At 54.5% G+C, this 139,128-nt stretch overlaps 4 protein-coding genes across 33 annotated transcripts in view; 1 reads left to right on the top strand and 3 right to left on the bottom strand.

Moving 5' to 3' along the window:
• The window catches only part of Ankrd40 (ankyrin repeat domain 40), a 14,687-nt gene extending 6,635 nt beyond the window's left edge, over window positions 1-8,052 (top strand). Inside the window, exons 2-5 of the mRNA XM_047543683.1 lie at window positions 842-990; window positions 1,959-2,444; window positions 4,840-5,021; window positions 5,645-8,052. Coding sequence (XP_047399639.1) covers window positions 842-990; window positions 1,959-2,444; window positions 4,840-5,021; window positions 5,645-5,791 — 964 coding nt within the window. The 3' untranslated portion in view covers window positions 5,792-8,052. The remainder of the gene's footprint in view (window positions 1-841; window positions 991-1,958; window positions 2,445-4,839; window positions 5,022-5,644) is intronic.
• Window positions 4,095-54,412, bottom strand: Abcc3 (ATP binding cassette subfamily C member 3). Its single transcript, XM_047543682.1, has 31 exons — window positions 54,286-54,412; window positions 39,766-39,942; window positions 39,301-39,426; window positions 38,960-39,097; window positions 37,790-37,915; window positions 37,504-37,565; window positions 36,632-36,763; window positions 35,347-35,538; window positions 32,138-32,315; window positions 31,885-32,046; window positions 31,289-31,381; window positions 29,667-29,870; window positions 29,400-29,546; window positions 28,932-29,019; window positions 28,585-28,651; window positions 28,245-28,371; window positions 27,987-28,163; window positions 25,898-26,065; window positions 25,445-25,634; window positions 24,437-24,548; window positions 24,184-24,322; window positions 23,874-24,081; window positions 23,377-23,687; window positions 22,695-22,894; window positions 22,452-22,578; window positions 21,027-21,128; window positions 17,651-17,797; window positions 17,328-17,486; window positions 16,615-16,781; window positions 12,693-12,887; window positions 4,095-10,196 (listed from the first exon to the last, which is right to left on the bottom strand). The coding sequence occupies exons 1-31, from the start codon at window positions 54,328-54,330 to the stop codon at window positions 10,088-10,090; spliced, it is 4,575 nt and encodes a 1,524-aa protein (XP_047399638.1). The 5' UTR covers window positions 54,331-54,412; the 3' UTR covers window positions 4,095-10,087.
• Window positions 54,413-61,336: 6,924 nt separating this feature from the next.
• On the bottom strand, window positions 61,337-125,181 carry Cacna1g (calcium voltage-gated channel subunit alpha1 G). 30 transcript variants are annotated; one of them, XM_047543685.1, is made up of 39 exons: window positions 124,200-125,181; window positions 117,021-117,132; window positions 116,716-116,849; window positions 116,223-116,320; window positions 114,063-114,222; window positions 113,251-113,551; window positions 112,992-113,084; window positions 109,945-110,728; window positions 108,240-108,616; window positions 95,784-95,935; window positions 94,825-95,010; window positions 94,617-94,731; window positions 94,378-94,533; window positions 91,466-91,534; window positions 89,926-90,010; window positions 89,649-89,842; window positions 87,306-87,737; window positions 86,349-86,449; window positions 86,041-86,164; window positions 84,232-84,300; window positions 83,892-84,076; window positions 82,445-82,571; window positions 80,726-80,851; window positions 79,831-79,920; window positions 78,900-79,113; window positions 76,794-76,847; window positions 75,655-75,747; window positions 71,946-72,097; window positions 71,016-71,125; window positions 70,173-70,330; window positions 69,852-69,922; window positions 69,642-69,720; window positions 69,434-69,555; window positions 68,713-69,066; window positions 67,855-67,998; window positions 66,029-66,163; window positions 64,444-64,621; window positions 63,961-64,130; window positions 61,337-62,723 (listed from the first exon to the last, which is right to left on the bottom strand). In XM_047543685.1, exons 1-39 carry the CDS (start codon window positions 124,439-124,441, stop codon window positions 61,992-61,994), a joined length of 7,278 nt encoding a protein of 2,425 aa, XP_047399641.1. In that variant the 5' UTR covers window positions 124,442-125,181; the 3' UTR covers window positions 61,337-61,991. The 30 variants fall into 30 exon arrangements, with proteins under 30 accessions (XP_047399641.1, XP_047399643.1, XP_047399642.1 ...); XM_047543687.1 differs by having other exon boundaries at window positions 70,173-70,306; XM_047543686.1 differs by having other exon boundaries at window positions 78,921-79,113.
• Window positions 125,182-129,597: 4,416 nt separating this feature from the next.
• Window positions 129,598-138,011, bottom strand: Spata20 (spermatogenesis associated 20). Its single transcript, XM_047545309.1, has 16 exons — window positions 137,902-138,011; window positions 136,765-136,944; window positions 136,601-136,665; window positions 136,274-136,428; window positions 136,049-136,192; window positions 135,756-135,957; window positions 135,230-135,360; window positions 135,039-135,143; window positions 134,526-134,600; window positions 134,221-134,430; window positions 133,943-134,135; window positions 133,475-133,643; window positions 133,001-133,212; window positions 131,157-131,356; window positions 130,235-130,315; window positions 129,598-130,060 (listed from the first exon to the last, which is right to left on the bottom strand). The coding sequence occupies exons 1-16, from the start codon at window positions 137,976-137,978 to the stop codon at window positions 129,890-129,892; spliced, it is 2,370 nt and encodes a 789-aa protein (XP_047401265.1). The 5' UTR covers window positions 137,979-138,011; the 3' UTR covers window positions 129,598-129,889.
• Window positions 138,012-139,128: the final 1,117 nt, after the last annotated feature.

Genomic DNA, 139,128 nt, shown 5'->3' with positions numbered 1-139,128 from the left:
GAGTTGGTTATGAGCCTAATAATATTTAACCTTCAGGTGACATTTGATGCATATGAAGTGAATTTCCAGAGTCCCTGAAAAGGAATGAGGCAATATAGAAAAACGTTTTAAAGACACTAAGAGGATCATATGATTATAACAATAATGATAGAGAATCACCCCGAAGTATCACTGGAATTAGCCAGCTGGCCAGTCAACCAGCCTGCCTTCTGGAAACCATTGAAATGAAAGCTCTATGATAAATTCATTTTTCCCAGGGGCCAGAAATGATTTTTTTTTCTTTTGAACACTGGGGATCAAACCCAGGGTTCCATAGATGCTAGGTAACCATTCTACCACCGAGCTCTACCCACAACCTCAACTTTATAATTTAAAAATACACTTTAGTATATTGGATATTTTGATCATCTACTTTCTGAAAGGAGAGTTGAGGTTATCAGCCTGATTTTTTTTTTTTTTTTCTGTGGTGCTGGGGATTGAACACAGGGTCGTGTGCATGCTAAGCAAGCACTCTCCTTTGGACTGCATCTCTAGCCCTCTTTTTTTTTCCTTCTGGTACTGGGGATTGAAGGCAGGGGTGCTCTACCTCTGAGTTATACCCCCAGCTGTCCCCCACCCCCCTTTTTTTTTTTTGAGACTGAGTCTTGCTCACTTTCCTGGGCTGGCCTTGAACTTGATCCTCCTGCCTCAGCTTTGCAAGTAGCAGCCTAGTATTTGGGCTCTAGCTGAACAGACTTATGCATATTATATTTATTTACTAATTGTTTGAAAAGTTGAAATACCAAATCATCTTTCCTCTTTTAAATGATTCTTTTTTGTTTCCTCCTTCCGTTTGGGACAGGACCTGTTTACACTGGGCATGTAAACGCAACCATGGTCAGGTGGTCTCCTACCTGTTACAGTCAGGTGCTGACAAAGAGATTCTTACCACAAAAGGGGAGATGCCGGTGCAATTAACCTCAAGGAGAGAAATCAGGAAGATCATGGGAGGTGAGTCTGTGTTTGGGGGAACATTTTGATTTTGTCCAACTAATTTAAGATTTGTGGTTATTATTTGTCACTTTTTTTTTTTTTTTGGTACTGGGGATTGAACCCAAGGGCAACTCAACCACTGAGCCACATCCCCGACCTTTTCTATATTTTATTTAGAGTCAGGATTTCGCTAAGTTGTTTAGGGCCTCACAAAGTTGCTGAGGCTGGCTTTGAACTCTCACGATCTTCCTGCCTTAGCCTCTGGAGCTACTGGGATTACAGGCATGTGCCACTGCGCCTAGCTATTTGTCACATCCTTTTTTTTTTAAATATTTTTTCTAGTTGTAGATGGACACAGTACCTTTATTTTGTTTATATTTGGTGCTGAGGATCAAACCCAGTGCCTCACATGTGCAAGGCAAGCGCTCTGCCATTAAGCCACAATGTTTGTCACATTCTTAATGCCAAATAACTGGCTTATGTCTCAAAGCTAATTACTGTGCCAAGATAGTAATTCTGTGTTTCTGGGGAGGTCAGCATTACAAGGTTTTTTTCTTTCTTTCTTTTTTTTGGTAAAATTTAAGTCATTGATAAAAATAGTAATCATAGGTAATCATAAACCTAATAGTCTTTTTCTGAGCTAAATAGGTAGTAATAATCACTGAACAAAATATTTGTCACATATTAGAGGATACTAATGCTTCTCAAAGACTTTTTTTTCTTAGATTTCTTTTTATTTTAAAATTTTTCGTAATACTAGGGATCACTGAATGCAGGACACTCTATCACTGAGCCACATCCCCAGTGCTTTTTAATTTTTATTTTGAGACAGAGTCTCACTAAGTTGTTGAGGCTGGCCTCAAACTTATTGATCCTTCTGCCTCAGCCTCCCTAGTTGCTGGGTTTTGAAGCGTGCACCACTGAACCTGGCTTCTTGATAATTTTTGAAGGACTGCATAAATGTTCTGTGTTTTCTTCTTTTTAAGTTGAAGAAGATGATAATGATGACGACAACCTCCCCCAGCTGAAGAAGGAGTCAGAACTGCCCTTTGTTCCCAACTATTTGGCCAACCCAGCCTTCCCTTTTATCTATACCCCCACAGCAGAGGATTCAGCCCCGCTGCAGAATGGGGGCTCCTCCACACCCCCAGCATCACCCCCTGCAGATGGCTCACCTCCATTGCTGCCCCCTGGGGAATCTACCCTGCTAGGGGCCTTTCCCCGAGACCACGCCTCTTTGGCACTGGTTCAGAACGGTGATGTGACTGCCCCCTCTGCCATACTCAGAACACCAGAAAGCACAAAACCAGGTCCTGTTCGTCAGCCGCCAGTGAGTCAGAGCCGCTCCCTTTTCTCTTCTGTCCCATCCAAGCCACCAGTGACCCTGGAGCCTCAAAATGGGACGTATACAGGACCGGCGCCAGCATTCCAGCCATTTTTTTTCACTGGAACATTTCCGTTTAATATGCAAGGTGAGCGCTTATCAACAAACAACCTCCAAAACAGGGGAGTTGGGGAGAAGGGAGATTTATTTGTTTATATATTTGGGATATAATTATAAACTTAGAGAATAGTTACAAGACCTACATGAGAAATTCGCTTTACTCAGACTCATAAATTATTTACCTTCTGCCCTTTTACCCTGAAATACTTAAGTATTGTTCTCATTGTACCTTTCCTAGGAACAAGGATATTCTTTTATATAACTTCAGTACAATTATCAAATTTGGGAAGTGTAACCTTGATATAACATTGTTCTGTAATTGGTAGTTCATATTTAAGTTTTGTCAGTTGTCTTAATAATGCCCTTTGTAGCTATCTTCTCTCCCCCATTCTTGCCCCCTCCCCCTGCCCAGGACCACATTTACATATAGTGCCCTTTTAGTCTTTTTGTTTGCTTATTTGTTTTCTTTTTGCTGTACTGTGGATGGAACCCAGTGGTGCACTGAACTACATCCTCAGCCCCTTTTATTTTGAGACATGGTTTCACCAAGCTGTCCAGGCTGGCCTTAAACCTGGGATCCTCCTGCCTCAGCCTGCTAAGTCGCTGGGATTTCAGGCATGTGCCACTGCACCTGGCTTTTGAAATTGATAACTTTGAAGGGTCCACGCCAATTATTTTATAGAATATGATTTTCTATCATTATTTGTTGGTATTCTATAAAGAAGGACTTTCTCTTCTCCCCCATTTTTATCAATATGGACTCATGGATTCTTATTATGTTCAATCAGTTATAATTTATTACTGTCATTATTTTGATATTCAAATTTTTCCTGATTTGACCAATGGGAGCCCCTTCGAGCTATTACTTATCATGCCCCTCAGATATGTCACCATCATTCTTGGAACACTTCCTTACTTTCTAGTATAGCAAGATGTTCCAGGCTTATAGTGTGACTTTCCCTGTCCTAACCCCGGAATCAGCCCTTTCTCCAAGGAAACCTGGTTCTTTTTGGTAGAGAATAGAATTTAGAAGCTAGGAAAGAAAGAAAAAAGCAAAGAAACACATGCATTTATATATGCATGTATATCTGTGTTTCTATATCTTTTTAAGAACATTAGAAACTCAAGTTCATCTTGAGAGCTCCAATCCTAGCTAAATACCGCAGGGCAGAAACTAATCTTACCTTTACTTTTCCCCTATAAGAAACTCTCCTACTTCCTAATTTTGAGGACCTGGTACAATAGGTGCTGATAACAGTTGCCCAGGGGTGCTGCCAGAGATCCATGTATAAGGAGCAAAGCAGAACTGCCAAATGTACATAAGTGCTTGGCCGGAGCCATTTTGGCAGCCAGGCTCAGAATACAGTCATACTGCTTTGATTGCTGACCCATGAATAACAGTATTTTCCCCTAAAGCCATGACCCCTCCCTTATTGAGGTGTACCATTTTTTAGTTAAATTCATTTAGTGACTATCTTTTTGCTTTCTGATTTTTATGCAGGGAGTTTCAGATTTCATGAATACCTTTAAATTCATAATTTTTAGGTTTATAAAAATTTTTTTTTTTTTTTTTTTTTTTTAATGATACTAGAGATTGAGCCCAGGGGCAGTCTTAACCCTGAGTCACATCCCCAACCCTTTTTAATTTTTTTTTTAATTGAGATAGGGTTTGGGTGGTTGTTATTTTTTGTTTTGTTTTTGGAACTGGGCATTGAGCCCAGGGGCACTCTTCCACTAAGCTTGTAAACCCCAACCTTTTTTACTTTATTTTGAGATAGGGTCTCACTAAGTTGCTGAGGCTGACTTTGAACTCATGATCCTCCTGCCTCAGCCTCCCTAGTCACTGGGATTACAGGCGTGCGCCACTGCACCTGGCCTTGTTAAATCTTTGAGAGTATCTCATGTATCATGTCTTGCCCTTGCCTTTTCTCTTCCCCTGCTCATGTGTATTTTTTAAAAAGTAGTTTTAGTTGTAGATGGACACAATACCTTTATTTATTTATTTTTATGTGGTGCTGAGGATCCAATCCAGTGCCTCACACATGTGAGGCAAGCGCTCCACCACTGAGCTACACCTCCAGCCCTCCTCATGTGTATTTTGGTACTCAAATCCATCTGAAGTCTTTACTTCTTTAGTTCCAATGGTGGAAGTAAATGATCCTTCTAACAGTTGGGTTGCTTGTTCCTGCCCCTTTTTATGTGGTGAAATACAATCCTAGAGATAGGGAATATCATGCAGGAAATTGTCCCAACCAGCCAGGATTAGGTCCGAGCAAAACCTGATGACTAGTTGTGATTTTCCCCTTGAGTAGCACAGACCTTTGATATAGGGCATGACAAAGCGTAACCATTTTGAAAAGATTTTAAGTTACTGATCTATGCCATGACAGCCTATTCATTACCATTTCCCCCTCTTTTTGTAGAGCTGGTTCTTAAGGTAAGGATTCAGAACCCATCTCTTAGAGAAAATGATTTCATTGAAATTGAACTGGACCGACAAGAGCTCACATACCAAGAGCTGCTCAGAGTGAGTTGCTGTGAGCTGGGTGTTAATCCGGATCAGGTGGAGAAGATCAGAAAGTTACCCAATACGCTGTTAAGAAAGGTAAGAAAAGTCTGCCAAGCACGAGTGGTTGCTTTTTGCATTTGGAAAGTACCCAACTTCCTTTTTGATTATGTGAGTCATAGTTAAAGAAATGAAAAGAGAATACAAAAGACGCAAAGACTAGTTTTATCAGTAGGCTTTCTTTCACTGTATCATATGTATAGAGACACTGGCATTTTCAAGTTTTAAGATACTAGAGAGAATGTTCGGAGTTGCCATTCACATATACCTATTTCCAGTTGTTTCTGTAGTGACCTGGAAGGATCACCTTAGGGCATCATTAGATGCGCTTTGTGTTTTACAAGATAAGACCCATGTTAAAGAGGGCAAACCCCCATGGATACATGTGTGGTCCTCCCACCAGGTCTGGGTTCTTGAGTTTTCTGGGCGCCTGAGGAAAACCGACCCATGCATTGCCTGGGTATGTACCCATCCTGTAGTAGTGGCTCTTGATGGCTTTCACCATTCCGATCCAACTTATGCTCTAGGGACTCAATAGCAGACTTATCTGCCATGGATTTTATTTTCCTTCCAGATTTTGAAGTGAACCAAGATGCTGGTATCAGTACAGCCCACCAGACATACAGTGGCTCCTCTTAATCTGTTAACCTGTTTTGTTTTAGGACAAAGATGTTGCTAGACTCCAAGATTTCCAGGAGCTGGAACTCGTTCTGATGATAAGTGAAAACAATTTTCTCTTCAGAAATGCTGCGTCCACACTGACTGAAAGGCCTTGCTACAACAGAAGAGCTTCAAAACTGACGTACTAATGCAGCAGGGACTTTTATTGCTGAGTATTGTGACAGTGTATGTCACCTCTGGGCCAAGGACAAGCCATTGATCCAAAAGCCTCGGATGCCCACGAGGGCCTCTGGTGCCACTGCGTAGTGTACACTAACATCGTTGTTCTGCCAAGGCAGGAAGCCCCTGTCCCCCAGCAGCGGTGCCACTCTTCCAAGCCTCTTGGTGCACAATAAACCTATTGCTTGAAGCTCTGAACAGTTGAGAAGTGGTCTGGAGAGGCAGAAGCCGGAGGTTCTATATCTAGTGTGTTTTATGTGCAGAATGTAAGAGAGTTGTCTAAGCAGAAGCTGAGAGAGCGCAGAACCTATTTCCGGCTACTCCTGTTGACAGTGCACCTGAAGGGCCGGGGCGCGCTTTTCTTGGTGTTGCATGCTCATGACTCTCCTGAAATTGTGAACTGACTAGAGAGGAAGATTGGGGAAAGCACAGGTACTGGACAAAGGGATTTTGGTGTGACTTGTGGCTGTGAGGTTTCATAGAACATATTTATAAATGTTACTCAGGTGAAAAGTATTTAAGTATACAGTTACCTAATTGTAAATAGGCTGTTAACCAAAAGAGCTTCCCCTCCCCCACTCTTCCTTTGCAAACACTCACAACTGCTTCTGTCTCCACTGACCCTCATCTCTGCATTACCTCCCCTTCACGGTCACTAGAGGGCTCTCTGATGCTTTCTAAAAGAGCCACTGCATTTGTACTCTGAGGCGATTCCTGTCATCACTGTATTAATTGCACTGTTTGAGAAGAGCACAAGCGTTGCCGGTCCATGTTCTACACTCTCATTTTCCACTAGAAATGAAAAGCAGTTTTTGAGCCTGAATCTGTTGCTATTTTACAGGTTATTGTGGGAAATTGAACTAAAGGAGTTAGCATCTTTATTTTTGTATCAAAGATAAAGGTTATTTTGAAATTATTAGAATTTTTACACAACTCTGAAATCTGTTGCTTTTTTAAACAAATTGTTTGATCTTAGGGATCCCCTTACTGCCACCACCAATCCACTCAACAAAATCAGTTGTGAGTCTACCAGACTTAAAATAAAAACAAAAACAAAACACCTGATTAAACTCTTGAGCATGGCATAAGAATTTTGTTCAAGAATGCATTCGAGGATTCTTTTCCTTTTCAGCATCATTAACGTGAAAAGAAAAGCTACTGTCTTGTTAAAACAAACAGCTTAGCTTTAGAAATCAGAGCTGCCCAGGTAGACAGACAGGAGAGCAGGGGTTGAAGCCAGCTGTCAGAGAGCATCCCCGCTGTCTTAAGAAGCTTTCTCCCCATAGTGCCTATAGTTTCCAAAGAAACTTAACTTCCTGACTGTGTTAACTTAATTTTATTAGAACACTACAATTGAGTAAGAAGATGCAGAAGATGTCAATGGAAGAGAATGTTGTGCTAAGATAATGGCCTCCTGCTGCTGCTTAAGTACTGAAATGAGGTTGAGATATTCTTCAAGGCCAACTCCATGAAGTCACTCTGTTTAGTGACTTACTCTCGCCTCCCCCAGTTGCTGCTGGTGACTTACCCTTGTGGAGTGTTTGCAGAACAGAGTGAAGGTTGCTTATTACCCCCTTTCTCAAGTGCTTTAAAGAAGAAATCGCCCTTGTGTTTCAAGCAATCAGAAACCACATTATCTAGATGTACTAACTTCTTCCTTTGCTTTGAAAAGTTAAAATTTACTGGGACAATTAACTATGGTTCTATCCTGCAAATAATGACTCAGTATTAATTCATGTCTAAATTACTAGGGTTAAAATTCTTTCAGCCACCTAGATTAATTAGAGATCCTCAGAAGCAGTGGAGGCCCTTGGCTAGGAGGTGGCCTACAGAGTTGTTCTCAAAGGCGTTTCCCAGGCTCGGAAGCCGAGGGAGCAAGTGTCTTGGTGTCCCAGGCAAAAGGTAGATCCGTGTGGTTCTGCCCTACCCTGATATCTCTCCATAGAATCCTCTGTGATCAGCGACTCTGGCAGTGGGATTAGACTGCACATTTGCTGATAGGTGAGTTTAAAGTCTTAATCTATGCATTCAGAGAAATATTTTTATATGCTTTGTGTAATTTATAACAAGGGTTTTTTTTTAGCTTTGTTAACTGTGAATTCTCTCCTCCCCCACTGCGTATTTAAAGCATGTGTTCACACTGTGTGTAAACATTCACAGAGGATTCTTTTCTTTGTGCATTGCTACTCTTCAAACATAACAGGTATTATTAAAATTAAAGATGAACTGACCAAGCCCATTTTCTTTCATTTCTGGCCTCCTAAACAGCACTATGCTTCTAATCACAGGAGTTCAGATTCTTGGACAGTCCCAGTGACCTGGCACTCTGGAGCAGAAATAGAAGGGCTCACTCCCCACCGAGGCTCCTCCCTCCTGTGGCTCTAGCGCTCATGCCATCAGTGGCACCTGCAGTCAGATATTTTGTGTGGCGTCTTTCCTCCCAGTTCACAGCAGCTGGCTTCATTTCCCTGGAGGAGCTGAGCCAGCTAGATAGAGGTCATCCTCTATTAACCACATTTTTTGATTATCCTATTTACTTGACATAACTGAGCCTCTCCTTTGGGCTGTCAACACCTGTCAGGGCCTCAATGAGCTCAGACGCAAACTCCCAAGACAGGAGAGGAAATAAAGCCTTACACCTTCAGATCTTTAGCTGAGAATGATGCTGAATGAATCTGTTTTTCTGTTGGTTTAGGCCAGCCAGTGCCTCACAGAGCAGACGTCATGCCAAATTGGCCTAATAAATCAGAGAGCATAGCAGAGACCTTTTCTTAGCATCAAGGAGAGGCAGAATAATTTGGGCATTTGTGCTTTCATACTTGCTTTATCACAAGGATGGAAGTTGCCTTCCATATACTCATAAACATCTTGGGCAGAAACGGCCTGCCAAAAAAAATGTGATTAACCTTTAACAAATGGTCCTGCAGCACAGGCCGACCCAGAGCACACAGAAAAACCAGATCAAAGGAGCCAATCTCCCTATCTACTGCAGCCATCTAGGCAGGGGAAAGAAAAACAACCGTCACCCATAGCCAGTCACATCATACGAAGAATGAAGGTATAGGAAATGAGAGGGGGACCAAGGGGAGCAGAAAGCTGAGGAAAACAGCTGAGCAGGTCCATCCCAAATATCCGTCCTGGTGGCAGGTGGGCTCCCTCCTGCAGAAAATGAACTCTGTTGGCTTGCTCAAAAAGTCCATTTTCTGGGAATGGTGGTGCACACCCGTAATCCCAACTACTCCACAGGCAGAGGCAGGAGGATGGAAGGTTTGAGGCCAGCTTGGGAAACCTAATGAGGTCTTGTCTCAAAATGAAAAACCAAAAGGGCCATAACGTAGCTCAGTGTTGGGCTAGTGTCTGGCACTTGCGTGTCCAGTGAGGTTCTGGGTTCAATCTCTGCTACTACCAAAAAAAAAAAAAAGGTGAATTTAATTCACCCCCAGTCATCTCTTTTGCCCGCCTAGGACCACGGGCAATCTGCTCAGAGGGCTGAGGGATGACATAAACATGGAGGTGTTCTCAGCAGCTCTCCCAAGAGGCCTCGGTCAGATTTCAGGGCCTTTATTTCTCACCTTTTCAGGGTGACTACTGTCAATTATCCAGTGCCCGTTGGCTGTGAAGACAGTATTACTAGCCAAAAGCTTTTGGGCCGGAGGTTTTCAGGTAACTGCAGCCACATGGCTGTGTATGAAGTCCTTGATGCCCCCATCCTGCTGGCCTCCTCCAAAGGCCCCAGCCCCCTAGCCTCGAGAACGGGCAGAAAGGTGGCACCAGGGTGTGCGTGCTGCTAGGTTCGTAGCTTTATTTCATCAGTACCCCATTGTCAACGGGTTCAGGTGGCACTGGAAGTACAGGACTCAGTTCCTAGGACAGCCTGACCTGGCAATCCTCTGTTCCAGGAGGAAAAGGCCTTACTGAAAAAATACTTGAGAAAATTTGAAAAATGAGAGGCAGGAGGGAGGCCATCCTAAGAAATGATTGTTTAAAAACAGTGCAGTGTGGAAATAATGCTAGATCAGAATTAGATGGGAATCAGGAGACCCAGGAGCTGGTCCCGGCTGTTTCACACTCCCTGTGACCTCGGGCCTGCCCTCTCCTCTGGGGCCTCACTTCCTTGCAGCCTTAAGCCTGGTTATTCTACAGGACACCTGACAGAGGCAGAGTCTCACACATGCCCCCACCGTTGGCTATCAGTCCACTCTGCAGACACATGGTGTGTCGTTTCCCTTCCAGAAAAGAGCAGGAGGGAATGCCAGGAATATATTTTAGGCAAGTCCTGCGTCTCTGGCCATCTCGTAGAAGATGCCCCTAGCTGCAATGAGGTTGGTTGGAGAATCAAATTCAGCTACTACCCCTTTGTCCAGGACCAGGACCCTAGTCAAAAGAGAAAAAGAAGCGGTCAGGTCATCAGCCTAGAGCTGACCGGGGCAGCCAACCCTGCCCTTCTGGGTACTACTCTGGGCCCGCAGTGACATGGCAGCCCACCCACTTCAGTCAACCCACCCAACGCAGCCACTCCGTCACGAGCACGCCGTCACTGCTGGGTATTTTAGCTCTCCTGGCAAATGAAGCAGCTTCTGGGATCAAACACGAGGTCCTATTCATCTCTGCCAGTCTGGGTTTTCAGAACCTTCCCTAACGAGCCCTTCCCCTCGTCAGGGTCACAGAACTTCAGCAGGCTGTGCTCGGAGCCGCGGGCCTGCGCGCTGGGCCCTGTGCGCCTCTCTCTGCTTTGTGCCAGTTCACAAAGGCACACGGCGGGAAACCTGCTGCAGTGAGGCCTGACACTGGAATCTGGGACTCGGGCTGCAAATCTGGCCACTGCTGCTGCTCCTGCTGTTGAGCGAATCCACCCCTCCCTCCACCCCCCTCCCCCACTGTCAGGCCCCAAACTGGGGTTAGAGTCTCCCACCAACCCCACTGGGCACACTGGGCGCAAGGGCAACAGACCGCGCCACCAGGGTGCAGTCGGAGGGGAAGGGCCCTCCCAAGCCTGGAGAGACGCTCCTCTGGGAGGGGGCTGGCTGGTCCTGCTGCCCACTGCTGGGCTCTGAGCTGTGTCCTGGGAAGGAGCGTTTCTCTGTACATCACTGGCTGGCCACTGCCCAAGTTGGAGATCAGGAGATCGCCCCACTCCAAAACTAGTCTTCAGTGGCTTCCCCAGGCTCTCAGAGCAAGGACGACAGGCATTCCTGTGGTCCTCAAGTGCAGCGCCTGGGGCCTGTCCCTCTCCCCCTCCTCAGCCTCGCATGCCTCCTGCTGTGTGTGTGTGGGTGTGTGTGTGTGGCGAGTGCTGCATCCTGTGACATTCTCAGCTCCCTCCCATCGTTTCCCAGCCTCGCCCCTTCCTCATCCACTGGGGTCTGGCTGGGGCTGCCTTTCCTTCGGAGAGAAAGTGCCTGGTCACCCCGAGTGGATAGGCTTCCTCTGGCCTACACACACCGACCCCTGGGCTCTAATTACAGCTTCCGTGTCAAGACTATTTGATTGATTTCTGTCCGCCCTGCTGGGATGAACGAACTGCCAACCCCGGAGGTAGGGCCAAGCCTGCCCGCTGGGGCTGCTGGGGAGTGCACCATTTTTGGTTAGGCCTGGCAACGGATCTCTCCACCAGCACCGCTGCCGGCTCCCCAGACCCTGGGCTCCATACTTCCTGCCCACCTTCCCTTCTCCCCCAGTGGGTGGGGACAGGCTGGGGTGGAACAGATGGAGGGTAGCATCAGGCATTCTCAGTTGGGCCGTGTGGGCTCCCAAGAGAAGGTCTGGGTCTGACCTGCCACCCTGATCCCTGGTGCCCTCCTCTTCTTCCCAGGCAGCCCTACAGGTGTGTCCCGAGTGACTGAGGCTGTGCATGTTGTCACCGCCCCCTCCCATACCATACTTGGTCCACATAGACGTCTTTGGCCTCCTGCCTCCTCTAGCGCCTCTTCCCCTCTCAGAGCTCCCAGCCTCCAGGCCAGCCCCAGCTCCAGTCCATGAGGCTTCTGAGTTAGCAGCCCCCTCCCCTTGTCCTGTCCCCTTGTCACCATACTGTGTCATCTGGCACAATGAGGAACAAGGTCACAATTTTTCCTTCTGCCGAGTGGCCTGCTTTCCCAAGGAAGCCAAAAAATTCTGAGGGCAATACCCTGTCCCTTTTCTGCTGAGGGACTAAAGCTAGGTGGAATTATAATAAGTGAACCTTAAGGGGCTCGGGAGCAAACTGACATTTCCCAGAGTTGTCTGCAGTCTAAACACGTTTCACTGACTCTGTACAAAAATCCCGAGAGACATTATCATTTCCATTTGAAAGAGGCTCAGAGAGGCTTTGTAAATTACTCAAGGTCACACAGCAGTCAGTAGCAATCCTGGGCCTGGAACTCAAACATGATGCTTTCCCCACAAGAAGGCATCCAGTCCTCTGGGAGCTGTCAGGGTCCAGTCATCAGGCAGGGACCCAGGCGTCACACGCCTCCTGAGCTACTTAGTCATCTACAGTCCAGTGCAATGGCCCCACTGTAAGCTGGTAATGAGGTGCCAGTGGAGTGATGGGCATGTAAGACCTCTGTCAAAGGGCTTGGAAGCCTGGCCCCTTACCTCAGCCCATTACCAGGCAGCAGGATAGAGGCGGCTTATGCACTGCACTATTTACAATGCCTGAGGAGCCCCAGCGTCCGCGTTCCCCACATGTTGGTAACTTCGAAGCTACTGTCTTAGAATACGTCATTGTGTCCCTGCCCCCTGGGGCCCAGATGACCCTACTCTGTTCTGCCCCTGATCCATATGTCGGACAGCCCTGCTCTGTCCCCCAATCCCAGGAGCTCTGCCAGGCCCAGATTCCCTAGCCTGCCCCTCCCCCAGCTCCCTGCTGCTTAGGTTTCCTTGCATCACCTGCTATAGTCCATGATCGTGTTGAGCCGATGTGCGATGGTCAGCACGGTGCACGTGTCAAACTGGGTGCGGATGGTGGCCTGGATAAGGTCATCGGTCTCCAGGTCAATGGCAGCCGTGGCCTCATCCAGCACCAGGATGCGGCTCTTGCGGAGTAGGGCTCGGGCCAGGCACACGAGCTGCCTCTGGCCAATGCTGGGGAGAGGGAAGGGGAGCATTTCCAGCTGGGTACCCGCAGCTGACCTGGGATCTTGCTCCCAGACCTGTTTCTGTCTCTGCTCCTTCTCAGCAGCGCAGGAAAGGCTTTCTATCTAATCTCTCCTATTTCCACCAGTCTAGCCCTCCCAGGGAATAGAATAGGAGGTCTGGACACCGCTGGGACAATGAGTGCCCTTGGGTATAGACAGAGCCAGCGCTAACATCACTGCAAGATCTCTAGTCCATTTTTGGTACTCTCAGTCCTCCTCTTTCCGTCTTTTCTACCCTATCCTCACTCCTCAATGAGGGCCACGATAATTCTCTGCTCTACTCTATCAACCATTTACACCTTAGTAAGAAGAACATGCTTGTTTTTTTCTTCCTGGATGTTTGCATATAAGTCACAATATGCATATTGTTGAGTTTACTAGTATACCATTCAAGTAATCATCTCCACTCCCATGGGGAATATAGACCAGGGCTCCATTTTGGAGACAGGCAAGGGGCAGGGCCTTTGGGGAAAGACCTGGAGACTCTCGGTGTTTGTTCGCTGGGGGCCAGGAGCAGCAGCCAATGCATACCTTCAACCTCCTGCCTTGGAAGCCAGGGCCAGTAGACAAAGCAAGGCTGTGTTCCCAACCACAGAGGCCACAGCACCCCCACACCCAAGGACAAATACCTCAGCCCTTCCCAGAGGGGTGAGTCACCACAGCCAGAGTGAAGGCCAGCCTCCCTCCCTGGCCCCGTCCCGCAACTAATGAAGGTTTTGGCAGCAAAACGAGCTGCCAGATAGGACTCCGGGCTGATTTATGGTGGGCTTGGCACAGGGTACAGGTTATACTTCAACTGTCCACAGCTCAGCGAGGGAGGAGGGGAACCGATTTCTGTTTCCCATCCTGGTGTGAGGAGGGTAGGGGGGGCTCAGGGCAGAACTGGGGGGGGAGGGGGTGTGAAGGGGGGCAGAGCTAGCAGCCAGCGGGGTAGGAAAACAGACCCAGGGACAGTGTGGGGTCAGGGCGCGGAGTGACCACGCTGCCAGCCACCCCACGGTGGGTTTTGTAAGTGAAATTCAGTGAAGGTGCACATTGGTGGTAAAGGGTCCCCGGGCGGGGGTGGTGGCTGTAATGCGGCAAGGAAGGACTTGGGACAAAAAGATAAAGAAAACCAGAACTGCACTTCCCCGAGTCCCTGCCTTGCCCCTGGCTAGCCAAGCAGCTTTGGGCAAATAATTTCATTCTGGGGAGCATATTTCCGGCCCATAGGACTGCAGGAAAGATTAAACAGGAGAGTGGAGGCCAAAGGACTTTGAACACTGTGAACGCTGAGCAAACGTGGATGTTTTCATTTCTGAGGTCTGCGGAGAGTATACGAGCTCAGACTGAAAATAAAAATGAAAATAAAGGGCCGGGGGCATAGTTCAGTGACAGAGGTGTGTCTAGCCTGTGCGAGGACCTGGGTTCCAGCCCCTCCAGCACCACACACACACACACACACACACACACACACACACAATAAAATTTTAAAAAATAAATAAAAGGAGGAGGGAGCGGGGACAGGAGCAGCAGGGAGAAGAACAGTGTGTGCCCCCAGCCAAGTGCTTTTCATTGCACCACAATGACCTGAGAGTGCTCTGCCCCGGGGCAGCCACTGTGTGGCTCCTGAGCACTTTAACAGTGGCTAGTGGAAATCCAGAGGTGCTATAAGGAAGAGTAAAATACAGGATTTCAAATTTGCATGGAAAAATGCAAAATATTGCCAGGCCACTGTGACGCATGCAATTCGGGAGGCTGAGGCAGGAGGAGCACAAGTTCAAGGCCAGCCTCAGCAATTTAGCCAGAACCTCAGTCAACTTGGTGAGATCCTGTCTCCAAAAAAAAAAAAAAAAAGGGGGGGGGTGGCTAGGTATGTAGCTCAGTGGTAGTGACTCTGGGTTTAAGCCTTAGTACTGCCAAAAAAAAAAAAAAAAAAAAGGAAAGAAAAAAGAAAAGATAAAGAATATCCCTTATAACTTTGATGTGTTGATGACAGGTTGAAATGATACTATTTTAGATACACTGGGCTAGTTAAAATATTAACACTTATTTCACTGGTTTATTTTCCCTGTTTTGGTTTTGTTGTTTATTTATTTCTTTAAGAGACAGGGTCTTGATATGTTACCCAGGCTGGTCTTCAACTCCTGGGCTCAAGTGATCCTCCTGCCTCAGTCTCCCAAGCACAGGGACTGACTACATGCCACCATGCCCAGCCCTTTTTTATTATTTTATTTTTATTTATTTTATTGGTACTGGGCATTGAACCGAGGGGTGCTTTATAACTGAGCTACATCGCCAGCTCTTTTTAAGTTTTTATTTTGAAACAAGGTCTCACTAAATTGCTGAGGCTGAACCGGGTGGTCCTCCTGCCTGTCCCGAATCATTGGGATTATAGGTGTATGTCACCGAGTCCAGCCCAGCCCTTTTTAAAAAAATACGACTACTAGAAAACACTTGTTTTCATGCGGGGGATTGAACACAGGGCCTCACACATGAAAGGCAGGGACTCTACCACTGAGCTATATGCTCAGCCCTTTTAATTTTTAAAGACAGGGTTATCACTAAATTGCCCAGGTTGGCTTTAAACTTTCAATCCTCCCATCTTAACTGGGATTACAGGCATGCACCAGCACACCCAGATAGACAAAAAATTTGTTACATATATTTGACTCACCTTGTACTTTTATTGGGTAGGACAGTGCTCAGAAGTATGAACTACTGTCTCCTGGGCATTTTTATTTTTTTTTTTATTTATTTTTATTTTTTTGGTTATTGGGGATGAACCCGGGGTACTCTACCACTAAGCTACATCCCCAACCCTTTTATTTTTTTGAGACAGGGTCTAAGTTACCCAGACTGGCCTTGAACTTGCAATCCTCCTGCCTCAGTCTCCTAAGCAGTGGGGATTATAGGCATGTGCCACCATGCCTGGCTATTATTCCTATTTTAGAGTGAAGGGAAAGAAGGCACAGAGAGGTTAAGAAACTTGACCAAAATGGCACAGCTGGGACTGGGGATGTTAACTTAGTGGTAGTGTTTGCTTGGCATGCTTAAGGCCCTGGGTTTCATCCCACAAAACAAACAAACAAATAAACAAACAAATCACACAAAAAGATACAAGTCTGGGTATCAAGTCTTTACACTTGGTAAGAAGTGATTTCTGGTCCTCCCTAATGCACAGACTGGTGGCTGGAGACATAAAACCAGGGGTTCTGGAGGGGGGAAATCAAGGGTCCAGGAGAGCTCATTTTATGTACTCCTGAACTGACCACATTCATTCTGCAAAATATCTACGACTTTCTTAAAGCATTGGAGGTTTCCTCTTACCTGCTCCACAGGGTCTGTTCTTTCCCAGCCCAAGCTTAGCATGACAACCTCTATGACATGATCCACGAGGGTTTTGGAATCTCCGAGAGCTGGTTCAAATGCCAAGCTTATCTTTTCCCAGCTGTGCAATTTTGGCCAAACCCCTTACCGTCTCTGAGCCTTTTCCTCCCCTGTAAAGTGGACCCAGGGACCACCTGTGGGGCTTGTATGAGGTAATATCCCGTGCCTGGTGCACAGAACATGCTCAGTACAAAATAATGTTCCTATGTGATCTTGATTGAGATTAGGAGCAGGGAGGGGACTTGCCTGATGGCAGACCTTCCAGCACCCACAGGGTTCCCCACCTGTCCATTCCCCACTCTTACCTGAGATTCTCCCCGCCCTCGGTGCACAGGAAGTCCAGGCCTGCCGGCTGAGCACTCACAAACTTATGCAAGTGGGCCAGCTCCAGGGCCTTCCAAATGTCCTCCTCTGAGTAACGACCGAAGGGGTCCAGGTTCATACGTAGGGTCCCCGAGAACAGAATGGGGTCCTGAGGATACAAGAAGGTCTTAGAGAGAAGCGGCTCAGGCCCCATGAAGAGCCCAGGGCCCCAGGTGCAGAGTAAAGGGAGGGAATTAGGTGGCGACGTTCCCATTCCCTCCCCAGCCCTCCAGGAGGGAGACAACCGCCAAGGAGATCAAAAATTGCCTGTAGGAGTGATAAAACCTCAGCTTTGCCACTCACTAAGTCCTCGGCTAAAGCAGGGACAGTCACTAATCCGACTGCAAAGTGTCCAGTTGGCAGAAAAAAATACCAGAGAAACCAGAAAAAGTGAAATGTCATTCCGAGCTGTGCAACCAGGACACCGGGATGGAACAGCTGAGGGATGGGGTGCTTGGGGGGCCCTGGGGTCCTTCTGGATTTGCTGACCCAGGAGGTCAAAGGCAAGGCTTGACTGGGTCAGGGGAGGCCTGACCCTTTCAGATCTGTGTCTGGGTGACTCCACGGTGACTCTGCTCCCTCTCTCCTACCAATCTCCATTCTGGGTCCTCAGGCTCCAGAACGGGGGTGTGGCCACCCCATGGCCAGCCCCTACCTGCGGGATGATGGTCAGCTGAGAACGCAGGTCATGGAGGCCGATGTTTGCCACGTTGAGGCCGTCGACGAGGATTTCGCCCTCTGCTGCCTCCACGATTCGGAACAGGGCGAGGGTCATGGACGACTTGCCAGCTCCAGTGCGGCCTACGATGCCCACCTGCAGGGGTGGGGATGCTAGAGGTCAGGGGGCATCTCCGGGTCTCCCCGGCCGCTGTGCAGATGTCTGACCAGAGCACCTGCCCGCTCAGGGACGGGTCCTCCCTCAAGGGCAGTAACGACCTCCCCAGGTACAAGCACCGCCCGGCCCACTGCGCCAAGTACCTTCTCGCCTCCGCGCACGCGCAGACTCAGGTTCTTCAGCACCAGCTCCAGGCCCGGGCGGTACCGCACAGAATAGTTCCGGAACTCCACCTCCCCATGCAGAGGCCAGCCTTCGGGAGGGCGGCTGCCCTCCACCACCCAGGGGGCCTGGCGGGACGGCATACGCGGTGTGGCACCTCTTCCCCACCACGCCCTCCCCACCAAGGCCCCTCGGCCCTTACCCACTGTGGTCTCTGGGGAGGGCCAGGGACTCCTTTATCCCGCTTTATTTTCTTTTTCTTTTTTGTGGCGCGGCAGATGGAACACTCATGCACACTAGGCCAGCGCTCTGCCATCCAGCCCCATCCGCATCCGGCCCTCCCTCTGACTTAACTCTCTGCAGAGCCACCTTGCGGTCCCATTAGCCTCAGGACTCACGTTCCTGAGGTGCCCTCCCTGCCTGCCCTACCTCTTCCCTTCCACACCTTTATCCATTCATTATTATTAAGTGGTGTCCTTGTGCCAGGCAGTAGGGACACATGGTGTCCCCAAGAAGACCAAGTCCTCGCCCCCAAGAGGCTTACATGCTAGGACCAGAGCCTACCAAGGATAAAAATGCCTGTTTTTATAATGCAAGGAGTGCTGCTCTGCTCAGGGTGGTCAAGGGGGCATCGTGGAGGAAGGGCAGTTAGTAAAGACCTGAAGGAGGTCAGGGAACACAAGTGGGTTGTGGGGCAGACAGAGGGAACAGCAAGTGCAGATGCCTCCTGGTGTGTTCTAGAACACACAGTCAAAGGTGAGAGCTTGCAGGCTGAGGCAGTGGGTGGCCCCATCAGTTAGGGCCTGGCAGGCTACTGTCAGGATGTAGTGCTTTTTAACCCTGAGTAAGATGCAAAGGTATTAGAGGGCTGTGCTCAGAGCGATAAAGGATCTCTCTGGCAGCTGGAAGGAGGATAGACTGACTCAGTATAAGATGGTGGTGGTTTTGAGACAGGACTGGATACATAGTTTGAGAGGCCCACTGTGAAATGAATGTAGGGCCTCTTATTTTTAAAAAATATTAAGAATGTCAAGCCAGGGACAGAGGTACATGCCTGTAATCCCAGTGACCCAGAAGGCTGAGGTAGGAGGATCACAAGTTGGAGGCCAGCCTCAGCAATTTAGCAAGATCCTGAAGCAACTTAGTGAGACCTTGTCTCAAAAAAAAAATAGGGCTGGGGATGTGCTCAGTGGTAAAGCATCCTTGGTTTCTATACAATAAAAGAATGTTGAGATAATGACAGCAGCATATTAAACCAAACTTAGTGCTTCTAAGCATGGGTCCTTCCAATAATGAGGACTTGATTGACAGCTCAGGCCACACACCCATGAAACTGGCCTTCTTTGGTGGCATGGAAGCTGGATGGTCAGAGGTCAAAAGGCAGAGGAGCAAGTTCAGAAGGCTGTTGTGGAGATGTCAAAGAAAAGACCAGGCAGCAATTAGTATACAGGGACAGATCATGTGTGTACACAGGGCAAGCTGGACTGCTGGATGTAAAGAGGGAAATGTGAAGATCCCACGGGGAGAGTAGGATCAACCCCTATGGAAGGCAGGGCTAGGTCAGAGACCAGGCTGGCAGGAATGGGTGGTGTGGGGTGGGACCTTGGGTCACACAACTCAGGGCCCAGGACCAAGAAGAAGGGCAGCTTGTTGCATCTGGATGTTGCTGAGATTGAATCAGATGAGAACAGAAAACTTGTCTCCTAGATAGGATGGAGGGAGGTCATGGGTGAGCCATTTTGACGGAGGGATAGGTCCAGAAAATAGACCACGGGAAGGTGAGTTCCACGGTAAATTTTTTTTTTTTTTTTTTTTTTTTTTTTTTTTTTTTTTTTTTTTTTTTTGCGCTGCTGGGGATTGAACCAGGGCCTTGTGCTTGTAAGGCAAGCACTCTATCAACTGAGCTATATCCCCAGCCCACAGACCACTTTTTAAAACAAGTTTCACAAGGACTGGGGATATAGCTTTGTGGTCAAGTGCTTGCCTAGCACGCATGAGGCCCTGGGTTCCATGTCCAGTATTTTGAGAAACAAAATAAAAATTGAGCTTCACCACAACAGAGAGCAGAGAACTGGTATAGCAGGATGCAGGGAAAGGGAGTGTGTATGTGTGTGTATGTGTGTGTATGTGTGTGTGTGTGTGTGTGTGTGTGTGTGTAATGAAGAGGGACAGGACGTTTTTGCACAGGAATGGGACTCTTCCAACAGAGGGAGCAAGACTGATGGATAAGAGACAGAGGTACAACTGAGGAAGTCCAGGCCTCCACCAGCCCTGGGAAGAAACAGAGGGGCTGGACTTTGAAACCGGAATGGGTAATGTCTGCTCAAAGAGAAAGTCAGAAGGTGGTGGAGGAAGCATGGTAGGTCTAAAGTCCTGGAGGCAGGAAGGCAGAGGGAATTCACTAACCTGTTTCTCACGGAAGTGTCAGGTGAGGTCGGCAGCTGAGCCCGGGGAGGAGAAGTGTTTTGAGGATAGATTGTCAGAAAGAGGTCTTTCTGCAAGTGGGAGTGTGTGCTTCTTGAGGAAGCAAAGCAGGCATATCCAGCAGAGGAGTGTGATTATATGAAGTACAAGCAGTGATTTTTCTCCAGCTGTGTTTCAGCTACTCAGTGCAGAAATGACAGGTGGGCTCAGCCGGGTGGAGGTTGTAGGTGAGCACAAAAGAGAGACAGAGAAGGGAGTTGAGAGCAGTGGTGTTGGTGAAGCGGAGACTCTGGGCTAGCCAGGGAGGGAGGAGACGCCGGAGGAGCTGATGGCCAGAGGGACAAATGTGGGTCATAGAATTGGGGTCCCAGTGCAGACATGCGGGGCTTGGAGCATATAAGCCAGGAGGGTGTCTAAAAGTGAAGTGCTTGACACCAAGAGCCAGAGATGGAACTGCTTCCAGGCAGAAGGAGGTCTGATGTGTGACCATGGCAGGGGACAGTGGAGAAAAGTCCAGATCCCCTCCCCCATGGTAGAGAACAACTCCTTTCCCCACCTCTGCTCCTTTGACCAGGCCAGTCTCTGGCCAGAATGGTCACCTTCCCTCTGTCCCGCTCTACCATCTTACCTGGTCTGTCAAAACCTTCTTGACTTTCAAATCTCAGTTCCCTCTCGGATCACCCTAGCTATAGGAGCTGCCCTGTCTGTCCTCTTGGGTGTCCCATCCGAGAGCTCTTGTTCACTAAAGAGCCCTGACACGTGTCCCACCCCTAGTGTGGGTTAGACTCTGCCTTGGTCCACTCTGAGCCCTCAAGCTCCTAACATAGCCCCGTGGCTGGTGACCTGTGAGGGTTGGATGGACGAATGAATGAATGAAGAGCCATCTAAATATCCGGCCTGGATGTTCAGGGATGATGGGTCACCAGCACTCACCTCCATCTCTGTCCTGGAGTACTCCATGACCCTCTCCACCGCCACAATATTAGACTCCAAATCTGACATCGCGCGGATCATCCAGTTCAGAACTGATGTCACCTGGCCAAAGGGACCGGGTTGGAGGAGGGCTCCCGTCCCACCCAGCAATGGCTCTGGGGAGAGTTCAGCCCTGGCTCATGCTCCTATCAATGGAATCCTGTCCTGTCTATGACCCAGCTGTGTCCACGGGGGCTCTTATCAGGACTGTGCCTCAGGCAGTGACAATGCAGATTTAGCCAAGGGTCACCTCAGTGTTACTTAAACTTTAATATGTATAACACTTCCCAGAGAATCTTGTTAAAATGCAGCTTCTGATCCACTAGGTCTAGGGTGGGACCTGAGTGTCCTCATTCCTGACAAGCTCCGGGAAGATGTGGATGCAGCCAGTCCAGAGACCACGTTTTGTGTACCAAGGAGTCCCTGCTAGAAATGCCAAATCCTGAGCTCCATCCCCGACCCAGTGAATCAGGATGTACATTTTAACAAGATCTCCAGATAATGCACACGCACATTAATGTTGGAGAAGATTACCCTGTCTCCTTTGCCTTTTGTTTACCAATGCATTCAGGATTGGAGCCACCTGAGGCATTAACCATGTGATCTGCTTTACAAAAATTCCACTTGCAGTTACATAACTCTGACCACACAGGCTGGTGTCAGGGCGACCTACTTGACCTCCAGCACAGGCTCCAGTCACCTGATCTGTCTGATCTGTGTATAGTCATCCCTCAGTATCACCAGAGAATTGGTTCCAGGATCTCCTAAAGATACCAAAATCCACGAATGTTCAAGTCCTTTATGTAAAATGATGTCATACTTGTATGCAACCTACTTACATCCTTCCTGTAAGCGTTAAGTCATCTCTAGATTATTTATAAAACCTAATAAAATGCCTGCCTATCACTTCATTCATACGGATTCAGCGGAGTATTTGGGACGAGGCAAATGCAAGCCTTGCTTTGGTTTTTCTTTTTCGTATTTTCCACCTGCACTGGGTTGAATCTCTGGATGCAGAGCCCTTGGATACCCGGGGCTGACTCTGCTTTCTCCGCAGGCACGGGAATGTGAGGTGTGGTGTGTCTACACTTCCCTGAGTTGGGGGCCAAGTTCCACGATCATTTCTCCAACACCCCAGGGCAGGCTGCTCCTCTGGGCTCCTCTGGGCCCCTGCGTTTTGTTTCTGCTTCCACAAAGGCCCACTCAGCCTGTGTTCCAGCGCCCTGCTGAGGGGAGTCTCTTTACACCTGTGAGCTCACAGGCCTTGAGGGCAGAACCTGCCACTGTCCCCTTATTGCGAAGAGAGGGCACTCTGGAGGCGCTTGTGACACTTGTATGGCCTTTGCCCAGTGGCGGTCCCGCCCCGGGGCCCTGGCCTTTCCATACCTGTAGGGCGTAGGACACAGAAAGGCCCACCAGCCCGGGGTTCAGGCTGCTTCTCCCAATCACCGCGAACAGCGCCGCAAAGAACACCACGCAGTTCCCCACGAACTCCACTCGGACGCTTAGCCACCTGTGAGGACCAGACAGGGAGGAAATGGGGACACGGTGCGGGAAAGGCTCAGGAGGCCGGGACAACAGGGCCTGTGGAGGTGCCCGGAGGAGGGGGCGGAAGAGGAGGCTTCTGACCGGTTGGAGACAATGAAGAGGTAGCTACTCTTCTGGTTGGTGTCCACCTTCATATTGCTGAGGACCTGGAAGTCGTGGCTGCGGTTGTAGGCCCGGATGACACTGGTGCCACTCACTGTCTCCGAAAAGTGGGAGTAGATGGGCGAGCGGTTGATGGATTCCAGCCGCCTCAGTTGCCGGGAGGTGGCCACATAGAAGCGCTGATGGGGAATGGGGGAAGAGCTTGGGGCCAGGGTGCGGAAGCCCCCCACTCAGTTCTGTTCATCCTCTGAACCCATCTGTGTTTTCTTGGACTGCTAGTCAACTAGCTGGCCCCCCTTTGCCCATGAGATCTTGCTGCCTTTTCCTGTCACCCCCGCTTGGAGATTTAGGGTCCTTCTTTCATTCTTTATCTTTTTGGCATTGGGGATTGAACCCGGAGGTACTTTGCCACTAAGCTACATCCCCAGATCTTTAAATTTTTAATTTTGAGACAGGGTCTCGCTAAGTTGCTTGGGGCATCGCTGAGTTGCTGAGGCTGGCCTCGAACTTGTGGATCCTCCTGCCTCAGCCTCCCCAGTGGCTGGGATTATAGTAGGTGTGCACCACCACTCCCAACCATAGTGTTTTGCCAAAATACAGCCAACAGCCTGACATGGTCCAGGTGCACACCCATACATGCGCCCCTCCCACCCTCTAGTACCTGCGTGAATATGTAGAGCACAGCCAGAGGAAGGATGACCACAAGGAAGAGCGGGGTGGTGACCGTGATGACTATGAGCGTGGACAGGGAGGAGCAGAAGGTTCTGAGCAACAGGAGGATGGAGGGGGCCAGAATCTCATCCATGACGTTGATGTCCTTGGAGAAGCGATTGAGGATACGGCCTGAGGGAGTGGTGTCAAAGAAGGCCTGGGGCGAGTGTATCTTGTTGTACAGCAGCGCCTTGTGCAGAAGGCTTGCAGCATGGACACCGCCCATGGCCATTGTGAAGGCTGACAGCATCACCAGGAGCCCTGTGGGGGGAGGCGAGGGCAGCTCGCTCACCTGGGAGGCCTGGTGGGCACGGAGGGGCCAATTCAGGGACAAGGACAGTTGGGTGGGTTAGGGGGGCTCTGAGGCAGGGGTATGGTTTGGGGAGCCTGAGCGCCATAGGAGAGGAAGGGATCCAGGAGCCCCTTCGGGCAGGTCCACAGGTTCACCTTGCAGAATTCCCAGGGTAGCATAGACGCCCAGCCGCAGGGAGGTGTTGTTCTGTCTGCCTTCTGCCATGGAGTCGCTGGTCCAGGCACTGAGCCACATGTCGGCCCCAATGGCAGCTGCACTTTGGCCCACATAGAGGACACAGATAACAAACGAGGTCCAGAGCCCCACGGCCTTGGCATAATCCAAGAACACTCTGAGCCTCACCTGCAGGGAGAGCCCACCACAGTTGGGGACAGGATCCCACGAACTCTGGGACTGCAGGCAGCCAGTTCATCCTCTCCAGTCCTTCTGGTCCACCCTACTCACTTTGCCAGTCTCCGCCTTCTCCTCCTGGATGAGCATCCCCGTCTTCTTTGCTTCTACGACTTTCTCTGATTGACTCAGGTGTCTCCAGGGCACCATGCGACTCTGACTCTCCCCTTCTGAAGACATCGTGCTCAGCTGTCTGTGGAGGCAGCTGGTCAGACCCGGCGAGGAGGTCTCGGACACCCCCAGGACAGAGGCCCAGAGTGCAAGGCGTGGGAGCCCAGCTGCAGCCTTCGGGGGGCTGGGAACTCACCTCACAAACTGCCTTTGGACCTCGTACGTGACCGGCTCACTCTCTGTCAGGCCTGTGTGGTTGCTGAGCGTGTCATCTATCAGAAGCTCCTCCTCGTCTGTTTGTTCCAAGACTGCAGAGGGTGGGAGGAAATCACAGAGGTTGGCTGCTCTTGCTGCAGTCCTTGTGTCCCCTAACCCCAGATGAACAAGCACAAGGAAGGCCAAGAGGGTTCAGAAGGACAACCAGAAAGACCTGGGTTAGCCAACAAGGAAAACTTCCCTCCAGAGACTATGGAGAAGGGGACTCAAATATAAGAGTAAGGAACTCGGGCTCTGGAGTCAGGCTGACTGAGCTTAAATTCCACTTCCTTGAAGCGAAACCTTAGGCAGGCATGGGAAAGGGATCATCATAGTGGTACTTGGCTCATGGTGTCACTGCGAGGGTTAAAGGAAAGAATGTGTGTCTAGGGATTAGCAAGGGACATAGCACTGGGTGAATGCTTTAGACAGGTTGGTTGTAGATATGGCAGTATGCAGGAAAGGGGCCTGTGAGCCAGCTGGGTGACAAGGTGGGGGGCGGGGCATGGTGCCAGCCCAAGGACTGTAGTAGGCGCTGTGAGGACAGGGATTTTTGCCCCTGCCATTGACTGCTATCTCTCAGTGCCTGGACACAGTTCAGTAACTCTTGAATGTCTACCAAGCACTTGCATATTTGCTAAACAACTTCTCCCAAAAACAGATTTGCCACATATTTAGGACCTGAGTCCACATGCCCTTATGACAGGTGGGACTACTGAGGCTCTGAGATCTGAGCTGCTGATCCAAGGTCCCATAGTTAGGGAGGAGGGCAGGCCGGACTTGGCTGCACCCCATTCACTTTCCCTCTGGAGATGCGCAACACAGGTGGCCCAGGTTTCCCAGAACCTTGATGGTCCGACAGTGGGCCAGTCCAGAGAGACTTGGAGACCCCAGACCAGGGAGATGCCAGGAGGGCGCAGGACTCAGGAGGGCCAGGAACGGCAGATACCAATCCTGCTGTCCTCCAGGTGCTCCTGAGGCTCATCCGGTGCATAGTTGTGGAGGAAGTTGGCAAAAGAGCCATCGTGTTGCAGGAGGGCTGAGTAGGGGCCCATCTCAGACACCTGCCCGTCAGCCAGGACGATGATGAAGTCCGTCTGGGGCAGGAAGCTGATGCCGTGTGTCACCAGCAAGCGAGTCTGCAGAGAAGGCAGCCGGCTTTCAGCCCCTCTGCCCGCGGCACGGTAACACGCATGGTGCCGGGACACCGGGGTGAGCTGTCCAGGGAGCATGGATGGGCACCTCCAGGACTCACCCCGTGTTTTCTTCAGCTTACTCAGTGCCATCCCCAGGGGTTTCCTCGGCTGCTCAACCCACACTCCTGCTTCTTGGGTTCCATACCTCCAGGTCTCACCCGTTGTCTCTTTGGCCCCTGATCTTACCTGAGCCCCCTTAGCCTCACCTTGCCTGCCAGCACACCTTCCGGCCCAATCACGTGGTCGAAGATATGTCTGGCCACGTGGGAGTCCACCGCTGACAATGGATCATCCAGCAGAAAAATATCAGCGTTGCTGTAAACAGCCCGGGCCAAACTGACTCGCTGCCGCTGACCCCCAGACAGGTTGATGCCCTGGAAGGAGGAGGTGTTGGGAGGCGGGTGCAGGATGGAAGGGGATCAGACAGGCCCAGGGGAACATTTCACACAGTTTCCGGCTGTCTTTGTGAAACTGTATAGCCACCGAAGAAGGGGTGGTGGTCTGAGTCCTCCTCTTTGCTTTACCAGCTTCTCTAGGTGACCCTGCCCAAACCAAGTGTCCTTCAGCAGATGAATGGAAACACACAAGGTCCATCCACACACCACACGATCATTCAGCCTCAAGAAGGAAGGAAACACTGACGTGCTACAGGAAGGATGGACCTGGAGGACCTGATGCTCCGTGAAGTGAGCCAGTCATGCAAAGATTCCGTGTGACTTCCTCATGTGACTTACCTAGAGTAGTCCAATTCCTAGCAATGGAAGAACGGTAGTTGCCAGGGGTTGGGGGAGAAGGGACGGGGGAGTTAGCAATCAAGGGGACAGATATCCAGTGGAGATGATTGCCTAACAATGAGAAAGCACTTGATGTGACTGAACTGCACCTTAGAAAACGTTACAGTGGCACATTTTATGTTAGGTGTCCTTGGCGACAATTAAAAACAAACAAAAGAAAACAGAAAAACAAAACTCAGGCCAATGTCCTTCGTTTTGTGGTACTGGGGATGGAACTCAAGGGCACTCTACCTCTGAGACACATCCCCAGCCCTTTTTATTTATATATTTATTTTGGTACTGGGGATTGAACTCAGGGTGTCAAAAGCCACATCTCCAGTTTTGTTTTTTTTTTTTTTTTCTTTTTTAATTTTGTGACAAGGTCTCACTAAGTTGCTTAGGGCCTCACGAAGTTGCTGAGGCTGGCCTCCAGCTTTTGATCCTCCTGCCTGAGCCTCCTGAGTTGCTGGGATTGCAGGTGTGCACCATGGCACCCAGCTTGCCCTTTTTATTTTTTATTTTGAGACAGGATCTCACCAAATTGCCCAGGCTGGCCTTGAACTTGTAATCTTCCTGCCTCAGCCTTCCCAGTTCCTGGAATTACAGGTGTGTGTACCTGACGGTCTCTTTTTTTTTTTTTTTTAATTTTTAAACATTTTTTCTGGGCTGGGGAGATAGCTGTTGGTAGAGTGCTTGCCTTGCAAGCACAAGGCCCTGGGTTCAATCCCCAGCACCGCAAAAAAAAAAAAAAAAAAAAAATTTTTTTTCTAATTCGTTACACATTGTCTCATGTTTTTTAAAGTCCAAAATCTTAACTACAGTCTTCCAGGTTCTGCCTTGCCCTATACCCAAGCTCTATTTTCTAACCTCAGTCAACAATTCAAACCTGTACATATTCTTACCTTGCTTTATTTGCTTCATTTTTTCCCTGTAGCATTATCTAATATCTTATACAGACTTATCTTGCTTATCGTCTCTTTCCCCACTAGAATGTAAAGTATATGAAGGTAAAGATTTTAGCCTGGTGCATCCACTACTGTATAATATTGTCTGACATATAATAGGTGCTTAATAAAAATCTGATGAATGAATGAAAAATGAACAAACAGATGAATGACAACCTCTTTCTCAGTTGCCAAGATTAAACTCAGAAGTGATGCTCTTTTTTTTTTTTTTTTGCAGTGCTGGGGATTGAACCCAGGGCCTCGGGCCTGCAAGGCAAGCACTCTACCAACTGAGCTACATCCCCAGCCCAGAGATGCTCTTCTTTATGCAGACTCTCCTTTAGTCTCCTTCCTGTACCCTGCACAGGACTTCAGCCTGGCCCCAGGGTGATCTGCCACCCCTACCTGCTCATGAGTTGGCTGCACCAGTAGGAGATGTGTTTCCCCAGGGCCTGGCACAGGGTTGGAGGTGATATTACAAAAATGTGTAAATGAAGGAATGAATACCTGGACCTGAGTTGGGCTGAGGAGGGCAGCTTTATGTGCTGGCTCCTCAGGGACAGGAGGGGAGCCTGTACCTTCTCTCCGATCTCTGTCTGGTCCCCACCAGGCAGGACCTCCAGGTCTGCTAGCAGAGCACAGGTCTCCAGAGCCTGTTGGTAGCGCTTAGGATCCATGGTCTGGCCAAACAGCACATTTTCCTGAAGCGTGCAGTTCTGGATCCATGCCTGCTGGGGCACATAGGCCACAGAGCCCTGGCCAGAGAAGTTTGCCTCAGGGTTTGCCCAAGGCCTGGTCGAGCCTCACGCCCTTCGAAGGAACCCCATCCCTCTCACCTTCACAGACACTTTGCCTTCCAGTTTCTCCATCTCGCCCAGCAGGGCAGACACCAGGGAGGACTTCCCACAGCCCACCGGCCCCACCACGGCCACTAGTGCCCCTTTCAGGATTTGGATGTTTAGGCTGGGAGGAAGAAGCCCCAGTCAGAGGTAGGGTTCAGGTTTGATTCCCAGCCTGCTGCCTGCAGACCCAAGCCCTCCTCCCTTCCAGATACCACCCTGGCAAGCAGGGGCTTTTTTCTGCATTCCCCATTAAAGAGAGGAAAGAGGGTGCTGCTATTGATCTAACCTTCCTCCCACTTAGGAAGGCTGAGAAGAGAGTGGGAGAAGCTGGTACCTGTGCAGGATAGGGGGCAGGTCCTGGGCCCAGGTGAAGGTGCCATTGTGTATGGTGATGGCATAGCCTGGGAGAACCAAGGTGTACAGGGTCAGGGAGCTCAGGGAACGAGGAAGAGGTAGGGAGGCCTGGGGGCAAGGACGGGGAGGAAGCCTGGAATCCCTGGAGGAAGGGCAGGAGGACTGGGGAGCCCTGTGGGGAAGAGGAGCAAAGGACCCAGAAGACGGAGGAGCGGGGCCGTAGAAAGCAGGTGTGCAAAGAGGAAGAAGAAAAGGAGGAAGATTAGAAAGCGTGGAACAAAGAACAGCGGCTGGTGCGAGGGCAGCCCTGGCAGGAGATGTCTGGACCTGGGGAGATGGTCTTTCTCTCCACACACTGGAAGTCAAGTTCATCTTGGTTCAGGAAATGCTGGATCCGTTTCAGAGACACATTGGCCTGCAGGAGGCTGAGTCAGCCCTAGAGGTTGCTTCTCCCACCTTCCACCCCTCCTACCCCGGCTCCGTCCCTCACTTCCTGAACTAGACCAGCCCCTCCCACAACCTAGTTCCATGGTTCCTACTGCCCAAAGGAAAGGCCCAGGTTGGCCAGAGGAGGCTGTCTCCAGAACTCAGGTTTCCAGAGATCGCACTCCATCTCCTGCGACTCCAAAGGACCTTACGAACCGCAGGCACCCTCGACAACTCTTAGTAAGGACAAACGGTCCTGCCCTGACTACAGGAACTTTCCTTGATTATTTCCTGACCCTAAGTGACTCTTCCCTGACCTCAACAACCTGTCCTGACCCCAGGGAAACCCCCAACCTTGCCAGGGGTTACCTGGATGAGGTTGCTGATTAAATTGGACAGCAAGCTGAGGGGCATCCTTAAGACATCGAACAAGGACACGGACACGAAGGCCTTCTCGGCGTCCAGCACATTGTTCTCGTCCACGCACACAAACACCCCGAGGGTGATCAGGGTCACCTGTGCAGAGCAGGAGCAAGTGTCAAAGTGGAGTCTGCTGGGTCCCAGTCACCAGGGACACCCTGAGACCCAGGCTGGCTAAGCGGGAGGCGGGAGCCCGGCCCCAGTGGGGATCCTCACCAGGAAGGGGGTGCAGACCCAGATGAAGTTGGATATGGCTTGGAGGTAGGTTCCCTTGCGTAGCAGCCGGAGCTCGCCCTGCCTGATGCCTTCCACCAGCCCCAGGAAGCTGGGCTCCCAGGCATACAGCTTCAGCACCTTGATGCCACCCAGGATCTCACTCATCAGCTTGATGCGCGAGTCCTTGAACTTCATTTGCTGCACCTGTGCAGAGGAGAGGAGGGCAGTGGTACGTTCCCTCCCCTTCCCACGCCTCCTTCCCGCGGGGCTCACGCCTTCCTGACATCCTCATCCAGCACAGCCGCCTTGCCTTCTCCTGCCCGGCCCTCCCCTCCTCCCAGCGCTACCCTCAGGCCGCCATCATGGGCTTCCCAGACCGCTCTACAACTTCCTGCCTTGCGACTCCAAAGGACCTTATGAACCGCAGGCACCCTTGACAACTCTTTCTAGAGGCTGCATTTTTCCTTTCTCCCCCATAACCATCCACACATTCACATGTGCCCCCAGTTAGGCCAGGAGCTTCCTAAGAACATGGATTGCTTATTTCTCTCTTTCAGACTAAGGGTCACCAAGTTGGGACACCAAATAAGTTTATCCATTCAGTCCCTGTTTATTGAGCACCTATTATATGCTAGATGGAGGATATCGTGATGAACAATTCAGACAAGGTGGGAGTCGGTGGGGGAGGCACATAGCAAGAATTACTGGAATAAATGCTCCATTATAAATCATCATGTGCCATCTGAAGGGAAATAAAGGGATGCTGTGAGTGCAGGGAGTGTGGCACATGCCTCTCATCCCAGCGGCTGGGGAAGCTGAGGCAGGAGGACTGCAAGTTCAAAGCCAGCCTCTGCAAAAGTGAGGCGCTAGGCAACTCAGTGAGATCCTGTCTCTAAATAAAATACAAAATAGGGCTGAGGATGTGGCTCAGTGGTCGAGTGCCCCTGAGTTCAATCCCGGGTACAAAAAAAAAAAAAAAAGTTGGGAGAGAGAATAACAGGGAGGGGGCAGGGAACTTAGGCAGTGATCAGGGTGGGCTTCTGGAGGAAGTGAGCTTTATGCTGAGAATTGAAGGGGAAGGAGGGAATTGAGAGGCGAGGAGGGGTGAAGAGTGTTCCAGGAAGAGGGAAGAGCGTGTGGTTGACCAGCGGCACACAGAGCTTGGTACTTTGGAGAAAAGATAGGCCCGCCGGGGTGAAACCTGGCCATACTACAGGGTTGAGGGCTTGCAAGGTAGGAGGGAGCATGCTGGCTGGTCTTGTCTTGTCATTTATTCTACGTGCAGTGGAAAGCTACCCAGGACATCAGTAAATGTTTACAAATGGATTAAATGGCCGTCTGTGCTTGGCACAACATCTTGGGCAAAGTTCTCATTAGAACAGAAGGCCCAGGTTCGAGTCCCAGCCCTGCCTCTCTCCAGCCTGCCCTTATCTCTTTAGGTGAAATAAGAATGTTCCCAACACCTTCTCAGGGCGGCACAGGTGGCAGGACCTAGGGCTTGTGCCGATGGCTTGTGAGTCATTGGTAACAGGGGAGCGAAGGAACCCAGGCTTGTGAACACCGTCCCCCGGTTCCTGGCCAGAGGCTCCAGGCAGGAGCAGCGCAAATTCAACAGCACCCACCTGGTAGGACCGCATCTTCATGGCTACCATCCCATTAATTGGAATCAGCAAGATCAGGAGAGCCACTCCAGCCAGGGAAGAGGGACCCAGCATCTGAGGAGGAACAGGTGGGTCGATGAGACCGACAGACAGAGAGCAAAAGTCTGCAGACAGAACCCAACAGACAGAAACCTCTGACCTGAAACACAATGGGCAGGAAGCAAGACTTGAGTCGGTCAGACAGACAGAAAGCCAGAACGAGCATGACATTGGCGGAAGCAGTCAGTCATCAGACAGTGACAACAGGTAGGCAAGAGCAGGCCTAGAACGCTGCCCATACACATGGGAAGGCTAGAACAGACAGACAGATAGACCATCGCTGCCAGAGCCACACCCACCCTGCCTCTGAGGCCCCCAGCCCTGGTTTCTGGGGGAAGGATCACAGCCCAGGCTGAAGAGGCATAGCTGCAGACACAAGCAGCCCCAAGGTCCCCCCGGTACTTAGGGAAGCTCTTATGTGCTTGACACAGCTGTGCCACCGGCCCAGACTGGGCCTCTCTTGTCCCTTCTGCAGCCAGGTCAGAGGAAGAGGGTAAAGGTCAAGGCTCAAGAATCACCTGCCAGAGGAAGTAGATGGTCAGGATGATCTGCAGCGGTGTTGACCAGATCATGTTGATGAAGGGGGCAACATCCATGAAGCGCTGGGCGTCCACTGACATCAGGTTGACCATTTCTCCCACAGTGGACTGATGTTTGACTGAATTGGTGATGACCAGCGCCTGCAGATGGACAGCACGGGATGGACTAGGCCTGTGAGCTTCTCCCAAGCTGTGCAGGCCTGGCCTCTCCCCGCACCCCAACCTGGCTCACCTTCCTGTAGATGAGACCCGTGATCGCTGTTCGGAACTGCAAGCCGTACACAAAGATGCCGTGGTGATACTGGTTTACGATCAGCGTCTGTATCATGGAGCTCGTGAACATCAGCCCAGCCAGCAGGAAGCCCCACCAGGCCGGGGCAGTGGGGTTTGAAATAAACTGAATCAGGATGCTGCCGGAGGAGGGGAGAGACATGAGGGAGGGTCTGCTCCCCGGTCACTGTCCTCTGCTTCCCCTGTGGCTCCTGCCTGTGAAACCTTGTGGGTGGGGGTTGCCAGCTCTGGACCAGGGTGTGGTCATCCCAGGAGTGTGAAGCCCATGACTGCCACCCTTGCTCCCTAAAGCCTTCATCTCCTTCCCTGTCCCAGATGGACCTGGTCAGGCAGCCCTTATGTCACACAAGGACACATAACCACTAAACCACTTCCCCACCCCTTTTAAAAATATATATTTTTTTGTAGTTGTAGATGGACAGCATGCTTTAATTTATTTTTTTGTGCTGCTGAGGATCCAACCCAGTGCCTCAAATGTGCTAGGTGAGCACTCTGCCACTGAGCTACAGCCCCAGCCCCCGCCCCTTTTTTCTATTTTATTTAGAGACAGGGTCTCACTGAGTTGTTTAGAGCCTCACTAAGTTGCTGAGGCTGACTTTGAACTTGCGATCCTCCTGTCTGAGCCTCCTGAGCCGCTGGGATTACAGGTGTGCTTCACGGTGCCCATTCCTGCCCCTCTTGTCTGTTCCCTGCCTTCCCATTTCAATCACCCACAGAGCTTCCTGTCGTCCACAAACTGCCCTCTGAACACCTGCACTCAGTCTTTGCTCCTGCCTCAGAAGAGGCAGCTCTCCAAGCCAGATCCTGCCTCCCTGAGCTTTGGAGCCCGCCCACCTCTGCAGGAACATGCCCACTGTCACAAGATCTTCAGTATCTTCACCTCCCTGTCAGTTCTGTGCCTTCACTCATTGACCTGACCACATCTCTTCTTGCCAGGACAAACCTCCCCTTGGCCCCACGGAGGCCTCCAGCCATCCTCAGAGCCAGATCTCCCCTTCTGTTGTGGGTAGAGCTGTGTCTATAAAAAGGTAAGTTCAGGTTCTGACCTCTGGTACCTACGAATGTGACCTCATTTGGACACGGGGTCTTAGCATTTGTCATCAAGTTAAGTTATGGTCAGATTTGGCAGATTCTCATTCAGAACCTCTGTGGGGAAAAACCCCAGCCCTGGTGACACTTTGATTTTGGACTTCTGGTCTCCAGAACTGAGGGAATGAATTTCCGTCGTTTCAAGCCTCTCGGTCTGTGGAAATATGTTAGGGCAGCAAACCACAGCTCTCTCTCTCTTGGGCAAGTTTCTGGAGTTTCACATCCCTGTTCCCATGGCAGGCAGTTCACAGTGCTCTCAGGCCCTTCCCCTCTGACCCAGCCTCTGCTCTTGTGAAGGTCACCAATCAATGCCATGTTGCCCTCTACGGGGTCAAGTCAACTTTGGGCACTGGAGGCTGCGCTTCCCCAGGGAGCCCTCTCTGTGTGTTCTCCTTGTTCCGGGTTCCAGCTCTGGCCCCTGGAATCCGTGCAGCACTCTCTGGACCTGCCAGGATTCCTAGGGTTCCGCTGGGGCCCGCTGGCCTCTCCCACTCATGGGCTCTCCAGGGGAGCTGAGCGCCCCATGTGGGAGCTTGGGCTCCCCTCCCACCATGGCTCTGCTGTTGTGATCTCCAGCCAGCTGGGAATGTCCCTTTGGAGGGCCCACCGGCAACGCTGGCCCAGCTTTGCCAGGGCCCAGTTCCCTCTCTTGCCTCCTTCCTGGCCTCCTCCTTCCTCTGAGCTCACCGTTCAGGGAAAGAGCCACCCCCCCTGGTACCTAGGCCGGAACCCAGGCTGCCCTCGACTCCGCCCCCTGGCACACACACCCATCTTCGGATTAGCTCCTGAATCCTGATCTCATGCCTGGCCTGGAATCCCAGGGCACCTGGTTGGTCCACTTCCACTTGGCCACCCTGCCCTACATCCCCCATGCTTTTGGCAGTGCCTCCCGAAGGCCCCTCCCTGGCTTCCTGGCTTTGGAGGCGAGCCTTAGCTCTCTTCCTGTTCCCTGCCACTCCCTCCCGTACCCTTTCCTCCAGGTCTAGAATTCCTGAGTCATGCCGGTTCAGCTCTTTGTGGCTTGGGCTTCTATTTCACCCACTCCTTCCTCTAAGTGTGATTAACCTTCTGAGCTGGCAAGTGTCCCCTGCCATCCCAGGCTGACCCCCTTGCCCTTCTCGGGGCTTTTCAGATTCCTGGTGCCCCTCTTCCTGCTGTATTCTTATTGAACCATGGTGGGCTCTCCCCTAAGATCTCAAGACCGTAACTTATTCTCTCTGCCTCCCTAGTGTCGGGCGCCATTCTGGAACCCTGGGGGCTCAAAATGTTTTTGTGGAATGAATAAGGCACACATGGAGGGGCAAAGGTGTGAGGAGGCTCGCCACCCGACCTGGCATTTGAGAGCACCTCCTAGTCCAAGCCTCATGTGACCAATGTGAGTAGCAGAAAGAGTATTTTAGCTGGATGGAATTCAGAGCCCTGAACCAAAGTCTGACTCTTTTTACCACCTGCTTGCCTTTGGCCAAGTCACTTCACCCCTCTGAGTGTCTTCTTTCTCATTTAAAAAAAGAAAACAGGAATACAGAGCAGGGGTGGTGGTGCGTACCTATAATCCCAGCAACTCGGGAGGGAGGCTGAGGCAGGAGGATTACAAGTTTGAGGCTGGCCTCAGCAACTTGGTGAGCCCTTGTCTCAAATTTTTAAAAAAATTCTTTTTAAGGGCTGGGGGTGTGGCTCTGTGATAGAGGACCTCTGGGTTCACTCTCTAGTACCAACAATAAAGAAATAAAGTAATACCAGCACCTCCCAACAGGAGAGGCTGGGAGGTGCTGGTATTACTTTATTTTGTTGGAGAGGCTTAAAGAGAGAGTCTATGAACGAATCCACCACAGTGCCTGGTCCACAGAATGTACCCAACAAATACAAGTGGAAGGAGGGTGGGAAATAGCTGTCAAGACAATGTCACTTGCCAAACTTCACACAGGAGATGCCAACTCCTCAGTTCCTGGCTGGAGGACTGAATTGCACTATATATTGTCCCCTCCCCTGGGTCAGCCCTTGGGGGCAGCCAGCAGCCCAGCCCTCCCCCCAAGGAAGGGCCACAGCAAGAGGGTGTGAGACCTGAGTAGCTGCGGGTTGACGAAGGACAGCAGGTCCAGGACCAACTTGTAGCAGGCGCTGATGAGGAGGCTGGACCTAAAGGTGGCCAGCAGGGCCCATAGGAAGGAGGCCTCTGGGGACCTAGGTCGGTGCCCCAGCAGCACCTGGTCCTCACCGGAGACTGTCTTCCCAAATGCCGCTGCAGCCTTGGGTCTGGTCGGGGGAGGAAGGAGCAGTGGGTAGGCATGGGCCCGTGGGCCTCATGGGAGTGAGGAGGGAGAGGGACAGACAGCAGGCGGATTCCCCAGGTGACTCTCCGCAGGTGCCAGGGGGTTTCTGCAGGGTGGCCAGACGGCTCCTTAAGGATCAGCCCAGCTCTTTCCAGTCTCTGGCCCTCTCCTTGCCTCCCCCAGGGGGGCTGCTGAGATGGAAGGGGAGAAACAGGCAGGATGGCTAGCGGTGCCGTCTCGGGTCGACTGAAAGGGAGGGTCCGAGGTGGCGTAGAGGAGCAGGGAGCGGTGCAGCAGGCGGACACGTGTGGGGCACGGGCCTCCTCACAGACTCCACACCCTCAGAGCCAAGGTACTGTGAACCCAGCCCAGGTCCCTAGTAAACGTCAGAGGTTCTGGGCTCAGTAAGCATTGAAGCCCCCAGGTTGTGGGTGAGAGGGAAGCGGGTTTAGAAGTGGGTGAGGAAGGAGGACCCTGAGCCCTAGCTCTTTTTGCAGGAAAGTTGGCCAGAGAAATGTCTGCGGGTCTTTGATGGAAGGTTATAAAGCCCCCTCAACTGGAGCTTCCTCCCTTCCAGGCCCTGCCTCCTTCCCCTTCTGAAGGAAGTCCCTGGAATCGCCTCTCGTCAGGCAGGGTAGAGCAGTGGTAAGAGCAGGACCTCTGGGCTGGACAGCTGGGTGGGGACCCCAGTTCTGCTACCATCTGCTGGTGGACCTTGGGCACCACAGTAAGTCTCTGTGCCTCAGTGTCCTCTTCTGTACCATAGGGGTGACAGACTCTACCTTGTAGGGCTTCGAGAGATTAAATGAGCTCATCTCCATGCTAAGGGCCCAGGGCAGAGTGTCACCAGAGTGTCAGCCTCTCTCTTGCCCTTGACAGAGTTGGGGAGAGCGCCCCCGCCAGCCTATGCATGTGCCTGAAACAACCTGAGGTTGCTGGGATGTCCCCTGGGCTGCTCTTCTCCCGGCCCAGTGTCTGATTGCTCCAGCTCTACCTGCGTCACTGCAGGGAGCCTGGGAGGAGGGTGGGGCACGGGAGTGAGGGAACACAGAGGGCACAGGGACAAGGGGCCTCACCCTGCTGCTTGCTTTTGCTGCCTCTTCCATTCCTTGAGCAGCCGCTGCACCACCATGTGGGAGCAGTCCTCCTTATTCAGGGACCAGAGGTCCTGATCCACCAGGGGACGCCGGTAGCCGAGGATGGCCATCCTGGGCAGGGAGGTGGGGGCACGTAGGCAGCCTCACACAGGGTTAGGATTTAGCTGCCTGGAGCTGGGGGCAATTGTCTCCAGGGCCCCAGGATCTCCAGAACAGGGGGCTTCCTCCAGTGCTTCCACCAGGGGAGACGTCTCTTCCATTCCCACAGCGAGGCTGCAGGTCGCTGCCGCCTCCCTCCCGAGTTCCCACTCTGTCCCGCTTCTCCTCCCCAGGTGGCCCATCTGCCCCCAGCCCTGGTGATGAAATCCACACGGGCTGCGGCTGGATGAGGACAAGGTGTGGGGTGGACTGAGTCCAGCCTCAGGTGCTTCCTCAGTGCCGCGTGGCTGATGAGTTGTCACCCAGGTCACAGACACAATTATCCGCTCAAGCCGCTCTGAGGGGCAGCCAAGGAGATGACGGGATGCAAGCTTATCCCAGATGGAACAGCTCAGAACTAATTACAATCTCCTTTCAGCCCCCTGGGCTCATCAGCCCTGCGGCCTGCCAGATGCAGGGCTGGCCGTTAGCCTGAGAGAGAAGCTGGGCCTGGACTGGCCTCCCCGCTCAGCACCCAGCCCAGAGGCCTCGCCTCAGCCTCATCTGCTCCATGCCCACGGGGTTCGAGTATGGGGAGGGGGCCGGCCGGCCCAACCGCTCAGGTCCTGGACTTCTGGCCTGCTTCCCCTCCTCGCTCTCACCTCCTCACCCTCCCCTCCCACTGGCCCAGGCTGGAGAAAGGACCAACTCACCCTGTGAACCACCCGAAAGACAGGCGGGAGAGGAAGCCAGCACTGGCCTCGGGGCTGGGGTTCTAGAAGGTGAGAGAATGGGACAGAGGGAGTCAGGAGTGCCCATCAGCCTTTAAACGCTCAGCTGAGGCAGGGATGGCCCTTGCACCCTCCCCGTCCCAGGCCCGGGTTATAGGTTGTGGAGATGATATATCCCCCTCTGAAGGGGTAGGAAGGGCGGGGAGCTGCTGGTCAGGGCAGGGCTGAGAACGCTGTGGGGCTCCCACCCTCTCCCTGGTCAACTCACAGGGTCGTCATTCTCTGGGGAGAAAAATGGCGGCTTCTCCCTGAAGCAGGACACGATGAGGGCGGAAAGCAGCAGAGCAAAGGAGATGTAGAAGGTGGTGAAGCGGAAAGGGTCTGAGATCTTGCCCTGGGTGCGGAGAGGGTGGGGGGTGTCAGAAGCCCCTGAGAGGTCCCCTGTCCTGGGGAGTCCCTTGGGGAATCAGGTTCCTCTGGGGTAGAAGGCAGAAGGTGGGGGGTGGTGAGGGGTGCTTGGGTCCCCACTCAGGATTCTGTGAGGTACGAAAGGATGACAGGGACTGTGGCCTGGTGAGGACCTGCCCTGTGCCAGACATCGTGCTTGCCTAACCAGGCCGACAACCCACACTCAGGAAAGCGTATGGCAGGGCTGGGGGTTGAGCCCGGGGGCGCTCTACCACTCAGCCACACCTCAGCCCTTTTGTTTTCTTTATTATTTTTTGAGAAAGGGTCTTGCTCAGTTGCTCAGGTTGGCCCCAACTTGTGAGTCCCTTCAGCCTCCCAGGTTGCTGGGATTACAGGTGTGCCACCATGCCCAGCTGAGGAACGTTTATGAGGCCCATTCTGCCATGAAGACAAGAGGCCGCAAACGGTTCAGCGACTTACCCACGATCACACTGGGGTGAGTGGGCTGTTCAGAGCCTGTGCTCCTAGCTACTCTACTTGTCTGCCTCCCTCGGAAAGGAGGAAATGGGGGGCACTCGACTGACCCCAATGTTCCATTCCCGCCTCCACCACCACAGATCAAGAGAGAGGCCAGGAATTGAATCAGGGGGCGGAAGGAGAGCAATGTAACATCTCTTATGTGGCATCTCCATACATGTGTTCATGACATGACCGACCCCCTCACTCAACATTGCACTTGGTGGTGGTGGCTGTGGCATGGTCCCCTGAGCTCCCAGGAGCATCCCACATTGGCTCATCTTTGACCCATTTCCCTGCGTTACACGGTCCTCCCGTCTCCTGCCTGCTTCCAGGCAGAGATGCAGCAAGCACGGAGCAACACGGAAAGCGTTGAACGGAGGGTTGTGGGAGAGAGGAGGGGTAGCAGGAAGGGGCCTGCAACTCAGCAATGACAGTGAACCCTGAGGTCACCCCCAGCCCTGGCCAGACAGGGCTAGACCAGGCAGGACCGCCCCCACTCCGCACCCCTTACCTCTGCTAGGACTGAAAGGATCTTGGAGCGGAAGGGAATGATGGCACAGACCACACACAGGAACCAGAAGATGATGAGGACCCCCGAGGACTGTACCCCTTGCAGCCGCTCGTACTGGATCAGCAGGGTGGCCAGCAACTGTGCAGGGAGGGTCGGGGCGGCTTGACCAGAGCACACACATCTGGCCCGGCCTCCGTTCCTCCCCAGCCCATGTGGCTGGATGTTTCTGGAGTCGCCCCTATGCTTTCCTGAGCCTTCTCCCCAGAGTCCACGGACCCCCCCATCACAATCCACAACCCACTGGAGACCTCCCCACCCCGCCTGCCGGGTCCCGCACTGACCATGGTGATCCCCACCACCAGGGGGCTAACGAAGAAGACAGGTGGAGGGGCCCAGCCCTGGACCAGGCCATGGAAGGAGTAGAAGAGGTCGGCCCAGGAGACGCACCACAGCAGGATGGCCAGGGCCTGTGAACAGGGCATGGCTTGAAGATTCCTTAGAGGCAGGGGCTGTCCCTGCTGGGAAGGGGTCTTTGTTTCTGAAGCCATTAGAAGCCACCAGACATGCCTGGGCCTGGCTCCAAGGGCTGGGAGGGACCCTGGCCAAAAGCTTCTTGGGGGTGGGGATGGGATGCTCTGTTGGTTGGTGAACTTGCTAGAACTTCCCCAAGCAGGGAATGTCCCAGTCGGCTGCAGGCCTCGCCCGCGGGCAGGCTGACAGGGCGGGGTGGGGAAGCGCAGGTGGGGCTTATTAGAAGCAGACTCCCCTCAGTCCCAGCCCCACCAGGAGAGCCCTGAGCCCCTGACCGTCTTGAGTCTGGACAGGTGTGAGAGGACGATGTAGCCACGTCGGTGGTGCTTCAGGTAGAGCAGGTAGCAGGGCAGAGCAGCCCACAGGTAGATGCAGGGCACCCAGACCAGCAGGGAGTTCTGGAAACAGGGTGTGAGGTCGGGGCTGTCCGTGTACACTGACAGGTTGGCGTCCTGGGGACAGAGAGAACAATTCAGGGCTGTGGCAGTCTCCTGAGGAACTGGGTTCTCCCTCAGGGAGGCGGCTGGACCAGGGAGACACCCCGTCCATCCAGGATGGGGGGTGGACCAGAGGACAGCCGAGGATGAGCGCCTGAGCACGCACCTGGGCAGGTGCTGCCCCAAAGGTGAACGCGCAGGGAGAAGGTGGCTGCCCTCATCTCCCTCGTGGATTAAGGCAAAATTGAAGTGCAGTAAACGGCACCCATTTAAAATGTACAATTTGGATAGGTGTGGTGGTGCGCACTTGTAACCGCAGTGAATTGGGAGGCTGAGGCAGGAGGAGCTCAAGTTTGAGGCCAGCCTCAGCGGCTTAGTGAGGCCCTGTCTCAAAAAATAAAAAAGGACTGGGGGTACAGCTCAGTGGAAGAGTGCCCCTGGGTTCCATCCCCGTATCAATCAATGAATGTACAATTCAATCAATTCGACAGCTGCATGTGCCTGCAAAACACTGACACAATGAAGATATAGAGAATATTTCCATCATCTGCAAATTCTCTTGGGCCCCTTTGCTGCTCATCCCTCCCTGGCTGATCTGCTTTCTGTCATTCTAGATCCCCCCTCATTTATTTATTTATTTTTCTGGCATGGTGCTGGGGACTGAGTACATGTTAGGCAAGCACTCTACTCCTGAGCCACATCCCAGTCCAATTTTTAATTTTATCAACCTAACATTTTCAAAGTTTCAGAGCCCCCTTTCTCTTCAGGTGTCCCCAGGTCAGGGCTTTTCTGAGCCTTAGTCGCCTTTGCCTTTACCAGGGGGATGCCTTGCTGTCCCCCAACTACATTGCTGGGTGGGCATGAGATTCATAGGAAGAAAGGGAGGTGGGGAGATCTTTGCAAATTACAAATCCAGGGTGAACAACTATCCCCGGCTGGGTTGCATGCTCCTGAATAGCCACATCCTGGGAAACTGCTCCTCTTGGACAAAGCTGTATGATAAGTCCCCTCCTGGTCACCCTCTTGTACATCTCTTGGATTATAACTCACCTAGACCCTCTCTCAAAATAAAAAATAAAAAGAACTGGGGATGTAGCTCAGTGCTAAGGTGCCCCTGGGTTCAACCCCCAGTATCAAAACCCAAACCCAAACAACACAAAATAACTACACCTAAGAATATTTTTGGGAAATGTCGGGGAAATAAATTCATTAATAGACACCTGCTTCATTGAGATTGTTTCTTCCAAGGCTGCTGATATACTAATCTTCCCACCTCCGCCTTCTTACAAAGCATTAGATGTTCTTTAGAGAAAACTCAGAAAATATAAACACCCACAGTCCCATCCACCTAGAGACAACCGTTGCCTGAGGATATAATCACCTATCTTCTATGCTGATTTAAATAACTATCATTTTAATTTTTACCCAAGTTCCACCTGCACATAAAGCTTTTTTTCTGTTTCTCTGATAATTTGGTTTCTGTCGTTCAAATTGGAGGTTCCCCAATTTGCAGAGGTTCTTCATGCTTGACGGTCTCAACACTTCTGAGTCACTAAAGAGCAGACGGCACCCCGTGAGCTGTGCAGGGTTTAGCTTGCATAGTGATCAAGAAGGAACCTGGGGGCTGGGGTTGTGGCTCAGTGGTAGAGCGCTTGCCTAGCATGTGTGAGGCACTGGGTTTGATCCTCAGCACCACATATAAATAAATGAATAAAATAAAGATCTATTGACATCTTAAAAAAAAAAAAAAAAAAAAGGAACCTGGTCATTTTGAGAAGAGCCCCTCCCCAACTGGCAGCATCTGAAGGTCTTTTCTCTGGGACCAATTTGGGTATGAGGCTGGGGGCTCCAACCTGCAGTATGTAGACCTGCACTGAACCGGAGGTGGCTGGGGCTGATCTGGCCTGGAGCGGGGGCAGGGTAGCAGCCTGGGTGTTCAGACCTGTCCTTACACATTCTCCTGCATTCCAGCCCCTGCTTTCTGCCCCGCACCCCGCTCCGCAGCCCCGTAAATCCTGAGCTTTTCCAGACCAGCATGGATATTGGTTCCCACTGTCTCCCTGTCCCAAAGCGTTGATGTCTTGTCTGCTGTTATGGCTTCTTGTCTTTGTCCTTATGAGATTGAATCTTTTATTGCTTACTCTCATTCAAGTGGAAAATCAGGAAGGCCTGGGGATAAAGTCCCATGTTCAATCCACCCTCTGGAACCAGAAGTCCCTTCAACACACTGCACATTAAATAGGCTCCCGCTGTCCTTCATGCAGGACCCACCCCACAACAGGGTGAGCTTTCCCCCACCCCTTGGAAGCTGCTCATTCCTGGCCTTCCTCCTTCCCAGGCAAGCTCTTCTTGCTCTGTCTCTTCTTCCTCCTAATGGGCCCTGTGCATTCCGGACCCCATCCCCAGTTCTTACCTCGCCCCAGCTTCATCACCACTCACAGATTGTACTAAGGAGCCCCAAATCCATAGCGACAGCCCTGATGCCCTCCTGAGTCTCGGCCCCCACTTCCTGCTGCCTCTCAGATGGCCTCCCATCTGTCCTCAGCCCCTCTCACTCCATGCTCATTCGCTCCCCGCCAGGACCAGCACCCCCCAGCCTTGCCTGTCTCTGCCAAGGGTGCCATCGTTCTCCCAGCCACCCAAACGCCCACGGAACACTAGGTCCTGTGAATTCTTGGTGAAAGAATAGCGGCTGGACAGGTCCTGGCTTCTCCCCCCGTCTTGTGAGAGGTATGACCTTGGGTGCCGTAGGGCACGCCTGTAATCCAGCATCACGGGAGGCTGAGGCAGGAGGATGTGGAGTTGGAGGCGCACCTGGGCAACTGAGCAAGACGCCCTGTCTCAAAATAAAAAACATCAAAAGGGCTGGGGTGTAGCTCAGTGGTATAGGACCCTTGGGATCAATCCCTGATAAAAAAAAAAAAAAAAAAAAAAAAAAAGTAAGACCGTGGGCAAACCTCCCCAAACCTCCCCTCTCTGGGTCTTGGCTTCTTTAAGATAACGCGGGGAAGATGACGTGTCCCGCCTGGCGCTCAGCATCCCACCAGCCCTGGTGCTCATCTCCGCATGAACGACAACTATGGGGTCTCTTCCCTTCCCGTGCCCTGAGGACCCAATCCTGGTCTTCTCGTTCATCCCTGGTCACTTGTCTCAGTCTCTTCACTGGCTCCCCTCTTGGTGTGAGTGTCCTGGGGTTTAGTCCTTTTCTCGTCTCCTCCTTCTCATCTGCACGTGCCCCCTTGGTGCTCCCTCCTATCTGTCCCCTCAAGTTCAGCACCTCTCATACCAAGCTCCTCCCAAATGACTGTACCATTGATAAGCCAATGACTTCCAGGTTTCTCTCCAGCCTACTGCTCCTCACATACAAAGGTCAACTGGACACCTCACTCAACGCACCCTGTGATAGCCTAGAAGGACCTGCACGGTGTCCTTACCCCGACCTGTGGCCTCTCTCACTGCCTCTGTGCTTCACTCTCGCCATCCACCTCGTCATTCCTGAGCACACACTAGGCAGATGCCTGCCTCAGGGCCTTTGCCCAGGAGGCTCTCTTCCTGGAACGCTCCTCCCACACATGCCTAATTCTTTCTTCTTTAACAAGCCCTCTCTGACCACTCTGTTGATTGCTGCCACTGGCCTCCCACCCTACTTTTCCCAACTCCTCACCTTCTCTGTTCTTTTTTTCTCTACAGCACCTACCACCTAACATGCTATGTAACTCACTCATTTACTATGTTTTCTTTCATCTTCTCCTGCTACCTGTAATACCCTCGAAGGAAAGAACCCTTATTTCATTTATTGATGTATCCTAATTACCTAGAAGGGTATCCTCATTGCCTAGCACATAGTAGGTGCTCAGAAAAAGTTGCTTAAATAACTCAAATTAAATATTTATTGAAGAAATGAATGGACTAACAAAAGGATAACACTGTACCCTTCCTCCAAACCTTCCATGGCTTCCTACTGTCTAGAAGACCAAGTCCACACATCTTATTACAGTGTTGACAGCCTGAAATGGTCTATGGGGGCTTTTTCCCCCTCCTTGTAGTACTGGGGATTGAACCCAGGGGCACTTTACCAAGGAGCTCTTTTTATTTTGAGACAGTGTCTTGCCAAGTGGCCTGGACTGGCCAGGAGCTTGTAGTCCTCGTGCTTCAACCTCACAACTCAGTAAGGTGACAGGCCTGGGCCACTGTGCCCGGCCAACCCCACCCTCTTGTATTTTTCAATTTCAAGATAGGAAAGTTGTCGAGGACGGTCTCAATCCTCAACCTGCCCCAGCCTGCCGGATAGCTGGACTGCGCCAGGCCGTGAGCTATTGAATTCTGTGGGCCTGAGCTCTCAATCTTCAGAAAATATCTCGGGGAAGGGAACTGGCCTGCATGCTGCCTCCCTTTCTGCAGACTGCCTGCCTTCCTTAATCCCAGCTGGCCCCCCAATGCCCCGGCCACTGCTGCAGAATGAAGCAAACCTGCAGCGGCTCAGGCTGCACCTGGAGCCAAGTCCCAGTTCCCACCCAGGAGGCCCCTTAGGCTTCTCCTCCCTCCTTCCTTCCCACTAACCCTTTCCCTACAGCCAATGCCCTTTAACTCAGGGAGGAAGTATGGGCCCGCTCAGCCCCTGCCTCCTGCATCCTGAACACCCTTTATTCTCCAGCACCTCCAGTAGAGCCAACAGCTACGGAGAGAGCTATTCCCTGGAGAGGCATTCTTCCCAAGGACGATGCTTTGGGAGGGGCTGCTTTGACTCAGGCAGTGGGCTGGGTGCTGTGAACTTAGTAGCCCATGGAAAGCCCCGTATGTACGTAACCAGGAGCACGCTGCCATGGGGCATTCCATTCAAGTCAGAGCCGGGAAGCCAAGATTGTACCATGTGCATCTTATATTCCAGAGGCCTATTAAATGTTCAGTATTTACTCAAACTCTGAGAACCAAGCACACACACACTCTTGCTGAGCCTTCAAGACATTGGTCAGAGAGCTGGGTCCACCACTAGACCTAGTTAAGAACTCTGGGAGGGAAAGGAAGCAGACAGAGCTAATCTGGCCCCAGCCAATTTTTCTGCCCCCCATTTTAAGAACATTCCCCCCCACCCTTGGTACCAGGGATTGAACCCAGAGGTGCTTAACCACTGAGCCACATCCCTAGCCCTTTTTATTTTTTATTTTGAGACAAAGTCTTCCTAGTTGCTTAGAGCTTCACTAAGTTGCTAAGGCTGGCTTTGAACTTGTGATCCTCTAGCCTCTGCCTCCCAAGCCACTGGGATGACAGGCATGCACCACTGTGCCCGACTCTAAACATTTAAACTCTAAACATTTCTAAAATTCATGTATAATATATTTACAGAAAAGTTCACACATCTGAAGTGTACATGTCCATCTATTTTTCCACCCCCCGGGGTTTTGACTGTGTAACCAGCATCCCCAGCAAGAGACAGGACACTGCTGGCAGAAGCAACTCTTGTCCCTCTCTAGTCCCTGCCTACCCCAGTGGGAACCCCCGTCCTGACCTGGATCAGTGTTGCCCAGTTTGGACATGGTACTTGTCTATCCTGTCTGGCTTTCCTTCCCTGACATTGTGGGGATCATTCCGGAGGGTGCGGTGAGGGCAGAGCATCCATCTTTGTTCCTGTTCGGGCTCCACTGTGTGCACAGCCTGGCTGCTGGATCCATTCCGTCATTGGGGGGTGGCCCCACCCAGACAGACTGGGCCTCAGCTCCCACAGGTAGCCTCTCTGGGGCACCCCAGCTTTGACTTTTCCTTGCTGTGTCCTAGGTGGCCTTTACGACCACACTGACATGAGCGTCATCCGGTTGCTGCCTGAGAACAATTTCCAGAGGTGTTTGACAGAGGGATCTTGTTTATGAGAGAGAAGGTGGCAGCAGGTTCAAGGACACCTGACAGCATGGGGCTGGGACAGGAACCTGGCTCTGTGATGCAAGGTCACTGGGACCCGTGTCTGTGAACACATGCTCTCTTCCACAGCAGGGAGTGTCCTCGCCTGCTCTGCGCCTGTGCTGCCCCGCACCCTCCAACTCCCAGCACAGGGCTCCATAGGCTGGAGCAGCCCAGGAACTGCAATGACTGGCAGGGAGGGTGTGTGCAGGGGCTGGAGTCCAAGTGTGAGGGCAGGACGGGGATTGCTTCCCGGCCAGGCAGGTGGGACTTTTTAAGGCTGGTGGGACATGGCCACAAGAGAGCCCCGTGCTGATGTGGAGGACCCAGTGTGGCTCTGCTCCACCGCTCCAGTCACGTAACTGGGATCAGCTCCTTCCACCTGTGTCCCCATGCGCGTGATGGGAGCACGGACAGCCCCCCGGCCACCTCCCCACAGGGCAGAGGATGAACTGCCCGGCACCTGGATCTCATGAGGCAACACCTGGGGAGCCTGTGGTGAACCTCAAGCTGTTGGATCTTGCTTCATTTCACTGAGGATGACATTGTGGCCACAACCAAGTGACTTTGGGAAGTGTGAGGACAGGATATTCTCTTTGACCTCTGGCGATCAGCCTGCTCTCCTTTATTTATTTATTTGGCACCAGGGCTCGAAGCCAGGGGCACTTTACTCCTGAGTCACAGCTGCAGCCCTATTCTGTATTTTATTTAGAGACAGGGTCTCACTGAGTTGCTTAGCGCCTCACTGTTGCTGAGGCTGCCTTTGAACTCGCGAGCTTCCTGCCTCAGCCTCTTGAGCCCCTGGGATTACAAGCATGTGCCACCATGCCCAGTCATTCCCAGTTCTTTTTATTTTTAATTTTGAGACAGGATCTCACTAAGTTGCTTAGGGCCTCGCTAACTTGCAATCCTCCTGCTTCAGCCTCCTGAGTCACTAGAATTACAGGCATGTGCCACCGTGCCTGGCTCACTCCTTTCCTTTAGATAAGTATGACCCAACCGGGCGGGGGAGGGCATCCCTAGGATGCAGCAGGTACTTGCCCACGCCTGTGTCTCTCCATTGTCCCCTCCAGAGCCCTTGTTAGGACATGTATGGGACATGTCATACACGACAGGTCCAGAATTGCACCAGCCCCTCCTCTGCAGCCCGCCCAGTTCTGTGAATGGCAACTTTCCCTCCTTTCTTCTCTCACCCAGGCCAGACTCTGGATCACCCCTGTTGTCTCTTTCCCTCATACCCCACATCCAGTCCCTCAGCAATCCTGTCCACTCTACCGTCAGGTTATCTGGTTGAAATCCACCACAGTGCTATAGTCCACTGTCTTATCTATACAAGGCCTTACCCGGTTCGCCCTGGTTCCGCCTGATGCTCCCCGCCTCCACTCTCGCTCTGGGATTATCTCCACAGTCCTGTCCCCGTTCTTCCTGCTTCTGCCCTGCCACTTGCCCTTCAGTCTTTTGTAGCACAACAGCTAAAGAAGCCTGGACAGGCCTGAGACAGGCCACACAACTGTCATTCTTTGGGTTCAAACCCACCAAGGGCTCTCCACCCCTCAGAGTAAAAACTGAGGTGAAGGCCTGGTATGGACCCAGAGAGCCTGCTATTAGCACCCCGCCTGTCTGACCTCATCCCCTCACGCCCCTCTCTCGGTCCCTCCCGTGCCCTGGCCTCTGTGCTCATCTTCAGACACGGCATGCCTGCTTCCTCCTCAGATGGAGCCTTTTCGTGGAGTTCAGCCTGCCTGTTCCTAATGTCAACTGTAACTCAGTCCCCACCCGACTCCTCTCTGCACCGCCTCCCTCTTAACCCATTCTATTTCCCTCACAGCTCTTACACCTTCTCTCATGGGATAGAATCGAGTTATTTAGTTCATGTATTGTTTTTCTCCTCCCACTAGAATATGCATTCTCTTCTTAGAAGACAGTTGTTTTTATTTTATTTTTTTGGCACTGAGGATTGAACTCAGGGATGCTCAACCACTGAGCCACATCCCCAGCCCCCTGTTTTGTATTTCACTTAGAGACAGGGTCTCACTGAGTTGCTTAGTGCCTTGCTTTTGCTGAGGCGAGTTTTGAACTCGCCAGCCTCTTGCCTCCATCTCCCGAGCTGCTGGGAGGACAGTTTTATAAAGGATAAGTTCTGTTGACCATGATGCTCTAGGTCGGGAGAAGCCCTTGGCACAGAGAAGGCACGCAGTACGTATTTGTTGAACCAAAGAACAAACGAACAAAGGAATGAATGAGGGTGCCCCAAATCCCAGCATGGGGCAGCTTCTTGTCCAGGAGCAGAGCACGCTCTCTCCCTGGCATCAAGGCCACGGGCCAGGCAATCCGTGGGGCCTCTAGTCCAAAGAAAGTTACATAGATAAATGAAAGCAAGTACAGGGTCATTGAAGGTCATTTCCTGGACCCCATAACATTCTCCCACCGAAACCCTTCAAGGCAGGCGGGAGGGGGGGCTCCTCAAGCCTCCCCTGACATTGCCGGTCTGAAGGGCACCAGCTGGGAGGCAGGCACTGGGCCACAGCCCCCGCTCCATCTCACCCACACAGTTTCCACAGCAACAGCAGCTTCCTTAATGCTGCGATTAAACAGCTGGATGGGGCTGATAAGGAGGAAGGTCCAGCACCTAGAATGGACCACATGGTGGAGGCCTCTTCACCGGCGCTGAGTCAAAATCCCTGCAGACTCACCCACTGCAGGTGGGGTGAGGACCCTGGAGCCCTCTGCAGTTCTGCCAGGGACTTCCCAGCCCTGGGGCCCCAGCCTGCTGACTGACAGGCTCTGTCATGAGAAGTCAATATGTCCTTAATCCTGTGTGGTGGAGGAGGGAGGGGCACAGATGCTGAGCAGCTCTTGAGGTTACAGATTGTCCCTGGGAATTGATTGACGAGATCATTTATCTCAGCAGCAATGGAGGTGCAGAAAGGGAAGGGGTAGCCCTGATCCCCCTCCACCCTCACTGAGCTACCCTGGCTGAAACAGGAAGCTTTGGAAGGAAGGACCCGGGAGGCCCCAAACTGACTGCACTGGACCAGTGTGTGGCTCACAGGCCTAACTGGCAATCCACCTAGAAAGGGCCTGCTGGTCCACAGTGGCCTTGGATAACTGAACTCCAGTGTGTGCCAGAAGTATCATGTGATGTTCATGACACCTGAGACCCAGAGTTGATGCAGTGGAGCTTCGGAGTCCTAGCCCCTGACTGGGTTTGTATGGGGCTTCCTCTACTCCCTGAAGGGCTCCAGTAGAACATTCCACCTGCATCCGGGTCACCTGAAACATTGCAAGTCTTCTTTTAGTCATGCAGTGTGTTCTGGGAATTGGGGACAGATGCCAACACTGGGGTAATACACTAGCTGGGGTTCTGGGAGTTCTTGGACTAGAAACCTGAGGATCCAATTAGAAGGAGAAATCCAATCCAGGGTTAGGCCCTATCTCCAGCACACCCTGCCCCACCATCCCCACCCCCTGGACTGAGCCTCAGGAATAAGAACAGCTGTAGGTGGGGGGTGGGGGGGAGTGTCCAGCCACCCTAACCAGGATAGACCCAGCTCTCATCCCTTCTACGGGGGTCCCGCCCCTGGGACAGTCCCATGGTGTGGGGGTTGGGGAACCAGAGCCCAAGTACTTCTCTGGAGTAGGTCAGCAGTAGTTCCCACTGGGACTGCCCTTCCTGGAGGCCAGATGGTTCTCTGAGACCACTTCCCTGTTTGGGGTTGGCAGACAGTCTCAGCAAAGCTCCCTCCGCAAGGCCACTCACCTGACTCACTTCCTTTCCTGTCTCTAGCCTTCAACCCAGGCCCAGGGGACTTGAGAAGCCAAACTAACACCAAAGGGACTACATTTTCCTACTCAAAGGTCACCAGCACTAGATTTAATGTCTCCAGGATGGAGGGAAGAGATTCCAAGGGTCCCTGACCTGGAAGGTGAGACTGGGCTCCTGGGAGGAGCAGGTGAGCTTCGGTACCCCGTAGGCTAAGGAGTGTCCACCTCCCGTCTGCCTACCTAAATGGCTCTGCCATTTCCAGCTTTCTCACAGCCTTGCATGTCACTGTCTTCATCTGAGAGCTAAACGCATGAAAAATGAACCTTGTCCATTACTTGCAGTTGCCACCTACTCATTCTGGGAGACTCTGATACCCTAGAACCCCTAAATTTGGAAGACCTTAGTCATGGCCTTGGCCCCCCAGCCTGAGGCTTATCCTCTCAGAATCATCACTGTTCAACTCCACACCTGAAGGCAGCCCCAGAGCCTGCCTAAGCCCTGCTAGAGCCCAGAGAGGGTGAGCAACCTGTCTAAAGGCACACAGCTAATGGACAACAGAATTGGTCCTTGCTAGAGCATAGCAGGAGACACAGGGAGATGGTCCTTCAAGCGTCCAGGGATTTGCCCCTCTCTAGGGTGGGTATGCAGCAAAAGCAACAGTCAAGTGACCTTCCCCTTACTATGCAGGGGACCCAAGGGCCTGGACAAAAGCTGCCACTAAGAAGACTGATGTTGGGAGTAGCGAGAGAATTAGGAAAAGAGAAGACTGGCAATTTCAGAGAAGGAACAAACAAATCCCCTTTGGCTAGACCTTCCTTCTTCCCAGTTGGTCCCAGAATCTCAGGACAAGATCCTTGCCTGGCTTAAATCCCCTTTTCAGCATTCCTGCCAAGTGGTCACTAACTATATGCTTACATGCCCCGGGTGACAGGGAACTGACCCCTTATTAGGCAGTCAGTGCCATTTTTTGGACAGTTGTTATGGTCAAGATCTTTGGATTTCTCAGTTTCCTGGGGTCATCGGATTAGTTCTGCATATGGGCCAGCACCTCCTGAGAGCAAATAGTCCTGGGTCCCTCCTTCATGTACTCACCTCACCCTTGGGTGCTGCCCAAATTCTATTGCTCTGTACAGAGGGTAACCCTCCATGAAAGGTACAGAAGTTCAGAGTAAAAGTAAACAATGACCTCCTTTGTTCTAGAGTTTTCTCAGCCCTCACGAGTCGTGGGTTAGTTTGATCCCATAAGCCATCCTTTTTTATTAAACATTTTTTTGGTGCTGGAGGTTGAAGCCAGGGCCTCACACCTGCGAGGCAAGCATTCCACCACTGAGCAGCATCCCCGGCTCTGTCTAGCATGCATTTTGAGATATGGTCTCACTAAGTTGCCTAGGCTGGCCTCAAATTTGGGATCCCCCTTGACTTAGCCCCCCAGGTAGCTAGGACTACCATGCCTGGCATACAATTCATTCTTTTGGAGTTGATTTCCACACACACTCCCAGGGCACACTCAGAGAAGTTCGTAACCTGCCATGAGAGGCAGGAGGACACGGGGAGGGGAGAGAAACTGATACTGAAAAGAAAGGGAGAAATCATGCATGCAGCACGTGACATGTGTGAGCGGCCAGGTGTGTGCGTGCCTATGTCCAGGGTGTCATGGATGTCCCCCAGTCTCCTACCCTCAGGGTGAGCTGGGGCTGAGGCTGATGGATTTAACCAGAATCAGTCTCCTGATCCCCAGTAACATCTGAAATGGGAACCCCTGGCCCAACAGCCCAAGAGTCATTTTCTTGTAGATTATCCCAAGTCTAACATTCCCTGTGACCCCATTTCACTTTGTCCTCCCTCTCTTCCAAGGAATACCAGGACCTGCCAGCCACTGAGAGTTTCTTGATTCTCAGAATCATTTCTCATCCCCTATCTCTTTTGATCCCCACAAAAATCTTGCGAGGTGAATTACTTCCCCATTTCACAGGGGGAGAAAGCAAGACTGAGGATAAGCTAGTGAAAGGTTTGGCAGAGGAGGCCCGAACACCCCAACCCTCCTGCCTTCCCCTCCTGGTTCAGACACTTCCTGGCTGTCCTGAACCACTTCCCGCAAGGCGGGTCCCCACAGCCCCTGAACTTCATGATATGCTATGCAAATGAGATGCACAATAGCGTGCCACAACGAGTAGCTCAGAACTCTAGACTTTTTGGGTAACAGCTGTAGCCGAGGCTCCAGCCTCCATTCTGAAAACCTCTGAGAATTAGCTGGAAGAGCCTTTCAGCCACACTAAGTGCGGCAAGGAACAGCTTCCAGGGGCCATTGGGTCACATGAAAGAAGGAGGATGCTTCAAGATTGGGATGTGCTGGGGAGTAGTTCCTTGTCATTTAAGGTAATCAAGCAGAGACCCTGTGAGGAGGTCATAATATTGAGACACTTAACTCCTGCTGGGTCTGAGATCCTCAGAGGAAATACCTGTAGCAATAAGGAGAAGTTCAGGGCCCAAGGGGGTCCAGGGCTCAAAGGTGTACAGTCAGGCAATGGCAAGGTCGGCAGGCACCATGTCCCAGTTCCTAGACTGTAACTGATTGTGGTGTAATCTTTCTTCCTCCACAGTGAGAGACTGGGTTAACTGCTTCAGGTCCCCAAACTCCAACACTCTCGGATTCCACAATAGATTATGTGCAAGGGTGGAGACAAAGAGTATCTAAACTTGGTGTAGGAAGGGAGTCCCGAGTTCCCCAGCTCCAGGTTCCATGAGGATCGCCTCTGAACAATTCTAAGTGCTCAGGGTCTCAGTGTTACCCAGGAACAAGAGGACCATGCAACTAAGGCTTGGGTACAACTTCTGCCTGGTCATTCTGGCACCATGACAGGGCTATGCTCATACCAGCCAGGGCCAAGTTAACAGTGAACAGAAGTACATTAAAAAACCAAAGGTTACAACCTCTAGACTCTGGTGATACGTGGCCAGTTTGGCTGGGTGATAGATGGGGCTAAGCAAGAAGGGTAGTGGCAGAGATGTTTCATCATTTTGATTAGCCCTTCAGTGACCCGAGAGAAAGAGACACCTTCAAAGACATTACAGGTACTTCATTGCTCCAAGCTTAGAAAAATAGCCAGAATGTGGTGGCACATGCCTGTAATCCCAACTACTCAGGAGACAGAAGCAGGAGGATGGCAGGTTCAAGGCTGCCTGGGTCACTTATCAACACCTATCTCAAAATAAATAATAAAAAAGGTCTGACCATGTAGATCAGTGGTAATGTGCCCCTGGATTCAATCCCCAGTAACAACAACAACAACAAATTTGTGTAATGCCTTCAAATCCATCCAAAATCTTAAATACCAGCCTAAGATACCTTAAATAACAAACCAGAATGTGGTTCATGATGCACGTGCACACGCATGCGCATACATGCACACACGCACTCACACATGCACAGGTATATAGCACACACCTAAATAACACCCCACCATCACCCCTAGCACACAAACACAGGCACACATGGGGCACACATGTGTACACACGAGGCACATAATGTACATATACTCAAAATGGGAAAAAGATTAGGATTCTGAGTTTGGATTTGAGACCAGCCTCTGTTAAGCAGCCCCTGGACGACCACAGATAAACCACTTTATTCTGAGCTCCATCTGTGAAATGGAGACCACACCAACCCTGGCCTCAGCTTGTAGGAGGGCTCTTAGGCAGTTAAACCTACTGTACCCAAACTCTGCTAGGTGGCAGGGGTCAACACACTAGGCGTCTTGGAAAGGAAATTAGTGAGAGTCACGAAAGGCCTCCTTTGTTATCCCAACTCTGCCTCCATGGAACTAGGTGACTTTGGTCAAGTCTCTTCCTCTCTGGGCCCCTTGCCCCCATTTGTGAAAGGACAGTATTGGACCTGAGGAATCCTGATGTCCTGTGTTGGTAAGGGCCTGTCTCCAGAGTGGGGTTTGCTTTACTCTCTGGAGTCCCTGGTGGGAAGGATGACCTGCTCATGGACCTGAAGGCAGGTGGCTCTTGCCCAGAGATACTGTGGCAGGAACTCTTGCCGAAAAGGATGGGGCCCTGCAGAGCCAGCCTTCCAAAATACCTGGTTGAGCAAGAGCTCTGGATGCCCTGGGGTCCAGGGCAGAGGTGCAGGGTGGCCAATTAAACACTAGTTAAATGATCAGGGGCTGGAGGAGCCACCAGGAAGGCGCTAAAAGCACCTTGTGCAGAATGGGGTCAACCGACCAAGGGGCTGGGGCCAGCAGGCATGTTGGGGCACTTCCTGGGGTGCCAGGCATTGCGCCTGTCCTTCATGCAGCTGGGAAGGGCAGGACAGGGCAGGACTCAGATGTTTCCATGCTGGTGGGACCTGTCTGTGGGCAGTGTGGCCAGACGTGGTGGAGTTCCCCAGTTTCAGGTTCCACGAGGACAACCTCTGTACAGTTCTGAGCATTTGGGGTTTTGCTGGCATGCAGGAACAAGGAGGCCCATCAGAGCTCCATTCTTGGAGCCTCGTCGCCCCCTCCCGGACGCCCCAGCCATCTAAGGGCTAGCCCATACTGCCAGTCCCTGGATATGTGCCGCTCCCGCCCCTTCGCATTAAGACAGGAGAAGGGGACCTGGAGCCCCCCCCCCCCCCGCCCCCCCCGCCCCCCCCCCCCCCCCCCCCCCCCCCCCCCCCCCCCCCGCCACAGCGGCCTCTGAGCCCCGCGCCTTACCCAGAACTTGGAGCCAAGCTCCCCAGAGCCGCACAGGCTGTCCATGGGGCCGAGGCGCAGCGGCGAGGAGGGCAAGCGCGGTCCGGTGCAGCCGCTTGCAGAGCCACAGAGCCGGCGCTGGGAGCCGCCTCCGCTCCGCACTCTGCCCGGCCCGCCCCGCAGAGCCCCTACCCTGGGCGGTCCAGATCCTGCTTTTCAGTCCCAGCCGATTGCGAAAGCGCCACCATGAAACGGCGACGCACAGAGGGACTTTGCGGAAGGGAATGGAGGGTCATGGACACAGTGACAGCCCCTTCCAGTGGCCCCAGGATTGTACCAGAGATGCCCCTCTAGATCCCTCTAGATCCTGAGGCTGATAGGCGCACCGCAGAGTTTGTTTCCAACCAGTGTGGGGGGACAAGAGCACACACGTGCCCCCACACTGAATACTCTGTGGGAGCTGAGGAACCAGGGAGACATGGAGAGGGATTCAGCAACCTTCCCTCTTCAAAAGAAACCCTTCATAAAGTCGTGATGTCAGTTTCCTCATCTGTAAAATGGGAAGAACTTGTGGGCTCCAACAATAGAAGGCTACCTACTTCCCCACAAGTTGCCAGAGACAACTGGTAGACACCAATACATTGTGCAGTGGTGTGTGCTTGTGTATGTTCAGTGCAGGGGGTGGGGGCGGGGAGTGGAGTTCCCAGCAGGGTCCAGATTGTGGCCTTCTGTGATTCTCTGAGGCTCTGTGGCTCTCTGGTCTGGCCCAGAGTTTCTCTGTGCCTCCACTTTTGCATCCGTAAAATGCTGATGATCATAGCAGAATCTTCTTCATTGGGTTCTCTGAGAATTCAACGGGAGAAGTACGTAAAGCACTTTGTGTGGCACACTTAGACACCAGCATGTGTTCATTTCTTCTTTCAACCTGGCCTGGGGTGTGGGCTGGGCATAACCCACTCGGCTATGCCAGGATCCCTCCATCTCTCACTTCTCTAGTCACACTTTGTTCCCTAATAGGGTCCCAGAAACCACTCATTACCCCTTCTTGGGGTTGAGAACGAATTCTCCCGGGCAGCTCTGTCCCTGGCTCACCTTCTCCCGGCCCTGTCTGCCAGCTCTGCCCAGTTTCACCCTTGTGATCCCTTTCCTGGCACTTGTTCTCAGAACAAGGTTTCTCCTTCCTTGACTGCCCAGCGGTAGGTGTGGAAGGGAGTCAGCAAGAGAGTGGGGAAATGGCCAGCAGGAAGTTACTGGAAGGGAAGGCTATCAGAACAGGGATCAGCAGGCTCAGGGCAGGGGTGGCAAGGCTGGGAAGAAGGCTCCCTCTCCCCAGGCAGTTGGACTGGGGACCCTCCACTGGGAAAATCCCCTCAGCCCTCTCTCTCTCTGTCCCCTTCCCTTGCACTCACCCATTTATGCCCACCCTTTCCTCCCCCCTTTTCCTGGGTAAAACACTTTACAGAGCTTCCACATCTTGTCACAGTGTGCCTTGAGTTATATTTAGTTGTGAAGAATCTGTCTTTCCTGACAGTCTGAGAGGTCCCAAGGGCGGAGACCTATTGAGTCACCTCCAACTCCCTCCATGCCTCAAGCAGTATTTTTTGAGTATTTTGTGACCTCAACAAGCACCTTGATGTCTCTGGGACCCAGTTTTTTAGCAGCTTGGACAAGGGGCCACTAAACTCTCTTCTAGCCTTCATGTTCTAGCCTTCTATGGCCGGAGCAGCTGGGAATCTCCCTCCAGGCCTTCTGCCGACCCTGTCATAGCTTTCTCTGCACCCCTGCCCTGTGTTTTTACCTTGACCTCTCCACCATCATCCTCTGGCTCTCCCTTCCTCTCCCCTTCTTCCTCTTAGGCTTGTGGGGCCATGGGCATCAGATAAACTAGGAAGGTTAGCTTTACACTTGGGAGAGTTGGGGACTTTCCTCAGGGCCCTTCAGGTGGTAAACTTCCCAAGAAGACTTCCTGAGATGGGGAGTCTGGAACCAGCCTGGTTCCACCTGGGACCTTCTAGCCCCAAGAGAGGCCAGGCAGTCTACGGGTTTGGGGTCCCTTGCTTCTGGCTTCTGCACTGGGGCCAAAGCACCTTCCCCAAGCTACTGCATGGGTGGGAGACTCTAAGATCAAGGTGTGTGACCTTGGCAACCTTGCCTTCCCCCATCGCTCTTGAAATGTTGGGGGTTCAGCCCTCACAGCTCCTCATAGAATGTGACCCTTTCACACGGCCCTTGAATCATAAGCACAATATTTCAAGGATGCCATTGTTTTGGTTGTTCTCCTGGCCAGAGCAGAACTCAGAGACCTTTAGACATCTGCAGCTTGCCCAGGGTCACAGAACCCATCCGGGCACAGGCAGGAGGAGCCCCCACCTTCCGAATGCCAGCTGCAGCTCCCAGGTCAGGACGTACTTCCTGTACTCTCGGCTCCTGCCCCGGCCAACCTTCAAGGCTGCTCAGCATGTTCTCCACGCAGCCCACCTTCCTTCCTGCACCTGCTATACGCTACTTATCCTTCTTTATTTCACCCAAGATCCGCACACTTTCAGCAGCCTTCATCCGCCCTCCCCCACCCCAACCCTTCCTCCGCACATCCCATCCCCCTCCCTCTACTGTAATTACTGATGGTCTTGCTTACCCCCCACCAGCACTGTGCACAGGTTGGGTATAGGGACTGAGCCTTGTATATCACTGTGCCCTTAGCACCCAGGACTGCCCACTCTGCTTTTGCATTTTCAGAACCAAGCTGTTTCTAGTCAGAAGTCTGCTGAGAAGAGCAATAAAGACTTTGAGGATTGGGCTGTGATGGAAAGGTGGACTGGCACCCCCACCCCCTGCCTTAGTAACCCACCTCCCATCCTCCCTCCCCAGGTGACTGCAGCTCCTGGCTAGATGAGCTGAGAGAGCGCTGTAGTTCCCTTAGCAGTGAGTGTCCCCAGGGGACTCAGCACTAGGGATTTCCTGGCAAGGAGATGGTGAGATAAGATCATGGCAAGGTACAGCCCAGAGCAGGCATGACAGCAGAGAAAACAAGGGAAGGCCCAGGCACAGGAAATGCTGCCCCACGGAAGTCAGTTTGGAACTGACAGGCCAGGGCAGCAGGGCAAAGCAAAGCCACTGTCCACTTCACTCACTGTTTCTCCGAAACCCCGTTGGTCCCTTGAAGGCCTGGAGCACCCCTAAATTGGGCTTCTGATCTAATACCTGCCTCCCACATCTTTCCTCCAAAGTGATGAGATCTGCTTCTCCAGACCCCAGCCTGGCAGGGACGCCACTGGACACTCAGGGCCTCAGTGAGGCTGCCCCTCCACCCAGCCTGCTCCTGGCCTGATTTGGCATGCATGTGAGATCACTGGTTGCTGCGCCTGATTCTGGAGTTTTCAAAGCAAGAATTAATGAGCTCCATGGGCCAAAGCCAGCAGCTCCCACACCTGGACCGGGCTAAGGCGTGCAGAATTTCAGCATTCTTAGCAGAGTTCCCTCCTGGGGTTCCCTGGAGACGCCACCTCCTTGACCTGCCTTGCTCTGTCCTCCTCCCGCAAGCAGGATGCCAGCCCACAACTCAACTTGCTTTGAGAATTAATTCCATCACTGTCCTGGGTTAGTCCCGAGTCTACCAGCCTTCGACAGGGATAGGATATCGGGACGTGGTGCTGGGATGGCCAGGATTCCTATCTGAACTTCCCCACGCACAAGTCCTTCACTGGGCTCTGACAGTCTCTTTCCTTCTTTGGGGGTTTTACGGAGCACCTGTCCGTACAAGGTGTCCATCACAATTGGAATCCTCTCCCTGGCTTGGTCCCTCTTCAGGAGGGGCACTGGGTGGCACCAGGTGAGGGTGCCTTGTGCTGCCACCTGGTGTCTGAAACCCTCACTGCACTGCTGTCATAACAACCTGCAGGTTGGGCTGCTCTCTTGACCGGGTGGAGGGGAAAGAGGCCATGGGGCACCAGGATATGATGGGTGGGGACCAGGGGTAGAGATGGAGGTACAGGATGTTTGAAAAGTGGGTGAGGTATGGGAGGGGCAGGGTTAGAGGACAGGAAAGAAGAGAGGGTGGGAGGGGGAGGAGGAAAGTAGGCGCCTTGGACTTCAGGACAGAACTGCCAGGGAAGGGTGGCACCTGCGAATCTGCAGTGATTGGAGAACAGCCTTGGCCAGCTGTTGGACAAACAGCTGGGGCTGAGGGACTCCTCACCCTGTGATCCAACCCCCTCTGCGCTGCTCCTTGTGGCCCAAGGCTGGTGGGAGGCTGTGGGTCCCACTGAGTCTCTGGGCACGCCATGCTGGGAACCCATGTGTATATCTTTCTATGAACCCGAATGCAACCATTTTGGAAAAGGGTGCCCTTGCTCTCTTGTACACCCCTTTCATCTCGTCAGCGCAGTTCTTCCCATCAGCCCCATTCCCTCCACAGTGAGAACAGACTGGGCCGGTGTGGGTTACAGGTTGGTCCAATCCCAATTCGGCCATTTCCTGGATGTGCAACCTTGGGTAAGTCGCTTCACCTCTCGGAACCCACAGTTGCGTGGAAGAACGCTAGCAACAGCACTTCCCTGGCTAGGGTGTTCTGAGGAGCGAGTGAGAGACTGCATATGAGCCTCAGGTTTGTTTTTAGCACCAGCTCAGCTCACTCCTCTTCCCTGTCCCCCACCCCCAGACAGACCTTTTCCTGGAGCTTTGGGGGTGGAGGAAGCAAAAGCTGCCAAGCTTGAGGTGGGGGCCTGAAGCTGTTGACACAGTTTCCTCTGAACCCCCAAGAGAGGACTTAAGGGCAAAAGTACTGGGGAGATGTTCTTATCTCCAAAAGCACCCCTCCCCTTGACTGAAGTCCCTAGGCAGGCCCTAATCCAAAATGTGCTGTCCCCAGCCCCTCCCTCCTCCAGCCTCCTTCAGACTTCCCCACCCTCGCTGCACCACCCCCTTTGTATCCCAGAGTAGAATCAAATAACCTTCCAGATAAGCAATCCGAGGTCAGCATCAGCATTATTATGACTACTGTTCACAAGACTCGACAGCATTACTCCCACTTCCAAACCCTTTCAATGAGACACAACGGTTTCCATCGTTGATAATGATTTTACATTGCTGAGGGAGAGGCCACGATTGTCTTCCCTGAGATATACGCGTTGATTCTGCTATTAGTTTTTCCATATTACTGTCCAGATGACCCCTCCAGCCACTGCCTCCTGCCAGAGAAATGCTCTGGTCCACTGATGGAGGTGGAGGAGGGAGTGGGGACCACTGTCTACCTCTAGAGAGTAACCCCAAAGCATGGCCAGTGTATCTTTGGTTCTTACTGGGAAGAGGGGACCAGAGGAAGGGGATCCCAGAAAGAACCAGGCACACCAAGAGTCACCCTAAATAACATTACAGCATTAGAGTACTACCATGTTAGCCAGAGGCAGGGATGGAAAACCAGGGGAGAGAACAGTAGTCCAGGTCTCAGATTCACCTTGACCCAGAATCTTCCAACCACCAAAAGAAGGCAAGATCCCAGAGCTCCCTTCCCAAATCTCCCACCCTTGGGGAATAACGGTTACAGAATTCTACAAAAATATAAAAGCTTAATCTGTACATCCAGGTGGCAAAACTCGAGGAATTTTGAATTTTGTACAGCTTTGCTTAAAAAAAAAAAAGGCAGCTCATACACACCCCCTCCCCACCCAAGGAGGTCAGAGGAAACAGTGTGGCGTTCTTGCACACCTGAGGATCAAACCAGGTGGTCGCTCCAAGGAGGGTAGCATTTCTGTCCAAAAGAGCAATTAGAAAAGAACAGGCTGGACAAGGAACGCCTCCAGGTCCAGCCACCCAGCAGCCTGGCACCCCAGGCTCCCTGCTGCCTGTGCAGACGGTGCAGATGGCACGGGGCAGGGAGGGGGGCGCTGTAAGTGAAGGCTACCCTTAGGTTTCAAGAATCAAATCCAGGCCTGGGCTTTAAAGGCAGGGCTGGGAGGCTGGGCGAGTGGGCAGGGATGTCTCAGGGAGTGGGAGTCGGGCAGATGTTTGGGGGTGGCTGGGAGGACACAGACTGGCTGAACTTGTGGTCACCAGGGTTTCAGACAAGAAACTATTGCCAGTGGTAGCACCAGAAAGGAGGCTCTGGGCCATGCGGCTTTCCCCTCCGCTGTCCCCTCCCACTCGTGGTGGCCACCTTTGCCCTTCCTCCTCTGCTGGCTCCCACTGGGCAGGCTGCAGCAGACCGTGTAAGCACCTTGATGGTGTCATTCATCACCCTTCAGGGGGTCAGCTCCTCTCTGGCAGCAGATCCTGCCAACCCCACCAGGAGCTCACCCTGGACAGCAGCCCCGTCCCCACATCCTCCACAGGGGGCGGCCTCCTCCGTTTACAAGGCTTAATCTCACTGCCAGCAGGAGGAAGGGCAAGGCAAGAGGTGCAAGGCCACCTAGGTCACCCATCTAGCCAGATGCATGGCCACCGGCGGGGGATGGGGGTGTGTGTGAAGCCCTGGGAGGGAAGATAGACCCGCCTGTCCCTCCCCCACCAGCCCACAGATCCAGATTCCAGGCAGCCGAGGCAGCTCCCCAGCCTCCGTCGGCACCATTAACCAAAACAGCTTCATTATGCCAATTTCTAGCTTTCAATGTGCGGCTGATAGCTGTCAGCAGAAATAAGAGTTAATCTGGAATTACTCACATTCACTGAGCGGCCTGGCCAAGGGGACGACACAATGAAGCTTTGATAGAAAAGGGAGCCCCTGCCCCCACCTTGCCAGGGACAGGGGCTGCTCCTCTTCTCCCAGCGAGGTTGCAGCCCTCCAGGGCCAGGCATTTAGGTGCACACACACACACACCTCTCATCCACACAAATGCACACACCCGCACACACTCACGCGCACACACTCACACACACAGGCAGCTCTGAATCTTCCCTCCCCACCACCCACTCCCCATCTCCAGGAATCTCCATGGCCATCTGGACATGCCTAAGCTCTCCATCCCCTTTGTTTTTACTCTGGACCGTGCTTAACTTTTTATTTTGGAAAATTACTTTATTTTATATAGATATATAGATATATAGATATGTATGTATATATAAAAAGGTTCCATTTCATTTGTAAAATCTCATTTTTTTTCTTTTTTTTTTTCTTCTTTTTCTCTTTTTTTTTTTTTTCCTACAGAAAATGATGACGAGATTAAAGGAGAAAATAAGTTACATTACAGTTTCCAAAATGGTTCTCGCTCTCCGCTGAAGATGGGTCACCGTCGGGGCTATGATGCACTCTCGGTCCCAGCTTGTGCTTTGCAAGAAGAGGGAATATAACTAGACTGGTTATTTTAGGTTAAAATAGCCAAGAGACAGACGCCTTCGCCTCAAAAATATTCTGAGACACATAAAAGTAGAAGGAAACAAGTCTCTTCAGTCACAAAATGTCGTACATCCCACATATACTAGATTCAATTAATTTAATAAAATAGAATATACATAGAGATTCTGCACAAACGTATTGCTTTCTCCCAACAGCTCCTGGTGTCTGGAACCTCGCCGTGCTGGGCATCTCTCTCTCTCTTTCTCTCTCTGCCTGGAGCCAAGTCGCCAGGGCTGCGGCTTTGGACTCTGGAAGTCCTGCTTGCAGGTACCCAGAGCCATGGAGGCAGGCAGGAGCACCTCCTTGGTGTCTCTATGGGACTTTTTCAGGAATATGGCCCAGGAGGAGGAGCTAGGATTCGCACCCAATGGAGAAAGGTGAGTGAGAGAGCAGGTGAGACTCAGGGGTCCAGGTCTGCCGGGTCAGAGGACAAACCGGAGAGACTCAGCACATCTTTCTTTGGGGAGGGTGAGGCAGCCATGCTGTCAGGGAGGCCAGAGGCCGAGGGATCCTTGGAGTCACTGGATGGAGCCCGCCTCCGCAGGCAGACGCCAGGGCTAGGTGGGGGCCGTGGGCCCTGGATCTCCGGGGGGTCTATGGAGATACTGGGTGGGCTGAGTTTTTTCTTGGGCCGGCTCCCAGGGCCCCCAAGAGGCTGACCCCCGAGGGTCGAGGGGCTTGGGCCCAGGTGGGGTTGGGAGCCGCTGTCCAGGCAGCTGACTGCAATGGAGTGTCTTCTCTGTTCATCCAGCCAGGATGCAGGCCGTCGCCGGCCACTCTGGGACTCCACACTGTAGCACTTCTTTAAGTCCCGTGTGGATAGGGGCTCCTGGCTGCCGAGGGGCAGCAGGTCTCCTGAAATCCAGCTCAGTTCTGTGTCCAGCTCTAAGCTGCTTCTGGTCTCCGGAGGGCCCTTGCTCTGGTTGGGTTCTGGGCCTGGGCAAAGGGCTGGCAGGGGCATGTGCTTCGAGAGCTTGCTTTGAATGCGGGAATGCTGCTGCACCTGGATGCTGGACTGGCCCCAGAAGGAGGAGGACCGGGCCAGAGGCGGGGGGGCTCCACTCACCTCCGACAGCAGGTCTTCCTGGCTGCCCAGGCCCTGCACATCCAAGGAATCAGTCCTTATTGCTGCCTGTATGGGGTGGGTAGAGGGCTAAAGCCAGGGGTTTTCTCCCCAACGTGGACTGTCCCTTGTCCCTCCTTGTCAAGCTGGATATCCCCTGACCAGTGCAGCTATAGGACCCCCCCACAAGCAGAGGGATCAGTAGCTGCTTTTATTGGGGCATGGGGGCCACGTGCCATCTGACCTCTGGTTCACCATGCCTCCCCTTCAACCCCCAAATCTATCTCCCCTCCTCTTTTCCCTGCCCCCCTCCCCCCACTAAGCCTATAGAAATAGCTCTGTGCAGCCCTGCACCCCTGGGAAGCAAGAAAGCACTTGGGCCAGCTGTGCTCCCCAGTTGGCTCCTTCCTGCCTCCCAGCCTTTGCCCAGGCTATCCCTTTGGCCTTGAATCCCCTGATTGGCAAGCACGGAGAACTCGAGTTCTCTTCAAAACAGTCCTGACAGTCTCTACTCCAAGTAAAACCAACTCCCTTCCTCTTCTTTGCTCCCCATTGCACCCCACATGAGTGGCACATCTGGGATCTCTTGTTGCAATAATCTGATGGCATGTATCTCCACAATTAGGCGGTGAGCCCAGAGGGCTGGGCTGTGTCCCTGGTGCCTGGCACCCAGAGGCTGCTCAGTGAGCACCTGTGGCATGGACAGGGACCGTGCCTGCTCCCCAAGTGCATGGCACTGAACAGATTCATCTGTGTCTATGCTCAAGTATGAGGGCACACAACCAGGTGTGGGCCACAGCCATGGCCACGGGCAGGGCGTGCAAGCCCCACCTGGCTACATTATTCTCTGCCCTGTGCCCCTAGAGTGTGGGTTCGGGAGGTGCCCAAATGTGTCCCAGCCTTGGTGAAAAGTAAAGACACCTGAAACTGCCTCATGCCCTTTAGCTCAGTCTGAAGTACGAAGCATAGGGAGGCAGCTCCGGGCGGGAAAGGGAGCCCTGAGACTTGGGTTCTGTCTCCTCCGCTGTATGCCTGTGTGCTCCTGGGAAGCCGTGGCCCGCCTCTGGTCTCCAGGGCCTCCTCAGTGAAACAAGGGAAAGTGCAAACTCCAAGAGGCCATAGGCCACTTCTGCTTTGCCCAGTATTGTGTCCCTGTCACCTAGGACTGAGCCTGGCATATTGTTGGCAAATAATTAATGTTTGCTGGAAGAATGAAAGTGTCAACCCTGGTTGTCACCAACAGCCTAGAATTCCCAGCATAGGGTCCAGCCCCCAGGTCCAGGCCTGGCCCTCCACACCTGCTCACCTGGCGCCTGAGTGGCCTCTGAGCCAAAGGGGAACGAGCCGGAGGGGGCAGTTTAGGGATGGTGCCCCAGGTGGGGGCACTGTGAGGCTGGAGCAGATGGGGCACATCTTTAGGAAGCTGCGGGATGTAGGTGGTGTCTGCTGGCTGGGAGTGAACAGATAAGATGGAGCCTGTGGGGGGCGGGAACAGGGGAGAGGCGAGGAGGAGGTGAGGAGGAAGCAAAGAGGAGAGAGGCGACCTCCCCTCCACCATTCCTTCCCTATCAGACTCCCCCCACCTGGACCCTTGCCATCCTGGGTTGAAAGCCACTGCCCTCAGGCTGGGGCCTCCCTTGGGCAGGGGCTAGGTGTCCCCCTTCAGGCTGGCGGCTGCCAGGTAGGAGAGACCTCTTGTTGCCTCGATGACCCTCCAGGTCAGGACTGGGCTTGGGCAAGGTGGGGGTCTCCCTGTATGAGCCAAGCCAGCCTGCCCCAGCCCTGGTACCTGACTGGGCTTTGGGGAGTCCCCAGCCCCTGTGTCCCGGGGGCCCCTCAGCGGCGCTCCCATCCCGGCACATGTAGCTGTCATTGGGCAGAGAGTGCGTCCGGCTGACCCCAGACTTCCTCACAGTCAACAGGTCGGATCCCAGTGTGACAGGTACCTCCTCGGGGTTGGGCTCCATCTGTAATAGGGGCCGGGAGGGGAGTGAGAGAGGGGCACTTGGGTTTGGCACCTGAGGCAGACCTGGACAACAGAAACCAGCCCCCCACCCCACCAGGCCCACTCCCCAGTCCCCTCCCAGGACAAGGTGGTGATGGGCATGAGTGCGGGGTGGGGGGAGGGGGAGGGAGGGGGAGACACATGATGAGCCCTCCACACACAGGGAGGAAAGGGTGGGGAAAATCCCTGGAATGTGCACATGGCATCACCTGCCAGCCTCCTGGTGGGGATGGTTGAAGAGTAAGGAGGTATCTGAGAAGGAAGAGCAGCCCCCAGCACCCCCGTCCCGCAGGTGATCCCCAAGTGCCTTCTAAAGACCCCACCGAGAGGCTCTGAAGGGAGCCCTGGGGTCCAGAGAGGGTGGGCTTGAGCTGGGTTCAGATGGGTTAAATGACAAATGAATGTGAGGGACACGTCACAGCCTGATATCCTGCCCCCGCTTTAACCAGTGGACTCTGGGGTGGGGTGGCCAAGCCTTGGCAGTGTGGACTCAGTTCCCCGCTCAGGGGACAGACTGGGGCAGGAGTAGCATCTATTTCAAACAGCTTTGGGCCGCAGCTGGAGGTGCTCAGGGTTTGCTTTTAGGGTGTCTCTCCACCCCTCGTGACTCCCTTGCCCCTGGACCTCTGGTTCTCAGTTCCTGTTCTCATGCCGACCCAGTCCGTCAATCACACAGGCTCAGTAGGCCGAGGCTGGTTCTCAGCCCCACTTCAGTCAGTCACCCTAGACCCCTGGGGGCCCCCCAGCCTGTGGTTCCGGCCCTGCCCCAGCTGGACCCTGCTCTGACAACAGGGCGGGAGAAGCTGGGAGGAGGGGGCTGCTCATAGAGGGGGACAGAGAGCTGGGGAAGGGTGGAGGAATCATCAAAACACAAGGAAGCCCCCCTCTGGGGTTTGGCGAGGACGCAGGGACACACAGGGACAGTGACAAAGGAGACAGGAACAGCCCCCAGGTGAAGAAGGGCACGGTGGTAGCAGCAGAGATGTGGCTCTCACCCACTTGGTGGTGGTGACCGTCTCATGTGGGGGGAGGTGGAAGCGGGTGCGGGGAGGGGAGGGCTGGCCTGCACAGGGGCTCCAGATATAGAGGCTGGCTCCGAGGCCACTTCTCTTTGGGCTGTGTCACTCCTGAGGTAACCCTTTCACGACTGCTGCCCGGTGCCCCTCTGGGCAAGGCCTCAGTTTCAGCTGATCTAATTTCCTTATCCCAGCGAGGGATCTAAAAGACCTCATGCCAGCAAAAGCTGGGGCACCGAGTGCCTGCAGGTAGACATCTCTGGGTGGGGCCTGGTGGCACAGTGAGCAGAGGATCTGGAGCCCTGCAGCCAGCCCAGCCCCGGCCGGGGAGCGCGAGGGGTGTGTGCATGTACATTGCTCTCCGGGGCACTAAGTAAGAGTGTGTGAGTGTCATCAGGCAAAGAGTCATCCGTCAGAGCTAGAGAGCAGGACGGTTCAGACACAATCTCTGACGTCAGAGACAGAGCCTCCATCTCAGCTAGAGGGATCTAGACAGGAGAGAGATGATCAGGCATGAGAAACTAGCCGGCGCGCACTCGGCACACTCTCAGCCCCCACTTCCCTTTTCCACAAAGCAGCGGGAGGCATCCCATCGCGCTTCCCACCCCTTTCCCAAATAAATGGACAGCGCCTCCCCTCACCCACTTCAGTCCCCGGCTCTGATCAGAGAGGCTGCACAGGCACCAAAGAGCTAGAGCAAACAAGGACAAAGCCAAGAGACACAGAAACACGTTCCAAAGACACCCCAGGCACCTGAGCAGCCCCCTCCCACGCTGCCACTACCCAGAGAGGGAGCAGGGAGGAGCGAGGGCTTCAACTCTTATAAAGACGGTACGGAAAAAAAAAAAAAAAAGAAGAAGAAAGGCCAGCAAAGCCTGTCTCCTCTCCGCGCAGACAGAGCAGCGTGGGGGGCACTGGGGACAATGCTGCCAATCTGATGGCTGTTTTCTGCCTATTCTCTTTGCTTCCAAAAGCCTGGCAGGACTTGGCCTGCCCCCAGATCTGGCTTCTCCCCTCACGGGGCCCTCCTCCGCCTGCCTGCAGCCTGCCCGCCCTCTTCAACTTGGGTCCCGGGAGGTGCTCTCCCAGCCAGCCTGAAGCAGGCACCCTTGGTGGGCTGCCACACCATCTGGCTGGCCCAGCGGGGATCTGCAGGGAACCTCAGGGGCTATGGGATGCTGAGGGAGGGGTGGGGAGGATCACCTGCCCATCAAAGCCCCTTCCCCCACCACCTCTCCTGTGAGCCTTCTTCAGGGTGGGAGGCCTGGGGAAGGGACTTACTTTCGCACTGATTATTCTAGGTCATTGCCAGGTCTGAGACAGAATCTCAACTAGAGGCACGGGCTCTTACCATGTGACAATCATTTCTCCAGATCAGGCTACAGGCTTTCTGGGAACCTGCCTGCTGACCCCTCTACCTGGCAGAACCTGTGGAGACTATGCTTTTTCTGTCTTTACTTGATGCTTGCCAGGTCTGCAGCCCCTGATGTGGGGGAGGGATGGTGGGACCTTTGGCCAAGGGGAAGAGAGGAGGGTGGGAGGGGCCCAGAAAGCAGAGGATCAGGATGAGATGGGCCTAGGGAAGAAGAACCTGTGGCAGGGTGGGAAGGGGCTGGGCTCAGGGACAGAGCCAACTCCTATTTCATGCCAAGGTCCCAGCCTCCATCTCCATTCCCTTAGGACAGAAATCACTGGCTACTGACATCACTCACCATACCAAATGGGCTCTACAGCTTAAAAAGCCACCAAAGGACGGGTGGGTATTGGACACGGGAGAAGAAACAGGCCCTGGCTTAGGGCATGCCACCTATGGCTGCCCTCCACTATTCCAGAAGCCCTCCTCACCTGGGCCTGGCACCTCAGTCCCTCCACCCCTAAGGTCCCTCTTCTCTTCCAGATTCTTACTTACAAAGCTCCCCTCCAGGCCTGTCCTCCACCCATCCTTCTCCCTTGGAAGGGTAACCTCAGCCTCCTACCTTCCAAGGCTGCTCCAGAGCTTGCTCAGCCTGGAAGCACCCTGACGCCTCCTGCCAGGCCTGACATTCAACTGAGGCCCTACGGCTGCTCTTTCTCCAGCTATCCAGTGGGCAGGCAACACCCCAGCTGCCCCAGAAGCACAGCACAGCATGGCACAGCTTGGCACAGTCAGGGGAGGGGGCACAGCACAGGGCACAGTAACCTGTGGGTCGGAGCCACCCGGGCTGGGGGCGGAAGGGAAGGCAGAGGGCTGGCCCCCTGGGCCTGCCAGCTCGTCCATCAGCTTCAGCTCCCCTTCCAGGGAGCCCTGGATCAGCAGGGAGATGGTGTCAAACAGCTGTCTATCCTGGGAGGACCAGCCCAGAAGGGGAGCCGGAGAGCCAGGGGACAGGGGTCAGAGGGCAGTGATGGGAAGTGTCAGTGGCAGGGTTGACGAGGGCACAGAGAGAGAGAGGAGGTGAGACCCACCCAACAGGCACACGCGCACACACACGTGTACACACACGTGTACACACACACGTGTACACACACACAGCAACAAAGAGAGGAAGGAAGAGGAGGGTGCAGAGAAGAGGGAAGACGTGGAAGAAGAGGAAGGCGAGAAGGGAGATGGCAGATGAGCAGGGCCCGTGAGGGGGAGAGGGAGGGAGGGGGCAAGGACGGAGGTGGAAAGGAACCAGGTAGGTAAAAGAGTGAGTGGGAAAGAGGTTTGGCAGTCAGGCAGGGGTAAGAAAGAGACAGGAAGGAAACAGAAAACTTAGCCTTGAACCTAAGAGCCAGGAAGGGGAGGCCACACCAGGCTGAAGGAACGGGGAACGATGAGCCAGCATAACTGGCTTTGCTGAGGGTGGCCCTGTGCGGCCAGTGTGGGTAGCCCTCTGTGGGGAGGGGCAGGTGCCTCACGGCCCCTCTGTATCCAGGTAGGAGAGGCAGAAGGATCTAGGAGGAGCTCTAGGGTCTGCTGGTTCCCCGTCCACCACCCACTGAGCCGCTGGCTGGTCCTCCCCACCCTGCTCCTGCCCCATGCCCGCCTGCCCTCTCAGGGGTGCTGCTGGCTCACCGTGGGGTGCTCGAGGGAGAAGTGGAAGGCTGCCCCTGCCTGGGTCGCAGCGTGTGGAACCCCAGGCTTGGGGCTGTCAGGGCTGTCAGGGCCCTCCACCCCAGGCCAGAGGAAGGGGCTGCCGAGCGGCGAGTGGGGCTGTGGGCTCAGGGTCTTCATCTCCAGCTCCAGCTCGGCCTCCAGCTCGGCCTCCTCCTTGGCCTCCTTGTTGCTCTCCTCCAGGTGCTTCATCAGCACGGCGATCACCACGTTGACCAGCACGAACTGGGCCGTGAGCACGAAGGACACGAAGTAGATGGGCGAGATGACCGTGTTGTAGCAGGTGGACTCCTGGTCACAGTCCCGGAGGGTGTCCTGGGGGAGGCAGGACAGAGGCGTGAGGCCGGGGAAGACAGTGGATGGAGCCCGTGGCAGAAAACCAGGTCATCATTGTCACAGAGCATTGAAGGAGGAGAAGGAACGGGAGGAGGAGGGAGTCGCAGTGTCCTGGGGACAGAAGAACATTAGCTCTGCCTGGGGAAGTGTGAGTCAGAGCATGTCCTGGGGAGAGGGAGTTCCAGAGTCTTCTGGCAACTGGGGTGTGTGGCGGGGGTGGGGGCGGGGGACAGAGGGGCACATGCTTTTTTATTCATGGCCAATTCATCTTCCTAAGGAATCTTGGCTCAAAAACTGGGCTGCCTCCTGCCTCCTGGAAGGGGCCCTGATTCGGGTGGGCTCTCACCTTCATAATGCCATTCCAGTTGTCACCTGTGGAGACTCGGAAGAGGGTCAGGAAGGCCATGCCAAAGTTACGAAAGGTGGCATGCCGGCCCAGGCCCTCACAAGGGTGTGTCTCATCACACTCTGGGGAAGGAGGGAGAGGGAAATGAGGTCCACGCCAGTCCAGGAGCCCCTCGGTCTCCAGCCCTGGCTCCTCCACCCTGACTCACCCAGGTCTCCAAAAAGCTCCACGCCCAGAGCTGCAAAGATGAAAAACAATAACATGAAGAGAAGTCCCAGATTCCCCACCTGGAAAAGAGGAAAAGAAATGGAGAAGGTGCTGCCGGAGCTCCCAGTCAGCTTCCCGGGCCCCCGCCCCTTTGGAGGGCACTTCCTCCTCCCGAAGAGGACCCTTCCCTCCCACCCTGCCTCCCAGCTACCTGGGGCAGGGCCTGCATCACCGTGTCCAGCAGCGCCCGCATGCCCACAGCCATCTTCAGCAGCTTCAGCACTACAGAACAGGATAATGTCATGAGCGGCCCCTCTGGGTCTCTGGCCACACAGCTGGTGGAACCAGGGCCAGGGCTGGGGCAGGGGCTGGCAGGATGGCCAACCTGTCCAGCCAGCCTGCCCTTGACCTGGAAGAGGCTGGCTGAAGAGGCTGGGAGAAAGACCCCTGGGAACCCACAGCCATCCTCAAATCAGACCCTTGCTCTCTCCCTCTGGGAGGGCAGGTGTGTGGCCAGACAGCCAGGACCAACCTCGGGCGATGCGCAGCACCCTCATGATGCGGATGATGGTGGGGTTGATAGGCAAGGAGGCATTGACCTCGATCTCCTCCAGCGTGATGCCCATGATGGACAGCAGCACAATGGCCAGGTCCAGCTGGTTCCACCTGGAAAGCCCAGGACACAGCTCCCTGAGTGGGGGAAGGGGGTTGTGGGGGAAGGCGCAGTTGTGGCACTGAGGGTCAGGGCTGGAAGAGGGCAGGGGTCAGCTGGTCCAGCCTCCCCTGCTGCAGAGAAAGGGCACAGCTTTATCTAAGGCCACATAGTCAGCTGGAGGCACGGGTAGGGCTAGTCTTGAGCTCCAAGGCCTTTGCTTTTCATTTTTATTCATATGCTCTTTCTTATTTAGCACTTATATTGCATTTACTCTGGACCAAGCACAGTTTAAAGGACTTTATAAATGGGAATTCAGAATCTTACCATTCTGATGTGGATATTATTATTATTACCATTTTACAGATAAGAAAATCGAGGCACAGGCAGATAAAGTAACTTACCCAGTATTGCCAGCAATTAAGTGGTGGAACTAGGATGTGAATCCAGTCCAGGCAATCTGTCTCCAGACTCTATACCCTTAGGCCCCAGACTAAGGGTACATCGATTTGTAGTTGCCCATGACCTCTAAGCCTTGTCCTGTCAAATTCCATCCCATCTCCCTGGCCCTGGATGCTCCCCATCACCAACACCACCAGGGTAGGGACTGGACCCCAGGACTTAAGAAGGGTCTCCAGGCACTAAATCCTTCTTAGTATTTTTCTAGGAGACACACTCCTATCCACAACCCCAGAACTCTCCCAAACCTCTCTTCTCCATTACCTGTCCTGGAAGAACCGACGGAAGCCAAAGGCCACAAGTTTGAAAACAGATTCCAAGACAAAGATGACAGTGAAGATGTAGTTGCAGATTTTCAGAGCCTCATCCAGGATCTGGTAGTAAAGGGGCAAGAGGTAGGGTCTCTTTAGGCTCAGGGCTGATACTGGGAGACAGAGTGACTGAGACACAAGATGAGGTTAAGGCGACCTATCTTCCCTGTTTCCACCATGACAGCTGACCCCTGGCCACCACCCCAGGAGAGAGTAGGGTCCTCATTCATGTGAATGATGCAAATCTTGTGCTAAAGAATTTCTCTCCTTGAAAGGTGAAGAGAAGACCTCACGCAAGGTGCCAGAAGACACAGAATGTGGGGCTGGGGAGATAGCTCAGATGGTAGAGTGCTCGACTTGTAAGCACAAGGCCCTGGGTTCGATCCCCAGCACCCTCCCCCCCCCCAAAAAAAAAAAAAAGAAGACACAGAATGCTAGGCTAGAAGGGCTTATGCATCACTGATTCAAGCTCCTTGTTGTACAGATGGGGAAACTGAGGGCTGGGGGCAGCTGACGGAGGATGACTGGAGACGTGGCAGGATCCCAGGTAAGTTTTGGATCTGGCCATTCCCTAGAATCTAACTGGAGATGGGCAGGCACCAGGCTACTTTCTTTACTTTCAAAGAACCGGAGTCCAGCACCTAGTAGAACCGGAGTCCAGCACCTAGTAGACAGTCAATAAAAATTTGCTGGAGAAGAAACCAGGTCTTCTGTTTTTTAGCTGTTAAGCCAGCTAACTCCTCTGAGCCTGTGTCCTCATCTATACAACACAGATGATGCCCACCTACAAAGGTTACACAGATGCCCTGGCTCACACTGTGCTGGCCTCAGTTGGGGATCTCAAGGCTGGAGGAGGGGGCCTTGGCTGGACACTCCCTCTCACCTGGGGCTGCTGGTAATGTTCCATGGCCATGGTGACCACATTCAGCCCAATGACACCTGTGATGAAAAGGTCCAGGTAGTGGCTGGTGCACAAGTGGTGGACAAGAAGCCGGAAGCGGGAGTAGTCGGAATAGTAGGGTTTGCACTGGGCTTCTGTAGGGCAGGGGAAAGAGCAGAAGGAGCATCAGGGCCCTGCCCCCTGCACCCCACCACCCGCAGCCCCTCCCAGTCGCCAGCCTTGAACGCCAGAGCTGAAACATTCCAGTGTCATCAGCGTCCTTGCCCTCCCCTCATTGCCCCAGGGGAGGGGGGACAGCCTTCTTGGCATGTCCCCCTCCAAGCATCTGTTCTACTGGCTACAGTTGGGGGCAGGACGGGTCAGGACATGCAGAGCGCCCCACCTACATTAGACACCAGGTGAGCCCTCCCAAAAGGCAGCCTCCAAAAGCTACCAGCCCCTTAGAAGGCGCCTGACTGAGTGTTTGCAGCGAGGTCAGGTGGCAAGATGAAATGCACCCGGTCTTAGTGAGCTCAGAGGGAGCTCCGCAGCAGAGGCCAAGGCTCTTGTGCCTTCTCCAAGCTCAGCCCCTACAAGAGCAGGGGAGATTACCCAGAGCTGGGATTTACAGATAGAGCCGGAGATTGGAAATTGGACATCTTCTTGGCTGGCTGCACTGACCTACCATGGGGCTTCCAGGGAGCAGGGCCGAGGCCTCCCACACCCCCAAGCGGGGAGAACCCAGGGGAGGCCACAGGGCTCTGCTCCATCCCAGACTCAAGCTGGGAGGGCCCCCAACGGACTCACCCAGTTTCTAATGAGGCAGTGCCTAACCTGCCCTGGGTGTTGGGGCAGCAAGAACCGCAGGCTAGGCTGGAAGCACTGTCTGAGATCTGTCACAGGCATAAGGTTTCTCTTATAATTAGCAAACCACTTAATTATAAAAATCACAATGCCAGGTTAGCCTGCTAAGCAGGCAATAAATCTGGGGGCAGGAGATCACAGGGGTCCCCTCCTCCAGGTACAGAGGGAGGGCCAAGCCAAGCAGGGCACATGTTATTCAGAGAATGCCAAGAGATTAGTCTCCTGGGAAGTTGAGAAGAAGGAAGAGACCCCCGCACAGGGAGGCATGGGGCAGCCTCAGGTCCCAGACAGCTCTTCCCCTCTCAGGAGGTCTCCGGCAGAAGCCAGCCAGCAAGGGCTGCAGCCTCTGAGGCCTGTGCCAAGGGCGGGCTGGCTCAGGGGCAGCAGGAAGCTTGGAGCCCAGGCCAGCTCAGATATAACTGTCCTTTCCCATGCAGAGGAACACTTAACAGAGAGGTAAACTGAGGCAGGGCGTGGCCTGGGGTGGGCTCCCACCCAAGGCCAAAGGAAGAAGAGTGCCCAGGAGTGGCATGTCCAGCCTCTTGGGATGCACAGCTCCAGGCCCACCCGGCCCCTCTCCGCATCGGCCTTGAGGTGTGGATAACCAGGGGCAGAGAGACCCCAATAAGGTCGGGTGTGCCTTAGGGGTACACAGACCATCTTTCTGTTTTCAGAGGAGTGCCAGCCAGTAGGGCTTTGTTTGCTCAGGTGGCCTTCCTGATCCCCAGGAGTGTAGGGGTGGAGAGGCCTGGGGCAGGGGACACTGTGAGGCCACAGGTCATCCACACCCGATTGTGGAGGGTGGTCGGGCCAGCCAGGCCTCTTCCTTCCTTCCTTCCTTCAGTACCATGAGAACCAGAGGGCGCTAGTCGCCTTAGCAGCCGGAACTCTTTCTCTGCATTAATCTCCATAAATGCCGAGAGCACCCGGATCCCATTATGCTAAAATATGAATGGAGAATTAACTAAAATGTTTGAATACAATTAGGTTAGAAAAAGTGACTCCTTATTAGCCCCATTCTTAGTTGAGACAATGTGGAGGGGAGGCGGGAAGGGAGAGGTCCCCCTCCCCTGCTGTCCCACCTGACTGCAGAGGCAGCCCCAGGCCTACCACCGACTCCACTAGGAGTCTGAGTGGTGGATGGGCTTGGATTCAGCCAGGGACCCTCGAAAAGGGCCACAGTCGGGTATGGGTCTTTGCTTATGGTGACACGTTCCAGGTCCCCGAGGTGTGTATGAATGCCCCTCCACCCCAGCTCCTCCCCAGACCCACAGGCGCTGAGGTGGATGGAACCGCCCCACTAAAGCACAGTTCCAAAGAGCACCGTGTCATTCTGACTGGCCTTCCCCAGGCAGCCCTTTTGCTGTGGAGGGAAAGAAGGAGCCCAGCGGAAAGTGAGTTGTTCAGCAGACTGAGGCACAAGCCCGCAGGACCCACGCTTCCGGCCAGAGCCATGGCCTCATCTCCCGGCCTCCCACCCCTATGAGCTGCTTCAGGCAGAGAAAATACCAGAGTCCAACGGTAGGGAGAAGGGTTCCAGTCAGAGGCAGGGACAGAGGAGGGTGGAGGAGGGGCTGCAAGGCTGTGAGTGACAGCAATGGGCACAATGAATTAGTAGGGCTCACTGGGAGACCAAGGCACAGCTGGGACAGAGGGTCTGCAAAGGACAGTGGCATGGAGTAGGCGGAATGCAGGGGTGACTTCAGGGATACAGGCCCCTCTCGGCAGAGGCCATGCCTCGGCGTCGGTGGGTCCCAGCCTGGTGGAAGGAGATGGTGAGTGGGGGTGGATGCTGCAGGTAAGGGGACAAGGCGAGCAGTGCTGGTGCTGGAGGCCGAGTGGTCACTGGGGCTGGCCTGATCACCCAGCGGCCCCAGTCCCTTCCCTCCCTCCAGACCCAGGATCTGGTCAGGCCCATTTCCTGATAATCAGACTCTCCCTTCTGCCTTTCCCTGTGTCTGGTGGCCCCTCCTGCTGGGAGCAGCCCAGGGTGGGGTGGGGTTGGTTCTAGCAGGGAGGTGACCCTGTACTTGTTTGATTCCCGGTAGGAATCAACTTTGTCGCTGTCATCCAAGTAGGTAGGCCAATACATCAGTACCTGGGAGCTGATTAGGGGGCAGAACCCAGAACGCTCGAGGAGAGCTTCCGGGGTGGAGCCCAGGAATGTGTTCACACACTCCAGGTGATTCCTATGCACGCTGAAAAGCTCTGGTATAGAACCCATGGAACCAGGAAGCGGGTTACGACTATAGGGTTCTCCCTATTTAGGGTCTCTGGGTTCTAATGGTCAGGGAAAGTAATGCATGTGCCAACAGGAACAGGGAAGAAGGTCCCAGGATGGGGATACGGGGTGAGAACAACCGGAGTGTTCACCATGGAGTAGGTGAGTCAGGGCTTGGGGCCGTGTTGATTTATGGGACAACCCCCTTGGGGGAGAAGCCTCAGCAGCCCTCCCTGTGCTAGGGTGGTGTTGTGGGGTGAGCACGAATGTGTTTATACTTGAGTTCATAGCCCAGGTGAACCCACTGGGGAAAAGCTGAAGACCACTTCTTCCCACCTTCCCTCCATTCCTTAACACTTGAGGGGTAGCAAAACGGCCTGACAAAGAGCTCAGGGACCCTAGCAATTCAGACGCAAACCAGCAGGAGACTCCTGAGCCCCCAGAGAGAGGGTCTCCCAATGCTGAACCACCGTAGCTCAGCAACATGGAACAGGAGACGTGAACCTGCTAAGAGCCTCAGGGATGACCTACCACATGGAGGTTCAGAGGTCCCCCTGACCCCGCAGTTCACCACTCACTAGCCTGGCACCTGCCTCAGTCAGGCAGTGGGGCAGAATGGAGCTCCACCTGTATAGTCAATGGTTCCCAGACTGAAGTCCCAAGTCCTCAGCAGCCTCGGAAGGCAGCCATGTGGGGGTCCTTTCTGTCTCTTCAATATTTCTAAAGATTTTAAAGAAACCACATGTTTGCCTATGTTAAGACCCCACAGACCAATTTAAAGGCAAAATGGTCCTTTTTATGCCATCGTTCAATGTGTAACCTTCTGCAGCTCAGAAGCTCTGATTAGCAATTAGATGCGCCTTTGATTAGGAAAAATGGTGAAACAAAGTCTTTATTGGAGTGCTCTTAACTTCAGAGACGGCCTTTAAAAAGGTGAGGTCTGCAGGAGGATAAGACGATGATAAGGGCGTGGTCACAGGGACAAACAGCTCGGGAGCCACCAGGTAGAAACCTCAGGGGGTGTGATGAGGCCCCACAGCCCTGTCATGGACCCGCTGATCCTCCAAACCCTGAACCTCCATCTGGGGACTGTTAAGAGGAAGACCAGGAAATTCAGGTACCAGGGGAGGACAGGTGGTGCTGAGGTCCTTCCCAGACACACAGTTTTCAGGCATAAGGACTTGACTTAGGCCCAAACCTTTGGCCTTTTGTGGAGAAGCTTGTGGCTAACCCAGGCTTTTGAGTCTCAAGTCTTGCTGTTTGTAGCCATGACGTGGCCACCGTGATCACTTGACTATTAATGAGTCTGCTCAATTATTCATCATTACATTTTTAAAACAAACCCTTCCCCTGTCTGCTCCTCTCATCCTGCTCCCTTGGATCAAAGTTTCCCCTTCAGACAAAAGGAGATGGGAGAGATTTGCAGCTCTAATCATCCAACGGTGAGAGCAGGCAGGGGGCAGAGCGAGGAGGCAGTGGCCGGCTGGGCCATCGGCCTTGGAACCTCTGCAGAGGAGGTGGGTCCTCCAAGAGCTAGTGGAGCCAGGGGTGCGCCCTGGCCCTCCTGGCCTCCCACCCAGCCTAACTCGGCCTACAGGATGACTTCGGGATGATCGGAGTGATGCAGACCTGGCGCTTCAGCCCCTGCCCGCTTAGTGGCCCCAGGGACCCTCAGCCTTTCACCCCAGAGGATAAGTCAATGAGCCATGGAGAGGGAGCAAAGAGCATGTCCCCACACGCATGAACCCACACCCCAGACGCAGTACCTGACGCAGCGCTGGCTGAGCTGCCGGAAGCAATTACATCGTCCAGCATTAGATCTAAAAGAACGAAACACGACATTGGTCATTGACTGGACCAGGTGCGCTGGGCAGGGCCCCTCAGCAGCTCGCTCCCCCTTAGCTCCGACCCTCACTCTGCCTACAAATGGGGTGCACTGAGCATGGACGGCTGTTTCTGAATATCCAGCCCCAAACTTGGGGCACAGGGTACTCAAGGAAGACAAGTGACTGGGCTGGCTCACAGGGTCACAGCGGTGGGGAAGCTCTGTGCCTCCGCACAGGCAGCCTGTCATCGGAACAGATGTCCACTCCTGCACCATGGACTCAGCACCTGAATAGTTACAGACCCCTGAAGGGGAGCCAGTTGGCTGGACAGGGGCCACAAGTGCCTCCTGCTGAAAGAATTCCATCTGCCAAGGCCCTGCTGAGATAGCCCGCTGCAAGGGGTGTGGGCAACGGTGCAGGGGTGGGAGCGTGGTGCTGGGGACAGTACACCTGCTCAGCTGCAGACTCCACAGGGAGGCCGAGACCAAACCCCTACCAAGGAGCTAGGCAGGGGCCTTGCGGGCTGCTGGATAGACAGGAGACACGGAGAACTGCACTGTCCATGGCTACCCAGAGGCCTGTGTCCCCTCCAGTTTCCCCTCTCACGGACAGCACTGTCCCTGTCCACCCCGCACCCTCCTTGGCGATTCCCACACTCCTGCCGCTCCTCCTGGTGCCTGCTGCAGGCAGCGGGAGATGAAGCCGAGGGCAGAGGGGCAGCAGGGGCACCTAGCTCCTAACTCATTTGGTGGTACTCACATTTCCACACACCCAGGGGAAAACTCAGAGCACTGCACGCATCTTATCGGCAGAAGGAAGATGGTGTGTGAGAAGGTGGAGAGGAGGGAAACCCACAGACCAAACAGGGATAGACACACACAGACAAAGGCTTAGGAACCCACACAGAAAGGCACGTGGAGAGATGTGGGCTGCGAGAGAGAGAGAGGCTCGGAGATTATGAAGTTCCAGACAGGCAGGAGCCCCGAAGACGTGGAGCCAGGTGCACACGCACCTGGAGACGCCAGAAACCAAGTGGCTCATGCCAGCTGCTTCTCTCACGTTCTTTCTGGACTCTGTGTGTCTTTTCGCTTAGTCTCAGCCTGCCCAGGGCGTTAGAGCATGAGGAGGGATGGCATGTGGCCTCATCTACTCCATCCAAGAGATGCTGGGGGCACAGGTGAAGGACTGAGGGGTCTAAGGCCAGAGATGAATTTAGATTTCCTGTGACCCCAGGCCTTTTCTGAACCAGGGTGTTTCTTTTTTCTTTTTTCTTTTTGTACCGGGAATTGAACCCAGGGGTGCTTAACCACTGAGCCACATCCCCAGCCCTTTCTATTTTTTATTTTGAGACAGGGTCTCACTGAGTTGCTTAGGGCCTGGCTAAGTTGCTGAGACTGGCTTTGAACTTGCGCTCCTCCTGCCTCGGCCTCCCAAGTTGCTGGTATTACAGGTGTGTGCCACTGGGCCCGGCTCAGGGTGAGTTTTTTGTTTTGTTTTCGTTTTTCGTTTGGAAAAAACAAACCACCAACCATCAGGTTTTGTTGGAGATAAGGAGGGAGAGGGTCTGGGGTTCTCTCTCAGCTGTTGTCCCTTTGCAGGTTCTGCCAATCCCTTGCTCAGCCGCTACCGACAGTGGGCAGACATGGGGTCACAGTGCTTGCCGGGCAACCCTGGACGGACGGGGGCTGGCATCTGGGCCATTCCCTGGGTTGCTGAACACTGGCACAGGGCAACGCAGCGTCAGGTTCCCTTTCCCTGGGGCTCCTCTGAGAGGAGCTGAGAGGCCATGCGTCAACCCCCACCTGGCATCCTCTGGGAAGTTTGAGGCGGAGACCTAGGAAGCCCCCCGAGGGAGAGGCAGCTCCCCTCCCCCACGGGGCTGACCTGGACTGCTTCATGCGATTCTAAAGGCAGACATGCTACTGGGGCAAGGGGGTGCGGAGGGGGGTGGGAATAGCTCCCTGCCCCCGGCCCCAGCCCCCAGTTCCCCGCAGTCGCAAGGCCAAGGTCAAGCACGACCCAGAGAGATGTGGAAAGACTACCGACCGGCCATCTGCTTCTCCTTACTCCTTCTCTTTTTCTCCAGTCTCTTAAGACGCTTCTCCTCCCGCCGCCGGGCCTCCTCCTCCTCCTGGTGCTGCCGACACTTGTGGAAGTTCTCCACCACCACGCCCACAAACATATTCAGGACAAAGAAGGCCACAATGAGCAGGAACGAGATGAAGTACAGCAGCATCCAGGGGTTGTGGTTCATGATCGGCTGGCAGGGAGCCAGAAAGACAGGTGGAGACATTAGGTCAAGAGTGAGTGATCTCAGATGCTGCCGCAGCCTGGGCTCCTGCAAACTCAACAGCACCAGGACCTGACAGGAGATGTGAGTGGATCTTGTGGGTCTGGCGCTAGGCAGTAGGGACGGGCGGGAACTGCAGCAAAGGAGAACATATATTCCCCATCCATAAGCTGCTTCTTTGTTCCAAATGGCTCCTGTCCCAAGAGAGTGCAATCCCAGTATCCCTAGACCTTCGAACTTTTCCTGGGTAGACCCCAATCTGGATTTTCATGTCAAATTCACCAATTTCTAAGTGTTCACCACTAATTCAAAGAACTGTAAATGTGTTGGCAGGCCCATAAAACCTGCCCCATGCCCAGATTTGGCCCACGTGCCACCAGTTACAGCCTCTGTGTAAGATGCAATGCTTTTTGGTTTTTTTAGGTACTGGGGATTGAACCAGGGACACTGTACCACTGAGCTATAGCTGAAGCCCCCCACCCCCTTTTTGAGACAGGGTCTTGCATGGCTGACCTCAAACTTGTGATCCTCCTGTCTCAGCCTCCTAAGCCACTGGGATTATATTACTGTGCCTGGCGACATGGTACCTCTGTGATGGCATGTTCTTCCTATTTAGTGCCTACATCTCTATACTGTGTCAGCCCAGGTTGAACGACCTAAGCCCAAAGATGGCTCTTGCCATCTTACCTGCTGGTCCACACCCACAGCATCCAGCCCGTCATACATGATGTCTACCCAACCATCCTTAGAGGCCAGCACGAACAGGGACATCAGGGCCTGGGGGAGGAGGGGATGAAGCGGAGAAGGAGACAGGTCATTTGAAATCCAGAATGTGTGACTGAATCATCCCATCTGCCACCAAAGCACCTCTTGGCAGCAGCGTGGGGTGTCCCAGCCCTTGAGAGGTCCAGGACTCAGGCGAACTCTCAGTCCCAGGGCTTCACGGCTGGTCCAAAGCCACGAGAGATGACCACAGACTCTGACCTCAGCCAGGTAGGGTGAGGGACCCCAGGACCCTGGGAATCCCAAAACAAAAACCAGTAGGGGTCTGGGAAACAAATCAGAAAAACTGAATGAGCTACTTCATTGTCTATGTTTCCTTTTCTGTGGAGTGAAAAGGAATTGTCTTGACAACATGGGAACTGGCCATGTGAACAAATGTATACCTCGCATTATACCCAGACTACTGGCCCCATGGAGATACTATTATGACCCACTCACCAGATGGTGAAACTGAGGCCCTGGAAGGTCACTGAGCTGACGGCCATGGTGCGGGGATTCATACCTGTCCCCAAATTTACCTGTGCTTTCTAATGTGCCTTGCAGCATGGTGGCCCCAAGTGAGTCCCTCACCCTCTCTGAGCCTCCATTTCTGTCTTTGGAAGGGTTAAGACCCTTGTGGGCTTACTCACTGAGGCAGGTAGGATGGACTGAGCGTTATGACCTGCTGATGGCTAGACAGCTGGGGCTGGTCTCTTGACGGTGGGTTGCCCACCTTCATCAAGTCAACGTGTATCAATCAGCATGGACTTGGTTCCCCCCACTCCTCTCCCACCTCCCCACCTCCGAGCCTGGGGCTCACCTGGCCCAGGTTGTCGAAGTTGTACTTGTGCCGGACCCACCGGTAACTGGCCTCGGCACAGTCAGACTTGTTGGTGATGTTCCTGGTGTCCTCCCCCTGGCACACGAAGAACTTCCCTTTGAAGAGCTAAATACACAAATGCCAAGGACAGGAAGAAGTGAGCTGTGACTCCGGAAGCCAGGACTCCCTGCCCCATCCCCACCCCGGCCCTGGGGCCTACAGGCTCTGAGAACACCCTGGGGGCGCTCCACTCTGGGGTCAGTCAAGTCAGGGTCCTTGATGGAAAGTTCCCCTGCAGTCACCCCCTTCCTGTTCCTAGAGAGGGGAAGACAGGGTAGAAGTGGGGGACAGTCATTCCTCCTCTACCAAGGCTAAGTCAGTGCTGCTTCAAGAGGGGGCCCCGTTAGCATCACCTGAGAACATGTTAGAAATGCTCCCCCTCGGGGACCCCCCAGACCTACTGAATCAACCACACTGCTGGGGGGCAGGGCCAGCAATCTTTTACCAAGCTGCCTCAGTGATTCTGAGGCACACCCAGGTTTGAGGACTGCAGGGTTAGGTATTTTAATCTCATAGTAACAATGGCGGAGGGAGTAGGGATGATCAGTTCCATTTTACAGATGAGAAAAACTGAGGCTCAGGGGCATTAATTCACTCACTAAGGTCATATAACCAGTAGATGGCAGAAAAGGGGCTTGAACCGTGGCCTGTCTGGGAAGCTCACCCTCATTGCAGTGTACACCACGCCATGACTGCTGGGAGGGAAGGGATTTGAGGGAAAGGAGGATCAGGAGCCTGGACTGGCTGCTTGGGACAGACCTGGAGCCACGGAAGAGTCCCAGGGATGGGTTCAACAATGGTTGACTTTCCTAAGCCAAGGAGACTGGGAAGTGGGGAGGGGGGAGGGCACTGGGCTGTGTGGGGGTTGGGGTCAGGCAGAGAGGCTCAGCACAGTTTTGGCAAAGGCAGCCTGATCCCTGAGGCTGGAGAACTTCTAGGAAAGCAGGGAACAGCCCCTCCCCAGGGCACAGTGGACATCCTGGGAAGCCAAAGAAAGAAGGGAGGGGGAGGGGTGTTAGCCACCCAGGAGCTCCCATGCTGCCCCAACAGCCAGCTGTCTACCCTGCAGCTGGAAGGGGGAACACTGGAAGACAAAGACGGGGTGGAGGGGCTCCCTGGTCCCCAGAGGCGTCTGATGGATCCTGCAGGCAGCTCTGGCTCTTTCTCCTCTGAAGCCAAGTTTCCTCCCTGGGCCAGAAGCCAGGTTTCCCCAGCAGCCCCACTTCCTGCCTTGTCTGGGGTCTGCACCCGCCTGCCTGCCAGCACGCTGCTAACCTGGCCCAGCTGTCTGGGCCCTGGATCCCCGGGCCTGGCATGCAGCCCGCCCTGCTGAAGCCGGGAAGGAAGGGAGGAGATCCCAGAGCAGACCTGGGCCAGCCAGCGTCTGCAAGCTCGAGAGCGCCAGGAGCCAGGGACAGCAGCCTGCAGCTACCAGGGTCTTGAAGCCTCTCTGAGGCTAGACCCCTTTGGGGCCCTCTTCTGGGTTCTCAGTTTTCTGTAAAATGCCCAGGAGACCAAGGGGCCTGAGGCCTGGGGTCTGGAGGGAAGGGTTCCGGTTTATTCCTTTTTGGAATGATGGTGGAAGCAACTTGAAACCCAGAACCCTGGGGCCAAGGTGAGGGGCACTCCTCAGGCTTTTGCAGACAGAGCCCCGCACACCTGCACCCCCAGGATGCCAAAAATGATGAAGAAGGCACAACAGATGACCACGATGTTGCCGATGGGCTTCAGAGAGGACATCAGCGTCTCCACCACCAGCTTCAGCCCCTGGGCTCGGCTGATTACCCTGGGGAGAGGAGGGGCCGTGGTGAGAGAGGCTGCCAGGCTGGACACCCCCTTATCCCTTGCCCTGCTAGGACTCTGTCCCCCACTCCCAACCTTGGCTCACTGGGCTCTGGTGGAGGGCTTTCAGCTCACTGTGCAGAGTAGAGTCTTCTTTATAAGGGACCCCTGCCCTAAGGATCCCCACCTGCCAACTCTCCAAACAGGCTGCAGACACCCCCTGCCCACATTTCCACCTCCATTCCCAGGATGTCCAGTATATTCCTTGATCAGGCTGGGAGTGTGGAGGACTCAACTGGAGGGAGGGGTTCCATTGCCTAGGGACACAGTGTGTTGTGGAGGGCCCAGGACGCCAGCTCAGAGAGGCAGGCAGGCAGGAAAGAGGGGGTGGTGGGCTATCACAGGAAAGCATCACTGTTAAGTCAGCACCCTCCCACGGAGGAAGAGTTCCAGTTGAAGGGTGGTGACTGCTGGACAGGGGGGCGTTGAGAGGGCAGACTGGCTGCCAGGAGAAATGTTACCTGGGTGTGTGGGGTGACCCCTGAGAGGTATGGAGGTTCAGAAAGCCAGCAAGAGGGAGGTGTCACCTCAGGGGAAGAAATGGAGCATCACCTGAGGGGACTGTTTAAGGGAGGGCTTCAGCTGGAGGCCATGGAGGACCTGCTGATGGTCCCTGATATCATGCCCCTAACAAGGATGGAGTCATGGCTCCTCCTGTCACAGAAAGTGGCCCTGAGGAGTGTGTCACATTGGAGAGGAGGAGAGTAAAGAAAAGAGTGGGTGTGTCTCAGAAGGAAATTACCAAGGTCATATATAAAATACATATATATAAACTATATATTTATATATAAGTATACATATATAATTATATATTTATATATTGAACATGTATATATGTATATTTACATATTTATTTAACTTTTTTGGCACTAGGGATTGGACACAGGGGCACTCTACCACTGAACTACATCCCTAGTCCTTTTTAAAATTTAGAAAAATTTTGAAAAAAAAAAATTTTTTTTTGAGAGAGATGCTAAGTTGCCTAGGGCCTTGCTAAGTTGCTCAGGCTGCCCTTGAACTTGTGATCCTCTTGCCTCAGTCTCCCAAATTGCTGGGATTACAGACATGCACCACTGTGCCTGGCACCAAGGTCAAAATCTGTTGTCTGGGGTGGGACGTGGGATTACCTGTGGGGTCACAGACAGGAGGCAGGGCACATGAGGGCTTTTGTTCCATTGAGGGGTTAATGGTTGTTAGAGGTGCCCCTGAGGAGAAGGCATTGCTAGGGAGGGGAGTGTGGACTCTTCTGGTGGGGGGCGGTCACCTGAGTGGGCGCAGGGTCCGCAGCAGCCGCAGCACCCTCAGCATGCCCAGGATCTTGGTGCCGCTGTCAGAGACCATGGACACCAGGATGTCGATGACAGAGATGAGCACCAGCAGCCCATCGAGCACATTCCAGCTGCTGCGCAGGTACGCCTGCTCCCCGAAGCACCAGCCCAGCGCCACCACCTGGGGACCGCCACCGCATCGCTGTCACCAGCCACCCTCCTGGTGGTCCCCAATCCTGCCCTCCGCTGTGGCCAACCCTCCCACCCTCAGCAAGTTCCACTGTCTCCACGCCCACTGGGAACCAGAGGGCCCAAACCAGCGCCGATCCCCATCACCTTCACTGTCATTTCAGCCAGAAAGACGGCGGTGAAGATGTAATTGGAGAGGGTTAGGAAGATGCGTTCCTGCAGGAGAGAGAAGGGGGCACCATGAACCCCCTTCCGCGGGCCAGGTCTGCTCTCTCTATACAGAAGCCAAAAGCTGCTTCAAACATTTGATGCAGAAGGATGACCCCACCTCCCCAACAACACAGTCTCCCACACGATTCTGTCTGTCTGTCTATCTCTGTCCATCTCTTGCATACAGCCAACACCAGGTCCTGACCTCACTTGGAACTCTGTAGACAGTCTTGCCCCTGCCCTTGAACAGAATCTCCCCCACCACATAGCCCAGAGGGGGACTCTGCACCACAGTGCTATCATTCAAGTCCCAAATCCCAGGTCCAATTCTCCCATTCCTTCCTTTAAACTGGGGCAGGAGTTAACTTGATCTCTGACCCCTGCCTGCCATCCCATCCTTCTCACTTGCTTTCCTGCTGTGTGCCCCAGAAACAGAGCCGCAGGCAATCTGGGTACCTGGGTACGGACTATGAATCCCCAGGAACCATATTTATGTTGGGCATGGGCCCCCACTGCCCTGGCGTTACCCATGCCTGTCACGGTGTCTAAGACCATTCCTGGTGGCCAAGAAAGGGGTGTAGAGAGGCAGAGAGGCAGAGAGGTGCAAGAAAGGAGGCAGCCGCGGGGGCGGGGAGCTGGGAGCATGAGAGAGTGTAGAAGAGAGAGTAGGAAAGGAGAGGAGCAGGCAGTGACCCAGCTGGAGAAGGAGAAGCGAGTGGGAAGGTGGGGAGATGGTGACAGGGAGCTCCCTGCAGGGCCTTTGGGCAGGAGGCGGGGAAGGAGGGGGTGTGACCAGCCCAGGAAGGGGGTCCCCGGTACTGGTACTCCCTCGTCTACCTAGTCCTGGGCCCTAGGCTGGGCCCTCCATTCCTCAGGCTCCCTGCATCCCCATCCTGGCCTGACTGGAGCCCACCCTAATGGAAAACAGAAGCCTCAACAGTAGCGAAATCCAAACAGTGACGTGGGCGGCAGCCAGGAGGGGCGAGGAGGACCTCTGATGACCTCCAAGCCCCTGCAAAATGCCATGAGGGGAAGAGGGCCACCCTCAACCCACGCTCCTGGGACCGGAATTGTTGACAGTGAGGAGGGACTCTGATGCCAGGTGAGGGAGAGACAACTCCCAGAACCAGCTGGGCCCATCCGAAAGCAGGAGGCCCCAGGCAGCGTGTCCTGTACTCAGGCCTCTGCAGTTCTGAGAAGGACCGACAGGTTCACAGCCAAGCAGGAGTGACCAACATCCCGCCTCCAGCCCCAGAAAACCTACTTGCTTGTGACCTGGCAGACCACAGGGAACAGAGCACAGCGTCCCTGTCCTGCTCTGCATCACCTGGTACAGCAACGCACCAGTCACAGAGGAAACTAAGACCCTTGGCTAGGAGCAAGGCCACTTGGCCCACACAGGACCAGTCTCAGTTCTGTGGAACTCACACATGTACCTCCCAAGCCTCTGGCTCGGAACATGCTGTCTGTCACAGCCCGGGGTGTGGTGGAGCACCCAGCTGGGCGGTGTGCCAACAGAGGGGAAACCGAGGTAGGGAGAGCACAGGAGGCATCTTGGGGGCAGGGCCAGGAGCAAGGGCTGGAGCCCGTGAGACCCCTGGAGAGTGCTGGCTCTCTCCATTGGGAATGTGTGGCCCTGGGCAGGCCGGTGGGCCTCGCCTCTCTTGCCCGTTCTGAGCGCTAACCCGGGAGGAGCCTGGCACCGAGCAGGACTTAGGAGCCGTGTTTACAGCTCCAGTGACTCACAGCGCTGTGGGGGTCGATTTTGGGGCGCTCCATGGCAATGGTGATGCAGTTGAGGAAGATGATGACGAGGACCACATGGTCGAACATCTTGTGGGTGATGATCCGGTGACACAGGAGGCGGAACCTGCTCCAGGACAAAAGCAAAGTCTGGGGGGGAGTGGCGCCTGCAGCCCCCAGCCCTGAGGGCTCTCCCAGGTGGAGGCCACCGGGCCCCCAGGCCTTTCACTCACACTCCCAAGGCAGGAGCTACTTCTAGTACCCCTGGGTAGCTCTGCAGGCAGGCGCTCAGGCCGGCGCTCCCGACCTACCTCGACTGAGGAGGGAAGATGTAGGCAGACCAGGAATCACGCTCGCGGCAGCAGGCAGGGAGCCGGGCTCGGATCCAGGCTCGGAGCCTCTCCCCTTTGCTCTGTGGAGTAGCACTGGAGCGTGAGCAGGAGCAGACCTCCCGGGTGCCCCCCACTCCTCAGCAGCTCCCGGCCCCTCATCTGGTCCACCCACCCCCACCTCTGGCCCAGCCCTCTGCCTTGCTTCTCTTCCCTTATTACTAAACTACATCCAGTCTCCCCCTAAGCTCTGTGGGTCACGCTCCCCTGAGCACTGCCCCCTTCTCTGTCTCCCCTTCCTCCCCTGCACCCCTTCCTGAGGTGCTCCACTCTCCCTACCCTGCCTCCAACCCAGCCTGCCCTCCTCCTTCCCTCCCTCTGGGCTTGGAAGCCCATCGATTATCCCACACTGCGCTCCTCCCAGCTGCCTGTTCAGACACACCTGGGCAGAGGAGACACTGACCCTTCTCCTCACGCGCTAACCCTGCACCCGAGTCCCGGTGCCCATCCATCCCCAGGGTACAGTGGCTGACGAGGAGTTGGGGGAGGGTGGATGGGTAGGAACAGGCTGGAAATCAAGGCTTGTGATCAGGACCAGATGAGAAAAGAGAACGGGAGGGGGACATCAGTTTAGAGGGATGAGTGATGGGTCTTTCTGAGTCACAGGGGGAGGGCCATGAAAGATTCATACACATCTGCCTGAAACCATTCATATCCACCAAGGTCAGCAGAGCCGCAGTCCCGGGCATGACAAGGACCTGGGGCTCAGCAGGGTGGCAGAAGGACAAAAGGGGCTGCCGAGAGGCCAGCTCAGCTTCCAGGGCGAGGCACCTCTTGAGACCCCTTTGGCTTGGAATGGTAGCACACACCCCGCCAGGCCAGGCGCAGCTGCCCTCTCTCCAGGTCGGGTGAGGGGTCACTGTGCGCATGGGGCCTCACCAGGTTGCCCTCGTCATCGCCATCATCCCCATCCAGCGGAGGGTCGTCGGGCTGCAGGGCCTGGGCCAGGCGCCCGGAAGCCGACTTGCCATTGCAGTCCTGGTGCTCGGAGGCGGAGCTGCGCCCGCTGGCTGTGCGGTGCAAGCCCGGCACTTGCAGGGTGTCCGGCAGGTCGAAGGAGCTCTTGGCTTCCCGCTCCAGGGAGCCCCTGTGGTGACGGTCACTGCCCGCTGGACTGGCCCGCTCCTCTTCCGAGCTCTCCTCCTCATCCTGGCTCTCCTGGCCCTCCCCAGACAACAGGGACCTCCGCTCCCCACTTGGGCTCCTCCGCTTCAGGCTGGGGGCGCGGCCAAGGCTGTTCCGGCTGGAGCGCCTGCTGGTCCAGCTGCTTGCTGCGCTCCAGGGGCTGTGTGGAGAGCTGCGGGCACTGGGCTGGGGGTGAGCAGAGGAGTGGCCTCAGTTACGGTCACTTCACACGCACTCCTCTCCCATGATCCTCCCTGTGGGGACACTGGGTGTAGAGGTGTGAGCAGGAGCCTGCTCTCAGACCAGGGCTCACCCCATTCGGCTGCACGACCTGGGGCAAGTTCTTAAACCTCCCTGTGCCTCCACCACTAAAGCCAATAGGGCAATAACATTTGTTCTTCATTTAGTTGGTAAGAGAAGTATTATCATTGGTGAGAGGCAGTAGAAAATCATAGTGAGAAGAAACTCAAACGACTCAATGGCAAGAAAACAACCCGATTAAAATAATGGGCAGAGGGCCAGAGTAGACATTTCTCAAAAAGAGACACTCAGGGCTGGGAATGCAGCTCAGTGGTACAGCACCTGAGCAGCGTGCAAGAGGCCCTGGGTTCCATAAGTAGTACCAAAAGAAGAAAGAAGAAGAAGAATGAAGAGGAGGAGACATACAAATGACCAATGGCTGACAAATACAGATGAAAAAGATGCTCAGTATCACTGATGATCAGGGAAATGCAAATTAAAACCACAATGAGATATCACGTCACACCTGTTAGAATGGCTATTACCAAACAGATGTGGAGAAAAGGGAACGCTGCACACTGTTGGTGGGAATGCAAATGATGACAGCTATTATGGAAAAACAGTATGGAGGGTCCCCAAAAAGCTAAAAATAGATCTAGCAATCCTACTCCTGGACACGGGTTGAAAGGATTTGAAATCAGTATGTGGAAGGGACATTTGTACTCCCAGGTTCACTGTAGCACTATTCACAATAGCCAAGATATATAATCCAAGTAGCCACCCACTGAGGAATGGATGAAATGAAAATGGGGAGCATGTGCGCGTGCAAACACATGCACGCACACCCACAATGGAATACTATATAGCCTTTAAAAAGAAGGAAATTCCATCATTTACCTCAACATGGATGAGCCCAGAGGCCATTATGCTAAGTGAAATTAGCCACGCACAGAGACACAAATACTGCACTATCTCACTTAAATGTGGAATCTAAAAAAGTTGAACTCATTCAAGTAGAGAGTAGACTGGTGGCTCACAGAGGCTGAGGAGATGGGGATGGGAAGATGGTGGTCAAAGGGTACAGAGTTTCAATTAGACAGGAAGAATACATTTTTGAGATTTACTGCAATAACATGGTGCTATGTGGATTGTGTCAATTAGTTTGACATAATCATTTCATAACATCTACATATATCAAAAGATCCTAAAAATATATACATTCCATAAAGATATCTAATTATTTGTCAATTAAAAGTAAAGTCTTCATATTAAAAAAAAAAAAAAAAAAAAAAAAAAAAAAAAAAAAAAAAACTGATGGTGAGAGCTCAGGCTCTGACACCAGCCTCCAGGACTATAGGTCTGGTTCTGTCACTCATTTCAGCCATCTGAGAGGCAGGTCCCATCTGCAAAATGGGGACAATGATGGTACCCGCCTCTTAGGGCTGCCCTGAGGATTAACTTCACTTAGAGGCTTATGAGCAGGGTCCAGAGCAATGTCTGGCACAGAAGCAGGAGCTAAGTGAGGGTTCGCTTATTATGACTAGGTATGAAGGAAGCAGGAAGGGGGACGGGGCATCTGCCTCCGTTTTACAGAGGAGATGCAGAGAGGTTGAGTTTTGTTAAAGTCACTCCGTGAGGGGACAGAAGAGCAGAATCAGCACCCTACTCTTTGGTCTCCAAAGCCAGGGAGCCTTCATTTGCCTGCACAGTCAGCACTCACTGCCCTGGGGTTTATCTAGGCACGCCCAGGCCCTGCCTGACCCAGGGCTCTGGAACTGTTCCCTTGGACCCTTCTCCATCCTCTTCCTCCTATCCTTGCCGTGTCTCCACCTCGGGGCACCCAGGTGCACTCCCTACCGGTGACTTCATCTCGTGGACTGCCCCAGGATCCGCAGACCCACTGCTGCTGGTGCGGCGGGAGCTGGGACCCAGCGCCTCGCCCAGGCCTGTGCTGGAGCTCTTGGGCAGCGACATGGGCGTGGCAGCCGTGTGGATGATGAGGGGCGGCAACAGGCTCTTCTGCAGCTCTGGGTGCTCGCCCAGAGACACCACTGCAGGGGGAGAGAGGAGAGAGCCTGAGTCCACTCAGGGCTGCCCCAGGGCAAGGGGCTGCACCCTCAGGACAGGTACTCACGGGCCAAGCGCTTCTTCCTGTCCCCATCGCCATCCACGCTGGGTGAGAAGAAATCAGGCTCTGACTCGGATTTGGTGGCATCTCCCTAAGGTGGGGAGCAGTGGGCCATTAGGGCCCGGGCCAGGCAGAGGTCACTGGGATGGACCAAGGTCTCCCTCTCCTCACACACACACACCACATATGCATAGGCCACAGGAACCAGCAACCACACAGGAGGCATGCACTGGTGCAGGCCACACCACACAGGCTTAGGGCCCAGGGCTCCCCAGGGCCCCCAGGACTCTGCCTCCCACCAGCTGCACTGTGAAAAAGGCCATGGCTATCCTGAGCCCACAGCACTACCAGCCTGACTGGACTGGCACCAAGGCTGGCCGGGGGGAGAAGGGGTGGCTGGGTGGGTGGGTGACATAGGCTGGAGGAGCCGGGGACCTGGATGCAATGATCACTAGAACCTCAATCCTGAAAGTCCCCTCCAGGCCCCCTGCCCTGTCTCCGTGGCTCCCCTCCCCTGAGCCTTAGACCCCAGGACCCCAGTAGGAAATTGAAAGACCTCAGTCAGAGCAGCGCGGCCCAAGGACACCACTTCAGTCCCTCTGCTTCTGCCTCCACCTTCTCCAAGCCCTGGCCCCATTTTTTAAAATTTCTCTCGTCTTAGGGATAGTTTTTTACTTCCTTCTTAGCAGGTCAGTAGGTTCCCCAGTAATTACACACTTCTCCTTAAGAAGTTATTAAAAAATACTTGATTGCTACTTTTGATAAGGACATAAATATTGGGTAATTGGCGTCTCAGGGGATCATTTTCATTAACTCAGTTTACATCCCTAACGAGGCCTTTAATTATCAAGTGGGATCTCCAGGGGGCTGCTTGGGATGAGCAGCACTGTGGGGTCCTGTGGGAATCCTGACTTTGCCCCAAATTCCAGTTCTGGTGCAGGAAACGGCAGGGCACAGGCTCACCATGAGGGCCAGGGAGAAATGTGGCCTGACGTAGCTGACTGGATGATTAGGGGACCAGAGATTCAGAGGCGAATCTGAAATTCTGGTACATTCTGGCAAGAGCCACGCCCCATTCCTACATCCTTCAAGGACTTGTCCTGAGTGGAGGCCGTTTGTGGGGTCTCCGGTGGGGTCCCAGGGTGAGGGGGAAGGGGAGAGAGATGGGGAAGCATGTTCCGCGGCCGCAGGTCTTGACTCCACTGAAGCCGAACATCTGGGACTCCTCCAGGACACACACACGGGGTGCCCCACACACGTGCACACAGAGGATTCTAAGTCCCTTCCTTCTCCGGTCCACCCGCCGGCCTGGCAGGGATGGGAACGTGCCCCTTGCGGGGTGATGGGGGCAGAGACAAGGAGGCTCCTCCCTTCCATGTCCTCAAGGGGAAGGGACTTAAAATCGAAGCAAACCTCACAACACCAATGACCACCACAGCTACCACAGGTTGCACAGCAGCTGAGCGTGAACACGAGCACAGAGACACGGAGGCGTGGTGGAGGGGGCACGGGCACGGGGCATGCCAACTCGTGATCGCGTACCTACCCCCTGGGAGTCGACAGGCAGCTGAATACAGCTTAACTGTCCACTCGCATCTTCCCGTTTGCTGATTTCCTACAGGGAGAGGGGGAGGCAGGGGAGGGCCGCTGGTCACAGGCTCACGGGCCTTCAAATATCAGCAGTGTCCAAACAGGAGGAAGAAGAGGAGGCTGCACACCCCTCGGCGGGGGAAATGAGAGACACCGGGTGGGGAGGGGGGATGGGACAGGACGGCCTTCCAGAATTCAAACCCAGGCCCCCAGGCCAGAATGAATCTGAAGGGTGAGGGCAGAGGCCGCGAAGATGGGGACAAGGGCAGGGAAGGATGGAGCCCCCGGTGATCAGCTACCATGCATGGAGGGTTGCTGGGCAGAGCCAAACTGCCCCATCAACACAGCTCACTTCCCTGAAAGGCAGGAAGTGCTGCCGCTGAGCCCATCTTACGGGGCTGACTTTGGAGGTCAGGAGAAGATAAGAAAATGGCTTGAATCATGCAGAGTAAGAAGGGGATGTGGTTGGGAACCCACACATCCCGCTCTCCCTGGCTCTGAGGCAGCGGGTGGGGGAGGGCAGGGAGGACGGGAAGAAGTGGACAAAAGCCTCAGACTGGCCTCGACAAGGAGCAAAATCAGGCCTCATGATTTCTCAGACCCTGGGTCCAAGTCCCTTCACATCAGAATGGATCCGACTGCTCTGTGTGGGACGGGATGTGACAAGTTAACACTGGGATGATGGCTAAGATGTTGTTTGGTATCAATTAAAGGCCGCACATGGGGCCTGCTGCCTGTTCATTTAATTAAGTGTGTTGATGATAAATATGCAGGAATTCAGGGCACTGCCCCCTACGAGTCAGAAAATCAACAGCCAAGCAGTCTCTGTCCCCAGGGCCACCTCCTCCCGGCTCTTGGCATGGTGGCAAGGCCAGCAGGGGAGTTACCCTTAAGGCCTCCTGCTGGTGAAGTCCACCAAAAGGGGAGCAGCCTCCCCCTCCACCAAGGAAGCTTGTCTTATTTGTAAAAACAAACCAAAATAAAACTCCAGAATATCACAAAGGCAAACCCAGCCTCCCCTACCAGACTGTGGGGCCGCCTGAAACCCCATATAGAAGAGGGCAGGTGGCTGTGGAGGTGTCCAGGTCACTGGCATTGAGAAAGAGCCCTCACCCCTGCCACCACACGCAGGACAATGGAACAGCTGGTCCAGGCCCTCACACGAGCACCTCAGGACCATGGCTGCTGTTCACCTCCAGGGAGCATCTTAAAATGCTCCTCCATCCCACCCCACATCTGAAGCATCGCAGCCCCAGTTGCCACGGCGAGGTGGTACCCTCCTGGAGAGGGTGTTTATAGCCTGAAAGCTGAGGAGGCTGTGGCCCCCTAGGGTCCTCATCAGACCCCCATACTAGCGCAGTTCACAAGCACCCAGCAGGGCCAGGGTGACCAGGCCAGGCGCAAGGGCCAGTCAGCTCCATTCCCACACTCAGACATCACTGCTGCCTAGCAACCAGGCCAGCTCAGCTGCACTCGATTTAACAAGGTGCTAAGAAAGGCTGAGTGGTGGGGAGCGGGCTGTCTGCACTGGGCACCCCCAGAACTGCCATGCTGGCTGGAGGGCAGCGAGGGAGAGGAACAGGCTCTGGGTGTTTTCTAGTTCCCTTCACAGAGTTCCACAGGAATTTTTCTAGAGAGGCTTAGCCGTCCAGAGCTGCTGCTTGGAAGGGGATAAAGGGACCCATCCCCACTCAGTTCTTCTTCCTGCAGGCCATAAGCAATGACCCAGAGTGGGACTGCAGACACTCTGACTCTTAAGAAGTCCCATGGCACCCCTCAGCTCTTCAGGGAAACCCCAAAGAAGCATCCCATTCCAAGGAGAGCACCAACGGCCCTCCCTCCCTGCAAGAAGCCCGGCCACCACCAAAGCCTCCCCCATAGGCTGCCCTCTGCCACCCAGCAGGGAGGAAATGCGATAATGGATAACTACGGAATTAAAACGGAAGCAGGGAGAAAAGGCCAGTGTGGGACAGATGCACCCGCACCCCACCAGCCTGGCCTGGCCCACGGGGAACAGCCCTCCCTTGCAAGGCTGGGAAAGAGTCGGAAAATAGATTTTTGTTTTTCCACCGTGTGCTGGGTATTTATAGACCAGGCCGCAGCGGGAGTTTTCATCCGGGTCACCCAGAGAGAACTGGACCAAGAGCTTCTCCAGGCCCAACCTGGAGCATTTCTAGGTTGGCCCAACTTGCCCTGTTTGAGGTGCTAGGGTGATGGGCTAGGGCTGGGGGCTTAGGTGGGAAGGGAGCGAGAGCTGAGCCAGGAGGGGATGCAGTCCTCGGGGCAGACACTGCACCCTGGCACAGCCAGGGCAGGATCAATGTAAATCAATATTAATTGATGACGCTGCCTGTGACGAAGGTGATGGAGTCTGGGCTGGAAATAGGACGCTCATCTCTGCCATGCCCGCAGCTAATTGGGCTCATTTCTCACCCTGGGCAGCTCAGCCCTGCCTGGGCTCTGGTGGCATCTTCATCAGCTCAGCCTGAGCTCAGATGACTTGCACACAAGCCTCCCACACCCCCTAATTGTCTCCCCCCCACCAGATGTCCCATAGAGCACTGTGCTCAGGGTCCAGCTGCACTGTGGGCCTGACCCTTGGCTCATTTGACTTGCTGGGGAAAGGTGTAGCTGGTGGAGAGAGAAGCCCACAGGTCACTCACCTATAACCCAGGGACCCCACACAACCATCCTATTTCCCACAGAGAACTGCATGAGACCAGGCACCTCCCCCCAGCCACTCCCCAGGCCCCTGGCTGAGTCTGGGGTGCTGCCAGCAAGTCCTCACAGTCTGCAGCAGAGGGAGGAGGAGGCTCAAGACAGGAGCCATTCCTCCTGGAAGTCGGACTGCCCTGGGCAAGGAGTTACCTCTGCCTGGAAGCCCTCCACCAGGATGGCGACAAGCAGATTAAAGAGCACGTAGTTGCCAAAGGTCATGAGTGCAATGAAGTAAAGGGCGGCCCAGGACGAAGTGGAGGCCATGCCATTGTACAGGACTTTGTTCCAGTCCTCCTGGGTCAGGATCTGTGTGGGCAGAGGGCAGGAGTCAGGGCCTTGACCAGGCACCCAACCTCCTCTGCTCACCCCCTGTCTTGTGACCCTCGCACCTGAAAGACGGTGACGATGGCCCAGAGCAGGGAGTCAAAATTCTTCCGGTCTGGTAGCGTGTCCCCATCCCGCTCAGATGCAAACTTGCAGCCAAAGAGATGCATACCCAGGATGCTGAGGACACAGGGAGCCACAGACAGGGTCAGGGCCCAGCGCTCTCCACCCCGGGCCTCCAGCCCCACACCTGGCCTGCTAGCTGGCACTCACCTGAAGATGAAGATGAAAAGCATGAGCAGCATGCAGAAGGTGGCCACGTTGTCCATGGTCTTCATGAGCACCACGAGCTGCCGCTGCAGCGCAGGCAGGAAGCGCACCAGCTTCAGCACCCGCATCAGGCGGAAGGTCCGCAGCACCGACAGGCCGCCCCCCTGCTGGCCCACGATCTCCCACACGCTGCGGGGGAGAGGGGAGGCAGGTAGACTAAGCCCTAGCCTTCTTCCCCTGCCCTCCCTTCCAGAGATGCAGCACACCTGAGGGAACTGACCAGTCCAGGGTGAGAGAAGGGGCATGGATGGGCCCTCTGGCCTCCAGGCAGGAGCCCCCAAAGCGGTAAGGATCCAGGTAATGGTCCCAGCCCCCTCCACCCTTCCTGGGCCAGATACCTCCTGGCATCAGGCAGCCCTCTCCCTAAATCTGGCCAATGCAATTGCTTCGAGTTATGGAATATTTGCTTTGTTCTCTTTTAATGAAATCTAAAGCCAATTCCAGAAAGCAATAAAGCAGTTCTCCTGGCCCTGGGCCTGGGGGGCTGGAATACTTTCCCAAGGTCTTGGAAACCCTAAAGCAAGTTGCCGGCGTCTGAGCCCGTTTCCAAGCACTTTGCAGGCAGGGACATCTGGCTGGGCCTCACTCCTCTTCCAACTCCTCTCCAAAGACAACTCCCCAGTCCGCACCCACCCCAGGCCTGGGTAGGGTCGAGGACAGGAGGGGAGAATGGAACCCATGAGCCCCCATTTCAGGAGAGCAAGGTGCAGGACTGGCGCAGAGGATGGAGCAGAACGTGGAGCCCAGAGTCCCCTGCCTGGAGGGAACAAACAGCAAGGCCTGTGGGTCCGTGGGGCCTGGCGTCAGACTCCCCCACCCCAGAGGAACAGGATGCAGGGCCCGTCACCCCAAGCCACCTTGCTGGCATTCTTCCAGCAAGAGGCAGTAGGGGGCAGGCATACCTGATGACAACGATGACACCATCGAAGATGTTGTAGGGGTTCTTGATGTAGCCAAAGGGACCATACACGAGCAGCTTCAGCAGCATCTCCAGGGCAAAGAGGCTGGTGAAGACGATGTTGCTGATTTCCAGGGCGTTGGTGAGCTCCTCGGGCTGGAGGGCAGGGGGGCATGAAGCAGCATGCTCAACGCTGAGCCCCGCATCCCAGTCCTCCTGAATATGGGGCCCCAGGGAGGAGGAGCAACCTTAAAGGGTAGGAGGTGCTGGATGCCTTGGCTCATGGCAAGAAGACTCAGAGGGTACAGGAGGAAATGCACTTAAGGGCAACCACCCTGGGAAAAGATCACGTGAAACCCCCAGCAATTCCCCAGGGTTGGGTCTCAGGTTCTGGGGCCACAGGTCTACAGGAGGCCTGTGTGTGGGTTCTGCTGTACCTCCCCTTGGAGCTCCCAGACCATTCAGTCCTGCTGAACCAGGACAGTGGCCCAGGATTGCAGGGTGATGATTCTGGCTGACATCAGATGGCTGTGGCCAAAAGCTTCACATGCACACCCAGTCACACAGCCCCACACGCAGTCACACGTGTTCCACCACCACTCTGTGGACTTGGCAGCCTCCAGTTGACAGCCGATGGTTACGCTTGCCTCCTTCCCCACACACGCACGCATGCAAACACGATGCACACATTCCCCGTCACGCACGCCTTGATGGGCAGGAGGGAGCCCCCACAGGACGGGAAGGTGCCGGGACTTCTGGGATAATTCTAAGCCTACCCTGTCATTCACTTTGTGACCTTCAGCAAGATACTCAACCTCTCTGGCCAAAAGACTGGAGGTAATTCCAGGGACTGGGCTTGGGAACAAGCCTACATCCTAGAAAGGCCCTCACAAGAGCAAACGACAAACCCTTCTTGCCTGCCATTCTTGCTCAGCAGTCACTTCTTTTTCCACATGAAGTGCCTACTGAATGCCTAGCAAAGCACCAGGCTTTGAAAGAGCTGTAAAAACACGCCAGTCACTCTTGTGCCTCCCAGGAGCTGTGTCTAGCTGGCACCAGTTGTACACACACTACGCAGTCAAATAACCACAAGGGGCCTTAAACCCTGCCTCAGTGCCAGGATAAATGACCCTGGCAGTAAATCCAGGGGTTCAGCGGAGAAAAGGTAAAGGGTGAACATGCTGGAAAAGGCCTAGTCGGGAGGCAGCCCTTGAACTCCAAAGGATGAGGGGAGGGATACATGGGCAACATGGGGATAAGAGAGGAGTGTGGTCGGGCAGAGGGCAGAGATGTGGCTGGCCTAGGGCAGCCTGCTGCTCACCTGACAGGTTAAAGATAAAAGCAAAGCCCAATGTTCATAGTAGCTCCTCAAAGAGCCTGAGTTGCCGAAAGAGCCACACGAGGCCCTCCTTCCGTCAGACACCTCCTCCTGCTTACCCAGCTGCCTTGTCTGGCTGCCCAAGCATGAAGCCAGGTCCCGGGCATCACCAAATGTATCCTAATGGCCCCAATCTGTGTGGCCAAGCTGGGAGAGCTGGAAGGAAGGGGCTTCTCACTCGCAGATAAAGGGCACTGGAGGCCTCGGGGCCATGGCTGCTCAGAAAGAGACACGCTTTCAATCTACGCACAGGGTTTTCTCCAAAGGCAAGCCTGGGGGCAGGGCTAGGGTCAGCAGGGAGGGCAGAGAGCCAGCTGACCAGAGGGTGAGTGGCCACAGAGGGAGCTGCCGTGGCACAGAGCCTGCTGCTCTGGCAGATCTCAAGCAAGTCTTTGCTCTGCAGACTGAGTGGGGGCAGAAGGGGCACTGCCACCTGACCTACTTAATGGGGTCACCCAGAGATGGGACCTTTAGTCCCTCCAGTGTGAGCACAGTGTAGGAGGCAGGGAAGTGGCCAGTGTGAGTGCAGATAAAGCCCAGAGCACAGATGGCTTCCGACTAAGTGGATCCTCCCCCCTGCACTCCCAAGTCCAGACTGCCAGGACATGGTGGTCAGGGAATCTGCCTCCCCGTCACTCTGCTGCCTGCTCAGTCTTCGAATGGAAAAGAATAATGAGTACAAACCACACAGGCGTGATGCTTCACAGGTCCCTGGCTCACCATGTGCTTCACCTCATGCCTTCCATACAACAGCTCCACTGTGCTGTTGTTACACAGGAGCAGAAGAGGTCGAGGGAGGATGGATATCTTGTGTGAAGTCCCAGAGCAGGAAGCACCCGGGACAGGGCCCAATTCCGTATCACCCTGACCCCAATAACACAATACAGTCAGGATTCAGACCCAAGCCACGGGGACAGCGAGGGGCCTGAGAGTCCAGACACGAGATGGACTGAGTAGATAATGTATCTTCTAATGTTTAATTGTACTTTGAATCAACAGAGATGAATGAATATAGAACAAGTTGAGCCGCTTTGGGTGGCACCTGCCTGTAATCCCAGCAACTTGGGAGGTGGAGGCTGGAGGATGGCAAGTCTGAGACCAGCCTCAGCAACTTAGCAGGCTCTAAGCAACTTAGTGAGACCCTGTCTCAGAATAAAACAATATAAAGGGCTAGGGATGTGGTCCAGTGGCTAAGTGCCCCTGGGCTCAATCCCTTGTACCCCTCCCCGCAAAAAGAACAAGTTGATATGTAAGCGTAGCTGAGGAACCACATTTAGTTATGGTCCACCTCACCTAACTTTAGGTCATATCAGTTACACAGGTTGAGCACCCCTGATCTGAAAATTCAACATCCAAAACTTTTTAGGCACCAATATGACGTCATAAGCGGAAAATTCCCACCTGACCTCATGTGACAGGTCAGAGTCAGAACACAGGCACACTAAAAATAACATATAAAATTGCCTTCAGGCAATGTATACAAAACACAGACGACTTTTGTATTTAGACCTGGGTCCCATCCCCAAGTTAACTCATCACATACATGCAAATCATCCCAAATCCCAAATACTTCGAGTCCCAAGTATTTTGAAAAAGAGGCTTCAAAAGAACTACTAAAAATAAAAATTAATATTTTTCTTAAAAAAAAAAGCTGAAAACACCATAACTTTCAATACATATTTACTCGATTAATGGATCTTAAAAGGACTACTCCTGTGTGTGGTGTGTAGAGGGGTTGTTCTCGTCCTGCTCTGACCTTATCACGGGGTTCTCAGCAGTTGGCACCGACAGCTCATGGACAAGGGCACACCTTGCTCACCCGCATGCTGACGAGAGGTTCACCGAGGATGGTGCAGGGCAGCCCTCAGGGCCTGCAGCATGGCCCCATCCGGGAAAGTCAGCAGTGAAGTCTGAAACCCCATCCAGCCCTGAAAAGCAGCTCCATTCTCCAGACACAGGGGCTCCTGACAGGTGGAAGGGGGCCAGGTAGGCTCCCTCAGCCCTGTCCCCTCTCTCCCTCACACACTTCGGGGCTATGCTGCTTCCTTTCCAGGGCCCAGTGATCCATGGAAAAAAGCCTCCCCCAACCCCCACCCAGACAGCCAGATTGGTCCAAGTTACTAAATTGGAGACTGGGAACGTTCTGCAAATACAGGACAGGACACAGAGACACAATCTTAGCAACATGGTAGCCCCAGGGACCACAGCCGTAATTAAGCCACTGCTGCCCAGAAGGGGCAGAGGCGGAGCCAGCTTCTGCCAGTACCCACCATGGTTTCCACTAGGCTGAGGACTTTCCTCCCAGGATTTCATTTCCTCCACACTCACAACCCAATGAGGGAGGGGTGTAGGCCTCCCCAGTAGCCCAGGTAACTGAGGATCTGAAAGGATTAGGAACTTGATAAGGGGACATGGCTTCCTTAAAAAGGTACACAGCTGAGTCTTTGGCCCTTTCTTTATGTCGTCACCTCCAAGACACTCTCTACAAGGCTGTCCCCGCCACACACCCAGAGAAATCAGAATGCACACAAGCCTGCCCGAGTCCAGCCTTCCCTCCCTGACTCTCTCCAGCTTCAGAAATCCCTTCTCGGGTCTAGCTGTGTCCTCCACATTGTTCACAGAGGGCAAGGCCCACTGGGTGTTTGCGTGAGTTGAGGGCAGCGGCCGGAGCTTCTGCATCCAGGTCCCTGCTGCTTCTCTGTTCTGGTGCACACTGTAAACTTCCCCTTGTCCATCTCCTCTCCCACCCCACCCTCCCCTCAGGCTGTCGCTTTGCAGCAACTGTGGCCCCAGGAAAAGTTCCTGGTACTTCCCAGCTCCAGGACATCCCTGGGCCCACAGCAGCTCCTTTGGTGAACCTTTACAGTGTCCTCTGTGTACAGAACATTTCTAACACAAAGGTGGGGTTCAACCTGCACACAGGGGAACTGCCAACTCTAAGACTTCCACCTGTGTGACCTTGGGCAAGTCCCTTCAGAGTCTCAGGTCCCCAGTGGTCCTTCTGTTAAACAGAGTAACACCACCTCACCACGAGGCTGTTCTACAGAACACGGCAGCCCCCTGTGGAACTCGCAGTCCCGGGGCCTTGCTCAGGGGGCCCTGTGGGCACTGCCGGTCAAAGCAGGCCTCACATGTAGCAGGACAGAGCATCAAAAACCAGGAGCCCTGCAGCAGCTGAGGTCAGTGGGCCAGTGGGCCAGTGGGAAGAGGCAGGAGGGCGCCCGGGCGGGCATCTCCAGCTGGGGGCGGCGGTGCCAAAGGAGCAGGGAAAGGGATGTGCAGGGAGGGCCCAGGAAACAGAATCCGGTGGTCTGCCCAGACCAGAAGGTGGAAGGGGTGCGGGGGCGGATAGGATGTTAGGTTGGTAGGCCGACAGAACGGCTTTGATCCCTGCCTTAAGCTGGGCTTGCCTCTGCTGCCCACAGAGCCACCACTGAGGCTCAGGGTGCCGGGTGGTGCTGGAGATGTGCAAAGCTGTGTACTAAGAAGATTAATCTGGCCACGGTGGTGGCAGCATGGGAATGGCTTGGAGGGGAGAGACAAGGACCAATTAGGGGACACTGCAGAGGTCTAGGCAGGAGACTGAGAACCAGTCTGGCTGGCAGTGACGTGCCTTTCTCAGAAAAGCATAAGGGGTAGACAAGCTTTGCTAGAGCTGCGGAGAGGGCAGGGACCAGTCACCCTACTCCTGCTCAAGTGCCACCTCCAGCTCCCATCTTGTCAGCTCCACCTGCTCCACTGAGCCTGAAATCTCTGCTCCCCGACTGGGACTCCTCACCTCACCTCACCTCTGCATCTGGAGGCCCTGCCTACCCAGCAGAGGGGGTCCTGGGGGGCTGCAGAGATGGGATAAGAGTCGCTGAGTAGGGAGGAGGCAAGCTTTCAAGAAGGTGTGGGAAGTCAGGGACACCCAAGTGACAGAAGGTTCCCAGGGGGTCCCTGGGCCTCATCCTGCAGATCACTGCCTTGCTCTTCCCCTCTCAGCTGGGAACCTGGCCTCTCTGAGACACCTCTTTCAGCATCCTCATGCCCACTGTGCCCCACTCAATGTCACTGTGCCCCAGTGACTCCTGACCAGGGGCAATGCCAAGGGCTGGCTTTAGCTCCCCCCCACCACCCAGGCTCCCCAAGGTTCCCCTAAAAAAAAAAAAGTCAGGTAGACATTGCGCCCCAGGGTCTGGCACAGCCTCCAGATAGACAGCCCAGGCCCTGGCTACTTAGCCTTGCCCTGCACCCACCTGAACGACCTCTAGACTGGAGCCCATGGTGGATCTAAAGGCTGCCCTCAGCGCAGACTTCAGAGGGCCAGGTAAGTCCCTGCGCCTCCGGCTTCTCCACTGCAGCTCTAGAATTGCTGAGCACTGCTATATAGAGTCGCAAATGAAGCTGTGCTGACTGGACAGGTAAAGCCTACTGGGTGGCCCCAGGGTGGCTTTATGCCTTCACTCAGTCCTGTATTCTCCCATCTTTGTGGGTCACCCTTGCTGTCCCCCTGGAGCTGCCCCAAGCCTTCCCATTTCCCTAGCCCCAACCCCCACCCACCCTGCCTCCTGCTCCATTGCTCTGGGACCTTCACGCTGTCCTGGAAGGGAGCTGCCCCCTCTGCACTTAGAATCTGATTTTCTGCGCCCCCCCACTCACCTTCCAGTTACCCCGTATCCCTCACTTCTCTGCTCTCCTTCCTCTCTGCTGAAATGCAGAAACCTGCAGGAGTCCAGGCCCAGGCACCCCTGAACGGGGCGGGGGTGGGGGGCCTCTTGCCGGCTCTCTCCAGAGACCATCTTCTCTGCCCTCCTCCTAGTGGATACCTTGACAGCCTCTGTCTGTGCTGGCCCCTCCCTCATGGTGTCTGGCCTCCCCTGGCTTCCCTGACCCTGTGCAGCCACCTCCTGCCTCTCCTGGGACTCCTCGCCCTCTGCTCTCCCCTTGGGCCAACATTCCACAGGGTTTAGTCTGAGCCCGCTCCTCCCCCCTTGGCGCCCTCCCTCCACCATCACCCCCCACTCCCAACTCTCCAGCTGTCACTGGGGTGTAGAGGACACTAAACAAACCCCCTCCAAGCCCCAGGCTTCTCATCCAGAGAGCCAAGGCCTGCCTGATATCCCTCCCAGCATGGCCCACAGCCATCTCAAACTCAGCACATCCAAAACAAATCCTCTCACCTCCCCTCCCGAACCTGCTCCTTCCCCCAGCTTCCTGGCTCCACCATTCTTGGGTATTCTGTATTGGAACCTCAGGGTTATCTAGGCTCACGCCTGCCCTTCATCCTTCGCCGACAGTCAGATGCCCAGGCCCACAGACCCTGCCAGTGGGACTGCTATCCTCCGCACCCCTCACTCTGCCGGCTGGCCTGACTTGGGGCCCTGCTGCCTCTGATTTGAACAATAGAAGTAGCCTCCAGGCCCCTCCCCATGCAACTTGCACCTACTGAAGCTCTGGCTTCCTTCAACACTGCTGGGCTGGACTCATGTCACCGTCACCATCACCATCACTGTCAATGTCACCCCTACCCCTCTTGCCATACCACCAGGTGCATTTATCCGTCAGGCTTCTAGAAGGTCCCCTCATTCTTCCACTTGGACCTCTCTGCTCCTGCCCCCAGCTATCAATTCCACTCATCCCTCCAGGTCCCTCTCTAAAGCCACCTTCTTCACAAAGACCTTTCAAGTCCCTGACCTGGGTGTGAGCACCTCTCCTCCATCCCCAGAAGGGCCCTTTATGGCATTTGGCACCAGTGATCCATGGGAAAGAATGACTTTTCCACTAGAACCCACACTTCCCGGGGTCTCTGGCTCTGCTCCCCAGTCCCCTGGTGTGGTATAATTTTCTTCTAGTGTGCTGTGCTCAGGTGGGACTGGGGAAGCCTGGAGCCAAAGCATGCCTGAAGGCACCCTGCAACCAGGTGTCCCCGCAACAGTGTCCTTCCAGCTGCCACGCCCGAGCCTCCCAGTGGGGGGCTAGGTCAGCTGCCAAAGGACTGTTCCCCTAAGGCTTGCTTTTCCTCCTAGCCCCAAACTCCTCTACCTGGAAGCCAAGGGACAGGTTTGGGTGGAAGATGTCTATGAACCCTTGCCCTCGAAAGCCACACTTGGGGTATCTGCATGTGTGTGTGTTCTGGGGAGAGAGTTTCCCAATTTTCAGTAGAATTGAAAAGTAGCCTGTGACTCCCTGAAAAAACTGAGACCTGGCCAGGCCTAGTGGCACACACTAGTCATAATCCTAGCAGAGCCTGAGGCAGGAGGATTGCAAGTTCGAGGCTAGCCTCAGCAACTTAGGCCCTAAGCAACTTGCAAGACCCTATCTCAAAATTAAAAATATATATGTTTAAAAAGAGCTGGGGCTGGGGCTCAGGGCTCAGTGGTGGAGTGCCTGGGGTTCAATCCCCAGTGCAAAAAAAAAAAAAAAAAAATTGAGACCTACCACATCTGGGTCCCCCCGCCCTACCTCCAGCTTTCCTGGCAGTGAACAGACAACCTCATTTATAAATAGAAACCTCTGGACATGTATCTGGAGTGACAAGATGGGCCCAGAATCTGAGCAGTGAGAGAACCGTCCCCTGCCCTGTCCTCTCCTGGCCTGCAAGATCATCTACCTTGGACCCTTCCTTCCTCTGTTCATCTTTCTTCTAGAATACAAGGTTAGCACCTGTACCCCTGCTATGACTCAGAGCCAGAAAGGGGAAGATTAGGAAGTGCCTGAGTCCCCAAGACCCCATCCTGCACCCTCCTATATTCCTAGAAGGGACTGGCCCCAGTAAAGCCCCAGGTGGGAGACAGATCCTAAGACCACTTCTTTTCTGAGCCCAGTGGACATGGCACCAGAATGCCGCCTAGCCCGAACCTGCTTAAGCCTCATGCTTCAACCCCAGACAGAAACCTGACAGTTATCCTGGCTGCTCTCTCCCCGTCGATAGCCAATTGGGGCTGAGTCTGCAGGTTCAACTGCCTATTACCTCCCCCCACTGCTTCCTCTCCATCTCCAGAGAAAAAGATAAAGTATGAACTGCCTGGACCACTTCAGTAGTCTCTTCCTTGGCCCCCTGCCTTCCTCTTCCCTCCTTTCCTTCTACTCCCCACATAGCTTCCAGAGCACTTTTGATGTTTGACCTGCTTAAATCTTTGTAGAGAACCTATCATCTACCCAGAGTGGTAGCAATCCCAACGACTTGGGAGGCTGAGGCAGGAGTATCACGGCTTGAGGCCAGCCTCAGCAACTCAGTAAGACCCTGTCTCAAAATAAAAATAAAAAGGGCTGGGGGTGTAGCTCAGTGGCAAAGCACCCCTGCATTCAATCTCCACTTCAGGGAGAGGACATAGCACCTTCAGGATAAAATCCAAACTGCCACCTATGCCTCTCAGGACATGGCCGACTTCCTTCCCATCTCAGCTCTTGTCACTTGTCCATCTGAACTCCCATCTAGTGCCCCACACATTCTGAAGGCTTGTGCTTAGTTTTTGTGTCTGGTGCCACTGGTCTTCCCTGTTCTGTGCCCTATCCTCCTCTCTTCGCTGATTACACCCGACCTGTCCCTCCAACAGCTCCTAGTGCATCTCCTCCCAATTCCCCATCTGGTGACATGTTGGTAGCTGGTGGGGGCATTTACACCCTGGAAATTGATGAACATTATGAATCAAGGTTGGTTTGTCTTTTAAAGCCCTCCTTTAATTAATCAATTAGTTCATTTAATTAATTAATTTTGCAGCGCTGGGGATGGAACCTAGGGTCTAGCACACACTAGACAAGAGCTCTACCACTGAGATGCATTCCCAGTCCCCTTTCTAATTTTATGTTGAGATGAGGTCTTGTTAAATTGCCCAGGTTGGCCTTGAACTTGTAATCCTCTGACCTCAGCCTCCCAAGTAGCTGGGATTACAGGCATGCACCACTACACCCGACTTCTTTTGTTGTTATTTGAGGGCTGGATGCTGAACACTTGCCTGCCTGTCACTGCTTGGTCATGCACAGGGATTGCAGGATGGATGGGTGCCGCGTACTTCCCTGGGAGACTGGGGAACACACCTGTGCTCACCCCACCTCGGTCACAGACTTCCTAAGCCCAATCGTTTTCTTGCTCCTTCCTCCATGTCCTGCATCCCTGTCCCTCTCACCTGTCCCCCTGGGCATACCCGTTCTGCCAGCTCTCTGCCAGTTGGTGGTTAAGGGGCAAAGGAAGCATGGGGCCACCCTTGGAAAGGGTGGGGTGCCACTTGACAAAATGGTGCTCCCTTGGTCAAGAGGCAGGTGGAGAGGGTGGGGGTTGGGGAGCAGATCGTCATCCCTGGCAGGAAATTGGAATGACGGGTGAAGCAGGTGGCAGTGGGAGAGGACAGGACCTAGGGAGGAGGAGAAGGCTGGGGCTCTGTCTCTGGGGACACATAGCAAGCCCCTCTGCAGTGTCCCCCAATCCAATCGATACCAGGATCGATGGACGAGATCACCTCATTAAGAGCACTGCAGGGAGAACAGGAGCCCCGGTTGTGCGCCTGCCTCCGTCATTGCCTCCATCAGATCTGCCGACCTCGGCCTCCCTCCCCCTCCCCCATCTCCCTCAGCTCTTCCTCCTGGAGCCACCTCTCCTGCAGTCAGCTCCATCTGAGTCCCTGTCTCCCCCTCCCTGCCCTGTCTCTGTCCTCCTTTGCATCTGGGTCTCGGTCCCTGTCTTCAGCTCCGTCTCCCCTGTGTCTCTGTGCCTCCATCTGTCTGTGACTCGGTCTTCCCCTCCACATCTCTGCCCCCTTATCTCTGTCTTCTCTGTCCCCCTCCTCCTAGGTCTCCATCTCCTTCCTCTCTCCCCATCTCCCGATAGCCCCCTCTGTGTCCCTGTCTCTCAGCCCCACATGTCTCTTCGCCCCTGTCCCCGGCACCCCCTCCAACCCGCTCAGGGACCCAGATGGCGGGACGTTCACGCTGCAGTGCCTGTGAGCACAGGGCCATGGCAGATTCTGGGGCTTCTTTCAACCCCCGCCCCTGAGCCTGCTGGGCAGCAGTCAGTCATCTGCCCAGCCTGCTGGGGACTCCCACTCGCCCCATGGGACCCTCCTCCCTACACCAGATACTGCTGCCACTGGAGGAGACCTCCCTGCTGCTGAGGTCTTAGGGGGAACTGTGGCTGTCCCTCACTTTCCTCAGGAACTTGGGCAAGGAGATGCTGCAGGCACCCCGACTGATGGCTTTTATTTCCTCTCTGAAGGGGCATCCTTCTTGACATCTAACTGAAAGCCCTCTTGCTGTGGCTTCACATGCCCTCAGTCTGTGTGACTCAGCCTCTTCCCAGTGCAATCAAAGCCTCCATCAGCAAGCATCTGGCTGGGATGGCCTGCTGCCTGCACACCCAGGGGGAACGAGGGAGTCGTGTGCCCCCTGGGGAGGGCAACTGACCATGGCCAGCCCTGGGTGGGGCAAAGAAGAAGGAGGTTCAGGTAAGTGTGGGGAGCCAGGGTCATGGGAGGTTAGGGGCTGCTACCACCTAGGTCCCAGAAGGAGAAAATGCTGGTCCCACCTCGACCTTCCCCACCCACCTGGCAGACCTCAGCACCTCTCCCCAGGAGGCTGGCAGATCTGCATGTGCACACACACCCACGCCCCACGCAGCCCAGACACAACACACCCACCACGGTGCCATGCACGCCCACCTGCTGGCACAGCGGCAGTGTCCTACCCCCTACCTCGCCTCCACAGGGAAGGAACGGGGCAGAGCTGCTGGATGCCAGGCTGTCGAGGCAAGAGGAAGGAGCGCCAGTGTGATAGGGTGGTGACAGGGTTGCATCCCGCCAGATAGGGCAGCTAAAGGTAACGCTGCAGGGCAGAGGTCAGTGAGGCAGAGGGCTTCAGAGTCCCTGTCCACTCTAGCGCAGCCTGCGCCTAACCCAGAATCCTTAACCCAGAATCCTCCTTGCCCGGTGCTTATACCACCACACCAGCCCACCTGCCCTGGCCAGGCCCCACCTGGTCAAGATGTCCCTCCCATGGTGTGCTGCACTGGTTCAGGCCCCTCGTGCCTCTGCCCCTGATGTGGGGAGGTGAATTCCCTCATTCCAAACCAGGGAAGGTGGCCCAGTCCCTCCCTGCTGCCCCAGGGGGCACAAACACCTGGAAGAGGAGAGTAGAGAGAAGGGCACAGAAGGATCCGAGTGCTATGGCACCTGCCCACTGGTCTCTCTTCTTTCCAAGGACCAGCCAAAGCCATGGTCTGGAAGACCACACAGATTAAGGGCAGGGTCTGGGGGAGGAAGCCCAGCCCAGCTGTGAGGCCCCACAGTGCAGCCCAGCATGTATGGGGTGGGGGTCAGTGGGGTCCCGTGAACCCACACTGTCTCTGCAAAGCTCTGAGAGGGAGAACGTACTCCTCCCCTCAGCCCAGATCCCACAGCTCGCAGCCGTCTGCCCCACAGAGGAAGCCTGCTCCCTCTTCCACATGACAGCCCTTCAAATATTTGAAGACAGCTCGCCTGTCCCTGCTGAGCCTCCTCTTCTCCTGACTAAACATCCCGCTTCTCAGAACAAGATCTCAGATACTCTGGTTTCAAGTCGCCTCGCCATGCTGGGTACTCTCATTTACTCAGAGCCAGCCTCCTGATCCCAGGCCAGGCCAAGACTGCCTCCCTGCCCGACCCTGCGTGCCCCCAGCACAGCCACTGCACCCACTCCTCACTCCCACCTGCAAGGTCAGCCCGGCCTCAAATCAGCCACCATAGCCCACTGAACCAGGTGAATGCGGCGGACCCCCCTCAACTGCCCCTGCCTGCTACACCTTCTCCAAAGTCTCAAATGCCTTCCAGGCACCCCTCTTTCCCCACATGCCTATCCCCGTAACGCCTGCCTGCTCTAAGAAGCCTTCCCAAACAGAACACACCCCTGCCTGGGCAACCTCTGCACTCAGAAATCATATGGCACTCACTGTAGCCGCCCTTCAGAGTCCCCACACTTCACTACATGTCCCTCTTCCCCTCCTCCCTGCAGGCTAGCAGCATGGAGAGGAATGGAGCCCAAGAGAGGAACCAAATCCCAGGAGGGGGAAGGGAGCAACAGGCCCTAGAGAGAAGAGGCACAGCTGGCAGGAGCCAGCCTGGCCCACACTCCTACCTGCTCGTGGTACTCGATGCCCATGCTGAGGGTATTGACCAGGATGGCGATCATGATTCCCCGGCCAAAGTACTTGCTGTCCACAATCTTCCGGAAGGTGTCACAAATCAGCCTCCAGAAGGCCAGCACAGAGCCAGGCTCTGTGGCCGGGCCTTGGCTCCGCCGCCGCCGGCTGTGGGGGTCCCGGAGGTCGCCGTGCTGGGCGTCCTGTGTGAACTCATAAACGGCCTCGCTGTCGGAATCAGGCACCTCGTGGTCGGCAGGCTCCAGCTCCCCTGCTCCCGCCCGGGCACAGTAGGGGCAGCTGTCAGGACCACAGGCTCCACTGTCTGCCTTCAGACAAGGACTGGAGATCTTGCAGGAGCTCTGGCAGGCGCCTGGAATAGGAAAGCGGAGGTGGGAGGCAGCAGGGGCTCTGGCCGGGGGCTCCCCTGAAGTTGGCGGAAGCACTAGGTGAGGGAGGAAGGCTGGGGCTGTCAGTGACAAGGATGCTGGGCACTCAGTGGGCCGGGGGTGCTGAAGGCCCTGTGACACAGGCAGTCCTGAACAAAACATAACCTGCATAGCAACAGCACCCCATTGATGGTACTGCCGAGGGTCCTAGGGTTCAGGCAGAGAGGTGGCCTTGATGTCCTCTGTGGTTCTGTATAGCTCCTATTTCCCAGAAGCCTTCAGTAAGAAGCCTGAACCATCTCACCTTTGCAGGGAAGCCAGGCCTGTACCAGCACTGTGCCAAGGGATCGAGAGCTACCCACACACATGCACTCATCCCTACACACCCAGACATGTGCACGTGTGCCCTACAGGTATACACACACACACACGCACTATTGGCACGCCACAATATGCACACACACCAAACACATGTACACATTCACACCCCCCAATGCACACATGCCGGACCCCTGTACACATGTGCACACATACATACCAGAACAAAGCACCCATACCACGTCCAACATCTGTGTGCACACGAACACCAGACGCATGTATTCATGTGTGTCTGGCTGTGGCTGCAGTAAAGCAGTCTGCTGGAGAGGCCACCCCTGTCTGAAGGACCCACCCACAGGTGGTGACTGTCCCACTTCCCCATGACACAGGTGTTCCACCCATCAGACCAGCAGCTCCAAGACCTGCTGCTCCTGCCTGGGGTCTCTCTGCAGAGAGGACTTGAGACTCGGATTGGTAACAGGCCCCTTGACATGGGGCACAGTCACACACCATTTCTCCACTGAGCCTTCGACAAGGAGTAGAGAGTGGGGGCTTCAGAGTTGGGTGGCCCACCCTTCACCCATGGAACAACCTTGGGCAAGCCATGAGATCCCTCCAAGCCTCCTTTATCTCATGCATACATTGGGAGCCCTGTGTAAGCTTAATGTCTGAACTGTCCAGAGGATCAAAAGGGATCTTGTCTTCCAGGCAGGTGACAGGCACACCACAGGGACAACAGTGGTTAAATACTATCACAAACAGTATAGCGCAGAGCACATAGTGGGTGCACATTTCACAACAGCTATTATCATTATGACATAGGCATTACCATCCCCATTTTAACAGATGAGAAAATTAAACTCAAAGAAGTGGTGAGACTGGTTGAAGGTGCCAGCGCCAGGGGAGGCGGAATGGGAATCCGAGCCCTGGTCCTCTGAGTCCGGACCCCTAGTCCACTCTGGGACACCTCCCAGCCCCCGTCCAGCATTCTCACCTGTACTCTGTGTCTCCAGCAGCTTGTGCATGGAGCTGTAGGGCCCGGGTGGGATGTTGAGGCTGGTGAGAGTGGGGGGCCCGGAGCTGGGGGCCACCTCTACTAGTGCCTTCTCCTTCAGCATCTCCGGTGGAGGGCTGGTGTGCACAGTGGGGTACACCTTCCCGCTACCCACAGTCCTGCCTGATGCCTCAGATGGGGACCTGGGAGGGGGCGCCTGGCAGCGGACTGGTTCCAAGTGGCAGTCGGCATGGTAGAAGCTGTGCACAGACTCCGCACCCCCTGGAGGGCCCCCAGAGAGGGTGGGTGTTGAGGGTGGTGGCAGCATGAGCCTGCGGGACCCGTTGGCATCCCTGTCTTGGATCTCTGGGCTGGCCCGGGGGGCCCTGAGTGTCCCGTTGCCCAGGTGGTAGTGGTGGTGGTGGTGGTGGTGATGGTGCACCAGGTGGTGGACGGACAGGCGGCGGTGCGAGCGAGAACAGCTGCCACTGGGTTGGGGCTCCTGACTCCTGAGGGCCGCTGGGCTGCTCAGCAGTCCGGCCCGCACACCCGCAGCCCGAGAGACCTGGGCCAACCTGCGGGCTGCCTTGCGGAGGATGTACACCAGGTACTTGAGCAGCTCCTCGTAGCAGCTGCCAGGCTCAGAGAAGCTAGCCAGGGTGCTGGCGTTAGACAGGAACCTCACGCGCTGCTCCCGCATCAGCTGGCTTTCCCGCTGCTTGGTCTCTGAGAACTGCGTGGCGATCACCACCAGGCACAGGTTGATCATGAAGAAGGAACCCACCTGTAGGGGTGGGGAAAAGGAGGAGGAGATGTCCTGAAGAAAAGAGAACCGCAATGCCAGCCACTGCCACAAACAGAACTTTCTACACGACAGGCATTGGGTGGACTCAATGATTTTTCCAGGATGATCTCATTTTATTCTGACAAGCTTGGGAGATGATATTACTATAAATCTCTCCATCCGAGTGGTAAGGAAATGGAGGCTCAGAGAGGCCAAGGAAGTTGCAGAGCAAGGCTAAGACTTGAAACAAGCCCTGTGAGATTCTAAGGTGTTGCTATGATGATACCCTAGGAGGTTTTTTCCCAAGGTCCCTCCCCCTAGACACACCCACCCTTGGAGACCCTAAGCACCTCTTCCCAGGAGAATAAAGAATGGTATGGACATCAATGCAATATTAGGGACGTGACGCCTTCAAATTGGATTGAGACTTTGAGATTTGTTCACAAGATTCCTACTTCTAGTCCCAATTCTAGCTGTGTGACCTTAGGTGAGATCCTTGACCACAGGGTCTCAATGTCCTCATCTTTATTTTTTATATTTATTTTTTTGCAGTACTGGGGATCGAACCCAGGGCCTTGTCTACCAACTGAGCTATCTCCCCAGCTCTCAATGTCCTCATCTTAAAATCTGGACCACTGGCCTGGCCTGGACCCCTTCTCCCTGTGCCTCTCCCCTCACCTAGTAGGCGAGGGCTGAATCTGGACTCTACAGACAAGTCAGATCGCCACTCCACCATGCCCATTCTCTCCCGGCCCCATCTCCATGCCTCGGTTTCCCCAGGCCCTGGGTAGGCCATTGCTTGGACAATAATCCTGAATGATGGAAATGAATATTTATGGTGACAAAGCAGATTTTTTTTTTCTAAATGGTGTCCTAGTAATTATGATAATTAGCTTCACTAGTGTGATTTCAGAGAGCTGTTTGGAAAGATTTTTAAGGGGATGTGTGGGAGGGTGGAAATGAGGTCCCTTAACCCCCTGTCTGCTACCCCTCCCCAACCAAGCCTGAGGACAGCAGCAATTTTGAGACCAGCTTCCCTGAAGCACCCTCCTTGCCCCCTGAGGTGACGGTCAGAGATGGGAACAGGCCACCAGCCAGGCTTCACCCCAGGCCTAGCCATGCTACAGTTACAGAGGCAGGAGCGGGTGGCCTTGGGGACTTGCTCATTCGCAGGGCCACCCTTTGTTTCTCTCACCAGAAGAGAGTGAATCTTAATCTCTTCCTAAATCTCCATCTGGTTCTATTGTTGGTCTCTTGGTAACATGGAAAAAGAGTTGGACTTGGAGTTGAGACCCTGGAGTTCAATTCTCAGCTCCAGTCCTTATTTCCTACGTGATCTGGACCTGGTGACCAAACTACTGGGACTCTCAGTTCTCCCTTAGGGGTTGGAGATCACCATTCTGCACCAGGCACCCCATAGGAGCCTATGAATATCCAGCAGGCAGCAGATGTTACAAAATACTTTAGTAATGCTGCTCCACCCAGCACGATTAAGCTACAGCTTAGGCAAAGCACAAGGTGAAGACAGATAAATGAGGACAGCTCAGTGTCCTCATCTGTAAATTGAAGAGGTAACAAGATCACAGTGAGAATTAAATGCCCAGCAAACAGAAGTACTGAGAGCAGGGGCCTGCACACAGTAAGTGCTCAATAAATATCAGCTATAAGTAGAAGCAATAGAATTATTAACTATGAATGGTAGCGATTAAACCTATTAAATATTGCTGGTTTTGCCTGTCTTCTGTCTTTGCAAAGTCTTGGAATTTCCGAACTGGGAGAACAAGAGATCACACAGTGTTTCTCAACACGGATTAGAATTTGGGGTAGAACAATTCTTTGGAAATATTTTAGGATGCTTAGCATCTTTCCCCTCCCCTCAGCAAAATGCCAGTGGTGTTTCCCTAGTCCTCCTAAAAGACAGAACCACACTTTTCCATTTCCAAATGCCCCTGAGGAGCCATATTCCTAGGTGAAATTCATCTGCTTTATCCACGAAGACTCAGAAGCCCAGGCTGGGGTTGGGAGCCTCCTGGAGAATGATTTGCCCAAGGTCATAAGAGTAGAAAGTGGTAGAATCAGGCCTTGACCTTGGATTCCTCCTGACTCCTCATCAGGTATCCTTTCCACCACAAGACAGATGCCTTCTCTATGGGACTTGTCCTAAGAGCGAAGAACTTCAGACCAAGCAAGCCTTCCCCTCTCTGGTCGTCCCCACCTGTACCCAGCATCTACCATGCCCATGGGAGCCAGAGGGGTCACTCACGATGATGAGGAGGATGAAGTAGATGAAGTTGTAGAAGGAATGAGCATCCATCACAAAGTACATGATGTCGACCCAGCCCTCCAGAGTGATGACCTGGGGAAGCCAAGAGGGACAGGGTGACTCTAGGCCCACTAAAGCCTCCTCCAGCCTCCTCCAGAGGCCTGGGCACCCACTCCAATTCCAAAAGCAACCACTCTCAGGCTGCACCACGTGCTGGCGCTGGCTTCTAGGAACCGTCCCAGGACCCTAGTAGCCCCACCTGGAAGATGGCAATCCAGGCGTAGCCAATGTTGTCAAAGTTGATGGCGCCCTTGAAGGGGTTGTGCTCGCCAGCCGAGCAGTTGGTGTAATACTGATTCCAGTTGACACAGGTGGTGTTGCTGGAGCTGTTGTAGGCCTCATAGTCCAGACCACAGGGCGGGCCGCCGCCGCCCTCCCCGCGCAGCGTGGGCACGCTCCTACAGGACCGCATGCCGTTCTCCCGGGGCTGGGAGCAGATGAAGGGACTCTCGTCTTCATTCTCTGTCTGGTAGTAGGGCTCCAGGTCCACACTCAGGGGACTGCAGGATGGGGACAGCCACAGGGATGAGGCTGAGGAGTGGGCTTCCCCATGGAGGGGGCCAGGAAAGGAGAGCCGGTGTGGGTATATGGAGGCATGCAGGGCGCAGACCTGAGAGTGGGAGAGGGACCGGGCAGGGGCAGTATTTGTGGGTGGAGGATGCCAGGAGGGTGAGGGCTGAATCAGGAACTGCAAGAGTCAGGTGCTAGAGGGTAACGTCCTGGAACAGGGGTTTTTAAACTTTGCTGCACGTCAGGACCACTGGAGGAATTTATGAAATTCTCATATCCAAGCCAAATCCCAGTCCAATGTGATTCAAATTTCTGGGGTGGGTCCCCAGCCATCAGGAACTTTGAAAACTCTCCAGGTGATTCCGATGTGTAGCCAAGTGTGAGAATCAGATGTGTCTCAGATATGACAACAGGTTGATGGCAGTAGGAAGCCAGGGAATGGGGGAGGTTCTAGCCCCACAGTCACTCCCAGGTCACCCTCCTACCCTGTCCACCACTCACAGGCTGAAATTCTCAGGGAGGAAGCATCGGTTTCGAAGCAGCCCTGCCCACAGCTGGACACCAACGATGCCGAAGATGAAGAAGACGAAGAAGCAGAGCAGCAGGACGTTGCCCAGCATGGGCAAGGTGTCCAGCAGCAACGTGACAAGGATGCGCATGCCTGTAGGGGCAGAAGCCACGCTGGGGACACCAGGCTGGCCGAGCTAGGCTGACTGCCAAGGGCCTGGCAGCATTCCCAGAGGGGCCCACTGAGGACTCTGAGGCTGAGGTGGCCTGCCTCCAACTGGAGGGAAGACCGACAGCCACCTCTAACTCCCTGAAGAGCCCCTGCAGCCCCTAACCCACATGAACCTGTGCACAGTACCACCACCGATGAGCCGGAGTAACTGTGGCTTCCAAAGCACTCTCACGCTCTGAGTTCCACCTCACTCTCCCAACATCACCCTGGGGCGGATGATATCACCCCCAATTTACAGATGAGAAGTCTGAGGCTCACTGAAGTGATGTGGCTTGCTCAGGATCAGAGCTGCTAAATGTAGGTGCCAGAACTTAAATTTAGGCTCTGTGCTTCCAAATCCTGCTCCCCAACACAGACACGCACCTCCCACTTCCTTCTCTCACTAGACACAGTCACCTGACCTTTGTAAGTTACTGCCACTGGGGTCATTGGGTAACGGCAGAGAGTTCCAGGAGGGACATTAGCAGGCAGGGATTTTACGTTGAGAGCTGGCTGCTCAGCGGGAGTCTGAACATCATCAGGTTTCTGAAGCCCCCAGCCCTGAGGCTGTCCCTTGCTTGATCCAGATCCTCAAATCAGGACCCAAAGAGACACAGCCCTGTTTTCTCAGGAGCCCATCACTTAGCAAATTCCCCCAAGGAAAGTCACTGCAACCCCTTCCCATGAAGCCCTGTTAGGGATCTTGCCCCCTCCTCACTCCAGGTCTAGGACTCAGCAACTGGTCCAGTCTGAACCAGCCCTCAAGTCAGCAAGCCTTTGTCAAGCAGGAGGACCTCTAGTAGCTGATTCTGGCCCCCAAAGTGCTGCTAGGGCCCCCAGGCCTTCCAGGACAAAGCTGATATGCAGCAGCAGCTCACTAACCCTCACGGTGCCTGCAGTTGCCCTGCCCCCGCCCCACCCTTCTGGTCTTCTCGCTCAGTCCTTCTCCCCCTTTGCTCCTCCCATCCCCCTCCCGCTCCTCTGCTCCTCGGAGCTCTAACTGAGATCAATTCCTCAGGGTTTGCATTAAGGGAATTACACCATGGTTAGACAGAGGCCTATCAATCTGCCAGCCAGCACCTGGGGCGGAGAAGAGGCGGGCACGCCCCTCTTCTGGAGCTCCTGTTAACACCACACACATCAGAACCCCCTCCCAGGACACACACAGCATCTCTGCCCTCGCAGAGGCAGCCGCATAACACACACACACACACACACACACACACACACACACACGGCTGTTGTTACATCAGTATGTCAGACACACAGTTGGGCACAGAGCCCCATAAACATGCTCCCCCAACCCCCACTCAGGGACCATCTGCAGCTTGTGTAGGTTGGGGAGTTGCAAAGGGGGCCTGAGCAGAGGTGGGGGGGCAGCACGTTGGGGAGCTAGAGCTGCCAAACCTTCTCTGGCTCCAGAAACCAATGCGGTTTAATTTAGATAATGGTCCCGGCAGTCACTGCAATGAGTTGGAAGGGGGTAGGAAGGGGGAAGGGGATGCAGCCAGAGCCGGGAGGCTGAGGCGTGGAGTGGCCTTGTCTTGCGAGAAGTCACGTTCAGTGTAGCCAGTGTGGTCTCCCCACTGAGAACCAGGTTGTGTGAGGATATTCTGGCCAGAAAAGGACAGTAGCACTTGGTACCCCCTTCTCCTGGCCTATCACCTGTTCCCACCCACCCTTATTCCCTGGAAAGGGTCATCTGAAATGTTTCTGAAATTCTGACCCAAAACCAGGGTAAAATGCGAGGGCAGGGGGGCCTCCCAGGGTCACAGCCAGGGTCAGGGATCTGCTTGGCTCCAGTGACCCCAGCTTCTTGCTGAGCTCGGCTCTGTGTGGCCTCAAGTGGTCAGGTGAGGATGCAGTGGTAGGGGTGGGGCCTGAGATTGCTACTTTTCCTCTTGGGGCTCTGTCCAGGGGCTGAGAGCCGAGGGGTCACTCACTGGGCACCCGGTTAATGGCCCTGAGCGGTCGCAGCACACGGACTGTCCTGACAGCTGAGAAGCTGACGTTCTGCAGGTCCAGTGAATACTCCAGCATCCTGCAGGGAGGGGCCCAGAGGGAGGCCCTTTGAGTCTGAGGCCACCACAGTGTCAAAAGAGGTCAATGAAGAATCCCGCTATGGGGGCAGTGGGATGACCTGGGGCTCCTCCCTTTCCTCCTCTGAGGACCCTGAAGATTAGCTCTATGTCTGGGGAGTAGGGCCACCCCCAAGCAAGGAAAGACCCCCCCACACCCACAGAGAAGGCAGAAACAGGAAGAAGACCATGGAATGCAGAAAAGTACAGACCAGTGAGCTTGGGCAGGACAGGCTTGGCCCCTGAATGGATTTCAGGGAGGAAGCAGAGCTGCAACTGGGCCAGGGTGGGGGCCAGGGGCCCTTGGGAAGGCACCGAGCTGATCCATTGCTCTCCAACCCCCAACCCAGGCCCTTACCCCGCAATGACGATGAAAAAGTCAAGCCGGTTCCAAGTGTCTCCCAGGTAACACTTCTTCCCAAAGATGCCCAAGGCCACCATCTTCACCACCATTTCCACAGCGAAGAAGGCAAAGATGAAGTCATCAAAGGCCTGATGTGTGGGGACAAGAGGCTGCTGAAACTGAGAAGGGGATAGGGGAATACGCCCACCACCACCCAGCCCCCAACAGTTGGGTCAGGGCCTCTTGCAGAAAAGGAGCCTGGGCATTTATGATCAGGAGCTGCCTACACACACACACTCACACAAAACACACACACTCACCTGCAGGATCCGGCAGCGCTGGGAGTCACAGGCGATGTCCTCACAGGGCCGGAACATGCCCAGGGTCACACAGTTGAGAAGAATGACCAACATGCTGATACGCTCAAACCAGGTATCGGGTGTCAAGGAAACAGCTGCTAGGGCTGGAGCCGAAGCTATCCCCCAGTCTGCCCTAACACCTGTGCCTGCAACCTCCCAAGCCCACTCGAGATGCAACCAGGTACGGGAGGGCCCTGGTTCACCTTGGTCATCTTTCCTCTCTGGACCCAGCTTCCTCATCTGTAAAGTAAGAAAAGCCATAAATACCCTGACTATTTGCACAAGCCATTTGGGGAATAGAATTAATCGTGTTTGTGGAAATGCCAGACACCATGAGTTTGCAGCTGAATCTGATCCTATTCTCTCCACCTCACAGGGTAGATGTGAGAAGCAAGTGAGATAATGTATGTGAAAGTGTTACACAAACCTAAAGTCGGATTATGTCTGTCTTACAGTTTACCAAGCACTTTCACACAATGCCACAGTTGACTCTCACAACAGCCCCACGAGGCATCCAAGGTAGATCATTTTATTCCCCAGAACCTAAGGAAACTGAGTCCCAGAGAGCCAGAGTCATGCTGACATCATTCAAGAAGCCAGAACAGCACAGGTTTCTACTCTCTTGATCTAGAATGCCATCCGTCCTCTGAACACCATAGCTGCTGGCAGGCAGGAAAGGGGCTGTCTGATTGTCCTGGTACCCGGCAGGTAAGAAGATCCACAGCTGCAGCCCCTTTGCCACAGAACCAGAACCCAAGGTTCAAAGCCTCAGTCACATTCATGCATTTCAACCCCAAGCCATGTCAGACACCGAGCTCAGTCGAAACCCGGCTCAGTCCCCAAAGTGGCCCCTGATGCCCTCACACATTCTCCTGTCTTCCAGCCCAGACAAAAACAGCAGGCGGGAGGGGAGTTCTTTCTAAACCCTGCGTATTTCTGTGTAGTGGGCCCTATCGAGGGGCTCCCTTTCAACCCATCAGTAGGAGAATATACAAGATGGCCTCTGGACCTTAGAAGGTGCCAGGCCCCAGACACACAGATAAATGACCAAGCAGTCTACTTTTCTGATGGAAAATATGAGCAGGGGTTGGGGGCAGGACAAAGAGGTTAGAAACAAACACAGAGTTGGAGGTGAGGAGAGGAGATAGCCCAGGGAATGGAGGTAGATGGGGATCGTGATACCCTATGTCAGACTCAGAAGAGCACAGGCTCATAGAACGTTCCTGTCTGAACCCTAGTTCTAGAATGAGAAGGCTTCAGCGAGGCATGAAGAGACCAGCAGGAATGTCCAGGCACCCGAGGGCCTTCCTCCAAGCTGATCCCAGCCTTATCCCATCTTTGTCCTGAATCTCCAGCCATGCCCGCACCCAAGGCTAATGACTCCTGCAGCCCTCCTATCCCCTCTTCTGTCACTCAGGCTCTTTTCTCTCAGATACACATGCCTGTCCACCACCTGTCCCTGGTACCCTAGGACTCCCATTAAGACATTGCAATTTCCTTAAACTCCACCCCTTTATAAGAATGAGAGTTAAAAAACAAAGACAGCTCTAGGTTTTGGGGGTAGGTAGATGGGAGAATTTTTTTTTTTAAATGATCCGTTTCCATGGAGTTGTTTTCCTGAGTAGAGTCAGAGCCCAATGGATCTCACCCCAGAATGAGGGTCAGCCAGAGGTCACTGCGGAAAAGGGGGATAGGGAGGGAGCCATCATTTGGAAAGGAAAAGGCTCAATTAACCTCAATAACTTGTCTGAGTTCCCCAAGCTAGTCCCTTCCTCTCCTCTGCAGGAGAGGAGGGGTCTGGGAGGGGCCCATGGGAACAAATGTGCCTGCATAAGAGAGAGTGGATTGACTGCTTAGGAAGAGGGGCTCCTGGGACATCTGTTTGGACCCTTCTAATGTCAGCAACTCCAACCATATTAAGTCATTCACGCACTTGACTCTTCTCCCTAGATAGGTCGTGGGCTCCTGGTGGGCAGGGGCACTCCCCTACATCTCTATGTCCCGATCCAGGGCTTAGTGTAGTACCTGGCACTTATCAGATGATCAGTGCATGGGAAGAATGAATGAATGAATGAATGAATGAATGAATGAACCAATCACTCAATCAGTGAGTCCGCCTGTCTAGAGGCCAGATGTGTCTCTCCATTCATGTTCTCCTGTCCCATTTCCCTCAATAGTGGATGGACTGATTTTAACTATGGGGGTCAGGGCAGAGCTGACCTCACAGAGGAACTGCCCCTTCTTCTGTTCCCAAGATACAGGTTCAGACCTAGGCCTCTTATACATGGAATCTGCATTCAAACAACACTACATCTAGTTCTTAAGTGTAGAAGTCTTCTCAAGGGTCCCCTTGGCAATTTGGCCTGTTCCCAGGGAATTCTGCCTGGCTCTCCACCTCTCTCCTTCACTGTAGATGAGTGTAAATGGACAGGGACGAGAACAAGGCTCAGGAAAATTAGGGACAATCTGAATAGAAGAATAATTAATGGGGGGGGGTGTCTTTCACCCTTCTCAGGATGGAACTTGTTTCCTTGGGAACATGGCAGTATGTCACTGTGTGATGTTCTGTTGCCATAACAACAGAAGGATGTGTCACCAGGTGGTGTGGATTTGTTGCCATGGTAATTAAAGAGCCCCCCTCACACATGATTTCCCCTTACCCAGGCTGACTGTCTTGTCTTCATGAAGGAAAGAGGAAATGGGGAGACCCACAGGTTATCAGGTTGGGGGAAACCATGTGACAGATTCCCATGGTAACCAAGGGAACGGGGGACACTGGTTGCCATAGTGACTATGAGAGACCTGTGCAGTCACATGTCTAGTGTTGCTATGGTGACTGTCCGGGCTGGAGTGGATCCCAAAGGGTGGGGGGAAGAGGGAGGAGGATCTTTCTTCTCCCCACAACCCACCATCAAAAGCAAAGAAAAAGGAAATGGCAAGAGAGACAGCCCACTTCCATCCCTCCTCCTCCTCTCCCTCCCGGGAGAAAGAAGTAGAGCATGATATCTCCACTAACGAGTCTTCTCTGTGGGGCTTTATCTAAAGAGTGCCCTTGCCAACCTTGGCAGCAGTTGTAGGGGTGAAGGGGGTGGGCTGGGGTGCCTCCAGAGGTACAGGGCTCCAGGCATGAGCTGAGAAGGGAAGCGAGCCCTCAAACTGCCTCATTCCCTCCTAGGAGTCTGGAAATATGAGACTGAGGAACATTGAGGAGGAAATGGGCCTGGACCCAGGAACCCTGGCCATCTTGTAAGAGTTGGGGAAGTGGGATGGGGACCAGTCTTTGCCCCATCCGTCCCGAAGAGGATAGTATCCTCTGGATTCAGGACTCCCTACAGAGGACAAGGGATAACAAGTTCGCTTGTTGGCTTGCTCCAGGGAGGCAGAAAGGGGGATTCCCCCAGTTGAGCACCCCCTCCTGCAAGCCTGTTTCCCTGTGTGCCCCCCAGCTCCAGTGTGTGGGTGTGTAGGGAGAGAGGTTTCCAGCTGAACCAAAAACTGAAGCCGGCAGAAAGGCAGCCGGCCCCACCCAGAGACAGAGACGTGAGACAGAGACACAAGGAGAGACAGCCACCGGAATCTTTGGGAGGGGAAATGGGCCAGAAATCTGATTCAAACGTCTGTGACTCTCTGTGTGTGTATGTGTGCGCGTGCGTGCACATGCCTGCGTGTGTGAGCAGTGTGTCTGTCGCCATCCTGGCCGAGGCGGGCAGGGCGGGGTGAGAGCTGGGGCGGGAGCAGGGGAGGGGTGGGGGGGGCAGTGTGGCGGGGGTTATCCCAGGAATGGCTCCAACTGGCACTCGGGGTGACAGGGAGTCCCTCAGCAGTGTGGTGGAGCAGAGTGGGTGGTAAGGAATGTGTGTGACCCAGAGGGAAGGTGGGCCGAGGACAGAGAGAGTACCAAGGGGTGCTCTGCCCCCAATACCACTCACCTCCTCAGCCCCAGCCCCTTTTTCCCCAGAATCCCCTTTGGAGAGCCTAGAGTTTAGAAATGGTAAGAAGGCATTGGTAGAAGATAAGAAGACCCCCCGGCCCCCACTGGCCCCCCAGCATTCCTCCACCCCCACTTCCTCTGAGGACCAAATAGAGAATCCTCCCTAGGTAAGAGAAACAGGCAGACTTGGGGCACTGGGACAATGTCAAAGAAGACTCCAGAAATTCCTGGGGCCCCCTCCCTGCTAGAGACACACACTCAGACACACACAGTGACGCAGTCACACACACTCACATTCACTTCTGGAAGCCATTAGGGCTCCTGCCATTCAGGCCTTCCCCTTCTCCTACCCCCACTCCTGGCAGGCTCCCCTCTCCCCCTCTGGCCCCCTCCCACTCCCCCTCTCTCAGCATCCCAAATGCCAGCCTGTGATTTCCAAATGAGAAAAAGCTGTGCTGGGCTCTGAGCTTGGAGAAACTCCTACACAAACTTCCAGATGTGACACAACAGCCGGAGAGGGAATGCTCAGGATCTCCTTCCCGGGAGGGGAAATGCACGCCCTCACACTTGAAGAAACACACACTGGAAAGGCCAACACTCCCCTATAACCTGAGAAGCTGGAGCCTTTCTGCCTCTGGGTTGACCGAGCCAGTATCCCTGCTTTCCTCAACACCAAAACACATACTTCTGAGCCCCTCTTCCTTTCACTGCCCTTCCACCGTCCCCAACACACACACACACACACACACACACACACACACACACACACACAGAGTTTCCTACCTGCATCTAGATCTCTCTAGGAAACCTGGTCTCTGAAGGAGGTTGAGAGGGAAGGGGCCAAGAAGAATGTGCCAAGAAAAGGCTAACTAGCTTCAGTCGGTTGGTGGGTGTGGGGGTGGAGGATGTGTCCTTATGTCCCTCAGGCTCAGAGGTGCATGGGGAATCTCCTAGAGAAAAGGAGGCTTCATGGATACCAAAAAGAAAAAAAGGGGGAAGGCTGAGGCCCAAGAGGCAATTCAGAGCCCCTCTGTAAGTGAAAACACAGGTTCCCCTTGGCACTCGGGTAGGATGGGAGCAGTGGGGACATGGCTTAGGCAGTACCCTTGCCAAGAAATTGTTCTCAACACTCTCAGCCAACTGAGGCTCAGCTACTGATCCAGATCTAGTGATGTGGGTGCCCCACACTTCACACTACCACTTCCCAGAGTCTGCCTGCTCTCCCACCCTCCAGGTGAGCACTGGGCTCCCACCTCTCTTTCCTCATCCCAACCCTTGCCACTTGTCCCCTTCCAGTAAGGCATCTGCTGCAGACCCTCCACTACACCTGGAGACAGAGCAGGTGACCAGAGATACTAGCCAAGAGGTCTATTGGGGGTTGGGGATGAGAGCAGGAAGAGGGAGAGGAGCTCTCTGGGCCTCCCCGGAGACCACTGAGAAGAAGGAGATAGGGACTGGTGGTTTTTCCATTCACAGAGGGGCTGGGCAGTTAAGGCCAGAAAGGAGGGATTCTCAGCTCCCATCCTTCTCAGCAACATTCTTTTCCTCTTTCCATCTCTGCTACAGAAAAAGGGGCCTGGGGATGGGGGCTCACAGCTCAAGATGTGCCTATTCAGCAGGACCACACACCTCTGAGGCCCCCACTTCCCTTTTTCTGCATCTCAGACAGAAAGGAAGAGAGGTAGGGGATAGAGAAAGGACGTGATGAGGGGAGCTTCCCAAAGACCCACGAGTGTAGAGCATGGGGGTGGGGGACCCAAGCTCACATCCTGATTTGCGCACTAGAGGCAGCAGAGCTGCAGAGAGTGAGGGCGGCACCAGGCTTCCTGCACCCCCTTCCCCAAAGCAGAGTCCCGCCTGGACTCTCAGGGGCTACAAGGGAGACCTGGGGTCTCCCACCCTGAGTCGCAAAGAACCTCAGAGCTGGCAGGAAGGAACCAGGGGAAGCAATCACGACCTGGGATGGCAGCACAAACCCCCCACCCCATCCACCTTTCCCAGGAGCGCGGAGCCAGGCATTAGTCAAGCAGCGCTTTGTGTCATCCATTGAGAAGGCTGGGGGCAGGGGGGTACTCCCCCACCACTCCAGACTAGGCAGAGGCTAGGGTGCAGTGCTAAATCCATCCACCTGGAATGTGGGGCATGCATCCTCCAAACCTGTCCACAGAGAGAGTAGACAGTGGGGTAGTAGACCCAAGTCTTCCTTAGCAAACACTGGTAACCTCACTGTCCCCCCAATACTTTCACAAGGCTGTGGTCTCCTATACCTGCTCTGCCATTAGCTGAAGCACTCTATTTGTGAAAGGGGAGGGGTAACTTGGACTAGCTTAATCCCATCCCCCAGTTACCAAAGCTCTTGCCAGTCTTTCCCTCTACAAGAAAAAATCCAGTACAAAACTCCCCAACCCAGCCTTAAGCACTCCGCATCAAATAAAGAATTGGGGTGGAGGGAGGCACTCCCGGCATTGGGCTCCAGCTGAAAGGGGCTCCAGTCCAGCTCTGGGGGCAGACGGCTCCCCCTCCACCACATCTTGTTCTCATTCTGCACCCCTGACATCAGCCGCCGCCGGAATCTCCTTGTTGTGCCTCCAACCCGCGGGGTGAGGGGGTTGGGGGGAAAAGACCTGGTCCCCGCCCCCCAACACCTCTCTCTGGGTCAGTAAAATCCTCAGCCTCAAGGACCAGGCAGGGGGATTAGACCCTAGAATTCGCCGCAAACTTTGGGGCGGGGGCAGGAGGAAAACCCAGGAGATTGCGGTCTCCCCTCCTCCGTCCCCGCAGCTTCCTCCCCACCCCTGCCCCCAAACTCGGAAACCAAACCCTGCTCGCTAACCCGCGGCTGGCGGAGTAGAGCGCCCAGGCTCCTAAAGCTTCCCACATCTGGAGGATGACGACCCTCCTCTACCCACATCTGGAGAGCATCCAGCTGTGAACCAGCGGGGCACGTCTCCTCTCTTTTCTTGGCCTGGATCCCAAACCCCCAAGGAGGACTGAGGTGTGCGTACGGAGGTGGGGCTCGCCTGGGGCTATCAACCAGACCTGCTCCGGTCTCTGCTCCCACTCTGACGCCCCCTCCCCCCAGCTGCCCCTCTCAACTGTTCACCCTTTGGGCTCACTTCTCCTACTCACCTGGCTTTTGGTCCCCTCGAGCGGTGCGACCCGCCCCCCTGCGGACCCCCTAGCCCGGCCCGTCGTGCCCCGAAGGATATGGGTTACAGACCGTGCGGAGACACCAGCTCCGCGGGCGGCTGTCCTGGCTCAAGTAGAAGAAAACCACCGGGGCCAGAGCCGGGTACGGCAGCCCCTCCGCCTCGGAGTCCGCGCTGCCTGGGTCCTTTTCCGCAGACCCCGGCCCCGGCTGGCCCCCGGACCCTGACAGGTCGTTGAACCGCATGAAGCTCCGGGGCTGTCCCGACTCCTCAGTGCCCGCTCCATCCTCTTCCTCATCCATCCTCTGACCAGCCGGGCCCCGGGGGGTCCGGAGAGGGGCGAGAGGCGCCCCTCAGAGGAGGTGTCCTCACGCAAGCGGGGGGCCCCGGCGGGGGCGCATCTGGGGGGCTCTAGGGCGCAGGCTGAGCCCCCGGGAGGGCCAGTTCAGCCCAGCTCCCCCTGCCCGCAGGGGCATGCTGCCCGCGGGGCGCCGGGTCGCAGGGAAGCCCCGCCTGGCGAGAGTCCCGCTTTCCCTGGGTCCCCGGGTCCCCCGGGCCAGCCGACCGGCTCCCCCTCACTTTGTTCTGGCTTCTTCGCTTCGCGCCCAGGCTCCGGTCGCCCGAATCGGCGCTACCTTCGGTAAAGCGGCCCGAAGATGGGGAGAAAGAAAGGGGGCGCCCAGTGGAGGGCGGGGGGTCCGGGGAGGGGTGCCCCCTCTTCCCGCAGCGCAGCTGGAGCAGGATCTAAGGGGTCAGCATCGTCCCGGCTCCGCGCCAGCGGCTGCTGGGGGAGGGGAGGAGGGATCTCTTTGGGGGTGGGTTTGGAGCGGGTGGGGGGCGGCTCCTTCCTCCGCCTCGCGGCGGGCTCACAGTCCGGGAGGGGCGGGGAGACCGTGGGGGGCCGTCCCGGGCGGGAGTGGAGGCGGAGATGCCGCCGCCGCCGCAGCCGCCGCGGTGGCTGCCGTTGCCGTAGCTGTCGCCGGCGCCACTGCCTCCTCCTCCGGCAGAGACGCGGAGCGAGCTAGCGAAAGCGGCGGCGAGAAGCCCGGCGCACACCACAGCTGGATCCCTCACTCCAACTTCAAGCCTCGGCCCCGCCTCTCCCCAGCCAAGCTCTAAACCAATCGCCGCGCGCTGCCGGCCCTGAGCCGCGCATCCATTGGTCGGCCGCCGTGGCAGTGCGGGCGGGGGCGCCGGGGGAAACAACCACAGCTGGAATCTGTTTCCCATCCCAAATCCCAGGACCGCCCCTCTCCCCTCCCCTTGCCCCAGGGTCCGCTCCCGAAGGCTGGAGCCAATCAGACGGCTGCCCAGACCGAACCCACTTTCCTATTGGCCGCTAAGGTCTTCGGGACTCCCCTAAAGGGAGCCCCGGGGAATCAGAGTATTGGCGTGGGGTCGTGCTGGGGTATTGCCACATTCCCCCGGCATCCTTTGTTCAGGACCCCGGAATTGGATTGCAGCCAGAGGGCGGAGCTCACCTCTGAGCGGGAGAAAAAGGGATGTGGGAAGCAAGGGGACGGGAGTGTGACCAGGGTCCCAGAGCGAAATCCTGGGTCTCCACCTGGTTAATCGCCCACCTTGTAGTTGAACCCAGGAGTGGGACTAAGAAATGGGAGGGCGGAGCAGGACGTCCCGGGGGTGGGGCGTCAGGCTAGAGGGGCCGGTCTTGGAGAAACAGGCGGAGCCTGAGAAAGACAGAGGTAGGCATGGTCTGGGCGTGGCCTCCATCAAATTGCCTTGGGTTTAGTAGTCCTGCTCCCAGGCTCTTTTCTGAGACTTTGACCCTGACCTCTTAACCCTAACCCTCAGACTCTGACCTCACTTTGACGCTCAAGCTTCATCCCCTGTCCCTAGGGATCCTTTGCCGGGTGTGGACTACACGAAGGGGCTTTGTGCTTGAACACGTAGCCTCAGGTAGGTCGCACCGGAATGCAGAGCCTAGATCTCCAGGCGCAGCGGCAGGGCAGAGCGAGCATCCCCTGTGAAGGGACCTGCGGGGGCCTCGGGTGTATGGAAGGCGGTGGGAGCACAGAGCTGGGTTTCACCATCTAATACTGCAACCCCCCCCCCGCCCCTGTCCCACTCTGTACCTCAAATTTTCCCTCTCAAGCCCCAGTATGGCTTAGGGGAGGGCTGTTCCCAGGACCGAAGCTTCGTGGTGCTGCTCCCTTTACTCACCTCCACTTTTGGGGAGTGGGTCCTCCGGGTCTGTGCTTCTCACGCGCGCACACGCACGCGCAGACCCCAGCCCTCGCCCCGCCTCACCTGAGTTCCAGGCTCAATCAGCTCTAGCTCTCTCCCACCGTCGGCGCATCCCAGAGAGTTGTGGGTACCCAAGAACAGAGCGCCACAGGAGTGCTAGGCGCGTGGGGGAGGGGTAAAGGCCTCGAGGATTAGACGCTGGGTAGCACTTCCCCAACATCTACGGGAGATATACACCCAGGGGCGAAACCCACAGTGTCAGTCAGTTCTCCCTGGAGATCCGAGGCCCTCACACCACTGTAGAGACCCTGAGGGTGGGCAGGCTGACCTCAGGCACCCCTGGACTCCTGCTTTCTTAAGTCTGTGCCACCCATACAGCTCCTGTCCTCCTCTCACCGTGGCGTGGGGGACAGGGGATGTCTCAGGTCCCACCAGCCGGTTGCTGGAGGTCGGGTGAGGAGGGCAGAGCTGCACTTTGCCCGTCGCTGCCTGGTTGCCCCTTTGCCGAATGCGGGCACCGACTTGTGCAAATGAGGCCGGGCTCATTTGCATTTCATGCTAATGAACAGATCCCTTAAGTGCCTATTTCTCCTGGCGGGTGTCTCTGCTCTCATTCCAAGTGTGTGGTGCTGATCTTGAACCCAGGGCCGCCTTCTGGGAGAGGAGGGCTATTTATGACAGGTTCTGATCGTCTGACACATTCTTTCCTCCTGCAGGTCCACAGTCTGGCCTGTTGGCTTGCCCTTCTGGCCAGGGTCAAGAAGCCCCAGGGTTGGCACAAGGAGGTAGGGACTCTCATCACCCAGTGTTTGCAGAAGGGAAAATGAGGTCAGAGAGGCTCACCCAGCCCAATGGTCAGGTTTCTGAAGTGTGCAGGAGGTCCCACACCTTCGTGGATCACCCAAGGCCACTCCTGATCTCTGGGCTGCAGTGTTATTAAAAATTAAAAATAAACCCAGAAAAAGAGGTAGGCACAAACGACCATATGGATAAATTGAGATTGACTTCCCTGGGTCGGGGACCTGGGGGAGACCTGTCGCCTAGAATATCCTTAACCTGAGCACTAGAGAGAATTCTTATATTTAGCCAGTGATGCTAACCAGTTAACCTGAGTGGGTAGGGGAGGAAGAAGGCAAAGGAAGACCTGGAACCATCTTTAACTCCAGCCCTCCAAGTCTCAGCTCTGACGTCACTTTTTTTAGACTGGCTTTCTTTCCGGCAAGTATTTAATGCTATTAAGTGCCAAGGTACTGAGGATACAGTACTGAGCCAGGCAGCAGTCTGCAAGCTCATAATACTGAGTCCAGGCGGGGATTCTATGTTTATATTTGCAATACAGAAATGGTTATCTGAGCTTCTAGGTTCTATGTTACCTGAGGGCAGGGATGATGTCCATTTTGCTCACTAGGTCCCAGTCTAATGTTTGGCATACAATAGGTGCTTAGTAAATTTTTGCAGGCTGAATTTATAACCTCAGGCATGAAGGGGGAAGAAGAGGGACAAGAATTTCCTTTCTTTGGGTCTCAGTTTCCCAAAAAAGAAGTTAGACAAGCAAGCTGAGGCTTAGAGAGATGAAATTACTTAAATGACTACCCAAACCATGATGCCTTGTCTCCGGTGACCCTGACCCACAGCTGCCCCAGAACAGTCATGCTGGCAGAACAGGGAGCACATAAAGGGAAGCCCACAAAGGAAAAGGGATGCTGCAGGGGCTTTCTAATCTCACATCTACCGAGATTTATATTCAGCCTTGCCCTCTTTGGAAATTCAAGGATTCCTGGGAGAACTAACCCTTTAAGGCCCTACCACTTTCCTCTGAATCCATTTACAGGGTCTCACTGCCATGTGTGGGACTGACACCAGGTCAGAGGGAAAGGAGATGCAGAGACAAGACAAGGTGGAAGATACCAGCTGCACTCTCCTTCACAGCATGGCTGGACCTCCCGGAGAAAGAAATGGGGAGAAACCCTGATGTGCTGAGGGCTCTTAGACCAGCTCTTACCCTCTCTGGCTCTTGAAGAGCTATCCATATGAGATGCCGAAGGTACCAGCCTCACCACCTCATTCACGAGGGTCAGTGAGACCACAGTGGCAAGAAGCCTGTGCAAACTGCTCAGACTGTTCCAAAGCCAGGCCTCGGGCTGCCAAAAAAGGCCACCTGTGCCTCAGCATGCTATACCTTCCCTCCCTGCCGCCCCCTGGGCCAGGCTTCACGTGTCCAGCCTTTGACTTCCTGGCATGGCTGACTGGGTTCCAAGGAGAAAGAGACCAGCTGACCTTGTTGGCCATGGCTCTAATCCCCTCCAGATGGGCTGGTGGCTTGCACCAAGGACCAGCTGCCCAGACAGAGCAGACTCTGGTTCTGGTGACCATGTGTGGCTATATGTGACATGTACCAGGGAGTGACTGTCCAGTCACCTGGCTTTTCCCTGCTCCACTCCCCACTGCTGACACCTCTCCCAGAAGTGGCCCCATTCAGGCCTCCTTGTCTCTAGTAGCTTCTTTTGGCTATCAGTATTGCTGGGCTTGGGGCCTAGGAGGATGACCAGACTCAGCAGACCCCGGAAGGCCCAGGGGAAGCTCCCCCCACCCCACCTGTCAGCCATATCACAGCACACCTGCCCTTCCCAAAGCATGCTTCCCAGTCTCCTCCCCTGGTGGGGGTTAGATGGGGTTTCTGGAGTCTGCAAAGATGTGTGTGCCAAGAAGAGGACTCAAGAGCATCTCCCAGCATCTAGGGGGCAGGAGGAGGTCACAGGAAGGCACCAGCTTACTCTGCAGCAGGAAAAACTTAGATAAATTTGAGGAAGGACTTCCAACACAACAGATCCTCAAAAAAAGAGAACTCTTCCTAACTGACTTGCAAAAAGCAAGGGATGAACAATCTAACCTCCTGCCAGAGGCCTCCCTGCCTCCTGGTGAGGTCAGGGCAGGATGGATACCCCAAAAGAAATGTCTTAGTTCTGACAGCAGCTGCTATTGTGCATCAGAGACCATGTGCAGGGCTGCCATTCTGTCAGATAGAAAGTGTCCCCTATCCCTTCCCTGCTCAGAACAAGGGGAGGAGAGGGAGGACTCTTTCCTAACCCTTCTACAGGAGAGGACTGGCTTTCCCCCTCCTGGGCTGGTACATGTTCCTGTCCCAACTCTGGTCCTCTGTACTTAGTTTTAGTCCCCTGACCTCAGTTTCATTCAGGCTCAGTGACCACGGAAGTGGGCAGAATCATTCTGGAAGGTGGGTGGAATGGGAGAAGACAGAGGAGTTAGCTGGGGATTCTCAGAGAAAGGGGCCCAAGGCTGCTGGTTCCTAGGCTAGAGCGGAGCGCCCCTCCCTCCTAAGTGAGGCTGAGGCCCTGAGGTCACTGCGGGACGCTGTTAGGTTTATTCCAGGGTGAATGGGTGCCCATGGGGGAGCAGTGAGGATGGCCAAGGTCACCTGGTGGGAGGGTGCCCAGGGATGGCTGCAGGTTCTGCACAGCCTTGCTGGGCCTAAGTCTCTGGTCCGTTGGGAAGCTCCACCTTTTGCCCTGGCCCAGGGGAGTCAGTCACTGGTGTAGAAGTTTCCGTAATTCACAGGGCTCAGTGATGGGCATTGAGCAGGCTTGATTCTCACACACGTAGGCAGTGGCCCGGTCTTCTATCCGTCGCAGGGTACTCAGGAAGGGCAGCTGGCGGGACAGGAAGCTTGAGGGGTCCCCATCAGCCAAAATCAGCACCTGGGGCAGTGGCAGAACAGAGAGGGTCACCTGGAGGAGAGTGCTGGGACACTGCAGAGTCCACGGGGGAGATGACTTCTCCCCGGTCCTTCAAGGCAGATGCTGGGGAGCTAAGGAGAGGAGAGGGCAGCTCGAGGGAGGTGGAAGTGGGGCTGGGCTCATGGGGACATGCACCTTGTTAGGGACGTAGGTGGAATGGACACACTGCAACAGGGCCTTGGTGTCTTTGGCCTGGGGGTCTCCACAGATCACAATCTAGTCAGAATAAAAAGATCATGTCAGTGTCAGAGGAGGGAGGGGCTGGGCCCCAGACCTACCAGGGTTTCAGATCCTCCGTTCGCACCACCCTGTATCCCTAAGAGGAATGGAGACTCAGTTACCAGGAGGCCACACTGGGTTAATGCTTTGCAAGTGGAAACACAGACCACAGGAGAATACACAAAGGGACAATGCCATGCACAATGGTAGAGACACAAACATGGCGGGGAGACATACCCAGAAAACTTGATACAGTGGAAGACATGTAACACAGACATGTCCACAGGGAAACGGGACTCACATATACACATAGCAGATACCCACAAAGGGGCAGAAGCCACACAGGCAAACATCACACACACACAGACACACACACACACAAACAAGTAGGCACACCTGAAGACAGGGCCACATGCAGATAGGCAAAAGCACACTAGCCAACATTCATACCAGCACCCACACCCAGAAAGGCAGGCACGTGCACACAAACACACTCCTCAGGGTTGCACATGCATGACAACAACACACATAGGAACAGACACAACAAGACTGACACACAACTTTAAAGAACACTTCACCAGCAACCAGGGAACCATATTTAGTCCCTGCCTTCTGCACCTATAATCTGGTGACCACTGACAGGCACTCACATGGGCACATGCCTGGGCCAGAGGCCAGCTCCTCAGACACACACCCTCCTGCAGACACCTCCACTGCAGAGCGGCGACCTGCCTCAAGTGTACTTGCCAGGGACAGTCCCAGGATCCCCATGCTTCCTCCCTTGGCAACCCCAGCTCCCCTCCTACCCAGGTCCCAGCCTGAGGACCAGCACCCCCACCTGTTTGAGGGTCTGCTGGTGGGCTGAGAGGGCACGGACCATCTCAGGCAATGCCACGGGCACCCGGCGCATGCGCTCCGAGAAGGCAGTCAACAGACACACACACTTGTCCATCCAGTCCTTGTGGCCGGTGAAGCCGTGCAGCCGCAGCAGGTTGTGGGCCGACACAGAGTTGGCGCTGGGCTCTGCACCATCCTGATCTGTTGGGCAGAGGGAGGCAGGGGTGGAGGGCTCGCAGGAACCTGCCCCAGACTGAGTCCAGGGCTGCAGGGGAGGGGATGGAGGAAGACAACTGCTCCCTGCTCTAGCAGGGGATGACACTTGGCTGCGTCACTGCTGAACTGCTGGTCCCCAGGCCCCCATCTCACTGCTGAGACCTCTGTCCACCACCCAGTCACTCAAGCCAGAGTGGCAACACCCTTCCTGTCTCTCAGTCCCCACTTCTGATCTGAGTCCTGCCAGGGCTGCAGCCACAATACAGCCCAATTTGCTGCTTCCCCCGATCCCGAGCTCACCCTTAGCCGAGCCTTCGCTAGTATAGTACCTGGGTGGACTGAGCACTGCAAGTGGTCTCCTAACTGGTCACTTGTTTCCCCTGCCCCCATCCCTTCTTCACCATCAGAATGACCTCCTTAAGCAGGTCTCTTGAGCCTTCCTCTCCTTTTCCTGCCGGTCCCAGTGCCCTCCTTTCATGGAGGCCCCGTCCTCTGTCCTCCAGGGCCCAGGCTTCCCTGAGGGCCTCTCAGACTCTTCCTTCTGCCTGAGCAGCCTCCACAGTTCCTCCATGACCACAGGGCCCTCATGCCTCCCAGGCCTGGTTCAATCTGACCTCCCCTCAGGCTGGGCTGATCTCTGTGGTTCTCTCCGGAGGCCCTTCCGTTCATTTAGAAAACATTTACTGATCACCTACTACAACTTGCTGGGACTGCCCTAGACTCTGGGGATACAGCAGTGACAGAAAGTCCTGCTCTTTGAGAGACCATGAACAAAAGACAAGATGTGGGGGCAGGCACATGGTATAGGGCCTCTACTTCTTGGCAGCTCTTGTCACAATTTTAACTACATGTGGTGAGTGCATTTTTGCCTTGTTTCTCTCTCTCTCTTTCTCTCTCTCCTTTTTTTTTTTTTTTTTTTAACCTGTCTCCTACCCACACTGTAAGCTTCCTGAAGACAGGGACCATGTCAACCTCATTCCAGGTATGGGTCCCCAGGTGCCAGTGACCATTGAGCATGTGAACACAGCACCTAGATAAATCTTTCCATCAACCCCGGGAGGCAGAACCAGCATTAGTCTCTGTTTACATATAAAGAGACAGAGACCAGGGGCTGGGGTGGTAGCTCAGTGGCAGAGTGCTTACCCAGCATGTGAAAGGCACTGGGTTTGATCCCCAGCACATTAAAAAAAAAAAAAAAAAAAAAAAAAAAAAGTAAAGTATTGTGTCCACCTAAAACTGGAAAAAAAAAAAGAGAGAGAAAGAGAGAGAGAGAGACAGAGGCCAGCATGGTGGCGCACACCTGTAATCCCAGTGACTTGGAGAGGCTGAGACAAGAGGATGGCCAAGTTCAAGGCCAAGCTCAGCAACTTAGCCAGGCCCTAAGCAATTTAGCAAGATCCTGTCTCAGAATAAAGATAAATAAATAAAAGGGCTAGGGATGTAAAGTACCCCTGGGTTCAATTCCCAGTACCAAAAAAAAAAAAAAAAAAAAAAAAAAGATTCAAAGAAACAGAGATGTGAGGACAGCCCATACCAGCTCCTCACCACTACCCTGAACTGTGCTTCCCGCAGGGAAAGCCAAACCCCAGCCGAGTGTGGGACCCCAGGTTAGCCCACACCCACACTGACCATCTTTCAGACGCAGGGGCAGGCCGGATCCCAGCTCAGCCTCACTGCAGAAGTAGCCGCCTCCCCTGGAGTCCCAGAAGAGCCTGTCCTGTGTGTCCTGCAGGCGTAGAGCCCACTCGAGCCACGAGCTCTCCTGTGAGGCCTCATACAGGTCCAGCAGGCCCCGTACCACGAAGGTGTAGTCTTCCAGGAAGCCCCAGCAGGGCGGGTTGCTGGGGGCACAGGCAACAGGGGAGAGGCTGGAGACAGGCCTGGGGCCTGGGGCGTCTCTCATGCATTCCTTCATTTAATCCTCAAAACCCACGAATCTGGTGGCTACCCCGAGCCCATTTTCCAGAGGAGTGAATGGGCCCGGGGGGCGGAGGGCGGGGGTTAGGAGCTCTTAGTGAGAACTGGCTCTTATCCAGAGGAGGGGCAGTGGGTGCTGGGAACGCACAGAGAAGCCGAGCCCTCCCAGTCTGCCCAGTCCCCCACCTGTGCTCCACGGTCCCCCCAGTGCCAGCATAGCAGGTGCGTTTCAGGCGGCCACTGGCCACATCAAACATGTGCCGCTTGAGGAACTTGGCACAGTTGGTGGCATAGCCGATCAGCTTGTCAATGCCCAGGACAGCCCCAGTCACGGCGAAGCCAGACACCATCAGGCCTGGAGAGAGAAGGAGGGGTGTAAGATGAGGCCAGAGCTCTTCAGGGAGGTCCCTGCCACACCCCAGGTTCTGACCCCCTGGAGCTTCAGCTCCAGTGCCCCAGTGGACTCCTGGCCCCCATGAGGTGACCCTGGGTAGGTTACTGCCTCTCTCTAAACCTTGATTTGTTCATTTGCAAATTAAGGATAATAAACCTAATAAAAGAGGAATCAGCATTTTAAGGGTGCCTGACAAACAGAAAGGCTTGGTAAAGGGGAATTCTACAAACAGGATTGGGCCTTAGTCAGGCCTGCCCCACCGTTCCAGGCGGCCAGCATCTTGCTGTCCAGGTGTGGTTTTGGCCGATGTTTCCGGGCCTGGAAGAGCTTCTCCAGCCCTGTAGCAAGCAAGGTTCGCACGGCTTCCACATCCAAGCCAAAGCGGGCAGCAGTCAGCTCCAATGAATACCGAACAGTCAACACGTTCTGGCCCTGCAGCTCCCCATTGGGGTCCTGAGCAAAATGGCCTTATCAGAGGGAGTCCACATATCCAGCAGGTCTTAGGTTCCCTCCCTCCTGTGTCCCCAGAAGTCCTCACCTGACTGGGGCTGATATTGCCAGCCTCTGTGAGTCCATAGTGTTTCATGAGGAGCTGGCCTGAGGTCAGAGGCTCGGTGGCACCCAATACGGGCTCTGGGAGGAGCTGCTGGATCTCTTTGACTGTCCACACATAAAAGGCACCCTCTTTGGGCCGCATGCCTCGCTCTGGGGGTGAATCTGCATCCTCTGCACTGTAGAAGCCTCCAGACTGTGGGAAGGAAAGATTGGCCAGGTCCCAGCCTGAAGGGCAGTAGAGACCCCAACCCCTCCTACAGCCAGGCCCACCTGCCTCTGGATACATACCCGGTGGTTCAGACTCCGGGTGACATACTGCAGGATGCCTTTGGCAACCTCAGAATAGAATTCATCACCAGAGATCTGGGGAGGGAGGAGGCTGTAAGCAGAGGCCATTGGGGTGGCCCAGGCACATAGGGGCAATATTGTCCCAGGAAATTGAAGGGGAGGGAAGCCTGGGTAGTGGGTGCCTGAAAGGGAATTAGGGGTTGAAACTAAGGGTGATGGTGCACGCCTGTAATTCTAGCTACTTAGAAGCCTGAGGCAGGAGGATCTGAAGATCAAGGCCAACCTCAGCAACCTAGTGAAACTCTGTCTTGAAATTCAAAAATTAAAAGGGCTGGGGATGTAGCTCAGAGGTAGAGTGCCCCTGAGTTCAATTTCTAGTACTGCAAGAAAAAGGAAGGGAGGAAGAAGGGAGGGAGGGAGGGAGGGAAAAAGAGAAGAGAAACGAAGGAAGAGCCACAGTACTAGGAAGGTCTTGGGAGAGGCAGCCAGGGTTAGGACTAGGCAAGGGGTCACCTGAAAGGCCTGCGAATAGGCCACTGCAAGCTGTGCCTGGTCATACAGCATCTTCTCAAAGTGAGGGACATGCCACTGGCGGTCCGTGGAGTAGCGGTGGAAGCCCTGTACCAGGCGGGATACAGGTCTGGAGGCTGATCCCGGCCTCTGCCTCCCACTGCCCCTCCAGGGAATGCCCAGCTGCCCCTCACCTGCCCCACATGGTCTCGGATGCCCCCATTGGCCATCATTTTCAGGGTGTGCAAGGCCATCTGCTGGGCCCGAGTACCATCCTGGGTTAGCCGGTGACTGAGCCAGTAGGAGAACAGGAAGTTCAGGATCACTGTGGGGTGGCAAGAACAGGTGAGTGAAGGAGTGATGGGGTGTGGATGGTCAAGAGGCCTCTGGCCAGGCTGAGGTCAGGAGGTCAATAGTCAACCCAGAGGACACAAGGTCATCGCTCAAGCCAGAGATCAGAATATCATCAACCACAGGAAACCAGGAACTTACTGACACAGACCAGTAACATTGGCCAGGCCAGGGTCACTGGGTTAGTGACCAGGTCAGAAGATATTATGTAGGTCAGAGTCTGAATGTCATTATTAAGAGCAGATGTCAAGTCTCCTGGCCAGTTGGGAGGGCAGGAGGCTAACGTTATGCCAGGAATCAGACGACCAACAACCAGGACAGGAAGCAGAAGACCAGGTCTGGGATAAGAAGGGCATAAGAGGTGCTGACCTGGTGTGGGAAACTTGGGGGCCTCGGCAAAGCCACCATACTCCTCGTCATAGCCCTCATCCAGTTGCTGGAAGCAGCGGGTATTCATGGTGGCAGCAGAGGGTGGCAGCTGGCGATCACCCATGCTGATCTCTGACCGGGCAAGCAGGGCTGTGGTGACGCGCTGGCTATTTTCCAGCAGGGTGTTCTTATTCTGTTTCCACTGTGGGAGGTGGGGGCACACCTGGAGGTCAGCATGGAGTGCGGGCCCCTTGACCTGGACTGGTGTACCTCCCTCCCTGACGCACACCCACCTGATCCCGTATTCTCATCAACACTGTGCGGAAGCCGACGCGGGTCAAGCCATCCTCAGGGGGGAAATAGGTGCCTCCCACAAAGGGCTGGAGGTTGGGAGTCAGCCACACATTCATGGGCCAGCCTCCACCACTGCTGGTGGCCTGGTGGAGAGAGCACCAGGGTCAGGGGAACTGCCAGGAGCAGGCGAGACAGACAAGCTCTCCCGCAGGAAACCAGCTCACCTGCACAAATGTCATGAACACCTTGTCTACATCGGGCCGCTCTTCCCGGTCCACCTTCACACTGACAAAGTCTTCACTGAGCAGGCGGCCAATCTCCTCGTTCTGGAAGGATTCCTCTTCCATCATGTGGCACCAGTGGCAGGTGGAGTACCCCACTGGAACGGAAGTGGGGCAGTAATGAGGGGCAGAGCAGCTAAGGGGCCCCACCTGGACCTATAGCTGACCTCCAGACTCCTGGGAGCCCCTAAGGCCCAGAGGACCATTCCACTACCGACCAACCCTGCCCCCACATACCCCTCCCCATTCCAGAGAAGGTGGGTGCATTACCTGAAAGGAAGATTGGCTTGTTTTCTTTCCTGGCCTTGTCAAAAGCTTCCTGTCCCCAGGGGTACCTAGATCCGGCAGGGTGTGATATCAATCAGCAGCCCTGGGGGTTGAGGGAGGGTCTGGGGCCCCAGCTGCTTCAGGGGGAGCCCTGGAGAGGTACTTACCAGTCCACAGGATTGTAGGCATGTTGTAGAAGATACGGTGACTTCTCATTGATCAGGCGGTTGGGGGCTTTCTGGGGTGTGGCTGAGGGACAGCTGGGACGACTTCCCTTCCCTCCAGCAGGCATGGGCACTGAACTGTTGACCGTAGCACTTCGGTCCTTGTCCCGGGAGGAGCTACCCCTGGTGTGGGCAGAGGGGTTGCACCAGTCGAGGCCTGCCCCACCTCCCCCATGCCACCTCCCCCCAGATTCACCCCCAGCCTCCCTTCCAACACGGAGAAACACCTGTTCCCAGCCCCACACACCTTTCTGAACCACGGGGGAGACCGTGGCCTTTGTGCTCCCCCTTAAGTTTTTTGGGGGGTGAGGAGAGGTGGCTCATTGGGGGCTCCCTGCCAGGTTAGTCTCCCCCAACCTCTCAGACCTGGTGGTGGGAGGATGACTGTGAGGTCAGGGCGGGTCACAATGGGCAGAATGGTCCTTCCAACTCCATTCTGTCCCCCTAGCAGGGCCCCTCCCACTGGGTGGGGGTCTCAGGCATTCATGGGGTCATGACCTGGGTAGAGGTTCATCTGCTGGTGGCTGGTTCAGAGGTGACTGGACCACACATGAGTAGGGTCTGGGACTGGACCAGGTGATGGGAGACCAAAGGGAAATAGTCAAGAGGACTCATCACTCAAAACCCACCCCCGGGGCAGTCCACTGTGTCAGACCTGTAGGCACCCAGGGAATCAAACGCCCCATCTCATGTTCAGCCTGGGAGAGTGGTGCTGGGGACAGATCTAAATAATGACAGGCCCTGCTTTAATACAGGGCAGTGACAGTTCACAAGGTGTTACTGAAGAAGGGCCCTGGGCCGGCCCTGGGCTAAAGGAAGGCTTCCTGGTGGTAGCCTCAGATTAGTCCCTGGGGAGCTAGCCCCAAACGCGGAGGAGGCTGGGGAGAGGCCCTTTCTGCCCAGGCCAGGTCTCAGGACCTTTCTGCCAGGGCCAGGTCTCCTGGTCAGACCAGAGGCAGGTGGGGTGCGGGGAGGACCAGGCATGCGGGGCTGGTCGGAGCAGGCGTTAGGGACCCAGAGCCAGGGAGACCGGCCACCGGCCCCGCAGGCGCAGGGCGCACCCCAGCGGCCCGCTCGTACCTGCGGCTCGCCGAGAGACCCAGCCTGGCGCGGGGCAGCAGGAGGCCGCGGCCCAACCAGGCCCGCGCGCCCAGCATGGCTGCTCCTAGAGGACCGGCGGGAGGCTGCGAGGGGCGGGCCGGCGCCCTCAGAGCCGCGGGCGGGTCTTCGCCTGGACTCGCGGCCGAGTGGCTGGTCTCTGAGCGTCACCAAGTGGCCGAGCCGGGGATTGCAAACCCGGCAGCCTGGGGTTTGGAGCACGGGATCGGTACCTAAATAAAGGCCTTGGCTTAACTAATCCTGCACGCCAAAGGACAACCCTCACGGATGCGGGGTGCTAGGGCCATGGGACCTCAGAGTCTCAGTTCATTTTGTCCATTTTGAGAAACGAGACTTTAGCCAAAGGGCATGTCTCGTCCAGATCCATCTAGCTAGCAAGCTTGGTTCAGTCTCTCCATTTCCAGGTCCTGCTCAAATCCCACCCATTCCAGAAATAAGTCCCTGAATAAAAACATGGAGCCAATGTTATGTCCTATGGTATGCTTTATACACATGCATTCAGCCAGTATGTACTGAGTGTCCAACTGCCACTGCCTGCCACTCTGCCAGATACTGAAGAGTGGGTGGACAGAGACAAGCCTCTTCCCCTGGTTTTACTCACAGACAGTTGAGAGGCAGAGGCAATCAGCCAGCCACACAAAAGGATGTTCTACCACGCACTGTTGAGTGTGTAAAATACAACAAGGCACTTAATCTGGTGGAAGGGACAAGAAGGGAAGCCTTCCCTGAGGAAATCTCACTTGTGCAGTGGCAACAGAGAACAAGAGGACAGAAATTTGAGGGAAGTGCAGGCAGGGTGGGGGAGGCAGCAGTGGTGGAGAAGTAGGCAGAAGGCACGTGCAAAGGCCCTCTGGTATGTCCCAGCGAGTCAGGGACTGCAGAAAGTCATTATGACTGAAGCACAGAAAGCAAAGGGAAGACAGGTCACAGATGAGGCCTGGAAGCTGGGGAGGAGGGCAGGGACCAGGTCTTGGAGGAATGTGTGAACAGCGAGAAGAGGAGTTTTGATGAGAGCAGAAGGAAGCTGTTGGAGGGTTTTAGTCAGGAGAGTGACCCAGTTGGATTTGCATTTTGGGAAGATCTTGCTGGCTGATTAGTGGAGAAAGGATCAGAAAGAGGACAGAGTGGAAGCAGCCATGATTGGGAGGCCAAAGCAGCATTGCAGGGAGATGGAAGGGCTGCCCAGTG

The sequence above is a fragment of the Sciurus carolinensis genome, chromosome 3 (genome assembly GCF_902686445.1).
Source record: "Sciurus carolinensis chromosome 3, mSciCar1.2, whole genome shotgun sequence".
NCBI lineage: Eukaryota > Metazoa > Chordata > Mammalia > Rodentia > Sciuridae > Sciurus > Sciurus carolinensis.
This window is presented reverse-complemented; position numbering and strand designations above follow the sequence as displayed.

Coding starts and splice junctions, on each gene's coding strand:
- Abcc3 (XM_047543682.1), bottom strand. CDS start 54,330: ATGGACAGCCTGTGCGGCTCTGGGGAGCTTGGCTCCAAGTTCTGG. Junction 29,547..29,666: donor GGGTCTGCACCCCCTTCCTG/GTGAGGATCCCC, acceptor TGCTCTGCACAG/GTGACCCTGATCACCCTCGG. Junction 28,372..28,584: donor CTGCCCCCTATCCTGCACAG/GTACCAGCTTCT, acceptor TCTTCCTCCCAG/CCTAAACATCCAAATCCTGA.
- Cacna1g (XM_047543685.1), bottom strand. CDS start 124,441: ATGGATGAGGAAGAGGATGGAGCGGGCACTGAGGAGTCGGGACAGCCC. Junction 82,572..83,891: donor CGGACCCTGCGCCCACTCAG/GTGACCGCCCCC, acceptor TCCTCTCCCCAG/GGTAATCAGCCGAGCCCAGG. Junction 80,852..82,444: donor TTGGCATCCTGGGGGTGCAG/GTGTGCGGGGCT, acceptor TTGTGTATTTAG/CTCTTCAAAGGGAAGTTCTT.
- Spata20 (XM_047545309.1), bottom strand. CDS start 137,978: ATGCTGGGCGCGCGGGCCTGGTTGGGCCGCGGCCTCCTGCTGCCCCGC. Junction 136,666..136,764: donor GCCTACAATCCTGTGGACTG/GTAAGTACCTCT, acceptor TGCCGGATCTAG/GTACCCCTGGGGACAGGAAG. Junction 134,136..134,220: donor GCAATATCAGCCCCAGTCAG/GTGAGGACTTCT, acceptor CATTTTGCTCAG/GACCCCAATGGGGAGCTGCA.